The sequence below is a fragment of the Lampris incognitus genome, chromosome 11 (genome assembly GCF_029633865.1).
Source record: "Lampris incognitus isolate fLamInc1 chromosome 11, fLamInc1.hap2, whole genome shotgun sequence".
NCBI classification, from domain to species: Eukaryota; Metazoa; Chordata; class Actinopteri; order Lampriformes; family Lampridae; genus Lampris; species Lampris incognitus.
In genome coordinates, this window is record NC_079221.1 from 20973444 (window position 1) to 21108873 (window position 135430).

A 135430-nucleotide genomic window follows, 5' to 3' on the forward strand; every position below is an offset into this window, starting at 1 on the left:
TAATAAATCAGCGGAACTATGCTTGATCAATAACCCCACCTTCAGTGTTTACAATGTGTGAAAACTTGAGCAATGACCATAACTTGACATATGATCAAATCTATAAGCCCTGGTCATTAATGTTTTTCTCTTGGATGTTATGCATGATATAGCTCTTAGCACACTTCTTGAAGGCAACCTTATATATATGGAATCCTGTTATTTGCAGAGCAAAGCTTAACAGGTTCAAATAACTGTTAACCTGGATTAAGTCTGGGAAAGACAAGCAAATAAGTGAGGGTTTCACCGCAAACAGGAAAGAAGTGCTGATAGGTAAGAGGGCGCTCAGTGTGCCATTAGTAGTGGGGATAGTTGGGTGTACAGAGCAAGTGGCCCTACAAATCCTGCTCCCTCTGAACATAAGCAGTAATTATTGTTTCTCTCTGTGTTTTGCAGCTGTCAACCCAGCATTTTGACATCAGGGACTACATGAGAGGGCAAACAAGTGCACCTGAAACACTGAGAGCACGTAAAAATACAAATAACAGCTGTCAGCAGCATTCAGAAAGATGCTTTGTAGGCTACCGTAGCCTGAAAGGGAAGAGGATGGTGGATGTTTGATTCAGAACAAAGCCCTGGAACTGCATTTGTCTGTACACTGCAATTCAAACAATCTCATTTTGTCTATGACCAACAGTGTAAGATTTCTAGTGTGTCATCTACCTCTTTTTAGGACAGACAGAACTCAACATGCAGGTATCATGTATAAAAAAGAAAATCTCCAATTCCAAAACTGAGCATGAGATGCCAGGCTGCTATGAATAATTCTGTGAAAATAAGTGAAAAAAAATGCTTTTGGACTTTGGTGATAAGCAAACAGACTTACTCTTGCCGTGAAGCTAAATTCAACATGTTCAGTGGCCATTAACATCAACCCAACAATCGAATATTATTGACACTAAATACAAATCAGTACAGTGTATTTGCCATGTCCATCATACATACATGTGATGGCCACACTCGTAGCCACACATTTGGAGTTTATTTTGTTTTAATTTTCGGTTGTTGAGTTACCGGTGCTGGGGGTGCCGCTGGGGGTGCCACTGCTGGAGGACATCTTGTCAGACCTGAGCAAAAGATGCTCCACAGAGCAGAGCTGTTAAATACAGGGTGGCCAATTGGGCTCTACCAACTACCCGCCTTGTCATGGGGGGTGGGGGGTTGTTATTCTTAATGTAAGATATTTTGTTTGTTTCTTCAGAATATGTGAGGTTTTGGTTCTTTTGCTTTGGTTACTATCTAAATGGGTTAACTTGTTGAAGAATTGTCCTGTTTTTGTTACTTGTAGTTTAGTTGGTAGTGTAGTGTTGTTTGTGTATTACCTCTTTTGTTTCAAAATGGTCTGACCAGCCAGTATATATGTTCCCCCTTGTGTTCAGTTTGTTAGGTCAGTTTGGTATGTTCAGTTACTTTCTTTGGTATGATATGAGTTAAATTCTGTTTAGTTGACCTCTTTTATGGGCTCAGAGCTTTTCGTTATCCCGGGGGAATGGTTTTGGGTGAATAAAGACTTTTTGTTTTTTTTAAACAACCTGTGATTCTTCTTGCCTACCAGCTCAGTCCCTTACACTAAACTATCATATTTTTGCATGGAAAAATGCATTTTGCTTGCCGATATGAACATAAAGGTGGTGGCCAGGCAATATGGAAAATTCACAATGATCTCCTTCAATTGATCACTCGTGATGTCCAAGCCTTTTTTTGTCAATGTGGAGGAGATACTACAGGCCTATGGCAGTGTTTCTGATTACAATACTTCCATTTGGGACCTGTAATATTCCCTTCAACATAGTCCTGCCACTGCCTTCCGGTGTATCCTAGGATCTTGACCAAAGACATGTCCTCCATCCTCCATCCCACCACTTAGGTAGGTGGTGTCACATAAGTCTGTGATACCTATGACCTCACTGCAGGTCTCACTGGGGTCCAAAAGACGTTCAGAGCCATTTCTTCAGGTGACATTTAAATCTAAGCACAATGAAAGAGGATCTGGTTTTAGTGTCATTGCAGGTGTTGCCATGGAGGTCAAACAGACAATATCGAGGGGGGGCTGTTTATTTTTGTTGTGCAGATGGTCAGTCTAAAAGCCTTTGGCATCTTATACCGCTCTGTTAAGGGGGGCATTCATAATACGCCGGCTTTCCTGTAAGATAATATGACTAGAAATTTTCAGCTGAGGCTGCTGAGTGGGAGGGATTAAAACAAAGTAAAGTACTCTCACCCGCCCTACACCGCACTGCCCAGAGTGTTGTGTTCAGAAATACAGGACTTGGGCTGGCTGAGTGTTTTTGTTGTTGCTTGAAGGCCTTCGTACTGCTCTACAAAAACTGGTTCACACTTGCAGTTATCACGGTCCTGGCCGTGTCTGCAGCTCTTTCCCTTGTGTTTCCATGTGTTTCCCTTTTCCCCGGTGACTCCTGTTTTCCCCTGTCCGTCTCTACATGTGTAAGTGGTGTGGACATAGCTTCCTTCCCTGGCACTCTCCAGCTCCCTCCTGATTGGTGGCTCTTTCACCTTACCCACCCAGCCTGCACACCTGTCTTCCATCAACTCATCAACTCAAAAGTGTATCTACTTCGGTTGTCCATCCACTCATCACTAAATCGTTGTTTCTACTACAGTGGTAGTCTCGCTCTCGGCCGCTCAGCAACAAGCATATTCAGAGTTATTCCTCATGTTGTTTGCGTTACCTATATTTACCGTGTTTCCTTGTGCTTCCAGGATCACTACTCTCCAGTCACCCTGCCTGTCTGCCTGCCTCGCCTGCTCACTTATCCTCTGCCAGCCACGCTCACTCCCACATCCGTCTGTCCTGTTCAGCTCAGCCATTGCCTCTCTACTTTCTGCCTTGCCTGCCATTCTCATCCCCCTTTATTCCTACAATAAACCCCTTTTACAATAAGCCCCCGTCCTTTGGATGAGATGTTAAACCGAGGTCCTGACTCACTGTGGTCATTAAAGATCCCATGGCACTTATCGCAAAGAGTAGGGGGTTTCCTGGTGTCCTGGCAAAATTCCCAACCTGGTTCTCTCCTGGCCACCTAATCACCCCCCCCCATGTAATTGGCTCAACGAGTCCTCCCTCCCCACCTCAAGCTGATGTGTGGTGAGTGTTCTGGTGCAAAATGGCTGCTGTGCATCACCCAGGTGTTTGAAATGAGTTACTCATTCGAGCGCTTTGGGTGTCTAGAAAAGCACTATCAAAATCTTTTTTTTTTTTTACACAAGTCCATTGTCGGTGTCTGTATTTGGGTATGCCTCTACTGATCATAACAGCAGTCTTCAGTGACCTGAAGACATTCGGAACTGGGAACGTGCTGGGAATCTGTTACCTCCCTATTTGAATTTGCTTGTCAATGCTGATACTTTCAACACTGAAGCCTCTTTTATGTGAGAGAGTTGAAGTAATAAGGAACTGCAAAGATATAGGAACTGAGGGATGACAAGACAATTATCAGCACTAAAAAAAGAGGTGAATTAGTGGTTGAGATGAACACAGTAGAGACGCAGCGCAAAAATACTAAATCAGTAGGATGAGAGTATAATAATGGCCATAAAAGGAGAAGATAGAGGAATAATCATACAAACTATAGAACCTAAGAAGTTGTGCTATTTCTATATTAACTGTCCAATTCAACAAATGTGTCTGATAAGGCAGGTTCCTGGGGCTGATTCTTAAACTGGGCCATGGTTCTCAATGTGGAACATGGGTATACAAATAAAATAATAGCTACAGGATCCAGATGGATCGAATTAAGAACTCAAAGCAGGATGTGACCACTGTGGTTCCCTTACAAAAACACATCTTGGTTAAAGTAAACTGCACTGGGATTACATTTCCTTTTCGGTCTCTTGAGTAAGTGTATGAGTTCCTCTCTAATAAAAAGACACCTTTATGTCTCGGTGTTTGACAGCTGGGCAGCGTTGCAGTGTGGTCTTGTTGCATCATGGGAGTTTTAAGAGACAGACAGGTGCGATTGCTTGAAACGGTTTCGTAAACATATCAGTCATGAGGCCCATTTGTGAATGGAATCGCTGATGTTCTAACAGCATAGCATCAAATGGGACTTTGAAAAAGGTGAGCTCAGTCTATTTCCAAAACATCTGCAACTTTGCTTCATACTGTCAGCTGTCGGCCCATTGCTCAGAATCTATCCCTTTGCCATGCACCTTGGTGAGTTGCAGACAATAGATGGTGGTCACACAGTCCGCGTTGGAGACATTAGGGAAGTGTCAATCCCTTACATCACGTCTCTGAAAATGCAGCGAAATAAAGACAAGGGAGGGAGGTTCGGACCATACACTTGAAGGTCTGAATAAACTTTGCATACACAGCCTTATTTGTAATAGCTCCGACTGAAACGTGAAACCAACTCCGGCTGCTTTCACAGTCAGAAAGGAGTAAAAGCTTCAAATGACATTTCTACCTCATGCCCAGCAATATATGCTGGTGTCTATGGGAATTCGTAAAGTAGACATAACGTAAGCAAACACTATTATAGATGGAGCCTTCTCAGCCTTGACGTGTACCACCTACAGAGATGATGGCCATGACTAAATCAGTTTATTGACTGGAAAATCCAAGGATTAGACACCACAAGGTCTACTGAGTCAACAGAGTTTGAGCACAGTCCATCCATTTATTGCTTTTTATCAACGGCAGCTTGCAGTGACCTGATTCTGCTGGAGGCATTAATCTAAGGGCCCTTCACCCCGGGAAACTTTACAAGGACGGTGGTTCAAAAAGGAGAAGACAAAGATGAGAGAGTTGTCACAAAGAAGGTTGAATCAGTTCATCTGGATACAACATTTATTAACAGATATGTATATCTCAATAAACATTATTTCCAGGTGAACTGATTCAACCTTCTTAGATGTTCTTACCTAGATTATTGAGCACACATCAAGACATGGGGGGTTGTGTTGGTTTCTTTCTGTGTTATTTAGTGTGCCTGCACATTTCCGTTTTGAACACTTCATTTCAAATACAGACCTTTCGCCAAACATCTTGGTCAGTATTCAACATTGTTTATATTCATAGCGATGAGACAAAAGAGCTGTCAAGGACACGTCACCACTACTGCAACTGAATATGTATAAAATGATAGATAGGACATAAAATGGTCCTGTGATGGACTGGCGACATGTCCAGGGTGTCTCCCCACCTGCCGCCCAATGACTGCTGGGATAGGCTCCAGCATCCCTGCGACCCTGAGACCAGGATAAGCAGTTTGGATAATGGATGGATGGATGGATGGATGGTGATGAGACAAAAAAGCCATCAAGGACACGTCACCACTACTGCAACTGAATATGTTTACACAACATAACTGAGACATAAAGTAATGACTTGCAGATTTCAAGAACCTCACTTCAACCTTCAGAATCTCTCACTCGTGAAAGGGGCCTGTTTTACTTCAGTTTACGCAAACATTTCCAAAGCGGCCAAGATACAACTTTGGTTCACTCAAGATTCATATAAAATTTCACGTTTACCTGTCACATGCTGCTAATTCACTAAGAGCTTGGTCAGTCAATTCGAGTGTGTTTGAATCCAGTGTTGAACTATAGTTTAAACAGTGTTTCCGTTTGGGACATTGTAGTGCCGTTGTGGAATGAGAGTGTAAGAAACACTGCTGAGAGTTGAAAGGCTCACCCCAGCAAAAGACACCTTGACAAACATGCTCGGGCAATCGCAGGTGTAAGAATTTGCTTGCAATGCATTCTAATATTCCTTTACAGGCTCTGGATTTAAATGGCGATGCCCGGATGGCTCTCGTGAAGCTAAAGCACCAGCTTTAGGAAAAGGACTAGTTTGATGTGCAAGCAAAAAGGAGAGGCCTACTGTAAGAGGACTTAAGAGAAGATCCCCTGTGTGGTGTTATCCAGGAGAGCAGAAGTCGTAAGAATACCTCGGAAATCACCACGAATTTAATCTCATGGAGCTGTGTCAAAAGTTACGCAAGAATAAAACTGATTTTGCCTCACAGCCACAAGGACCAAAGGAGAAATGGCAATCACCATTCTAGAGGAACACGAGCTATATAGGCGTAAGTTTTCCAACAAAGATCTCACCTGTCTAAAACACGTTTGTCAGATGTCACTTTTGTTCCAGGCCTATTATTAGAAGCAATAACAAATGACACAATACATTGGGTACTATGGATCATTCCCTTCTTAACACCTTCTCTGCAAATCAGAAACCCATGTAAGACTAATTGGAGCAAGCAGCTTGTTACATTTACTTAATTTCCATGTGCTAGTCCAAGAGGACCTTTTCCTGCCCCTGCACAGAATAGGAGGAAACCCCACGTCGGCAGTGATTTTTAATGCAGCATCCAATTCAGCCATTAAATGGCTCGGTGGGGTGTCCCCTTACAGCTGTCCCCCTCCCCCAGCCATTCCCCCCATCCCCTCCAGGCTCAACCACGCCGGTGCATGTCAAAGATCACATGACAATAGGGATTCCTGACCCAGCCAGAGACTGGGAACGAATCAGAGCAAATTCAACCATGTCGCAGGCAGCCAAAGGCAGTGGTATAAAGACCCAATAGTAGGTCTATTCAGCTTGGACACATTCAGACAACACAGCATTCCTAAGAAAGTGTCAAGTTGTTCGGAAGCGACAGAAATTCACAATGATTTGTCTAGTACCCCATATTTGACCCCCATTTTGCAAGTATTTGTTTACCTGTTGCATTTACATAAATGTAAAAAGTAACTTCAGCTGAAGTGCGACCAAAACATACAAATAAGATGAAAGGGGAAAAAATGGACTAATGAAATGCAGATGAATGCCAAGACCACTAGTAATTCACACCTGGGTCAATCTTCAGATAATTCTTAATGTTTGCTTTAACATGCTTGGAGTAGTAGATGGGTGGGCTTTATCACACGGGAAAATGGCAGCAGTGCTGTTTAAAGTCAGTTTGGTCTATGTGGCTGTTTGAATTGTCCCAGTGCAGACAAACTCACCCATTTGGTAATTCAGTGTGGTTTGTATTTGAAGCGGGCCTGGCAGCATCACAAGCTTATGGTTTGTCTTGTAAAGACAAGCAACCGCATGTCATGTCTAGCCTGTAAGCACCCACAGTTAATCAAATATTAATGGAAGCCCTCTCAATTTCATCAACTCCATCATCTGACAGCTGCACAATTCCCAGGCAGAACTTTTACTAAATTGATTATAAGACCTCAGAGAGGTTCAGAAATAAATTATTCAAGAACGGAAGCTCACATCCTATCCAGGGTGTCCATTACCAAAGATGTGCAATATCAACCTCTTGTAATCCCTTCTCCCTCATACTCTGCATCAACCCCAGAGAACTCGTAAAGGTGTGTGTGATCTGAAATAACGCTGCCTGTTGTCTATACAAGACAGCGTGCGAAGGGAAGAAAAACACATGGAAAGTCTCCTTCATTGCTGAGATATACCCCCTGGACTCACGAGTCGGATGAGGAGCAAGACACAAGGCAAACAACGAAGGAATGAATGTCTCTCGAGTGTTGCAGACTTTGGACCTGAGAAAACTTGTAAACAGAACCCAAGCCACTTTGAACCCATTTGTACTGTCGAATCACAGCATAATAACGTTGTCGTCATCGCAGCCTTATTAACAAGCCCCCAAATCGCTTTGTCAAGGCTGCACACATCATTACTGTGCAGGGAGTTTAGAAAAGTCACAGAAACAAGCAGCAGAATACCATCCACGAAGAAAAAAGGACCCAAATCACAAGCACCGTGGTCATTTTTAACAACAGATCTTTGCGTAACTTGCCTATCATGTGCACTGTTTAAAATGTGCAAATGTATGATTAACAATTAAGCACTTTTGCGCAACCTGGAGATAACGAAGTGTTGCTGCACGGAGGCTCGTCTAAGTGCAAAACGCGTACTTAGATAAGATACATATATGGCACTCAATGGGTAACTTTGTCGCTTGGAAACTATATGGTGTTTCCACTGTGCAAGCTACACAATTAGCCCAAACTATCCCAAAAGCCTCTAAAAAGACGCTGCGTTTCTATTCCGGAGATTATCGCGCCAAGGGTCGCCAAGGGTCGCCTATATACTGACAATATGCATAGAGTTACAGACCGCCACAAACAAACAGAAAGCTCTGACATGACGGGAAGGCAGCTTATGCCAGCCAAGTGAATGCACCCCATACTTTGCAGGAAAACTTCTTACCTGGCCATTGCGATGCTGCGGGGCTTACAAGAACGAGAAGGCAGCAAAGAAGACGCCCCAACCGCGGGGAACACCTGCGAAACGGTGATAAGGCACATCCAACATTCACAACCTGATGCATGTATCAACACCGGCAAGATCCTTACAGAATGCAAAACAACAACTACAACAACAAAGCTACCTCATCTTCATCTCTTCTTTGGCAGAGATCGAGTTGAAAGGCTACATGGAATTACAATGGGAAGAGCTCCTTCCTCGGTCCTCGTGCGGCGCTGCTCCGCGCTGAGAGAACAGCTGATGGGACGGCGGGACACTGCTGCGAGACCGAGAGAAGTTGCTAACACACACACACACGCACGCACACGCGCACACGCGCACGCACGCACACGCACACACAGCGAGAGAACATGGGGTTGACAAGAGGGGGTTTCCTCCAGGTCCTAAAGACGCCCAGTCAGCCCATCGCGTGCACATCCAGCAGAGAGGCTTTTATCAAAGTTTTGCACCGACAAGTCACGTGATTTAGGCCGCTGTACCACTGCATTTTAAATGGTGTGAAATATAACACAACATTTGCTCATATCCTCTCTGCCAAGCTTGACGGATCCCCCCACACACACACATACCTTCTTCTTCTTGTATATATGGTAACTGACATTATTATCACCATTATTCCATCCTGTATCCAAACTGCCTATCCTGCTGTCAGGGGCGCGGGGATGCTGGAGCCTATCCCAGCAGTCATTGGGCGGCAGGTAGGGAGACACCCTGGACAGGCCGCCAGGCCATCACAGGCCTTATTATTATTATTATTATTATTATTATTATTGTCGTTGTTGTTGTTGTGTATATATATAGGAATTGATATTATTATTATATATGATTATTAGTATTATTACTACTACTACTACTACTACTGCTACTACTACTATTATCATCATCATCACAATTATTATTATTGTTATTATTATTATTGCTCTTTATTGCCTCTTATGTCACCTGTATAAGTCAATCCCTGTGTATATATCTGAAGATTGTTGTGTTGTAGTGTTGTTATTCTATGTTAAGTACACTGAGAGAGCCATGAAACCAGAGTCAAATTCCATGTAGTGCAAACCTACGTGGCCAATAAACTTGATTCTGATTATCTATACGTTGTTATTATTAGCTCCGCTTACTCTTATTTTGCTATTCATTTATGTTTTAATTTACTAGTTTACCTTTTATCCCCTTTATCGATTAATTCGTTGGTTTTCCTCGGATAATGGGATCGGTTGTATGAATAAGGAGTGGTGGGGGGTGGTACTGGAGGTGTGGGGCAGAATAAAAGTAATGCAATCATTGCCATGTTTCTCAAATTTGTCTGATAAAATGTATTTTAAAAAAAAGGCTTTTGCTCATATTACCCTCCTCTTGTGCAGGCTGGGTATGCTCATAAGCACGGCATGGCATCCGGGTAATGCAGGCACACCAAGACTGATCTGTGACTCAGTTCAATAGAAATGTGCAGGAGGTGCTCACACTGAAAGGATAGCTGATTTTGTTGCCAACAGAGAGCTTGTTTGAATGACTTTCATTCACACAGACAATGCATCCATATCATATCATCGCAGGGTCCATGATGCTGGTTTTTCTTTACGTCATCATCAAATTGTCCCGGAAAAAGGTCACTTGATAATGATGTAGATGTCAGTCCTGGAGATTTACATGCAAACAAACATCCTTTTTTTTTGGACACTTTCTGTCACTGGCATATTTAAAATAACACCTTTCCCCCATGAATATTCAACTCATTAACACTTTTTGTTGTTGCTAATTTCGGTGGTTACTGTTCTGTAAGACTTGATCATTGAAAATGATACAGTGCAAAGCATTTTACATCTGTAGCATGGCCGCCAAATGCAGAGGAAATGATGAATTTGAGGGGGAAACAATATTGTTGTTGGCAGCAACAGATAGCAGGGCTATAACCAACAGATGCTACTACATCAATTCAATCATGTCTTTTTGACAGTGGGATGGTGTTCACATACTATTCAACACTGGTGACTTTTTTTTCATTTCAAATGGACCTTATAATGCACCACTGCAATACCACGAATTAGCATTAGTGTCAGTCAGTCAAAAATGCTGATTTTCAGGATTGTGACTTTAATTTGAAATAAAGGGAAAGTCCCGTGGGTAGACTCTGGCAGCGCCACATCATTCTTGTGTTTTGACCTCTAAAGGCTAAACTTGGATTATACCCTTTTGTTGACTTAACAGAGTAGCTGTGAATCGATGAAAACATAAAGAATGGACTGTGTAAACTGCAGGTTTTCACCGGAAAATCTCCAGTCATTCGCACACAATCTGCATTGTAAGTTGCTCTTCCTGCTGTTGTGGGCTTACATGAATGAACTTGACAAGGTATTGACCACATGTTGTCTCAGTGAAGGCGTATTTGCTTGGGTCTATCATGCTAGGGGTGAGAGAGAGGTTAGACCTCCCCGGGTAAGATCACACTACACAGGGATAATGGGCCCTCAATTATGTGACACTCTTTCTGGATTGCCTGTGCCTTCGGTGTGGTATAATTGCTCATAACCTTAAAAGAAATAATGTGAAAATATGTGTATGAGACTACACCGTCACCAAGCATCAAAGGCGGTGCATTGGATTCAAACCTAGAACATTGCAAGAAAATGGTTTGCATTTTCCTCTACTGAGCCACCAGGATAACACATTTCTTCATCTCTTCATGCAACCCTTTGAGACTTTGCATTGAAGGCTCACTCACTGGATAAGAATATAGCACTGAATGCCTTGATGTTCACAATAGCCAACATAACAGAAGATTTATTATCACACAACATGTAATTGGAGATTTGAGGAGCCATAATATTTTGGCTCTCCTGAACCATTACATGACTGGCAAACATCAGCAGGGGTTGATGAGTGATGGAGACCATAGCAAATTTAACGACTTAGATTTCTGCATTCAAAAATATGGGATGAATGAATTAATGATTAAATGAATGGTTGACTGAATGAATGATTGATTTTATTTCGAACATATTAAAATAGCAAAATAAAATATATAGGCAGGAATCCAAAAAATGGAAATAACAGCGAACATATTTTGCAAATGCTCTGTAACAACACAAGTAATAATTAGCCCATATTCGAAAAGAGTGTAGAATAAAGTAAAGAAATGTTCTAGTCCTACCCCTTTTTTATACATTATCAATCAAATCAAACCAAAAGAAAACTTTCAAAACAAAAGTGAAAAAAGTAAAGAAAGACCAATGCATAGAAATCAAAATAAACAAAACAGCACAAGTCAAACAAGGCACCTTACACGTCATGTATCATATCATGTTATTCCAGTCCACCTCTTTGTTCATCCATCCTACTATATCTGTTCAATATGTTATTTTTAAAGAGTTGTTTAAACTTACTTATGATTTACACATCTTCATCTTTTCCACAGTTGTTCCATAGATTGACTCCTTTGATGGTTATACAGTGAAGTTTTACATTTGTCCTCACTAATTGTTTCTTAATATACATGTTCCTCTGAGATCGTGTTTACTTTCCATCATTTGGAACCACTTTTGGACACTGGACACTGTTCGATAACAGCTGATTTTTTACATGATTTGAATTGTTTTGAAGTCAACCAAATCCTTAAATTTTAGTGTTTTCAGTTTGATAAAGAGTGGGTTTGTAGGCTCTCTGTCAGTGGTTTTGTTTACAAATCTTATGGCTCTTTTTAGAAGGATGAAGATTGGATCTGTGTTTGTTTTGCATGTGTTCCCCACACTTCCACACAGTAGGTGATGTATAGAAGTATGAAGGAGGAGTATAAGGTGTATAGTGCTGGTTGATGCAGGAGATCTTTGACTTTATATAGTATTGCAATTGACTTCGATATTGTAGTGAATTCAGGGGGCAGCTCAGGAACCGCCACAGCCTGGATACGAACCTGGGTCTCCCGCACCACGGGTGACTACGTTAACCAGGCGACTAAAGGGTCCAAACCCGTTAGCGAGTCTATTTATCCGTGCAGGTTACACTAACCCCCTCCTTCGGGAAGTGCGTCCCCACGCTACAGCATATCAGCTCCCTCACGCCTCTGGGCGCACGCACTTCCGATGGCCTCACGGTCTCACCATCCCACTTCTGGTACCAATGTAGCGAATTCGGGGGGCAGCCTGGGAACCGCCGCAGCCAGGACGTGAACCTGGGTCTCCCGCACCATGGGCGACTACGTTAACCAGTCGACGTGCACGGATACATAGATTCGCTACCAGGACACCTTACAGGCTGGAGGTCAGAGTGGGGCCTGGTAGTAACAGCTCATTCAAGTTATGGCCCTTGTATGGGAAGGAGCAGTTGATTACGATTCTGTTTTTCCCATTGCGACTCACCATGTGGTGGGGGATAAACCAGGACTCAGTTGACCTACTCAGCTCCTCCTATGTTATCTTCTTTACATATCCAGTATGTTCCAGTTTCAAGACCTCTGCCCCATAGGCTGTTGCTTGTGCAGAGTCTTTAATCAGGTGTCTTTCAGTGTTCTGCAGACTTGTCATTACAGCGTCCTCAGGGGTATAGAGACAGGGCATGTTCTTCATGCGTAGCAGGGGGGTGGCAGAACAATGTATTCCGTCAATGTCCACCCTCACTGTTCTGGTTTCCAGCAGGTGCACTGCTTCTTGGTCTTGCCTTGATTGAGTCACCATCTTTTCACTCCTGTAGGGCAACACGTCCAGTTGCCATAGCTTCTCCACATGATGAAGGAGCTCATCAGAGGGTGACTGTGTGGCTATATGCAGACACTGCTGTGGCTGGAGATGCTGGCAGACAACTCTGGTAGGGCCCTGGATGGTCCAGCCCAGCCTGGTCTTCACAGCAGCTGGTCCTCCAGGGGGTCTCAGCTGAACTGGCTCTACTGGGGGTAATTAGATGAGGGTAGTCCAACCCAATGAGGACCATGGGACAGATGCGATCCAGCGTTTGCAGGGGGAGGCCCTTTATGTGCTTATATATTTGTGCTGGAGCATCTTGATGGGTTGTGAGTGCTCTGCCAGTCCCAGCTGATTGGCAGTGAAGGCTCGCTGGATCTTGAAAGTCCTTTGGGGATGAGTGGCAGGAGAAATGGAAAAAGAGACAGACATACCATGCAGAACTCTGAGATCCTGGTGCACGGTTCTCAAGGCAAGGTGCTCTGGCTCCCCTTGAAGTTTTAGCTCCTTCACAGCAACCTGAAGGAGTATAGTCTGCTCTGATCCGTCGTCTAGTATGGCATACGACTCCATGGCCTGATCTCCATTATGTAGCATAACCTTGGTCACCTTCAAGAGCACCTGACTGCAGCTGGACTTCCTATCTAGGTATAGCACTCCATTGGCGGTACCCAGTAGGCAGGAGGCATTCTCTAGGGCTTGCTTAGTGTTGAGGTCATGGAGAGCCTCCAGATGTCCGCTGTCACATCTCTTACACAGGGCCTTCAGTCTGCACTGCGTGGCCTGGTGAGAGCGGCCACAACGCCAGCACTGTCTGTTACTCTTGACCCATGCACTCCACTGCTCAGTGGTAAGCTAGCTGAAATTAGTGCACTGGTTCAGGTACTGCTGTTCATTGGTGCAGTATGGGCACAACAGGACGACCTTACCTTGTGGACTGGCTTTAGTGAATGAGGACTCTGGGATGGCAGGACTACTTGAAGTCTGTTCAGCCCCATGGAGGACTGTGATTGGCCTACCAGACTTTGAGTCCTTCCATCTTTCCCTCTTTGCCTCTGTGCTCTCTTTGCTGCCTCCGTGCCGAGCCTCATAACCATATTCTTAAATCTTCAGCTCGAACTCCAGCCAGTCGGCAAAGTCTAGCAGAGTAGGCATACGGATGTGGAGGGGGTGTAAATATCTCATAAACTCAGATCGCATGTCTTGTGGAAGCTTGGACATCAGCCCAGATGGTCAAACGTGCCCATCAAGGCTCTCACTCTGAGGGCAAATCTTATAAAGGCAGCTGTGTCATGGCTACGGATGTCGAGCACCTCCATTAGGTCTGCAATGCATCTTAAAGCCAGCTGGTGGGGTTGCCCATAATGCTTTGTTAAAGAGGCTATAGTGTCTGTATAGGGCTGGGGTGGAGTTTGTATAGGAGTCTGCAATGAGCAGTGTGTCTTCAAATTTCAGGTGGTCTACCAGGATCTAATATTTAAACCTCTCCGTCGCATCCCTAGGGAGAAGGTTCTCCAGGGAGATGTTTAGCCCGGGAAACTCACACAGATCCCCCCTGCTGAAGTCTGGGATGGTGGGTTGAGGGCCCCGATATACACTCTCTGTCTGTTGGCTGGAGTGGAAGTCCTCATGTCTCTGGTGGAGAAGGTGATCTATATGTGCAGACTGGTGGCTCCATCAGATGCTGTGACCTCTCCACAAGACCTGATACAACCGACTCGGCATAAGGATCACAGTATTCAGGTGTCAGATGGCTGAACAGCTGCTCTGGAGGCATCCCCATCCTCTTGAGGCATGCAATCAGCTCCGCCACTAGATCTGTGGGCAGTGTGATAGTGGAGGGCTGAGGTTTCATGTCCTCCTCTGCCACTGGAGGGGAAGGAGGTGGCCAGTCCCCATCTTCCATTTCTTCTTTGACGGCCACATGCACAGGCACTAATTGATGGTGACCAATGGCCTGTGGTGCTGTGTATGGCAGGCTGAGAGCAGCAGCATATGCGGAAGGCTGTACGAGTGGGCTGTGCACCATAGAGTGGGTGGGGAAGTGATCAATTTGGCCCTCTGCTTGCATCAAGCTGCCTTTGCATCTTTATTATGCTGAGGTGAAGCCTCTGATTGTCTTCCCTGGTCTGTTGCAGTGCTTCCAGTATTACAGGTGAAGCCTCTGATGCTGATCAGATATACAGGGGGTCTTAGGTGCTTTGGCGCTGGGATCCCAAGTACACTGACTCCCTGGGATACTTTGGGCAGGCACCAGTCACTGGACTCCACTGATCGAAGATCAGGGTGGTGAGAGGTGGTATCTGCATCTGTTGGGGGCACTGGTCTGAGAGCGCCGCAGCAGGGGGAGGTCTCTTGATGGCAGGCAGGGAGACATCATAGTCAGCAACCCAGGCCAGTGGATGTATCTGATGCCCGGGGCGGCTATCAGCCAGTGACTTCACTTCCATCATATGGAAATATCGCCACTCTCCATATCAGTCATTATATCCGGCTCGAAAGACAAAATATAATGGAGGACTGCTAGCTCAGACTGTATTTGTAACTGGTTGGGAGTGTGTGACCACTGTGGTGCATCGGCAAGAATCCAAGGATGTTATCTTCAAAGATGTTTATTGATAACAACTGGTGTGTGTGTGTTGATTTGCTGAACGCACACACACTTTAGAATGGGAAGAGCTCCATAACCGGCTTGAAAGAATATTTATAAAGTCCTTCTCGAATTCTCTTAACTCCTCACGGCAACTTGATACCCCATTATATCGCGCCTTCATGAGTTCCCTTCGTCATCTGATCTAATAACAAGGTCGCTGATTGGCTGATCCCCACCATCCTATCAAGTGACTAAGCTACTATCCTGCGCAATGAACAACTCCTTCATCACAGCCTTATTAAATCAGTGAAGCCATCAGTATTAGAATGCAGTTAGTTTTTTGTTTTTTTTTCCCCCAGGTAGAATTCAAATTTGGACTTCGAGTTAATGATATGTCAGTTTCATGGTCTTTCACCTCAGTCATGATTAATAGGAGAAAAAAATAGTTGCATCACTACTGATTGAAAAAAGAGATCAATAACTGTGATTTTAAAAGTGTTATATAAACAAAATTGTACTTACATCGGCCATGAGATGGCCTGCATTATTTCATGCTGTACTTACACCAAATGACCAGCAGGGGATAATGTTGTTGTTCTTTTTAAAAGCTACTTGTAGTAAACTAATCTCGTTCTTCACTTGAGAACAACCCTCTACCACTGAGATGTCCTACATTTCGATCAAACACCAGGTACTTAGTTTTAAGTCTTATAAAGTGAACATGTGGACTGCGGGAATAATTTTTTTCCACCATTGCATCACCCAATCACTAAAATAAAAGAGATATGGCTAGAGCGTAGAAACGTGACATTTCAGTCATTATGGAAGCATCCACGTTTGTGTCAAAAGGAGGAGCAAAGCATTAACACTGCCCCCTTAACCTGTGTCAGTGGAGTAGGTCTGGGGTATAGTTTAGGTATGACATCATTTACTTGAGTCTTGGCTTTCTGGCTTCATAAACACTGTTTACAGTGCGGTGCCATTTATAAACTGTGTAAATTCTTACACAGACACACTCTGTCTTTGCACGTGGGCAATGTTGACACTTCCCTCATGACCTCTTGACTATATGCCATCTGTAGAGATCACTTGATGCACATTATACTCTGCCCTTGAAGCTTCTGTCTGGGAGCGAACAGGGGTGACTTAAGGAGAGTTTGACAAAAAGCACCAAGTTTGGTGGTCTGGCATTGTGCAGCCACACTAGGCTGTCTCTCTGCAGGGTCACTGTCCGGACATGTCTACATCTCAGCGAATGTCTATTCCCCTCGCATTCCACTGTCAAGAAAAAGAAAGACAAAATTGTCTGTTACTTGCTACTATATTGTGTGACGTTGCAGTGGGAAAGGGTGGGGTTGTTAATCCCCCCCAAAAGTATATATATAATGCTAATGCTGACATAACAGAGCTGTTAAATATATATATATATATATATATATATATATATATATATATATATATATATATATATATAACTAATAATGCTGACATCACAGATTAGTTGGCTTGTTTGACTTTTGTGTTTACTGGCCAAGTATTGAGAAAACCGAAAACACGTGGAAATGTGTTAAACTATCTAGGAATATAGGCAAATGATTACCATCTGTCCAAAATGCCCAAATTATACATTCATGCCAAAGGGCACCCCTCCACCATTATCACCCACCCACAATCACATACGCACATGCAAGTGAACGCGCGCGCATACGCACGCACATACACGACCCCAATTTAATCCACTTCTATTTGGCTCCACAGCTCCCCAAGTGGTCATAATGTAAAGATTCACAATATCAACAAGTGGAGGCATCCAGTGTCAACATCCAGTGCCACTTTTTTCTGACGAGCATACCACTAGCTACAAGCATAAACGTTACCTCTTTCTGATTTTTGGTTATTTCAAATGAAAAGAAGAATGAATATCAATGCATTACTTCCACTTGCAAGAAACTGCACTGTGTTGGAGTGTAAAATGACACATGCAGTATAAGCAGAGGGGAGGCCATAAATCTGCAAATGTATCAGAGCCAGCATAAAATAACTGTAAAATAAACTTCAGATATCTACTGTAGCTGCCAGTTTATCCGTGCCTGGTGAGATGTGACGTGATGTGTGACATTTATGCAGTAGATGCTGTCATACCTTAAAATATCCCTCTGACCCATGGATTACTTGATAAGGCATTTGACCGGGAAGACATCTCTAATAAATTCTTTCCTGAATCTGTGACACAGATTTCACTGATTGTCATGCCACACTGAAGACAGGGCTTGCAGACTGTGTGCGACAGATGAAGACAGTGAGATTCCAAAATCACCATCAATACAAGAAAAAAACTACATGGCCAACATTATATTAATTTTCATTTAAAAGAATGTGTTGTAGAAACATAATGCTTCCCCAGAATATGTTACAATTTTATTTAGATTGTTCATTTATAATGCAGTAAAATCTTTATTTGTGGCCTTGTTTTCTTAGCTGTTTGCATAACTGACCTAACACATTCAAAATTATAAAGCTTCCGTTTGGTCTCGTAGCCTTTACATGATATTTGAAACATATGAACCAGTTTGCAAGCTAATCATTATAGTCTTTCCAGTCAGTGTATATGCTGAAAGCTTTTACACTTGTTGTTGACTTGTTAGTACAAACAGGTTTTGGACTAAGAAACTGTGCTTTCATACTGCCGAGACTGAAATGAACCCCTTCAAAATAAGGGCATCTTTACAAAATGTCAACTCCATGATGTATTTTACTTCAAGGGAAGATGATTAATGGAAAATATGTGAATGCGCTGTCAGGATATTATGTGCACTTGAAAAAGTGACAAATACTGACAAAATTATTTAAAGCCCAACGCTGAAATAAACTGACTGTGTTTAAATCTAGTTTCTCCCATGTCATGCATGCCAGAAGACACACCGAGGGGAAAATGCATATAGGGTTACGTGCCAAGGTTTTCTGACTCTTTCTGATGGGTTTTTGATTTGCACATCAGTGTAAGGTAATATCATGTGTATACATGGTGAAATGCACATGTGGTTCACATTTACTCATCATCCACAGACTGGGCGTGTATCCCAATCAAAACTTACTTTGCTTTTTTTCTGACCGTCAATGTTAACCGGTGACACTACATTATTTCTTTGATGCAGCCTGGGGTTGGGGGTCCTTCTGCCTATTCTAGTACTGTTTATATTCAGGACTGCTTATATTCAAGAGCTTCAAAACGTTTTCTTGTCTTATGATTTATTAGGTGTGACACCCCTGACTAAATTGTGACTGACTTGTCTGGCTTTCAAAAAAAAAAAGTTTGTTAGTTGAGTTTTTTTTAACAGTGATATAAAAGAATTAAAATAAAAAAGCTTCTTCAGAAATGGGGCTTGTTTTGAGATTTGATACTGCTCTGTGAAAAATCGACACCATGATGCCGAAACGATTAAATGCAAATATAACAAAAGATCAGGTTATGCTGATGATATCCCTCCTCATTTTAACTTTTCACTTTTGAAGAAACTGAAAATGAGGGAAAAAAAATAGATATAAATTCAGAACAATGTCAAGGTCTTCAGTGTTGTATTTCTTAGGGTTACATTAAAGCAAACAGTAAAAGGAACAGGTACTAGATGCCGTCCATGAAAGCTGAAGGTAGAAATTATAGATGAAAAACCCTCACCGTGCTGTAGGCTTTACTACCAGTGTCATATCTGGGCTTGATAAGAACCATGTCCTTGAAAAAAACAGGTTTAGGGTACAGTTTACACCAGGATAATAATAATAATACATTCTATTCATGGTCGCCTTTCAGAGCACTCAAGGACACCTTACAGAACACAGTAAAAACAAGCAGCACTGTATCACACAGCATAAAATCAAAACAAAGCAGGGTAGACAATAAAAAGTTAATACAACAGATAAGTACAAAATCAAAATCAGGATAACATACTATTTTTAGGTGAGCATTGAAATGTGTTGTCATCTCTGTAATATGGGCAGCACAGCGGCCCAGTGGTTAGCACTGTTACCTCACAGCAAGAAGGTCCTGGGTTCGAACGCCAGGCCATCCCAGGTCCTTTCTGTGTGGAGTTTGCATGCTTTACCCGTGTCTGCGTGGGTTTCTTCTGGGTGCTCCGGTTTCCTCCCACCATCAAAAAGACATGCCTGTTAGGGTTAATACTCCTGTCTGTGCCCCTGAGCAAGGCAGTGGAAAGAAGAACTGGAGTTGGTCCCTGGGTGCTGCAGGTGCCCACTGCTCCTATACAATAGGATGGGTTGAATGCAGATGACAAATTCATTGTCAATACAATGTCAGATAAAACGGCTTTCTTCTTCTTTCTTTTCTAATCTGCTCTGACTAAAAGAGGCACCAGAAAATATAGAAGACCATGGGGAAGTGTTTGAAAGTCATCGAAGTAAACATTTTCAGTGTACACAATTTATCTTATTTAATCTGTGTTTACATGCTGTAAAATCCAATCCTCCCATACTTTATACAACTACAACATCAAGACTTGTTTCAAAATATCATTTGACCTTGGTGGTTCAGCATAGAGTCATATGTGCTCTGAATCCCTCTTAGCAGTTCGGGGTATGTGAAAGTTTCATAAAGAGGCCTGATAATCCCCCCTTCAAGTTTTTACCCAGTGGCTCGCACAAAGCATTTCATAACCCACCAGCCAGGTCCAGAGATCTGATCAGATTACTTCCAACAGCTGAAATCAGAGAGGAGGGAGTGCGAGGCTGCAAGACATGAGCCACTAAACAGCTGAAGTGGCCACGCTCAAGCCGAGTCTCACGATCACACAACAGTCTCACCCACCGAAAAACCCGGACCCACGTGCACCCAGTCCTCTCATACAACATGAGACCACCAAATACTACCAAGACCACCAAGTCACATTTGTCCACAGGTTCTTACAAAGAAGTTTTGGAATGAGCATTGGTATTACAAGTAGGCCTACTTGGAGCCTGATTATGGCACATTTGTGAAGTTTGAGCGCTCATTTTAGTTTCTGCAAAAAAATATACCCCAGAATTGGAGCTGCAATAGTTATTAACTTGAAAATTAAGTATATAATTAGCACAGCAGTTTCACAAATATTTTCTTCAATAAATTACTTTAAGAATCTGCCACAACGCATTTGTTACAAATACCCAAATCAACAAACTACTATCAATATAATCATACCTGGCCATCATGGCCACTGAGGGTATACAAAATATGTATTATTTTGCAGATCCCTCACAGTGCTGTGTATTCTTTTTTTTCTTTTCTTTTTTTTTAGCATGGGATTGTCCAAGTGAGAATCAAACATATAACTCAAGTATTAGTGCCATGCCCTTCCCATTTAACTACATTGTACCGGACTTGGATTAGTTTAGTGTCATTACTTAGAATGCCTTCATAATAACTGGTATCAGAACCGAAATAATGACAATGATGTTTATATGAAGCATTCAGGATATTTGTGTTAAATGCAGCCAAAGAATTTCAGTATTCTTCGGGCGGTCCTATTGCATCAGCATGTCTCAGTTTTGCCTCATCATCTCAGCACTTCATGATAAGGGACATGGCTCAACAGTTTTACAAAGGTGAAATGTAAAAAAAAAAGGTAAAATCTTTAAGTGATCACCATTATAGGAGTAACTAATAAGAAAAGACTATAATAAAATATGTCCAGTGTGGATATTTTACTACCTGAATGACTGAAATGACTCTACATAGACATTATAAGATAAGCATTATTTTCATGATTAGACCCTTTCTTATATCACTTACATTGGTGTGTCACCGCCCATGGCTTCAATTTATATTATACTTGTTTCGGCAATTATAATAAAAGAATATTACTTAAAATTATAGCGTAGGTAAAGCTGAGCCGATAAGTTGTGAGGACCAAAATGATAACAACGAGAAAGAAGATGTTGCTTTTCGAGCAATACACAAAATCTGTAGAAAAATGGCCTATCGACGATGAACTGTTGATCAAGGAGGCTGAAGTTTGGATGTTTCAGCCATAGTCATTGTTACTCCCATCAATTAAAGGTAACCCTATTAATCTGAGTAATGTCGGAAATTTAAGCAATAAAATCAGTTTATGATTCATATCGCACTTTCACATGTTGTGCCAACAGTCATAAACATTCCCCATATAAATTTGGTGCAGTAATGCTCCAATCTATGCAAAGACTCATACAAACTGAGCTGATTCAAGCTCACTCTTCCTTTGCTTTGGTGGTTCTCACTTGTTGGAAGCATCCCTTTTCCAAAGATGTTCCTTTGGATCTATGCTTAGCCATTGATCATCGATTACACACGATCTAATGGCTTGTTCCCACTCATTCAGATGATTGCGTCGCTTGAATCACGTGATGCAAAGGGGGGTTGTCAAGGATGAGCTTTAAAGGTTTTTAGAGACCAGAGGTCTGCCCTTCTCCTTAACTTTTTATTGCAAGGTCTCAAGTAAACTAAGCAGTCTGCCCTGGACTGGTCATCTAAAGCTATCTTTAGCCCATGCTAGCAAGTGAATGGAAGCGCCCGACTTATCTTCACTGCTGTCATCGAGGCTGCTAGTATTTTTAGGGGACAGCAGCAGCTGCAAAAGCATTTAACGGTCTTCCACGAACAATGACACTTGGGGTGTCTAAGGACTGAACACCACAGAGATTGGGGAATCACTCCGAAGTTTCTAAACGTGAGGCCGTGGTGAACACTGCGGTGACATTTTCTAGACCAGTTAGCAGAGACGGCACTATAAGGATGAGCTGGCCATGCACTTGGGACCTGTGAGAGAAGCATTTGTTTGACGTCTGAATCGACTGTCGACATTACTCAGACTTTTGGAGACGAGTGCCATTGCTTCCTTAGCCGGAAGAGAGATTGCGGAATGTATGTTGACGATCGTTCCTGGGAATTGAAGCGAGGTAGGTCATGTAAGGGGTACGCCACCCAGCTTCACAAGGGTCAAAGGTCATTCCAATTAAACCAGACGAGTAAACACAGGGGTTAATCTCCTCTCTTTAAACCTCTGGGGAGAATATTGAAGCTGCAATCAGCATAGAGCCCAGAAAGGATATAGCTAAATGATTTGCAGTGACATTTTTAAATTGCTAAAAACAAAATGAGTTTTTTTTTTTTTAAAAAGGCCAGGAAAGACTGTTATTGCAGTTGATGTCTGCCTTAAGAAATATACATTTATTTTCAAATTCTTCTTATTGCACCACAGTTGAGACGGTGGAACTTATCAATAAGCAGGTGAGAATTTCTAGTACATTTATAATGTACAAGAGACAAAACAAGATTGAACATAAAATGTTGAAACATTGCCTTACACATTGATATAAATAACTTTTTCTAATTTTCCAATGTGTTTCCTAATTTAATGTAAAAAGAGTATTTATGTGCAGTTCATGTGCAGTAGGTCTAAGATGAAAAGAAATTATGTTGTGGCCATTCTTTGTTTTATGTGACATCTCAAGAATGAAAAAAATGTTAAACATGCGGTTGAATGCCAAAAACTTGATCCCAGTTCTCCATGTTATGCGCGTGGACGTATTGAACCAACACATGCTAGTGGGAGAGTGTTTAGAACAATAACAAGCCATGCATATACTAGACCACCTTGATATAAAAAGATGGCCTAAAAATAAATCTGAAAAATAAATAAATAAATAATAAATGGTAAATGGACTGCATTTATATAGTGCTTTTCAAGTCTACCTACCACTCAAAGTGCTCTACAATGTATGCCTCACATTCACACACACATTCATACACTGATGGTGGAGGCTGCCATGCAAGACGCCAACCCGCTCATCAGGAGCAGTTAGGGGTTCAGTGTCTTGCTCAAGGACAATTCGACATGCTCTCTGGCAGAGCCGGGATCGAACCAGCGACCTTCCTATTACTAGATGACCCACTCTACCTCGTGAGTCATGCTGTTCTGAAAAAGAACCTGAGTCAGGATTAGTTCTTTCTTGAGACATTATCCATGTAGACAAAATACACACTGCATGAGCAGTCCCAAAATACACAAACTTTGACAGACTCCAACAGTCTGATATAAATGCCCACCAAGGCAAACTGAAGCTGCTGTACCCTAATCAGAGAAGCCAACCCTAAAATGAGATGCGCCAAAATCAAGAGAACACCGTTAATTGAGAGAAAAACGTCACCCTCCATGGAAGACAAACATGCATTGCCTTTGCAGGGAGATGGCTACCATACAGCTGTCTATCAGGGAATATGACAGAGAAAACGAATTTTAACAGTGACATTTTGAAGACAGAATTCTCTAATGCTTCCAACAAAGGGTGTGATGGAGGCTTAGCATATTTTGACTGCATGGTCTCTTGGGTGGGCATACTGTGAGTTGGGTCTGTGTTTGTGTGAGCACGCGGGTTTCAGGGCGTTCTTTGTGATACCTGACACACGCTCCATTGCAGGTCTTTATTTAGGGTGTACTATATTAAGCACTTTCCCATTGAAATACAGCACCAGCTGTGCCCGGCTATGTGTTGTGGCTGCTGCTGCAATAGGACCAGGCTGCTCAGGCCCCAAAGCTAGCCTGTGCTTCTCTCATGCAGACAGATCTAATTCAGTTTGCACCAATGATCATGCCATCCGTTCACACTCAAAACACATGGATCGGATGCGGCCAATGGGTGAGATGTTTAAACGATGCATGGGTTTTTACCCACTTAAACATAATATTATCCTTAACTATATGATATGGATGTTATTGTCACTAATAAAACTCTCACCATTGACAGATGGAAAATATATCATGTTTAATACATACGCTGCTTCATATTAATGTTATTTTTCCATTATTTTCTTTTTTTAGAACTTTGCGTGGTGCAGAAATCAAACAGTCCTGCTCCAGCATTCACCAGCAAGTGATTGAACTCCCCTAGCTCAATCAAACTGAAGTGAGGCTGCCAAAGAAATAAACATGGATGTGTTTGGTGGTGCGCCCCGTTTCCTGGCCTACCCGCGGCCAGTGGTGGTACAAAGTGGCACTGACGGAGTCCTAAAGTGTCAGATTAGCGGTGATCCAAGGCCTGCAGTTATCTGGGAGAGAAATAATGAGAAGATTGACCCACAGGGACGATATAGAGTCTTCGAGGATGGAAACGTTTACAACCTCATCATTTCAGCTGTAACCGCAGAAGATAGTGGTCAGTACATATGTAAAGCAAAGAACAGTATTGGGGAAACCTACGCAGCGGCCACACTGAAGGTGGAAGGGGAGGCGCAGGAGATGGAGCTACGTGAGGAAAATAAGCCCCGATTCCTCATCAAACCCCTCTCCACTCGTGTCGGTCGTGGGGAAGATGCTGTCTTTTCATGTAAACTGTGGGGAAACCCTCGGCCAGAGGTTGTCTGGGAAAAAGATGGTAGGAAACTCAATGAAATTTTTGAGAGCACACATTTTAGTGTGGGCTACCAGGATGGCGGATGGTTCCAGCTTAAGATCTTCAAGACTCGCGCACCAGATGGTGGGGTATACACATGCAAAGCCAGGAATGAGTTTGGGGAGGGGTTGGCAGGAGCTGTGTTGCTAGTTGATGCAGGCCCAGGACATGAGGACGACGGAAACCGTAATGGTTACACAAATGGCCACTGGAAAGCTCATCCGGGCAAACAGAGGAGTGGCAGGCAGGTGTCAAATCGGCTCAAAGAAGACACCATGACCAAGTCTACCAAAGTGAAAATGTTTGCAGTGACAGAGGGCAAGCATGCGAAATTCCGCTGCTTTGTGACTGGGAAACCCAAACCCGAAATAATCTGGAGGAAAGATGGCAGGCTGATACTTTCTGGGAGGCGTTATTTGTTGTATGAGGACAGGGAGGGATACTTCACTCTAAAAGTACTGTACTGTAAGCAGAAAGACAATGGGGTTTATGTTTGTGCTGCGTCCAATACTGCAGGACAAACCCTCAGTGCTGTACACTTGTCTGTAAAGGGTAAGTCAATATGATCTCCTCTGACACTAGCGTTTTGAGCTTCTTTCTTTATACAACAAGATTTTTTTTCTGCACGATAAACAATTTTTGTTTTCCACACAGTTACTTTGCCATTGACAATTCAATGTCTAAAACACAAACCAACAAATTATTACTATCAACTTGCTAATATTTGTTAGCAGACTGAATGTTTCCCATTCATCAATAACTTCTACAATCACAGGAAAAAAATCCACCCCCTTCATCATATAATAATGGATTTTTCACCTTACAAATGCTAAAAGAGATCTCAAAGCGTTGGCCTAGAAAAAGCCTTTCATACATTAATTTTAATTAGCGGTATTGTCAAAAGAGTACATTAAAACGGCAATTTGTTGCAAGCGTATTCAGTAACCACATTATTTGGCAACTCAATTCAATGACCGGTCCACTGGAGTATTAATGATATGTGTTAATTGTTTGAAATTTGACTCTAGAGAATATCCAACTATCTGACTGGGCTAAGTTCATTAACATGAAGAAGATTCCAATTGCAGGACCGATGTCTGCAATGTCATTTAGCTTGTGAAAGGTCTGGGGTCGTCCATGTGATTGAAATCTGTGGGGATGGGGTCAGATTTCCCACACGGCACAGGGAAGTGAAAAGATATGGTACCGATATCAAGTATTGTATCAGTAAGAGAAAGAAGAAAAACAACAACATATCATTACAAAACAATATCAATTACCTGCAGCTGGAAGTAGAGTGTAGCCACAGTTTCAAAGGTGATATGAATTATCAATTTTGAGTTTTCAATCGCATTTTTGTTCAATCAGTTCATTAGTAAGATAAGGAAACAGGGAGCTGAACACTCAAGCTACTAAATACAGTCCACACTCTTTTGTTTACAACTGTCTGGTACAGTCTGACGGTGTCAATTACAAACAGTTTATTTCCTATCTGACACTTCAATGTGTTAATGATCTTTTCATTCCTCAACTAAATGAACTGCTCGCCTCTCATTTGCATATCTTGTTTGCTTCACTGCTATTTGCCACCAAATTGATTTCAATTTGCAGATTATAGTGCAGCTCCGGGCCAATGTTGTAGATGCAGAATGTTTGTTAACTACGTTCAACATTTAGCGACTGCTGTGGAGAAATGTGCCACTATTCGATATGGCTAGTCATGTAAAAGATATGATTTAACCGCTATTTCGTGTTGCTGTTCTAAAATAATATTTCTTCTGTATTCTAGAATCACATCCTCAAAAGTTGACTTAGCTTATGTTAACTTAGTTTATGAGAGAGAGAGAGAGAGACGGAGACAGAGTTAACATGGTAGTAGGGAGCACATATACCAGAGGAAAGTAAAGTTACAGTACATTTAAAGTAAATATATTCTTATATACTGAGGTGGTAATTAACATTACACTAAATCCTGTTCTAGAGAAGTTTGCTGGAAGAATGCAAAAGAATGCTGAATCAGTACTTGGCTTGACCACGTAAACAAATATTATGACAACGTAAAAAAAAATCCTTACCTTATTTTATTATTATTTTATGTTTTATTCTTATTTTATTTCTTTAACTTTAACTAAATACATTATTTTCCTCTAAAACTAGCTTTGCAAAATTGACTTCAAAAGGTGTCCTGGAGTTGTACTCCTCCTGCCCTAAAATTAATCATGGTTTAATCATACTGGTGTTTTTCCCCTCCCTTAATACCAGAGCCGCCTGTGCGGTTCAAGCAGCCTCTCATTGATCTAGAGGTATGGGAACGGGACTTGGCTGTTCTTGAGTGTGAGGTTCCAGAAGACTCAGTTCCCATCACGTGGTATCTGGAGGACCGACGACTGCAGCCAGGGGCCAAATATGGGATGGAAGAGTGGGGAACCAAACGGCGACTAACTATCCGTGACATTGACGTCGATGACGATGGGATTTACCTATGTGAGATGCCTGATGGAGGGAGAAGCATTGCAGAGGTAGCTGTGAGAGGTAAGCCACAGTCACAAAAAAAACATTTTCTTTGCTAAATTGAGGAATCTATCCTAGTGACATTTGTGAAGACATACTATTTACATCATAATGGAGCACATAGGCTATAAGCAGTCTCATAAGGTAAAGGGACCACAGTGCATCTGTCTTTCTTTATTGTTTGCATGTTGTCTATGTGTTGAAATGTACGAAGCTCTCTAAAATCTGTTCTGAAAAACACATTTCTTCAGCCTGCCTGTGTGGCAAGAGTCTTGAATGTTTACAAAAGTTTGTGATGCAAAGGAACATTGAAAGACATTAAACGGAAGATTAACAGCTTCTACTGATTCTACTGATTAGATATTGTGTGGATATCTACTCCCTTGGTTGCCACTGGTATCTGAGGTGATGAGCAGTTGCAAGTTAGTGGGCCCATCCAAAATACTGCCTTCTAGATAATGAGCGTGATTCTCCCACGTGCTATGTCCTCCTGGCAAAACTCCTCACTGTCGGGTGAAAAGCAGCGGCTGGCGACTCCATGTGTATCGGAGGAGGCATGTGGTAGTCTGCAGTCCTCCCCAGATCGGCAGAGGGAGTGGAGCAGTGACCGGGATGGCCCGGAAGAGTGGGGTGATTGGCTGGATACAACTGGGGATAAAAAGGGGGACAATTAAAAAAAAGAAAAAAGAACTAGTCCTTTTCCATGATTTTCTTCATCCATTTCACAGTACTATTTTGCTACAAATGTTGCTTTTTCCAATATGTTTGAGTGGCTGTTGGTCATTCTTTTACCTATTCAACCATTATTGTGCAGCTGTCCAACTGAATAACTGCAGAGGTCTCTCCCTGTTCCCCTCATCATTCACTGAGAAATATTATTTCGTGGACTGTCAAGAATGTGCTTTAGAATTCACTTGGTGGCCTTTGTCCTTTCCAACATGTCTTCTTGCAGGAACAATTGTGCGTAAGCTACCAAGAAAAGTTGACGTCTTAGAAGGAGAAAATGCTGCTTTTTGTGTGGAAGTGGAAGAAGAGGAAATGGACATACACTGGTATAAAGATGGCATAGAACTGCGCGAAACCCACCAAACAATTCTAAAATCTTTTGGCCGGACTCACATCCTGGTTTTTGTCAACACAATGCCCCAAGACTCTGGACTTGTGACCTTCTTCGTAGGCAGATCCAAGACTTCCTCTCAGTTAAGGGTGAAAGGTAGAGTCCGCATCTTGTTTTTAAGACATCTTGTTTTAAAGGCAATGTTTGACTATGACATTTAGTCATTTGTTTGGTTACTTTTGAAAATGAACCATCAATATTTTTTTTCCTAAAAGAAACAATGAACACAAACAGCTAGAAGCATGATCATTTTCCCTTTTTGCTTCAGCGGCCAGACATTGTCCTCCCAGTTGTCCAGTGGGTGTGCAGATCAACACTGAGCGTGCCAATGCTGCTCTACTTTCCTGGGTTCCTGCTCAGGACACACGAAAAAATCCACCCTCTGGATATGTGTTGGAGAGACAGGAGGTGGGCACTGGCTCACAGGAGTGGCTACAGTGCCTGACCACTGATTCTGCCACCTCTGTGGAGATCCTTGGGGACAGTGTACCATGTGAGGCTGATTACCGCTTTCGCATTTGCAGTGTGAACAAATATGGCAAGAGCAACAATGTTGAATTCCCAAAAGCAGTTCATTTAGGTAAGTCAAGTGTCATCATCCCAACTGATTCCTAATGATGCCACAAAGCAATGTTATTGTCCTCTTGATACTTGTTTTCCAGTATTTTGCATTTTATTCCTTGAAATTCATTCAATCATTCAATTGTTTAAGAAGGATGAAGAGCGCTGTATAGCAACAAAACTGCTTTGAAATCTCTTTCAGTCCCAGTGGCCAGAATACAGACCCCCTTACAGGATGCCTTGGTGCCAGAGGGGCAAGACGCCATCTTCTCTATTGAACTTTCTGCTTCAGTTATTGGGACATGGTTCTTAAATGGTACTCAGCTCCAGGAGGACGAGCATTACTCCATGCGACGGACAAGAACGCACCAGTCTCTTCGCATTCGAGGGGTGCAAGACACCGACAATGGAGCTGAGATTACATTCATTGCCTATGGCATTCGGGATTCTGCAGCATTATACATTCAAGGTAGGTATTGGCCAGTTTCTGTAATTCCAAAATTAGTTAAGGCAACTCATGTCCTTCTGTTACTTTGATAAGTATACTGTGAGATGCATAATTGGGTTTTTTTTTCTGTTTTTCTTCATGGGAGCCCTAGGTATCAAACTGCTACAAATCGGCAAATTGTCTTACATACAGTAAAAAGTGCACTGTAAAAAAGTTGCATGGCGCATGTGTGATTGTACAATTTAACACTAATTCAAACCTATTGTTATCACTCCATATGACATAACGTAATCAGTGGAGTTAAAAAAAAATCCTCATTTTTCTCCAAAATTTACAGCTCCTCTTGTGAAGTTTTCTTCACTGTCAGAAATGGATCGTAATAAATTTGTAGAAGTTGGGAACCCCATCGTGCTCTACTGTGAGCTATCAGATCCTGCAGCTCCAGTGAACTGGTACAAGAACGGGGTGGAATTACAAACCAGTGAGGGCCTTCATATCCAATCAGAGGGCACCATGAGAAGAATCGTCATCCAATCAGCAGAGTTCTCACACTCGGGAGTGTATTGCTGTGATGCCATTGATGATGTCATCAGATTCAATGTGGAAGTAGAGGGTGAGTGGCAGGTGCTTCTTGAACAAGTGTAGTAATTTTCTGTAATGGTAACTAACACACCTTCTTTTTACCTTTTTATTGCTATGGTGATTTTTATCACACAAATGTGTATTTAATCTTGCCTTTAAAAGTGTGACATATCAAAACAAACTATAAATGACTCATAAAACAACACAATATCCAAACCTTCATAGCTCCACCTGTGAGGTTCTCAGCAATCCCAGACACTGAGAGGAACAAGACCATCCATGTAGGGTGTCCCATTATTCTACAGTGTGAGCTTTCAGATCCCTCTGCACAGGTGCACTGGTACAAGGATGGATCGAAGCTCCTTCCTCAAATTGGATTAGATATTGTAACAGACGACTTGACAAGGACATTGATTGTCCAGCCTGCAGAACTTTTCCACTCTGGGTTATACAGTTGCAAGACAAAAGGTGACGCCATCACATTCAATGTGGACGTCAAAGGTGACTTGAAATTTTACCTTGAGCAATATGAAAAATTAACAAGCTTCTCAGCAATGCTACTAATGGTGATGATACTCTTGTATGTTGTCCTCCGCTCTTCCTCTTCCTGCTAATTAACAATGCAGAGTTATTGCCACCTTTTGTTCATTAGAGAATAGAGCATGATAGTTTATGTCAATGGAATGGCTCTTGAATTGAATACATTTATTTCATGATTAATCTTAAAGATTGGTTTGTAAGATTGAGTAAAAGTTGATCTAAGACAAACATGTAAACATATCCATAGCCCCACCTGTGAAGTTCTCATCAATTCCAGAGGAAATGAGGATCAAGTCCATCGAAGCAGGTTGCCCTGTTGTGCTACAGTGTGTGGTCTCGGACCCCGAGGCCAAGGTTTGCTGGTATAAGGGTGGAAAGGAGCTCTTTTCGAACTCTGAAGTAGAAATCCATTCTGAAGAAAACACAAGAACCTTAGTTATCCAGTCTGCAGAGCTGTCCCATTCTGGTGTGTACAGTTGCACCACAGAGGATGATACCATGGAGTTTCAAGTGGAGATCAAAGGTGATTTTACACTTTTCAACTTGTGCATTAATAATGTAATCCACCCTCCCTGTCGCCTCTTTCCTAAAGCCACTAATAAACCCTGCTTTCTCTGTTTATTAAGAGAATGCCTTGTGAGCAAAGATGAAAAAAATAGCACGTTAAATTATAACTATCAGTGATGGAATTATTTCTGATTGCTGTGGCCATCTTTGAAGGTACTTGAAAGTCTCCAAAGCCATTTTCATCTTACAGAGCAATTCTAGCTATGAGGACAGTTTTTGCAAGGTGTCCATTTCTACAGCCTTGATTTAGTCTGTCCTGAATTCCTGTTGCTACTGTAGTGACACCAGTGAATTTCTCAGCTATCTTTGACGTTAAGAAAACCACGTCACTTGAAGCGGGCAGCCCCCTTGAACTGGAATGTGAGGTTACAGACCCTTCTGCTCAGGTCTGTTGGTACAAAGAAGGGGTAAAGCTCTTCCCTCAGAATGGATTGGATATTTGTTCTGAAGGCAGCTTGAGGAGACTCATTGTCCTGTCAGCTGAGTGCTCGCACTCAGGGCTGTACAGCTGTGAGGCCTCTGATGACACTACCCAGTTCAATGTGGATATAAAAGGTGATTTTTTTTTAAATTAAATTTTACACCAAGTAATCCATAGAGCTTTCTGTAAACTAGAAACAACTAACGTTTTCAGAATGCATATCTATCTATCTGTGTTAAGAAGGTTTTTTTTTGTGTGTGTGTGAAGATGCATGTGTCTCTCAAACCCTGGAATACTTAATTTGCAATGTGTAACATTGATGTATGAGTTTACCTTATTGAAGCTGGTCTGAGAAATTACAGAATAGTCCATTCAGGGACGCTGTAGCTACAGCTCCTCTCTTAATCAAAGTGTAGTTTTCCATTGTAGAGTCCAAGATTTTAATATGAATACTCGTCTTTAGCTCCACCATTGCGATTGTCAGCCTCACCAAAGGTGGAGAACAGCCAGTTGCTTGAACCAAACTGCCCCGTTGAACTGGCCTGTGAAATCTCAGAGCCTGCTGTCCAGGTGTCTTGGCAGAAGGAGGAGGATCTTGACTCCAAAAGTGAGCGGGACATGGAGATGGGAGGCCTCAAGAAGACCCTTGTTATTCAACCAACTCACCCCTCCAGCACTGGGGCATACTATTGTGCAACAGCAGATGATGTTGCCCAGTTAATTGTTCAAAATCAAGGTGATTTTTTTGTTGTTGTTGTCTCATGTGTTTCTTTTTTCAGTGGTCACTAACTCTCTTTTCATAGCTTGTGGAATGGCCTCTTACCTGTTTTATTGTATGGAGCTAATATTGTGACATAATTTATTTGAAGTATTCACAATAACTTTCGCTAAAATCCCCCCCCATGATCACCCGTAGCTCCACCTGTGTCATATTCTCTTGGTCCTGATGTTGAGAAGACCAAGTCCATACAGGCATGCAGCCCGATTGTTCGGCAGTTTGAAATTTCAGATCCGGTTGCCAAAGCCTGTTGGTACAAAGATGGAACCCAGATCTACCCACAAAGGGAACCTGAGAGCGAATCAGAGAGCAGCAGACGGACTTTGCTCCACCAATCAGATGGCCTACCCTGTGATGGGAGGTTTGGCTGTGAAAAAACTGCCGATATACAGTTTAATGTGGACGTGAAAGGTGGTGTTCCACACACACCATTTGTGCTACATTATGAATAAGTCAAAAGCTTTTAACTCCGCACCTGAAGCTATCACCCAGCTCATTTTCTTTTCCCTCTGGCTTTGTCCAAACAGCAGAACAATGCCACTCTGGTGATCAGAGTGGGGAGATAGATGATGTGTCTGCCCAGTGCACTGTGGATGTCAAAGGTGATACAATAGTTTTTCAACAATAGAATCATCCATTTTAACCATGCACATACATGCCACTAACTTTAGTGGTGTATTTCATTGATAGTTCAGTCCCCTGAGGCAACAACAAATCATCTATTTTTTGATTTTTCAAAATGCTTTTAGTCATCTTGTCATCCCTGATCTCGTCATTTTGGCTTTTAATCAAACATCTGGGTGTTTAATAAGCAGTTGCTATTTATACTAACATATATGTTGTGTATGTATCTCATTCTTCATCTTAACAGCCATCTTTGTATGCTTGTAACAAGCAGCTTTGAACTCTTCAAGCCCATCTTAAGTCTTGTTCATCACCAGATCCTCATTCACTTTGCTGTCCTGAATTTCTCCCCGTTGCAATGACAATGAACTCTTATCAAAAAGGATAAAATTAATGAACTTTACAGACATTTTACAAAGAAATTAATAAGGGGTTAGAGCACATATCTATATTATTATAGTACTGGGGGTCTACTATCATGGTAAAATAGGAATGATTGTTCTCAATGTCAGACCAAGCCTGGTCGCCCTTCTTAAGTATTTGTCTTTGCAATGGATTATCCCATAACTCCTTCATGCTAACACACAATGATGTGCAGTGCTATTTTGAGAAGAACTATTGAGGCAAACAACCATTGAAAACCTTTCTTTGTGTACATCACAATGCCTATAGCTACATCTCCAAGGCGCTCACCTGATCAAGAGATTAAGCAGAGTGAATCCATTGAAGAGGCTCACCCAATTAAAGATGACTGCATGTCCTCGGAACCAAATTATGAGATCTCCAGCAGCAATGGGTCTCAGATGTGTAAAGAACATTCCAGGCAAATGCCAACTCTTCAATCTACATATCAATGCAGCACTGAACAGACTACAGCTGTACATTCAGAAGAGCACTCCAAATTTCAACAAATGGCTGCTGTCCTCTCTGCTGAGGGCTATGACTCTACACAACCAACAACAGTCCAGTCTGGCGAGTACCATCATTCTACACATCATCCTACAGAGGCACAAATGGAAGAACTTGATGACAATGTACGATGTGCAATAGTCCCATCTAAAGAGATGGACAACTCCCTACAGTCAGCAAGTGTTCAATCAGGGGGGTTATGTACATCTACGCAAACTGCAACTGTGCAATCAGAGGAACTCAGTAGCTCCCTACAAACTGCCACTCTTCAATCAGAGGAGCTCTGTACCTCCATACAGATAGCAACTATCCAATCAGACAAGCTCTGTAACTCCTTACAGACTGTAACCATCCAATCAGAGGAGCCCTGTAACCCCTTGCAGACAGTAACTGTCCAATCAGATGAGTTATGTAACTCCCTACAGACAGCAACTGTCCAATCAGATGAGTTATGTAACTCCCTACAGACAGCAACTGTCCATTCAGATGAGCTCTGTAACTCCTTACATGCTGCCAGTGTCCAATCAGACGAACTATGTATCTCTCTACAGGCTGCAACAATCCAATCAGAGGGGCTCTGCAGCTCCTTACAGACTACAGCTATCAGATCAGAGGGGCTCTGCAGCTCCTTAGAGACTACAGCTATCAGATCAGAGGGGCTCTGTAGCACCTTACAAGCTGCAACTGTCCAATCAGAGGAGCTCCATAATGCCTTGCAGACTGCAACAGTCCAATCAGAGGACCTCTGTAGCTCCTTACAGGCTATAGCTGTCCAATTAGAGGAGCCATGTTACTCCTTACAGACTGAAACTGTCCAATCAGAGATGCTCTGTAACCCCTTGCAAACTACAGATGTCCAGTCAGGGATGTGCTATAATTCCCCTCAGATAGCAACCCTTCAGTCAAAGGAGTTTTATAACACAATGCATGCAGCAACTGTCCAATCAGGGGAGCTATATAACTTGCTGCAGACTGCTGCTGTTCAATCAGACAACATCTATCCAGCAGGGCAAGTGGAACCGATACAGTCAGAGGTGCTGCATCACTCCTCATGTGCAAAAACGGCCCAAGTGGAAGAGTTTTATCAGGCAACAGAAGACCAATTAGACCGCTCTATTAACTCTGAGCAAATGTCATCTTCCAAGACATCAGGGCCCTCTCAGGCCAGGCAGACGTCTGCTGTCCAATCAGAAGAGGTCTATCTGTCAAGGGCATGTGACAATTACTGGAATGATGATGTCATTGCAAATAAGGTGGATGTTGAAGGTGATTTAAATGGTTAGCATTATCAAACAAGAAAATGGATGAGAACAATGTAAATTGTGTAAATGCAAGAGATTGTTAATTGCAATCCTTGACATTTTGACAATTTGCACATTTACTTGCTTGATTTAGTCCGAACTAAAAAGAAAATATGTGAATTATTTCTCTCATGTAGATAATGGAGAATTTTGAGCTTGTGTTTTAAAAGACAGCGAAAATGAAGTGAAAAGTTAATATGGTAGCACTACCATCTAACTTGAATGCATAGCTATCTGAAATCTAACACAAAAAAGAATCCTTCTGTTCAAACACTAATATCACATGTATGCATATCAGGATAGATTTGTTTTAAGGACACTTAGCCCCAATTAATTCAACCGTTGAAATTTAATGGCATGACCAATCCCAGTAGAGAGATTTTGCTCTTCTGCTTATTGAAGGGATAATTGATGTTGCCACTTAATAACAGTGATGTAATTCTCTCTCGATATCACCTCAAACATTCCCAGCTCCGCCTGTGAGAATTACAACACCCTGTGAGGCTGAGAGGAACAAGTCTGTTGAAGTTGGCGATCCCATAGTGCTGCGTTGTGAAATATCAGATCCTAAAGCTCAAGTTACTTGGTACAAGGATGGAGTAGAGCTACTTGAAGCAATTGGGCAAGACATGGAGTCAGAAGGTGCCATAAGAGCACTGACTTTCCAGTCTGCAATGCAGTCGCATGCAGGTGTTTACAGCTGCAAGACGACCGATGAGGAAATCCAGTTTCATGTGGATGTTAAAGGTGATAAAAAGTTATATAAATATACATTTTACATTCATGAAGATAATAATAATGCGGTAGAGAGTTCGTGTTCTGTCAGTGCCACAGGGGGTGTCAAATACTTAAGGCTTTGCTCCCTCATCATAAACTAAAATGAATGGACAAGACCAGGAACCTCTGCATCAATAATAATAACAAAAACGCCGTGATTCCAAAAATCTCTAGAAATGTTAAAATTGAAAACTAATATGGTGGCAGCATTTTCTGAAACCTACACAAGGATTCAGTATGAGATTAAACTTTGGCCTTTCTTCAATCTAATATTCTGTCATCTTCATTAGCTCAGTTTAAGTGCTTTTATAACATTTTTGGAGAATGTAAAGTAATATTGTGTTGTTATTAAGTACCAAGAGACAGCTCCCGTATTTCTAAACATATCAAAACTTAATTTACACAGTATATATGCTTTGCTTCAGTTGGGATAGAAACAGTACAATGGACGTTTTATTAACCAATTATATTCTTCATATTCACATTCCTGTAGCTCGACCTCTGAAGTTTTCACCTCTGTCTGAGGATGAAAAGAAAAAGACGGTCATGGCGGGCTGCCCTGTTGTCCTACAGTGTGAGCTCTCAGACCCCACTGGCCAAGTCCATTGGTACAAGGACGCCATAAAGCTCATACCTCAAGATGGAGTAGACATCCAATCAGACGGGAGTTTGAGGAGTGTAATTGTGCGATCAGCAGAGGATTCCCACTCTGGGATATACCGTTGTGAGACAAAGGATGATGACATCCAATTCACTTTGGAAGTAAAAGGTGAACTTCAGATATTCTGCAGTATCTAATCTGTCTTGCACTGGCAACTAACCGACGGCTGGTGGGTTTATTCATGCTTGGTTCAACATCTAACAGAAGATGGTTCACTTTTCTCCTTCCCTCAATTCATGCTCCAACCTTTGTCAAGGGTTAGAGATGGAAGGTTTGCCTTGATGTAATAGTTTGGTTAAGCGCTTAAACTAAAAGTGCTTAAAACAGATATCACGGGCGTCCGGGTAGCATGGCGGGCTATTCCGTTGTCTACCAACATGGAAATCTCCGGTTTGAATCCCTGTGTTAGCTCCGATTTGGTCGGGCGTCTCTACAGACATAATTGGCCGTGTCTGTGGGTGGGAAGCTGGATGTGGGTATGTGTCCTGGTTGCTGCACTGGTGCCTCCTCTGGTCGGTCGGGGCGCCTGTTTGGGGTGAACGGGGGGGGGGGGGATAGCGTGATCCTCCCACCCACTATGTCCCCCTGATGAAACTCCTCACTGCCAGGTGAAAAGAAGTGGCTGGCGACTCCACATGTATCGGAGGAGGCATGTGGTAGTCTGCAGCCCTCCCCAGATCGGAAGAGGGGGTGGAGCAGCGACCAGGATGGCTCGGAAGAGTGGGGTAATTGGCCAAGTAGAATTGGGGAAAAAAAGGGGGGGGCAGACATCAAAAGCAAGAATATTGAAACAGTCATTATTTTTGCCTCAATAATATAGCTTACAGAGAAAGAAAACGGTACACTGATACTGCTATACCTCTAAAAGAGACCACATATTATTCCTATTATTCATTCTAAATTTGGTATATTGAGCAAAATGACATCTAAACTCAAAAGTGATATTCATCATTAAAACAGATGGGACATCTAGCTGCTCATCACAATGTATGGAAATATGCAAATTTATTAGGTAGACTTCCATTTGATACTCCTCGAATCTTTTTAAGGACACTAATTATTGTGCATTGAACACAGCTCTTTTAACTGCAGTGACTGCCTTTCTTCATAACCTGCTCGTATCTCGCTTTTTAGTTCAGAAGCCCTTACTGCTCTTTTGTTGTTCTGTTTCACTCCTGTCTTTGTCAGCCATTTTATGTGTCACACTGTTTTGTCAATTCAGCTTTGCTCTGAGGGACTGTTGCAATTTCTTCGATGCATTGCGTAGATTTTAGTTCCTTATTTCTTGTCTTGAAATTCTTTGGCACTGACCTTGAGGTTGAATAGATTTTAGCTGATTAAGCTCATTTGCATAATTATAATATGACAAAAACATTCTTTCTGCAATCACTGAAACCCATAGCCCTACCTGTGAAGTTCTCAGAGCTTCCAGAGACAGAAAGGAACAAGTCCGTTCAAGAAGGCTCCCCAATTGTTCTTCGTTGCGAACTCTGTCATGATCCTTCTGCTCATGTCTGCTGGTACAAGAATGGGACAAAACTGCTATCACAAAGAGATGTAGAAATACAGTCCGATGGCCTAACAAGAACCCTCTTCATCCATTCAGCTGATAAAACATGTGGTGGCACCTATGAATGTTCAACAGCTGATGAAACCATCACTTTTACAGTGGACATCAAAGGTGATTTATTTTTACCCTGTACTATCTTGCTACTATACATGCAATAAGCTTAGCATCTATAAGCTTAGCATCAATGCTGCAGCCAAAGTAAACCACATGACTCGCCACTAACCCTTGCAATACAATTTTGTATGTTCAGGGTAAAGTGGTATACCTGACTGGACATAGTAAGCAATTTTGACTGTTTGACTTCTTGTTCAATTCTTCATTCTTCCATTCCCCTTCACCCTAATACTCTCCAGGCCAATTGTTGAAGATCATGCCAATCCCAGTGTCAGAAAGCTATAAGTCCATTGCAGTTGGTTCTCCCATTATACTCCAATGTGAACTGTCAGATCCCATTGCCCAGGTGTCCTGGTTTAAAGATGAGGTGGAGCTTTTTTCAAAAACTGGTCTTGATATGAAAAGAGACGGCAACTTGAGGAAGCTAATAATTCATTCCGCTAAGCTCTCCGACTCTGGCCTCTACAGCTGTTGTCTTGCCGGTGATGTTGTCACATTCCAGGTGGAGATCCAAGGTGATATTTTTGTATGGGAGTGTGTGTGTGTGTGTGTGTGTGTGTGTGTGTGTGTGTGTGTGTGTGTGTGTGTGTGTGTGTGTACATGTACATCATTTTAAACAATCTTCAATGTGTGACACAGAAGTCATGTTTAAACCATTTCTCATTGGCCTAAGAATACTTCTTAAACTTCCAAATTTTCTCTGTATAATACTTTACAATAGGTAGACTTCAAACCCTCTGGCTTTTATTCAAGACACATTATGTTTTTGTAACGATAAGTCCAAGTATCTAAAACCTGGAGCTTCCAATTTGTTTTTAAAATAGCCAAAGCAAAATAACCTGTAAGAGCTGCACATGTGCACAATATTGGCTGCACGCTGAATGATGCTTTGACATCTTCTTAACAGTGTTCTTCAAATCTCTTACAACTCCCCTTCCCCCTAGCTGATCCCATGAGGTTTTCAGCACTGCCTGAAGTCGCAAGAAACAAACTTGTTGAAGCAGGCTGTCCAGTTGTGCTTGAATGTGAGGTTTCAGACTCCACTGTCCAAGTGGGTTGGTCCAAAGATGGGGTTGAACTCCTCCCACAGATTGATCTTACCATCGAATCAAAAGGAAATTTGAGGGCAGTGGTTATCCCATCAGCAGAAGCCAGACACTCTGGGTTATACAGCTGTGAAGCTACAGATGACCGTATAGAATTCAAGGTGGATGTTGCAGGTGATCTAAGTATTTTGAGTATGGTCAAAATCACTAACTTGTTTTTAGTGAGTGCTTGGTAATTTGAACAGAGAAATAACAATTTCCAAAGCTTGTTTACAGTATACTAGCAGCTATTTACTTGCTTTACTTACTTTCTATAATTCTGGTGGATACAGCAGAACCTAATAGAGAATGTCACTTACTGGTAATTTGTATTTAAAAGTACATTTGGATATGTGCAAAGGAGAATTTTATATATTTAAAGACAGAAATGATGTGAGGGTCCTATATTGTTAGTGCATTCATTAGAACAGTCATCTCAAACTATAGAGAGAGATTTCATAAAGGCTGTATTCAGGGCCTGAGATTTCAATCAGGAGAGAAAATTAATTAACTAAAGATACTTATTTATTATAACAGATGATTTAGCAGAAATGAATACATGTCAAGAAAATTCTTGGCACTTAGACTCAACAGGGAATTTTTTTAATTGAGGGGCATCAGCTCTGAGCAGCAGCATACCCCCCACCCCATAGAGTCCAGACACTGGTGGTAGTGGCTGATAACTTCTGCTGGAATGATAGATAGATAGATATTCTAGTTCTTCTTGCTATTCCTTGGTCAGGGGAACAGACAGGATTATTCACCCTAACATGCATGTCTTTGATGGTGGGGGGAAACCCACGCAGACATGGAGAGAACATGTAAACTCCACACAGAAAGGACCTGAGATGGCCTGGGGTTCGAACCCAGGACATTCTTGCTGTGAGGCAACAGTGCTAACCACTGGCCACCGTGCTGCCCTGTAAGGCTGATGAAGCTGATGAAGAGATGAAACTTATGATCTGCGAGGACTAGGCGGCGATGGGGAGGTGGAGGGGCACGTATAACAGCACGACAAATGCCTTAGAGGTGGAGAGAGAAACATATTTAAAAGAAACACAGCAAGATGGTAGGCTAACCATGCAGGTGTGTCACAGTGCTGTGGATAGATGAGAACAGGTGATGTGATCAGCTGATAACTTAATTAACATTCCCAGAGAATGACTGCAAGGGAAAATGAGTGAGCATGCTTGTGAGATGAGAATGGCAGGATATAATAAGAAATATAACTACAGGCATATGCATGCAAAAGATAGGCTTCCTGACTGAACTTTCACTAAAGCTCCATTTTGTTTTATAGAAGAGATGAAACCCATTTAAAACAGTATGTTGTTTAAATATGTTTTTTTTATATGCTTCACTGAGGTATTTGAAATGAATCTTCAGAAACAGTGCAACTCTATAGCAGAGATCAAAATAGCTTCTACATACAGTATTTCAGTTATGGCGGGGGAATGATGACAAAAAAACGACTTTGACAGCTACCATGGCAAAATTGAGACAGATTTCAGACCACTGGTGCTGTCCTCCAGTTAACTGCATATAGTATGTTGGTGTTTAGCTCTTAAGAGGAAAAACTACTCATAAAAGGGAATTCAATGCAATGAGAGCACTATGCTAAATTTAGCACAACTAATTCTGCACTGCGCAGCCTTTTGCTTGTCAATCCATAATTCACCTAAACCAGTAACAGTGTAGCGGCATGTCAATGTTAGCATTTCAAATTTGAATACCATATGTTACTTTTAAATAAATCAAACTATCTATAGTCCCAGTTTGGTTCTCAGCTGTTCCAGAGGTTGAGAGGGGCAAGTCCATTGAAGCAGGCGACCCCAATATACAACAGTGTGAGATCTCAGACTCTACAAGCCAGACCTTCTGGTATAAGGATGGAATAAAGCTCCTGCCTGAATCTGGAATAAAAATCGAATCAAAGGGCAGTGAGAGGACACGGGTTCTCCAGTCTACAACATCTTCATGCTCTGGGGTGTACAGTTGTAAAACTGACGATGGTTCAGAAAACAACGCTTTCTATGTGGAGGTGAAAGGTGACATGCAAAGTTTTTCCATAGATGGAAACTTTGAGGTGATACTAATATTATTTTTCTCATCAGAGTTTTGATCCTTAAGACATTTTCATTTTACCTTGCTGTTAGGAGCTGCCGATCCATTCCTCTAATATGGACAAGGGAGACATTTTTGCCCATGAAACTACCATATTCATCCTAATTGCTCTTTTCCCCCCTAAATGTCTTGTTTTCATCAAACCCTTGGATGCTGTTTATTTGAATGTTTAACAATTGGGAAGGCCATCGAAGGCATGATGACCATTCACTTTTTTCCACAGATCTAATTACACTACATCTGTGCACAGCTTTTATTAACCATTTCACTTTGCCTCAACAGCGAATAATGCTCAAAAACTAGAGCCAAGCCACCTAGACAAACACCAGACTTTGACAACAGCATGTCTAACGTGTAGACCTACAGGAAATGCTTGTCAGCTTAATATGGATTTTTTTTTTCCTCGAATCACTTGTTTATTTTTCGTACTGTTTTCCACAGCGCCGCCGGTAACGTTTGTCCACATCCCAGAGGAGGACCTTTTCAAAACTGTTGTCGAAAAAGACCAGCTTATTCTATCGTGCGACGTGTCAAGGGCTGATGCCGCTGTCCAATGGTACAATGATGGAGTTGAAATACATCCAAGACACAACATTACAATGCAAGAAGATGGCACGGCAAGAATTCTAACAATCCATTCAGCTCAACTGTCAGACACAGGGACATACACATGTCGCACTGGAGACTGCACTTTAATGTTCAAGGTTAACATACGAGGTAGCCAATGAAATGCCTGGAAGGAACTTTCTTACATGTTTATGGTCATTCATGAGCTAACAGTCAACAATTCAACTCATCAACCAAACAATTTTGCCACAATTCATTTAACTTACCTTACTTTTCATTTGAAATTCAAGCAGTTTTGTTGATAATGTTTCAATGTCATGACCTCTTTCTCCAAAGAACCTCCGGTGACGATAGCCTACCCCAAAGAGGATGTCCATCTTGACCGCCATGTCCCTGAGGAAATCATTCTCAGCTGTGAGCTTTCTCGTCCAAATGGTATTGTCATCTGGTACAAGGATGGTCAAAAGCTGCAGGAGAGTGAAAACATAAAGCTTAAAATTGAAGGTCCTTATCGAAGGCTGAAGATTCTTTGTAGTGGTGTTGAAGATTCTGGAGAATATGTCTGTGATACAGCTGATGACTCAATATTCTTTCATCTTACTATTACAGGTAAATTTCTATGGACATTGTGGTACTGTGTAATCCAATAGGTACAGCGTGATACTAACATCATCAAAGTGAGGGGTTCACAACTCTGTGTCGCCACCCAATCTTAGAATATGTACTATCATAGTTCTGTGATGCGGCTTATATCAGTGTCAAGCAAATTATATTTATTTAATGTAGTTATTTTGGTATTTGAATATTTGAACAAGTTCTTGCTACGCCTTTTTTTGTTGTTGTGAAAAACATACACTAGTGACAACGGACCATGACTTGGAGTAATACTGTATGTACACTACCGTTCAAAAGTTTGGGATCACCCAAACAATTTCGTGTTTTCCATGAAAAGTCACACTTATTCACCACCATATGTTGTGAAATGAATAGAAAATAGAGTCAAGACATTGACAAGGTTAGAAATAATGATTTGTATTTGAAATAAGATTTTTTTTACATCAAACTTTGCTTTCGTCAAAGAATCCTCCATTTGCAGCAATTACAGCATTGCAGACCTTTGGCATTCTAGCTGTTAATTTGTTGAGGTAATCTGGAGAAATTGCACCCCACGCTTCCAGAAGCAGCTCCCACAAGTTGGATTGGTTGGATGGGCACTTCTTTGAGCAGATTGAGTTTCTGGAGCATCACATTTGTGGGGTCAATTAAACGCTCAAAATGGCCAGAAAAAGAGAACTTTCATCTGAAACTCGACAGTCTATTCTTGTTCTTAGAAATGAAGGCTATTCCATGCGAGAAATTGCTAAGAAATTGAAGATTTCCTACACCGGTGTGTACTACTCCCTTCAGAGGACAGCACAAACAGGCTCTAACAGGTACTATTTAATGAAGATGCCAGTTGGGGACCTGTGAGGCGTCTGTTTCTCAAACTAGAGACTCTAATGTACTTATCTTCTTGCTCAGTTGTGCAACGCGGCCTCCCACTTCTTTTTCTACTCTGGTTAGAGCCTGTTTGTGCTGTCCTCTGAAGGGAGTAGTACACACCGGTGTAGGAAATCTTCAATTTCTTAGCAATTTCTCGCATGGAATAGCCTTCATTTCTAAGAACAAGAATAGACTGTCGAGTTTCAGATGAAAGTTCTCTTTTTCTGGCCATTTTGAGCGTTTAATTGACCCCACAAATGTGATGCTCCAGAAACTCAATCTGCTCAAAGAAGTGCCCATCCAACCAATCCAACTTGTGGGAGCTGCTTCTGGAAGCGTGGGGTGCAATTTCTCCAGATTACCTCAACAAATTAACAGCTAGAATGCCAAAGGTCTGCAATGCTGTAATTGCTGCAAATGGAGGATTCTTTGACGAAAGCAAAGTTTGATGTAAAAAAAATCTTATTTCAAATACAAATCATTATTTCTAACCTTGTCAATGTCTTGACTCTATTTTCTATTCATTTCACAACATATGGTGGTGAATAAGTGTGACTTTTCATGGAAAACACAAAATTGTTTGGGTGATCCCAAACTTTTGAACGGTAGTGTACCTCGGAGACAGCAGTGCAAAGTCTTCAGAAAAATTAGTAAATTACCAATAACAAGGTTGCATTATGATGCCTTTTTTTTTCAGAACCTCCAGTGCGGATTGTATCTCCGAGCCAGTCTCAAATGGAGCTGTGCCAGCAGACATCTGAGAGGATGGTACTCAGCTGTGAAATCTCACGACCCAACGCTGCTGTTCGCTGGTACCGAGACGGGTTGGAAGTGGAGGAAAATGAAAATCTCATCCTAGAGGTGGACGGTGTTTATAGGAGGCTTATTATACCCGAGACGACTGTCAAAGATTCAGCCGAATATGTGTGCGACACTGCTGATGACTCCATGACGTTCTTTGTAAACATAGCAGGTACAGACTTTGATTCAAATAAAATAACTATGTTTCAACGAAAGGAGTCCCTCTGACTCTGCTGTTATGAATGATTGTCTTTGGTATAATTAATCTCTACATCAAATACTTTTTAATGCTAATTTCCTCTATTCACAGAGCCTCCTGTTCGTTTTGTGCGTTCAAGGAAGATGGCAAGCATGGTAGAAAAAACTGTTGGGGAGACTTTGGTGCTGGACTGTGAGGTGTCCAGATCAAATGCTGAAGTCACCTGGAAGAGGAATGGGGAAGAACTTGAAGACTCAAGAAACATTACAATCCTTGAGGATGGAGTTCTGCGCCAATTAACGATTCATTTGCTGACAACAGAAGATGCTGGACAGTATGTCTGTGATGCTAAGGATGACGTGATGGATTTTAAAGTCAAGATCAAAGGTAAATGACTGTACACAATAGGTTTCATTCCAAAGTAATATCCAACATTTAACAACTGTAACATTTACCCTGACAAAACGGTTGTGCATCATAACCACTCCATAAATGTATGATTCCCCACTGAATTCTACTGAAGTTGCTGCTTTGAAGTCTTCGCTTGCAAAACTGTTGCATCTTACGTGGTGCTACCATTTTTTTTTTTTTTTGCATATTCCACTGAAGATTCGTAGATGATTTTGTTTCTAAACAGAAATTTGGGATAGAAAATATATCGAGGATGTCCTGCTCTGAAGATGAGTCCTCTTTACAACTTGCTTTTCTTGCTCGTTTTCAGAATTGCCTGTGAAAATTCTAGGAAAAACTGAGGCAAACACAGAAAAGCAGTTCTTGGTGTCAGACGACATCGTTTTAGTTTGTGAACTCTCAAGAGCCACTGCCTCGGTCAGCTGGTACAAAGATAACCAGCTAATTACTGACTGTGAAAGGTACTGCAGTGAGAAACAAGGAGCTTTCCACTCACTGGTTGTCCTAAATGCTGGGCTAGAAGACTCTGGAAAATACACCTGTGATGCTGTGGATGATAAGATGGTGTTCTATATCACAGTCAAAGGTAACATATCACTATTGACAGGTTAATCTTAATGAAAGGTTTTGGAAAAAGACTCAGAGCACCTTTCCCAATCTTAATCAAAACAATTTGTTCTTAAATATGAGCCTTGGATATTGAATGCAATCAATTAGCATGTTAATGACTTGAAAAAAGGCCATATAAGGATATCACTGATTTTGAGTGCCATTAGTGAAAACAAACAAAAAAAGATATGCAAGAATCTCAACAATTGATCAGGTGCTACCTTTATATTAAGATATTGTAGTGAATTCGGGGGGCAGCCTGGGAACCGTCGCAGCCAGGACGCGAACTCCGGTCTCCCGCGCCACAGGCGACTACGTTAACCAATCGATTAAAGGATCTGACCCATTAGCCAAGTGCTAGCGAGTCTAGTTATCCGTGCACGATACACTACCCCCTCCTTCGGGAAGCGCGTCGTCACACTTCAGCATACCAGCTCCCTCATGCCTCTGGGCGCATGCGCTTCCAATGGCCTTATGATCTCGGGCAGTCGGGAACCACCACAGCCGGGACGCGAACCCATGTCTCCCACACCACGGGCGACTGGTAATGTCGTCACTGGTAATGTCACATATGACAGGTCTGCATTGTTCTTATGCAGGTTTCACTCATACCAATAAACAAATCCAAAATAGAGAAAATTAGAAAACACCAGTTTGATTTCTTAAATAGTTCTTCAGGCCTTTATGCACCGGTGGCGTTTTTTAAAAAAAAATTTTTTTAACTGAGATTAATTTTGCACCTCAATATATTTTTTCGATCTGTTGTTTTTGTTATGAGTACTTTCACACAGAACGTGAATATTAAGCGATGGTCACACATCTGCGAATGCAGGTGCTGCCCAGATGAAATTTTGTTGTGCCGAATGTGGACAATGCAGGATGTGACGCACTTGGAAATAAATTTTCTGGTTTGTAGTCCATTTGAGCGGTTGTTGGGTTTTGTGACAGGAAAATGTACACTGAATTCCAGAGATAGATAATTAAATGTTTTCACTTAATAGTCTCACTTGTACATGTTAGTCTAGTTTTATGGACAAATACGGAGGAAGAACATTGGTGTACAAGTTATATTTGTACACTGTGAATTAAGAATTGATGTTATTGATTGATGTTAGTTTTCACGGGCAATGTCATACAATACCCGCTGGTTAGCTAGCCTAGCATTTAGTGTCAGTGAGTTGGCTGGTTAGCTAGCTACTTGTCATGGATTGCTATGGCGGGACAGGAGTGAAGGATAGAGGAGAGATAGAGAGGAGGAAGGAGCAGCGGGTGGTTGGAGGACATGGCCAGGGAGCTCAGGAGAGCTTCACGTGAGGCGAGGAATCGCCTGAGGGAGTCTGCAGTGAGGATGGCTGCCGACAAGGGCAAGACTCCCTCGCCGGCATTTTGCGTCGTTTCTTCTTCTACTTGTGGGACACAGGTTGAGGCTCAGGACGAAAACAAACATGGCGGTGCCCATCACTCAGAAGCCATCACAGCAGTGAAAACCTCCACTCCGATAGGGCAGACAATTTGACATTTTAGCCTTGGGAGATGGGTGGTCGATGGAGACTAAAACATTACAACTGGCTTTGTGCCTCGCAGACGATACTCTGTCCTGTCTGCTGCTGCTTAGCTCCGAGAGTTATGGGTCTTTAGTGGGGGCCCTGCAGAGGCGGTTTGGACAGTGTTTACAACCTGAGCTTCTGCATAATGAACTGAGTAATCGATGCTGAAAATCTGGGGAGCCACTGCGGGTGTTCGCCAACGACATAGAGAGCCTGACGTGGCAGGCATATGCACATATGCCCCCGGAGGTACGAAGTGAGTTGGAGCAGGACCAGTTCATCAGAGCCCTCTTCCCCACTGACTTAGGTGTCCAGCTTTAGCTGCAGCATCCACAGACTTTGCAGGCGGCCTCGGAGATGGCTGTGGAGAGGGAGAGTGTGTGTGGGGTGTGGCTGCTGCGAACTGTCACAAGGGAAGCCCACCTGCTGTGAGGGCTGCTGTAGAGTGCTCCTCGGAGGGAGAGAGGCCAGCATGGGTGGCTGAAGTGACTGAACTGATTAGGGCTGTATCGCTACAGACAGAACACAGGCCGCTCCAGGGGTCTACTGGAGGTGTGGTCAGCCACGGCATTTGGTCAGGGAGTGCCCCAAGTTACAAAGGGCTCAGGGAAACAGCTAGGGGTCCACATTGAGGGGGATATGCGGACCCTGGCCCCAACCCCAACTTCAATCCTATTTTCTCAAGCCGCACCATCGACAGGAGGGGCCCAACAGCACAGCCTGGGGAGCCAGGCTCCACTCTACCCAGAAGCAGATGGTAACACAGGTCTGGAGGCTGTCATTGCGGTGAGGCGTATCTCTGTTGGGGACTCTTGTTATGTCCCCGTCACAGTGGAGGGGGTGTCCTGCTCTGCTCTAGTGGACACAGGGTCAACCGTGACCTTGGTGAGGCCAGATGTGGTGCTGGGCTGGGCTCAGTTTGAGCCCACCACTGTGCAACTCCACATGATCACGGGTGAGCTAGCACCTCTGAAAGGCAAAGGCATGTTGACTATGACTGTAGGGAGGTAGGTCAGTGCGTCACCTGGTGTGGATAATTGCGGTGCAGGACTTGTGTATCCTGGGTTTGGATTTTTTTTTAGGGCTACAGGCTGCCAGCCGACCTAGGAGGCACAGTGAGCTTCAAAGGGGAGCCTGCTGTCACTATGGCCTCCGGTGACATCCCTACCAAGCCGTGAATAAATGCATCCATCTATCCATCCTCTTGTCAGATTTTTCACACCAACCACTTGTGCAGTGGAGACTGTTTTCAGCAACCCCCCTCCTTGTCTCATTCTCCTGTAACATCCACCCAGCACGAGCCCCTCTCCATCACCCCCAGCATGAGCCATTCAGCTCCAGCCCAGCCCCTGAGGCCCCAGACGGGGGAGGAGAGGGTGCTGTCTGCAGTAAGGGAGGTATGGAGGAAGAACTGTGGCAGCCTAGACTCCCAGCAGCAGGAGCAGTTGGGCAGCTCCTACTGGAGTTCCAAGGTAGTTTTGCCATGACTGAGGAGGAGATGGGGTGGACTCACCTTGTACAGCACGAGATCGATACTAGGGACGCACGGTAGTGCTGCAACTAACTACTATTTTGACAGCCGACCAGCCATCGATTACTGAAACGATTAATCGACAAGTCAGATAATGAATCGCACAAAACAATAGCTCATGTCACTGACCATCATGTTTAGTATTGACTCGGTGAAGGCTATCGCTTGCTGCCGTGTACACGTCTCCTTCTTTTGCATAAAGCCATCCATGGTATCTTCACTCTTCTTCGGAGTCGGACTGCATACATTTGATTAAAAAAGACATTTGTCATGGAAAAAGGGTAACATCACTCTTTTAAACTCTTAGAATCCTGCACGCAGGTATAGACGGAGTTGTATTGGCTTTATGTTAATGTTAAAAGCCGAGACAACTCCGTCTATACACAGCTACCTAGCTGACAAGCTAACTATCTTACCGAGGCGCATCCGCATCGTCCAGATGTCCGATGTGCCTCTTCTTCGCATGTTCGTGCATTACTGAGGTGCTACCATGATAAGCATGGTCCACCTTACAAATCTTGTAGGTAATCCTTTTCTTTGCCAAGTTGAGGGTGAAATGCTCCCAGACTCCCAGACGCCATTTTGCTGTTCTGTTTACCTGTCCTGTCGCTTCCGCTCCCAGTCGCTTTTGCGCGTGTGCAACTCTCAGCGAGTTGGGAAGAAAGTGCGACGCCTCCATGGATGTATGGATGCCTCACTCCTTAGCTACTTCCATAACCAGCTCAGGTGAAGCGATGTTTAGTTCAGTTCCACAGCGTGAAATACATGCGCGATGACGTAACCGACGAATTGTCGACAATTAAATTCGTTGGCAACTCATTTAGTCATCGATTTTTGTCGACTACGTCGATTAATTGTTGCACCCGTAACGCACGGCCTATCAAGAGTCGCCTCCCTATGCCTCGGCAGCAGGCTTGTGATGAAGTTGTGTTGACCATGCTACAGGCAAACATCATCGAGCCTTCCAACAGCTCCTGGGCAGCAGCAGTCATGAGAAGAAAGGCGTCTGGCAGCTCTGCTCAGACTACAGGCTGGTGGATGACTTTTATTTATTTATTTTTTATTATTTTGAGATACTTTATTAATCCCCATGGGGACATTCTGCTCTGCGTTTAACCCATCCTAGCTGTGTAGCTAGGAGCAGTGGGCAGCTGCGATGCAGCGTCTGGGGACCTGGGACGGATTAAACCAATCTGGGGCCCGGGGCACAATAATTCACGAGGCCCCCCTATAACAACACCAGAGAGTCTGAATGCAATTTCACCAAGCAGTTTTGATTAGTCATGTGACTTACAGTAATCACCGGAAACAACGCAACGCACGTGATATTATTAAAGGACCTACAAAACGTTACATTATTATTATTGTTATTGTTGTTGTCACCATAAATCAATAATTTGCCACAAACTATAACAAAAAATGTTTTTACTGATTTAAAAATTATTGTAGGCTATTGCTTCCATTCATCCAGATTACATTAGATTTCTACGTCCTACGCATAGCAACGGTCTGTTATACCAAGCAGCGGTGTCTATCAAGAAATAACACACCGCTGAATGTCGTAATTGACCAATCAGAATCGAGTATTCAACAAAGCCGTGTAACAAACTACAGTATAGGCTACTGACATAAACATTAAATATGGCTGCGCCCATATTGAGTAGGAATTAATTAGCTTAGCATAACCAGTAAGGTTACAAGATTATAAAAAGCATTTTACACACCTCACATGTGCCAACAATTTATACAAGCACCGAAAAGAATCGGAATACACGCGTTGGTATCAATATTGGAAAACTGGTGAATAATAAAGTAAATAAAAAAGTTATCAGCAAGCCAATCATGATGTGACAGTGATTTTTCGTGATACAACAGCAACGAATAGTGCCCGTAACTGCGGCAAACATGAGCGCACAAGATAACACGATATAGGACCGATAGACAACCCAATTATCGTCTCACGGCGAAGGTGGTTACCTAGCCTGCCTGAGCCGGCCTTTAAGTTACATCTCCAAACGCCAAATCAGCAGACACAGCATTAAGTAAGAAACCCCCGTGGTCTTGCCAGGCTTTAAGCATTATCTCCTCGTCTCAGGCAGTCTTCCTCCTTGACTTTCTCCTGGAAAAGTCCTCGACGACATCGTTAAAATCCATGGATCTCAATAGGTCTGATTCGATAGCCATAACTGACAATGCTTTCAGCCTCTTTTGGCCCACTTTTGATCTTAGTTCGTTTTTTATACATGCTAATCGCGAAAAGGAACGTTCACCTTCACAATTCGTGACGGGTAAAGTCAGGAACAGTTTCAGTGCAATAAAAACGTTTGGGAAGGCCGAGTTGAGCCCATGTTTGATCAACATCTGCAGCAGTTGTGTGGGAGATTGTTGACCAGGCTCATCTTTCACAAAAAAAAAAACGAACTGTAAAAGTTCGTCGGCCAAATCTTTTCCCAAGTCATTTGGATAAGCAGCAGCCAATTCCATGGCTCGCTTGCGAGCGTCACTCAAATCAGCAGGGTTCTTTTCGAACAACACCCCAAAAAGATTGTTCACCTGCATATAGGCCTGCAGTCAGTGATCCAGACAAGTCAGTAATCGATCAGTGATAACATTAAAAGTTTTGACTGAACTTCTGGCTTCCTTCCAGTGATGCTGCAGGTTCGCTCGAGTCATCAGAAAACACCCTCGGCTTCCTTTTGCGATGCAGTTCATGCTGGTACTGTTTAGAAACACCGTTGACGCTTGTGGCAGATCTTTCAAAGTCTTCAAGTCTATTGAATCTATTGGCCCATGATGCAATTTATTTTAATTTTTTAATGATTTTTGTTTTTGTTTGTATGTGTAGCCTATAACATTTAATTGTACATTGGTGCTAATGAATCCATATTTGAAATAATACAGGAATATTTTTGGCATACAATTGGAAAAAAATATTTTGCCACCATGATTGAGAATTCTAGTGAAATCATGTCTTATATAAACCCTGGTAATCGACATTACCTCTTGTAATGATTATTTATAGAAGGGGTAATCATTGGGCGGATTTCAGAGGACGTAATTTCGCCAATCTTGGGGGCCCCATCGGCCCGTGCATTAATCCGTCCATGCTGGGGACCACCTCCGGTTCGTCTTCACGTTGCCTCAGTCAGGGGCACAGATCTGAGTATTAACCCTAACATGTATGTCTTTTTGATGGTGGGGAAAACCAGAACACCTGGAGAAAACCCAGCGCAGACATGGGGAGAACATGCAAACTCCACACAGAGGATGACCTGGGATGACCCCCAAGGTCGGACAACCCCGAGGTTCGAACCCAGGACCTTCTTGCTGTGAGGTGACAGCGCTAACCACTTGGCCACTGTGTCACCCAAATGTGGTATGTGGTACCACAATGTGGTTACCAAGAAAGATTCATACCCCCTGCCTCGCATCAGTGAGTCCCTGGACCTCGTCTCAGGGTCCTGCTGGTTCTCTTCTTTGGACCTCCGCAGTGGGTATTACCAGGTACCTCTGCCTCCAGAGACAAGACCCATGACAGCCTTCCATACCAGGCAGGGGTTGTTCAAGGTCCTCAACTTTGGACTTTGTAATGCCCCGGCCACTTTTGCGAATTTGATGGACAAGCTGCTGGCTGGTATTCCCCAACAGCAGTGCCTGGTTTACCTTGACGACATACTGGTGCATGGCAGCTCCTTCGAGGCTGCCCTGCCCTGGGATCCCTGTGGCTGGTGCTGGAAAGGATCAGAACAGCTGGCCTAAAGCTGCACCCAAAGAAGTTCCACTTCATGGGGCATCCGGGTAGCACGGTGGTCTATTCCATTACCTAACAACCCGGGGATCGCCAGTTCAAATCCCCGTGTTACCTCCGGCTTGATCAGGTGTCCCTACAGACACAATTGGCCGTGTCTGTGGGTGGGAAGCCAGATGTGGGTATGTGTCCTGGTTGGGGCACTTGCTCAGGGGGGAGGGGGAACTAGGGGGAATAGCGTGATCCTTCCACTTGCTGCACCCCCCTTGCAAAACTCCTCACTGTCAGGTGAAAAGAAGCGGCTGGCGGCTCCACATGTATCGGAGGAAGCATGTGGTAGTCTGCAGCCCTCCCCGGATCAACAGAGGGTATGGAGCAGCACCCTGGACAGCTTGGAAGAGTGGGTAATTGGCCAGATACAATTGGGGCGAAAAAGGGGTAAAAAAATCCTCCCAAAAAAGAGTGCCACTTTATGTAGAGAGGTAACCTTTTTGGGGCACAAGGTGGGGGGGGGCATCAGCACCATAGAGGAGAAGGTGTAGGCTGTTGCAGACTGGCCCACCTCCACCAATCAGAAACAGCTGAAGAGTTTCTTAGGCCTGGCCTTGTACAACAGGAAGTTTGGATAGGGTTTCTCATGCGCTGCTGCACCCCTGTTTCGGCTGCTACAGAAAGATAGAGACTGTGTGGATTGAGCAATGTCAGGGGGCATTCAGCAGCCTTCAATGTGCCCTGATTGAGGTGCTGGTACTCGCTCCAGCCAACCCCACCTTGCCCTTCATCCTGGACACAGACACTAGTGGCATGGGTGTGGGAGGTGTGCTTTCTCAGGTAAGGCCTGAGGGGGAGCAAGTGGTGGCGTACTTCAGCCAGGTGTTCAACAAGACTCAACACTACTACATCACCTGCAAAAAGCTCTCGGCAGTGGTGCTGTCAGTCAGGCACTTAAAGAGCTACCTGTGTGGCCTGCCTTTTACTGTGAGGACTGACCACTCTGCTCTTCAGCAGCTCATGACCTTCAAGGAGCCAGAGGGGCAGGTTGCCAGGTGGTTAGAGGCGCTCCAGGCTTTCAGTGATCAATGTCGTTCACAGGGTTGGGGCACGTCACACCAGTGGAGATGCCCTCTCATGCCGCCTGTGTACCACGGATGGGTTCTGCTACTGTGAGCACAGAGAGGTCCATGAGAGAGAGCTGCGCAAAGAGGAGGAGGAGGGTTGTGCTGCAGTGTGCCATGTGGAGGAGTTCATCTGCCAGGAGCTGCAGACAGTGGACATTACAGAGTGGAGACAGCAGCAGGAGCAGGACACTGACCTTCAGCCTGTACATCAGTGGGTGGGGGTAAAGCATTGGACTCTGTGGGAAGATGTAGTAGTGTTCTCCCCAGCAACCAAGGGGCTGTGGTCTAAGTTTGGGGCTCTGCGACTGTGTCAGGGTGTACTGCAGTGGGCTTGGAGGGAGCCAGCAATGGGAAGGAAAGGTGGCAGGTGGTGGTTCTCAAGAGCCTGCGGGAGGCGGTGCTTAAGGCCATGCATGGAGCTGCAGGGTCTGGGCATTTTGGAGTTACTAAGACACTCCGTCACCTCCGCCAGGGTTTCTGCTGGGGTCAGTGCAGGAGGGATGTGGAGGATTTTTGTCACCACTGTGACCCTGTACAACACGTAAGAGTCCCCCTGGTCTTTTCCACACCCAACTCCAACAGTTTCCAATGGGGGCCCCAATGGAAACAGTAGTGGTGGATGTAGTGGGTCCGCTACCTCGCTCAGTCAGGGTAACCGCTATTTTCTTTCCGCCATAGACTGTTTTACAAAATGGCCAGAGGCATACACCCTCCCAGACCAGGAGGCAGAGACAATCATAGATGCCCTGGTGGAGGGCATGTTCAGCTGTTTTTGGAGTGCCGGAGACCATACACATTGACCAGGGGAGGAATTTTGAGTCCCAAGTGTTTGCCTCCATGTGCAAACGTCTGGCCATACACAAGACCCGCACCACCCCCTTGTGGCCCCAGAGTGACAGCTTGGTGGAAAGATTCCACCGCCCCTTGGGCCAGCAGCTGGCCATCTTCACTTCACAGCCCTAGCAGGACTGGGGTGACCATCTACCCTTGGTGCTCACGGCGTGTCGCTCTGCTGTTCAGGAGACCACATCCTGCATGCCCCTCTCATGCTAAAGAGAGGGGAATGAGCAGAGTTGGCTTTTGGTTGGCCACCAGATCCCCCAGACCCTTCCCCAGGTCCTGAGTATGCCAGGGGGCTTAAGGACCGCCTCAAGTCAGTCCACATTTTTGCCTGGGAGCAGCAGCAGCAAGCCGGTGTGAGGCAAAAACAGAGCTATGATGTGAGGACACAAGGGAGAGACTTTCTGGTTGGAGAGCTGGTCTGGGTCTACAACCTTCCATGGAAAAAAAGCCTGGTGCCCTAAGCTCAACAGCCAGTGGGCAGGCCCTTGCAGAGTACTGGAGAGGTTGGTGGAGGTTGTTTACAGGGTGCAGCTGCCATCCAAGGGGAGGAAAATGGCACTTCATAGAGAAAGACTGGTCCCTTACAGAGGGGCTCTTCCCCACATGCATCAGGGATGCCGGTACCCCCACCTCCCCCAAGCTTTCCCCCTCAAGGCCTGCTCAATCCCCTGCCATCTTCCCTGGGGCAACGCAGGGGGCTTCAAAGACTGTGTCCCAAGCCTTCTCATCTTTCCCCCCGGCAACCCTGTCCTGGTCTCCGGACTCACAGGACAGCAACCTTCCGCCAGTGACTGAGTCACCCACCTCCTCTTTCTCTGTCCCTCCTCCGGTGACTGAGTCCTTGGTCCTTGTTATCTTGTCTCCAGTCCCCCAGGCAGTGCATCCACAAAGGCAGAGGAGGCCTCCAAGTTGCTTCAGAGACTTTGTTTGACCCCTCTGGGGATGAGAAATAGTAGTGAGACCCTAGGTTCCTGGAGAGTGCAAGAATATGCCCTGGTCTCACCGGAAGTGACTGTAGTTTACCTGGCTCTTCCTTGCTCAGAAAAAAAACAAAACATTGAATTAAAAAAAAGAAAAACGTGGTTTCTACACATGCACCAAAAGTTTGACGGTGTACAGTGGTACAGTCACATAACAAGTGGACAGGCGGTTTGGATTTAGGTTCATCTCAAAGAGTTTTTTTTTCTCAGTCTCATAGTGAAGTGAGCCTATCATCTTTCATGCAATGTTTCTTTTTTTCACATTGTTTTGTTTTGTTTTGTTTTGTTTTAAACAACAGGCAAATTCTGCCGCAAATTTGTGTTTTGGTTGCAAATTCGTATCGCTGCCGGTATGAATAGTTTTGATGCGAAATATTCGCAGGCGAGTAGTTTGTATTTTCATGTCGTTTATTCATCATGCCCCCGGAGTGTAAAGGCCTTTATGCACTCTTAGAAAACATTTGTGTATAGATAGTTATTGCACTAGACCCCTTATGTCGTGGTGTATCTTGTGTATACAGAGCCTGCTGTACAGATCATTGGAAATTCTGGCAACCCAGAGCATCATATCCTAATCTCCGGAGATGACCTCATCTTGGAATGTGAGGTGTCTCGGCCAAATGCCGCTGTTCAGTGGTTGTGGAATGACAAGTTACTGAAATCAGACACCCGCGTCAAAATTGACAGCCATGGTATCATGAGGAAGCTTGTCATCTCTGAACTCCAACCCTCAGACTCAGGAGAGTATATTTGTGATGCCATTGATGACAAAATGACAACAGTTGTTGAAGTCCAAGGTATGGTCCAAATGGTTTCTAAACATGGTACTTGGTCAACTGCCATTGTTGCTTTCATGTTTTTGATTCAAAAAATATGAGTTTTAATGTGTGGGCCAGGGGTCTCTAAGATAGACTTGTTTTTAAACCTCTCTTCTCTCAGAGCCACCTGTCAAGTTTGTGAATAAACAAGCAAATAATACCATCTCTGCTTTTGAGAATGAGAGCGTTACATTTTGTGCCATGGTAAGCCAAGAGAAAGCTAACATCCGGTGGCTGAAAGATGGCCAATTATTGAATGAAGACAATATTCACATCTCCAGTGAGGGCATAACCCACAAACTCACCATAAATCCCCTATGGCTGTCAGATACTGGAGAATATGTCTGTGATGCAAACACAGATGAGATGCGTTTTACTTTGTTTGTCAAAGGTAATAAACCAGCATAAAACATTTCAGCATTATAGGTACATCGTCACTCGTTGATATATTTTGTTATAATTACTGAATAACTGCTAGAGTATATACCTCTTTGAGATAGTCTTTTACTATTCTACTGACAGAAATGAAAGTGAAATTTCTCACACCTCTGGAGAATGTTGTGGCACTGAAGGGCAGCGACCTAACGTTACGATGTGAGGTCAACAAGCCAAAAGGAGATGTCCAGTGGCTCAAAGATGGCCAGGATATATCCCCAAGCCGTCGACACACCATAAGGGCACAAGGTCAAGAGCGAAGCTTTACCATCCGCCAACTACAGGATGAGGATGCTGGGGAATACTCCTGTGAAACCACAGATGATAAAACCTCAGCCACCATCAGAGTAGAAAGTAAGCGCCTTTCAAGTTTTCTGGAATAATGAGCAGGATCAGGCACCTGATCATGTCACAAGCATCTGTCACTACTGTGAACCTTGTCAAGGGAGATAAGTGCTATAGAGAAGAATCTTTGGATTTTGCCAAGTAAAATTTTTGCGTGACATGAATCCAACTCATTTAGACTTTTTTTTTCTTTCCACAGCCCCCCGTATTGTTGAGTTTATTGCGGAGCTTCATAATATCACAGTTCGTGAAGGAGAGGATGCAACGTTCAAGTGTGTGCTTTCACCTGTAGACACTCAGCTGGTGTGGTGCCTGAATGGCAAGCGAGTGGTTAACAATGAGCGGTTTGCCATTTCAAGCAATGGCTTATGCCACACGCTCTGTATCCACAACTGCCAGATTTCAGATAGTGCCAGGGTGACAGCAGATGCAGAGGGGTTACTTTCTAAAGCAAACCTCCAAGTTCAAGGTGAGTTTTGGTGTCATGCTTTACCACTATGGCACCTGTTATGGCATCTTATGTTCACCTTATTTTCACCTGTTGTGCCAGGTTTAAAAACTAGCAGTACCGGGGGTCCCATGGGTTGGAGTTGAGAACCACTGCTCTATGATGTATTTTTTATGATCGATAACGGCTCTCATTTCCTAAATATGTTGTCGTACACACTCCAAAAGACCCATTGGCACAAAGTGGCCATTTGGAGACTTCAAATGTGAATTTTGTCAATCTGCATATTCATATCCATAGTGAAAACAATCTAAAATGCTCATTGTTTGGTTCTATATAATGAAATCTGAAGAGGCAACTGGTAAGACTTATGGCAAAGTTCCACTGTGTCATAGGCTCAAGAAACAAAGCCAAATTAAGTTATTTTCATTTAAATAATGATTTCAGTTTTAGTTGAAGATATAATTGATCTTAGGCTGTCTTTTTAGATTCTGCAACGCTAGTCAATGATACTTGTATATGTAGGTTAAATATTACACTTTATCAACAAACTACACAGGGTTTACTTTCTGGAAAGACCATATATATATATATACACACCTGCCACCCAATGACTGCTGGAATAGGCTCCAGCATCCCCGCGACCCTGAGAGCAGGGTAAGCGGTTGAGATAATGGATATATATATATATATATATATACGTCAGTTTCATGCTATAAGCAATCATCAGCTGACAGCTGATGATGGCCATTTTAGTTTGGGCATATAATTTTTGGCTTTGGGCTTAGAACTCACAGGGCATCTTATTTTCCAGCACCATATTTTCATAACGTCTATGGCATTGCAAATTATTTGCTGCTCATTTCAAATATCGTAAGTTATTCAGTGTCAAAGTAAGGTTATAGCAGCTTTACGTACAGTTTACACAGACAACTGGAATCACAATAAACATGTGCTTTTACTTATGAGTAAACAGTAAATTGTGTAAATGTGTGTGTACACTTAGTGCCACATCAGCGTATATGTGATAAATAATGACCCCTTCAGACATGTTTAAATTGTTGAAGAGGCGCCTTTGACGGCTAGCGCTTAACGGCTTCTCCTGTTAGAATTCCTCTTGTAACTGACAGAGACAAGTGGCTTGTGGGTGGTGGTAGTGGTGGGTGAGTGGGGGTAGACCACTGCAGGAAGCAGGGCCAAGAGGTTACAGTGTGAATGTGCTCTATTTGAACTTGCAGTTTAACATTACTACAATTTGCAATTTTACAATTTCACTTACCAGACGCTTTTATCCTAAGCGACGTACATCTGAGAAGTAGTTGGCTTGTATAGCATTAGGAGTCTAAGCCACAGACTCTTACTGGAGACCCATCCCAACCGGTATTTGAACCCCTGATCTCTGCCGGGAAAGCCAGTGTTCTCACCTACAGAGCTATCCAGCTGCGTTACTGATTTACATTACTGATTTCATTTGATTTGAAATAAACTGGCATTTTGTCTGTCTGTCTTCCTCTTATAGCGGAGAAAATAGATATTGCTATACACCAACAAAGACTGTGTAATTCGAAGGCCAACTGTTATGTGTTGAGATTAGAACAATACAGGATCACTGTGTTAAGTTTGTCATTGGAAGTTGGCTTAGTATTGACTGCACATTTTCAACTGAGTAGCTTATGTTACATAATATTTACATAATTTCCTGATTGGATGCTCGCCATTGACATTATAAAATAGATGCGTTTGCACTGGTTCAACAGAGCTAAATTTAGCTTGTCTGAATCATGTTTTTAACTCACAGACAACCCAGAAAGCGCAACCTGACACATCAGAAACACTTAAAAACTTTTATCAACAGATTCATTAGTTTGAGCATGTTAAAGGTGTTGGAACACATCTTACTTGCAACTTTGTTGATGGAGTTTCTGTGAAATCCTACTATGAATGGAACCACATGGACAAATACCAAGTGACAGAATTTGAAGGACAAAATAATGGTGGGAGTGCAAAAAAAAAAAGAAAAAAAAAGTATATATAGTTTGACAGAATTTTCACCAACGAGGATTATAATGTTAACTAAAAAAGCACACAAATGTCATACAACAGCATATATTTTTAGATGCACTCTCAAACATATTTGTGAATGCATCTATGTGATCCTATGCAGAAGGTACAGCTAAACATGAGTCTGTTGTGTGTGAACACCCATACTACAGCTGTAGTAGGTACTTTATCGAACCTATTTTAAGTATGCTAGATCAAAATGCTTGTAGTATGCAAAAATTCTAGTATACTAAAAATGCCAGGATGTGTGCTATTTTCTCCGATAAATCTAAAGTGAATCAACTGGATTCTATTCTGGAAGAAAATTGCAACTTTGCATGGTTATCATGAAGATATAGGGTGAAGATATTGGGTTGCTCAAGTTGTAACTACTTGCCACCACATCCTCAGGGTGACTGAGGATAGTATATAGTATAATGCTGTATGCTAAATGTTTTGATAGGATAGTATATACTATACAGCATATATCAATGAAGGTTGAATCAGTTCATCTAGATACAACCTTTGTATTCAGATGAACTGATTCAACCTTCTTTGATTTTCTTACCTGGATTATTGAGCATGTATGAAGACATAAACAGGATATAGTATTCTTATAGTACCATAAAAACTATTAGTATGTTATACTTACTGTAGCAGATTGAGTATTAGGATACAGCCTAAATGTGTATATGTATTCACTGTGTGTGAGGCTCTGTATAAAGGTTGAAAACAATTCTCCTGTTGAACAGTAAATTATCTATCAATCTGTCTATCTAAATGTCAGTATGAGTGAGTGATTGAATGAGTGAGTGGGTGACTGAATGAGTGAGGGAGTGAGGGAGGGAGTGAGTGAGGGAGTGAGTGAGTTAAAACCCCAAATTCACAAAATGCTTTGCATCTAAAATCTGTAAAAGTAACCTATACAATGATAGTAGTCAGTGTTGTCCTTTGATTCTTTGTGTTCATATTCAGAACAACAGGTGCTGTTTACTAAAAACATGGTGCCCATTGTGGCCGAGGAGTTTGGTGAGGCAACTCTAGAGGTGGAAGTGAATCTGGATTCCGGGGAGGTTCAATGGATGAGGCAAGGGGTGTTGATCCACCCTGGAGCCAAATACACCCTGAAACATAAAGGCCAGAAACGCAGTCTCACCATCCACAAACTCACAATGTCCGACCGGGGCACCTACAGCTGCGAGACCCTCCATGACCGCATGCAAGCTCAGCTCACTGTGGAGCGTGAGTGCACACGTGTTCTCACTATGCACTGTTGTTGTTTGTTTACCGCCGTTGCCGATGACCCCCGCTTCTTGCGCACTCTTGTGTCGTTGTTGCTTTTGAAGGCAAACTCAATTAAACTGAGTAGGAGTAATTTGAGTGACCGCATTCTGGGGTGGCACTTGTTCTACTGGAACATGATGGGCACCGACAGGTGATCGCCTATAACCACCAAAGCCGACTTTAAGGAGGCGGATTCTGTGTTGCACAGGATCACTGGAAGTCTGATAATTTCATTAAGCATGTCAAAGGCGAATCGGATTGCTGCATGCTTGTTGAGTAATAGTTTAGTGCAACATTTACCTGGCTGTCAAGATGCCACTGTGTAAGGGCTGCTATTACATTACTATACGGGCAGCATTTCTTTAGCTGCCCCTTTCCTCCCTCAACAGTAGCCAGCTCTACACTATAAGAGTGTATTAGTACATTATAAGGGTGGTCTTCTGATTAAGACCTACTTGTGCCTGTTTTTCTTTTTGTTGCATGCCTCTCAGGTATCTTAGTTTGCCGAACTGCAGGCCCGTGGGTGAATTAGGGGCTGTCCTTTCAACACTAGTGTTGGTGGGAAGGGGAAAGTCTGGACTTCGGGCCACTGTTGGCACCTCTTGTGAATTTGGATCTCCTCTCATTGCATCTAAATTTACTCACTGGCCTTCAAAACTAAGGTTGTTGTCATCAGGTCTCTAAAATAAACAGTTCTTTTTTCCACAGGGAATGTGCATCTGTGTTGGAATAAGTGAAAAATGTTGGCAGTTTCATGGCAGGCTTTTGTGCAAAGCCCCTGTATTCAAATGACATGAATATCTCCTCACTCCACACACCGACTGTTGAATGATATGGGTGCACGCCATATCAGCTCAGTGTTAGAGAAATTACTATTACATTTGGGTTAGTTTTTTTAACATGCACGTTCAGGTATCATTGTGCTGGCAGTGAAATATCCTCACGGCACATGCTTGGCTTCAAAACCCCAAAATCCTGTTATGTTTGATAATTTTGCCAGCATCAACTCAAATGGTTTTTTGCATATTTTTCTCAGAGCGGAAAATCACAATCAAGAAGGGACTGACAGACATGAGAACCACAGAGAGGGAAACGGCATCGCTCGAAGTGGAATTGTCCCACTCCAATGTCAGAGGCGCCTGGATGAAAAACGGAATCAAACTAAAATCGACAAATCACTGGCGCATGAGTGCCAAAGGACGCATCCATAGCCTCACCATTTCTAACCTGTCGGTGGAGGATACTGGCACATTTACATTCTGTGTTGAGAATCAGAAGACATCTGCAAGGCTTATTGTGAAGGGTAGGAACTTGTGTAAAAGATTTCAGATGTTGCCTTAGTATCAAACTGAGGGACCATTATTGACCTTGCTACATTAATAATGTCGAATGTGATTATACAGCCCAGGACTTAGGTACTATATTGTCTTGGAGAAAATGTGAAGTCTGGTAAGATACTGTATGCTCGAGATAAAAGTAGAGTTTCTGTCCCAAATTTTGCTCTCAACAAAAAAACTTTTAAGCCCTCTAAAACTGTTTTAAAGGGTTGTGAAATATTCTTTGTAGTCTGTTTATTTAGACCGAACTTTATGGAATTTTTCATACAAATTTTAAAGTTTGTAGGGTGTCTGGGTAGCGTGGCGGCCATTGCCTACCAACACGGGGCTCGCTGGATTGCGTTCCCGTGTTACCTTTGGCTTGGTCGGGCGTCCCTACAGACACAATTGGCCGTGTCTGTGGGTGGGAAGCCAGATGTGGGTATGTGTCCTGGTCACCGCATTAGTGCCTCCTCTGGTCAGTTGGGGTGCCTGTTCGGGGGAGGGGGAACTGGGGGAATAGCGTGATCCTCCCATGCGCTATGTCCCCCTGGCGAAACTCCTCACTGTCGGGTGAAAAGAAGCGGCTGGTGACTCCACATGTGTCGGAAGAGACATGTGGTAGTCTGCAGCCCTCCTTGGATCGGCAGAGGGGGTGGAGCAGCGACCGGGACAGCATGGAAAAGTGGTAATTGGCCAGATACAATTGGGGAGAAAAAAATGCAAAAAAAAAAATTAAGTTTGTGTATGGCCATTTGCTTGCACAAGTGCTAAGAAGCAATATAGGCATCAAGCAAACTATTGCTTTCCAAAATATTTCACTGTTTGGTCTTTTTTATATTTTTCCTGCATTTCAACAAACCACATTATGTTCTTGCACATCCATAGCCCCACCTTACATGTTCAAATGTTTGGGCAGCCCTGCAATTGAAGTTAGTATACCATAACACTGCATCAATGCCATTGTTTTACCATACTACTTTTACATTGGCCCCAAACTAGTAGCTAAAGGTGCTTTCAAAGGTTAAATCCAATGCCAAACAACAGAGACATGACAGTGGAAGAGAGTGACTGCTCAACTACTGCAAATCTAATCCGTGCTCACATTACAAATACAAGACGGCCTAATGTGACCCCACAAAAAGTCGGTGCTTTGTTCAGCGCTCTCTGTCAGACACTAGTTCAACCTCACGTTGTAAAATAATCTGATCCGTGCCCAGTCATTTAGGAGGCCTCATCCCTTTTAGCCAGGGGATGAAACGCTATGGATGACAATTGGATGAAAATGTCATCACAAGAAATGGGTGCCCCCGTACCTTAAATATAGGCTACTGTCTGAGTGGCTCAGATGAGTGTTTTGTGAATTTAATTTTTGCTATTATTTGGTTAACTTGAGCTGAAAAACATTTGTATAGGATTACCAACCTTTCCATTTATATTCAATTTCCAGCGCCTCACATGAAGCAGAAAATATTCCATTTTTCTTTTCAACCTTTCTGTGAATCAAAATCTCATTTTGTTCTGAAAGTACTGCTATAAGAAGGGAATATTGGATAAAAAAAAAATTGGGTGTCCGGGTAGCATAGCGATCTACTCCATTACCTACCAACATGGGGCTCGTTGGTTTGAATCCCCGTATTACCTACAGCTTAGTCAGGCGTCTGTACAGACACAATTGGCCATGTCTGCGGGTGGGAAGCTGAATGTGGGTATGTGTCCTGGTCGCTGCACTAGCGCCTCCTCTGGTCGGTCGGGGCGACTGTTCGGGGTAGAGGGGGAACTGGGAGAAATAGCGTGATCCTCCCACGTGCTGCGTCCCCCTAGTGAAACTCCTCACTGTCAGGTGAAAAGAAGCGACTGGCGACGCCACATGTATCGGAGGAGGCATGTCTGCAGCCCTCCCTGTATTGGCAGAGGAGGTGGAGTAGTGGCAAGGGAGGCTCGGGAGAGTGGGGTAATTGGCTGGGTACAATTGGGGAGAAAAAGGGAGAAAAATCCCCAACCCCCCCCCCCCCCTCAAAAAAAAAAACAAAAAAAACAACAAAGCAATGAATCCCTCGGTTGGGAGTTATATGCATTTCATGTTGATAATGACATAACTTCATATCATAAATCATGTTATCTATGATATTTTTTTTCCTCTTGCCAGAGCCACCTGTGACAATTCTTAAAAAGCTGGAGGACAAGAAATTTCCAGAAGGAACCATTATATCTATCGAATGTGAGCTGTCAAGGCACAATCTGGATGTGAAATGGAAAAAGGCAAGTATTAACATACGGACAATTTAATCTGTGGGATCAAATTCAGGATTTATCGTTGTTCTGATCTCGTATAAGAAAATGCACGCACCATATAACTGAAAACAAATTCCACTGACTAAAACTATTAGTATGAAATCCCCTTTCCACTTCACACATTTACAGCTCCTTTAAATAGAACTGCCAAAACCTCCAAAACCTTTATCCCCACAAACACAAAGACTGCTTTAGAAAGGACTCCAATGATCTGGACTGCTCATAGCGTCTGAGAATGAGCCATTGATTCAATTTAGTCAAAACAAGACATGCAGTTGAAAGATAGATTTCAGCAATTTTTTTTCTGTCATCGCAATTCTTTTAACGGTCTGCATAACAAATTTTATACTGGAACAATAACAACAATAATTCCCTTTTGGTTACAATCAATTCACTTTTTCTTTTTTTTTAGGATAATTAGAGTAAGAATTAGTTGAAGCTGACTTGAAAATGTGTGGTCCTTTTCATCATCAGAACGGATTTGAGGTGAAGCCGTGCAAAGACCTACGCATTTATGCCATGGGAAGGAAACGCTTTCTCCAAATAACGAAATGTCATGTCAGCGATTCAGGCCTGTACACCTGTGATGCCGGAGTCGTCGCCACATCCTGCACCGTGGAGATCTATGGTAGGCTTACTCTTTGCAGTTCATGCGTTAAATTGCTAACTATTTTGAAATTACTCACACTGGAAAACTCCAAAGTTCATCTAAACTTGGACATTTAATCAATAATGCTGTTTTGTTTTGCCCTGCTTAATCTGTGCTAGATTTATGGTTCCTAGTTGTTTTAAATCAGTCTCATTAAGCAGAGTATGTTACAGGGGTCTGAGGTCCATCTTTTTAATTATCATATTCATTATCTGTTATTTGGTTAAAAAAAGTGCTAAAACTGAATGCACTAAAAAACTGACCACTAACATGCACTAACTATTTCTATGGACATGTGTAATTGTATATTGTTATCTGGGTCCTTTTCCAGTGCTAGAGGGATGTAGCTTTACCATGGGCTGCTAGCCCTGTGTATTTATAGCACAAGACTGCCATCTGTCAGTGCCCTATGAAAATATTTTACCCTAGAGTTATGCCACTATAGCCTGTGATGAAATGTCTCCAAATACTCCCTTTATATAGGTTTAGGCTCAGGTTTCTTTTATTGTCATCTAGCCTAGCCAGAGGAATGCACATCAAATTGTTTTTCAGTACAAAACTGCTCTAATATTTATGACATATAACACTCTGTGGTGCAACAGTAAATACCTGCACAGATGCACAATTGAAAATGTGACAGTTTGGGGGTGTCCGGGTGGTGTGGCGATCTATTCCATTGCCTACCAACACGGGGATCGCCGGTTCGAATCCCTGTGTTACCTCTGGCTTGGTCGGGTGTCCCTACAGATACAATTGACCGTTTCTGTGGGTGGGAAGCCGGATGTGGGTATGTATCCTGGTCGCTGCACTAGCGCCTTCTCTAATCGGTTGGGGTGCCTGTTTGGGGGGGGATAGTGTGATCCACCCAAGCACTACATCCCCCTGGTGAAACTCCTTACTGTCAGGTGAAAAGAAGCAGCTGGCGACTCCACATGTATCCGAGGAGGCATGTGGTAGTCTGCAGTCCTCCCCGGATTGGCAGAGGGGGTGGAGCAGCGACCGGGATGGCTTGGAAGAGTGGGGTAATTGGCCAAATCCAATTGGGGAGAAAAAAAAAGAAAGTGTGACAGTCTCATGAGCATGCACATATAAAGTTAAAAGCTCGATTCCATTTGTGGAATAGAGGAGAAGTACTAACATGAAGCAGAAAGGCCATGTGGCACAGCCTGTGGCACAGCCTGTGGCAAAGTCCTACTACTGTCTGCCTGGAAAAAAAGCATGCTTTGGCAGAAGTTTTGTCCCCTCTGCCAAAGCAGCTTTGAATAAAGTACTCCAGTGATAGTCCTTGGCCATGCAATGTTCCCACTGTCCCGTTGAATGTTATGCACGTTTGTATGTAATATGTGTTACTACCTGTGTAACTGTGGTAACTATTTGGAGGGATATACGACGTCCATATAAATATGTATGAAGCTGAAAATGTGTACATGAATTAACTTGTATTTTACGTTGGAGGTGAACTTGTATTTTGATCCACAGGCTGTGGCAAAAAAAATGTCGGTCCTCATCTAGGACCATAAAGAATCATCTACTTTGTCCCAGTCACATGTCAATATGTGCACAGAGTTTGTAATGTGGCCTTTTGTTTTGTCCTTACCAGAGGAGAGAGGACTCTTATTTGGGAGAAAAAACAAAAACTTGATGTGCTTTTTGTGACCCATTATCTTTTCATTTTAAATGTTGAACGTCTCTTATGCCAACACTCTGGGCAGAGCGTGAGCTGCTGATGGTTCAGGGTCTGGAGGACCTGGACATTCATGAGGATCAGAATGCTGTGTTTGTCTGTGAGATCTCAGTGGATGACGTACCAGGGGAATGGTACAAAAATGGAGAGAGGATACAACCCACCAGCACCATCAAAATCCGACAGGAAGGTCAGCCAAAGAGTCCCTCAAATGTTGCAAATGTGCTTTTACTTACTACATGTAAAAATACTGCACACTATAAAAGGAGTGTTCTGGTACAACATAATTACATGTAGTTACAGGTCATCAGCAAATCAAACATTGTGGTCAGGACTTGGAAAAACATTTCCTTTTCAGGCAATGTGTGATCGGTCAATGATACTGCCTCTCTAGGGCTCTGTATATTAGTTCACAATTCACTTTACATACATATCAGTGTAATTTATAGCACATGGGCTTCTCTTGCTAGTCAGACAAATACACATATAGGGGTTATTTGTGGAGTACCTTGTTCAGATACTCTTCAGGTCTATTTGGATGACATTCTGGACATTCTGCTTAAAATGAATAGAGTTGGAGGTCGCTTATGTCCCATCATTTTATAATATAGATGTAAATTTAGTACAATACTTACCAAAAAGAGACAATTAAATTCAGATCCTGTGAGACTGTCCTCAGATACAATCTGTTGTCAGTTGTTTTGTACATACTTGCACAGAAATGGAAGTAAAATGTACGGGTAGAAATCTCAACTGATATCTGGAATTATTTTTTTTTCAGTTATTTATTATCAACTGTTATCATTTATAATTCAGAGACCAAACACTTTCTTCTCATGTGCAATGCACGAAAAGAGGACTCTGGAGAGATCAAGTTTGTTGCCAGACACATCGAATCTATAGCCAACCTGGAAGTTAAAGGTATCATATATTTTTAATCCATTTTGATGTAATCTATTAAGTCATTTCTCACTCACGTTTCTGTTTTATTTCATAAACACTTCACCATCAGCTTAATTAATTTGTCCCAAACTGTGCAGTGGATTTTGCGGCATGACAATACAAAGTACAGACAACCAAAAGATACGTTAAAGTTAAAAACTCTAAAATACTAAATGCATTAAATGTATCATACTATGTTCTTTATAGATTTATTTTGCATTTAGGATGACATTTTTTGCTTTTAAAAAAAGAGCATTTTGCATGTTGGAGGAAAAAAAAGCAAAATAGAATTGTGATTTAGGCACAACTGCTTTCTGTCACCTGGCAGTTTAGAAGAATGCAATATAAATTGGAGTCTGTCCTTGTCAGAGCTTCCCGTCAACATTGTGAAACCCCTGGAGGACAAGACTGCCCTGGAGAAAAGCCGTGTGATCCTAGACTGCACGTTGTCCAACCCTAGGTCCAGCATCCGCTGGTACAAGGGCAGCAACGTCATCCTGCCATCAGAGCACTTTGAAATCTGCAGTGAAGGCTGCTACCGCAAGCTGATCATCCAGCAGGTGACTCTTGATGATGAGGGTGTGTACAGTGTGCAGGTCGGAGACTACACCTGCTCGGCAAACCTGACAGTAGAGGGTAAGACATTGTCTGAAAAATATGGATTTTACGGTGCCGGGTACAGAGCCCAGGAGTCGCCTGAGCAAGAAATAAAAAAAAACTGTGATAATTCAGATGCACATTTTATGAATTATGTCCATGATTCAAAATATGCTCTCCAAATATAAACTCATGCCCACATCATTTTTAATTTGTGATATTTTTGTTTTACTTCAGTACCTGTCCCTGATGTGCACTTGTTATTCCAGATCACATAGCAACGGTTTACCTGTTACTCAGGCAAGAGTCATTTACATTGACTTACTCATTATTCGAGAGAGAGTTCATGTCATTCAGGTGCATGTGCTGCGATTAATCCAACTGCTTCTTGAGACTGACTAAGTCCCTTAGATGAGTGATGAGACATTTCTCCCACCAAAGTTTGTGTCCAGATGAACTGATTCAACTTTATGGGGTTGCTTCTTCTTCTAGTTTTACAAAATTGTGGACATGCTTTCAAAGAGCCCAGTGTGCACATAAAGTAGCAGTCGTGTGCACAATATAACAACAGTGCAGAGCCCTATAAGAGTCACACAAAATCATATGAAAATGATATCTTGTGAGCACAAAATAGTAAAATCATGTGCACAATATGCTCAAAACATGGTAATTGCACGAATAGTATTTTGTATCCCGGATTTATTAAAATTTGCTCTCAACATGGGTAAAGAAAAGTCATTGGACCAACTGCAGGCTCTGAATAATTGTGTTATTTACAACACTCTTTTTTCCCTCCGAGGTTATCAAACAGCCGTTTTCACAAACAAAGCCTGAAAGATCGAATATGAATTCTGGAAATCCATCCTCAGGAAACAAAAGATGACTTTGCGTCACAGGCTCTGAAGAGATAATAAAGCCTAAAGATGAGCTCAACCTTTGTATTCAGTTATTTCACCCTTATCAAACTAAAGACTGAAATATCTTAAGAGCAAACAAAATATAATGTCTGGTGTGAAGTTGAGCTTCTTTTTCAACTGAGTCTAACTTAAATGGAAGTAGTTAAAGATCTGACATAGCAGTTATCTATGACAGTGTGCTAAAGAGGCACACAACAAGATGAAAGCCAGTAATGACTTAAGTTTATACTCAAAAGATATGCCATAGTAAATTACAAAATAAAGAGTATGTTGCTTAAAAAGAAATGTATGCACCATAACACAATAGCAAAACATCCGTTTGAGGCTCCTTCATACAGTGAGTAGAGATACTCAGAAGTTATCTCATAGCTCTATCTGCTGGCATAACCGTGTTAATACACTCACAACTATGATATAATAATAGTCAACTCAAGTAAAGTTTATTTGTATAGCCAAAAATCACAAGGTAGTCTCGAAGGGCTTGACAATCAGTACAATATACGACAGTATACGACATATGACACTCTATATCCTTGGACCCTAGACCCGAATGAGGAAAAAAAAAAAAAAAACAACCTTATCAGGAAAAAAAATATGGAAGAGCAACAGAGGAGGGCTCCCTCTTCCTGGATGAACAGACATGCAATAGGTGTCAAATGCACAAAATACTCAAAAATAACAAAATTATAATGTAACATCATAGATTACACAGAGCGTAATAGATTACACAGAGGGATTCATCATAGATTACACAGAGCAAGGTAATGTAGAATACATAGTTACAGCAGCTCCACAACAGCTTCAGTGCTCCTTGTATCATGGCTACTGGGTCCGTACCACTCAGTTTTCCCTGTCTCCCAGTGTTCCTGCTTAGCGTTGGCATGGCACTCCTTCCTGTACCCCCCCCCACCCCCCACATCCACACCTGTCTTCCATCAAGCTCATCAACCCCTGCAGCATATCTATCCTGGCTCTTCACCCACTCATTCCCAGATCATTGCCTCAGCTACAGTTAGTAGTGAAACACTTCAGGCCGCTCTAATTATTAGAGATTATTCCTTTTGCTTTGATTACCTGTTTTTCTCATGTTATCCTGTGCTAATCGCAGTCTCCTCCCCTGTGCCCAGGATCATCTCTCACCTGCTTATTTGCCTGCCTTCGCCAGCCATCTCCTCTCTTATTTTCCACCATTCCCTGCTTCCTTTTGTTAATAAATCCATCTCATTCATTTACCTTCAAGTCTGTGTCTGCACTTGGGTCCACTCTGCAAATCACAACAGAATGATCTGGCCACTGTGGAACCAGCAGGTTCAGATGACCTCCACCAAGCGACAGAAGAGCTCCACAAAGCCCTGGCCTCACAGGGAACCCTCATGAGGTGGACATGTTAAGGAGCCTTTCCGCCAGCTGATTCCAGATTGAGAGCCAGCTCCCCTTGGCCCTCTCTCAACCACCCCAGGCTACCTCCGGCATCCCCTACCCCCTCGCCCCCAACCATCCACTTCCCCGAATTACCTGCCCAGAGAGCCACACATTCCAGCACCAGAACGTTATGACAGATCTGGAGATGTAAAGGTCCTTTTCAACCCAGTGCTCCCTTGTTTTTGAGCAAAAGCTGCAAACATACGCCACAAATAGGTCCAAGATCAGTTTTATGATGGGGTTGCTTATGGAGAAAGCTAGATCTTGAGGTTCAGCAGTCTTAGAAAGTACATCTTCTGTAAACTGTTCATATGCTGACTTTGTTTCAGAAATGAGGACGGTTTTTGACCAAGTCTGGGGCAGAGATGCAAGCAAACATTTCTTGTTACTTCATCAGGCCCCCCCATAGTTTAGCAGAGTCCGGTTGGAATGATTAATCACTCCAGGGATTTTTCCTTAATGGACCTAGCAACTCACCAGGGATGAGTCTGCCAGCCTAGACAAGTTCATTTCCCTGTCAATTAAATTAGACAATGGTGTGCGGGAACGCTGCCATTAGCAAGCCAGCCATCAGCCATCTTCATTCTCTCCTCGCTCCATCACTCCAGTTCATGTGAGAGTGAGCCCTGATCTCGCTCCAGCTCCCCATGTAGCACTCAGCTCCCCCACTCCAGTCTCCCCAGAAGAGGAGCCTATTCAGTTGGGTCATACCTGTCTATCCTGCTGAATGTCTCTGGAGAATAAAAGCTAGAGTCTGCATCTACTGTGGCCAGGCCAGCCATTTTCTAGCTTCCTGCCCCCTTCAGCCAAAAGAGGGGGCTCATGAGTAACAGCCAAGGTCCTAGTGAGTCATTCCACCCTGTCCTCTCTTCCCTGGTCACAGTTGGAAGTAGAGGCTACACTTTTTTCTAATTGCTGATCTCTCCCGTTGCTTGCTTTAGTAGACTCTGGGGCTGATGAAAACTTTGACTCTAACTTAGTACACCAAGCCCAGATTGTGGTCGAACAGCTTCCTGTTCCCCTGGATACCAATGCCTTAAATGGGAGACTGCTTGCCCGTGTAACCCATTGCACCAAGCCGGTGCACCTCCTGCTCTTGGTAACCATTGAAACCATTCAATTTCATGTAATCCCCTCCTCTTGTGCCCCTATAGTTCTTGGCCAGCTCTGGTTGAGGAAACACAATCCCCATATTGACTGGTCTGCTAGCAAAGTGGTGAGTTGGAGTCCTTTCTGTCATTCCTCCTGGCTGGGGTCTGCCCTTGCCCCAGCCAAAGCTGTGATCTCCTCGCTAACACCTGACCTCCCTGATCTGTCATCCATCCTTTTCGTGTACCATTACCTTGGAGAAGTGTTCAGTAAACAGCGTGCCTTGTCTCTGCCACCTCATTGCCCTTATGACTGCGCCATCAACCTCTTTCTGAGGACTCCTCTGCTTTCCAGTCGTCTATACAACCTGTCCCATCCGGAAAGAGAAACCATGGAGGAGTACTTTCGTGACTCCTTAGCTGCTGGCATCATCAGACCATCTTCTTTTCCTGTTGGTGCTGTTTTTTTCTTTGTCTCAAAGAAAGACAAGAACCTGCATCCATGCATTGATTATAGTGGGCTTAATAACACAACTATCAAAACAAGTATCCCTTACCTCTGATCAGTTCAGCCTTCAAGCCCCTTCAAGGGGTTACCCTCTTTATTAAACTGGACCTCAGAAATGCTTACCATCTGGTCAGGAGTAGAGGAGATGAATGGAAGAGAGGAGATGAATGGAAGATGGCTTTCAACACCCTCGTTGGCCACGTTGAATACCGGGTAATGTCCTTTGGACTCACCAACACCCTCCACCATCTTCCAGGTCCTAGTAAACGATGTTCTCCGACCTTCTGAATCACTCCATGTTTGTTTATCTCGACGACATCCTCATTTTTTCCCATAACTTGGAGGAGCACACCCAGCATGTCAAGCAGGTGCTGCAAAGACTTTTAGACAATATAGGCAGAGAAATGTGAATTTCATGTCACCTCAGTAGCCTTCCAGGGCTACATTCTTGAGTGTGGGCAAGTTAAGACAGACCCAGAAAATATCTTGGCAGTGGCAGAGTGGCCAAACCTTCATCCCTCCAACAGTTCCAACTGTTCTTTAGGTTTTCTAACTTTTACAGGAGATTCATCCGAGACTACAGTCCCGTTGCCACTCCTCTCACAAAGCTTAACTCCTCTGGATTCCCCTTTTCCTGGACCCCTGAAGCAGACGCAGCCTTCTTGGAGCTCAAGAGTTGCTTCACATCAGCAGCAGTCCTCATCCAGCCGGACCCCTCCAGGCAGTTCATTGTAGAGGTGGATGCCTCAGACACTGGGGTCGGTGCCATTCTCTCCCAGCGAGCGATGTCAGATCAAAAGCTCCACCCTTGTGCATTTTTTTTCCACTGGCTGTTCCCCACTGAGCGCAATTATGATGTGGGAAATGGTGAGCTGCTCACAGTGAAACTTGCATTGGAGGAATGGAGATACTGGCTGGAGAGGGCTGAACATCCTTTTGTCGTCTGGACCGACCATAAAAACCTGTCCTACACCCAAGCCGCCAAATGCCTAAACTCCTGTCACGCCCGCTGTTCTTTGGACAATTCAAATTCATCCTCACCTACTGCCCAGTCTCCAGAAACCTCAAACTTGATGCTCTCTCCAGCCAATATGTCCCCGATGAGGCTCCTACCAACCCTGACACCATCCTTCCCTCATCATGTGTGGTGGCCACGATTACTTGGGAGATAGAGTCCCTTGTAAAACAGGATTAGCAAACCCAACCAGACCCAGGCACCAGCCCCCCTCATTGTCTTTTTGTAGTCGAGTTGGTCCATTCCCAGGTCCTCTAGTGGGGGCACACATCTCGGTTTGCCTGTCAGCTGGGGATCAACCGTACCCTATCCCTCCTTAAGCGGCACTTTTGGTGGCCTACAATGACTACAGACACTCGTGCCTTTGTGTCCACTTGCACCATGTGCGCCCGGGGAAAAGCCACCCACCTGCTGGCCTGCTCCGTCTTCTACCCATTCCAGGTCGGCCATGGTCTAATAATGCCGTAGACTTTATTCCTGGACTGCCACCTTCCCAAGGGAACTCTGCAATACTTACCATCTGCTGCTGCTGCAATACTTACCATGTGCACTTCACATCTCTGCCCAAACTTCCTACTGCTTCGGAGACTGTGGACCTCCTTGAACGCCATGTGTTCCACCTTTATGGCACCCCTTCAGACATCATTTCTGACAGAGGCCCCCAATTAATCTCCCAGATCTGGAAGGCCTTCTGTCAGGCCCTCGGAACCTCAGTGAGCCTGACCTCCAGGTATCACCCCCAGACCAACGGGCAGAGGGAACGGGCCAATAAAGTCCTTGAGGCAGAGCTCCATTGTGTTACCACCCAGAATCCCTCCTCCTGGAGCACCCACCTACCCTGGATTGAGTACGCACACAATTCTTTATCTCACACTGCCACAGGGATGTCACTGTTTGAAGGCTCCTTGGGTTACTTACCACCTCTGTTCCCAGCCCAGGAAGAGGAAATCCCGGTCCCCTCGGTCCTCCAAACCTTAGGTTTGGAGGGATGCCCGCTCCGCTCAGTGAACCGCAACCGGCGCTTTGCCGATCATCACTGGATCCTGGCTACCAGCCAGGCCAGACGGTCTGGCTTTGTTCTAAAGACATCCCTAACTTCCTTCGGGAGAACCCTGACAAGCCTGGCAGGTCTCCTGGTGGCACCCGTTTGAGGGGGGGGGTGGTCACAGCTACTGGGTTCGTGCCACCCAGTTTTCCCTATGTCTCCCTGTATTTCTGCTTGGCGTGAGCATGGCCCTCCTTGCCTGCCCCCCCACCCCCACCTGTCTTCCATCAAGTTCATCAACCCCTGCAGTATATCTACCCCGGCTCTTCACTAACTCATCGCTCATTGCCAGCTCATTGTGTCAGCTACAGTTGGTAGTGAAAGGCTTCAGGCCTCTGTAATATTTAGGGATTTTTCCTCATGCTTTGATTACCCTTTTTTTTTTCTCATGTAATCCTGTGCTAGACGCTGTCTCCTTTTCTATGCCCAGGATCATCTCTCCCCTGCTTATCTGCCTGCCTGCCTGCCTGCCTTCGCCAGCCATCTCCCCTCTTATTTTGCCACCATTCCCCGCTTCCTTTTGTCAATAAATCTATCTCATTCAATTATCTTCAACTCCTTGTGCTTGAGTCCACAAGTATCTGAATTCTACTGGAGGGATGGAATACCATTCTTCCAGAAGATATTCCCTCATTTGGTGTTTTGATGATAGTATTGGAGAGCACTGTAGGTCCAAAATCTCCTATAGGTGTTCAACTGGGTTGTGATCTGGTGACTGCGAAGGCCATAGCATATGATTTACATCATTTTCATACTCAGCAAACTATTCAGTGACCCCTCGTGGCCTGTTGATGGGGGCATTGTCATCCATGAAGAGACCACTCCCATCGGGATGGCAATGTTTCATCGTAGGATAAAGATGATCATTCAGAATAACGTTGTATTGATTTGCAGTGACCCTTCCCTCTAAGGGGAAAAGTGGACTCAAACCATGCCAGAACCCCCCCCCACACACACACACACACACACATGCACACACACAGCATAACAGGGCCCCCAGACCCCTTCACTGTAGGGGTCAAGCATATAGTTTTTCATTCGAAACATTACACAAAACCATTGTCACATATAGTCTAACACACATCTGAACAGTGCACATTGTCACTATTGGCCACATAGTCATAGTTTTGTTTTGTTTGTTTTTTTTCCCCCAAATCCAGCCCAGTCTCTGTTGATGGTAAAAGAGCTAGAGGATGTGGAGGTGTTAACCTCTGAGGAGGCCTGCTTTGAGTGTGAGGTGTCGGCGCCTGTCCTCAAAGCACCGGTATGGAGTCTGAATGGGGAGCCCTTACAGCCGAGCCCAAAGGTGCGCCTGGAGAAGATGGGCGTGGTCCACAGACTAACTCTCAGACAGACCTCCATAGCCATGAACGGTTCGGTTGAGTTCTCATTAGGAAAAGCAAAGAGCAGTGCCCAGCTTCGTGTCCTGAGTAAGTGAAACCATTATGTCATCTTAATCTGCATAATTTTCTTCCTCTTTATTATTCGTATTATTATGAACTGGTTGGTCCTTTGAAGAGGTATTTGCTCAAAGTTGTGTGTTTGTCTTCATTGTGAATGTCATTCTCAAATTTTTCCAATCGGTATCTATTCAATTAATTCATTAAAGGCTGTTGACATGTTGTGACCTGGCACAATGATGAGTAAATAGTCAACATTCTTTATGTAAGGGATGATCCACCAAAAGGTGGCTTGCCCTCTCATTGTGTGTTAAAGTCCTTGTCGTGGAATATCCCTCACATAATGCACATATGAGCGACACAATGATAGTGTACTTGACTTACTGTTCATTTACTTATAAAAGTGTCATAATCATTTAATGATCAGATCGGATGAGTTGTTGATATCGTAATAAGGGAAACTGGATTGTTGCACCAGCAGCATGTGGACAAGTACAGAAGTGGGAAGTAATGAAGGGGCTAATGCAATTAAAAAGTTATTACATGTATTCAGCTTTCAACCTTATTACATTACACTACATACATCTGATCTGTTACATAGCCTGGGAACCAGACGAATCTGCTAGCTCATGTTTTACATTTGCTCTGTCATATTAGCATTTGCAAATCCATCTGGTTTTCAGGCTATCTGTTACAGCAATAATATGAAACAATATAATCTTCATAAATTGAGGTGAAAGATAAAATAAGAGAAATTAGAGATAAAAATGACAAAAAGCAAAGAGTAAAAGGAAAAACGGCACATTTAAAGTTTACAGGTCAACCCCCCCACTAGCCTAACTTTCCTTATTATATGTAACGATGTGCAAACATGCTGGTAACTCTACAAGCTTAAGAGTGTACCTATGCATATGTGAATACAAATATGTTTATTATGAATACGCCATTGTGGCGGCACAGTAGCCCGGTGGTTAGCACAAGACCTCACAGCAAGAAGGTCCTGTGTTTGAACTCCAGGCCGTCCCAGGTCCTTTCTGTGTGAAGTTTGCATGTTCTCCCCGTGTCTGCGTGGGTTTCCTCCAGGTGCTCCGGTTTCCTCCCACCATCAAAAAGACATGCATGTTAGGGTTAATACTCCTGTCTGTGCCCCTGACCAAGACAATGGAAAGAAGAACTGGAGTTGGTCCCTGGGCGCTGCAGCTGCCCACTGCTCCTATACAATAGGATGGGTTAAATGCAGAAAACAAATGTCATTGTAACCTGTACAATGACAAAATAAAATGGTAAACATTAAACCCCCTCAATTAGAGGGCTTGTGACAGCATAATCATTGAAAAATAAACTATGAACTTTCAAACCGTACATGACTGTAATAAATGGTTTATAGTACCTTAACATACACTTTAAAACAAAGAGTGTTTATTATGTAATTTCAGGATATATGTAAGTCATATAAATTGCCACAGAATGACATAAAATTGGGCAGATTTGCTCAAGTGAGGGAATCTATGAGTTAAAGAAAAATAAAGAAAAATAATTCTGGATTTTCAATTTCTTAATTCCCTTGGAAAACACCACTGTCAGGGGCATGTTGACCAGATAAGACCTCAGGATCCTCTCTGCCGCCCCAAATATTAAAAAGTGACCACCAGATGGCGATAAAACCATAGTCTTAGTTTTACTGTAAGGCGAAGAATAGTCACGAGCATATATATATATATATATACATACATACATACATACACTCACCGGCCACTTTATTAGGCACACCTGTCCAACTGCTCGTTAACGCAAATTTCTAATCAGCCAATCACATGGCAGCAACTCAATGCATTTAGGCATGTAGACATGGTCAAGACGAGCTGCTGCAGTTCAAACCGAGCATCAGAATGGGGAAGAAAGGTGAATTAAGTGACTTTGAACGTGGCATGGTTGTTGGTGCCAGATGGGCTGGTCTGAGTATTTCAGAAACTGCTGATCTACTGGGATTTTCACGCACAACCATCTCTAGGGTTTACAGAGAATGGCCCGAAAAAGAGAAAATATCCAGAGCGGCAGTTCTGTGGGCGAAAATGCCTTGTTGATGCCAGAGGTCAGAGGAGAATGGCCAGACTGGTTCGAGCTGATAGAAAGGCAACAGTAACTCAAATAACCACTCATTACAACCGAGGTATGCAGAAGAGCATCTCTGAACGCACAACACGTCGAACCTTGAGGCAGATGGGCTACAGCAGCAGAAGACCACACCGGGTGCCACTCCTGTCAGCTAAGAACAGGAAACTGAGGCTACAATTCGCACAGGCTCACCAAAATTGGACAATAGAAGATTGGAAAAACGTTGCCTGGTCTGATGAGTCTCGATTTCTGCTGCGACAGTCGGATGGTAGGGTCAGAATTTGGCGTCAACAACATGAAAGCATGGATCCATCCTGCCTTGTATCAACGGTTCAGGCTGGTGGTGGTGGTGTAATGGTGTGGGGGATATTTTCTTGGCACACTTTGGGCCCCTTAGTGCCAATTGAGCATCGTGTCAACGCCACAGCCTACCTGAGTATTGTTGCTGACCATGTCCATCCCTTTATGACCACAGTGTTCCCATCTTCTGATGGCTACTTCCAGCAGGATAACGCGCCATGTCATAAAGCTCGAATCATCTCAGACTGGTTTCTTGAACATGACAATGAGTTCACTGTACTCAAATGGCCTCCACAGTCACCAGATCTCAATCCAATAGAGCACCTTTGGGATGTGGTAGACCGGGAGATTCGCATCATGGATGTGCAGCCGACAAATCTGCAGCAACTGCGTGATGCTATCATGTCAATATGGACCAAACTCTCTGAGGAATGTTTCCAGTACCTTGTTGAATCTATGCCACGAAGGATTAAGGCAGTTCTGAAGGCAAAAGGGGGTCCAACCCGGTACTAGCAAGGTGTACCTAATAAAGTGGCCAGTGAGTGTATATATATATATATATATATATATATATATATATATATATATATATATATATATATATATAATACGGAGAGAGAGAATTTTGAGGTAATGGACATAAGTTGGCTTGGATCAAATTTGCAGAACTTAAACAAATAAGCTGCACTACATCTAATATCTGACTACTAGCTACACCACAGAAGCCCAAATTTGCCATACAGAGACTAACATTAGAATCTGAACAGCCAGGTGTGTTGTGAGACCTGGTATTTCACATGCATGACATGATAAGACGTGACTATGCTGGCTTCTGAGAGTGCTACATTCTGTAAATTACATTAGGTGTTTATGCACTCGCTCAGTTTATGGGCATGTAGGTCAAGCAATATAGGACACCTATCCCAAGATCATTCAAGAACTATTTCCAGCCATGGGATAGTAGGCTATTTATAGTTTTATTATCTTGCCAATAAATGAAAGGGTATTAGGTTCATTCATCTGACTCAGATGGTAGACTCTCTGGCTTACAAATGGAGGCCAATAAACAGCCGGCCAACCAGACCACAGTCGTACTTTAGAATGAAATATTAAAAGAAATAGATCAGGCAAAACTAGTTTCAGTAATATGGCACGTTATGAAGAACATGCAGTGAATATTTGATGGTCATTATTTGGTGATTTGCTGTCTTTTGGTTTTGCGGCGCAGGACAGCACCAGAAATATACCAAACCCCAAAATGAAATCTTTGCACTGGAGCCAATTTGAATTGCTCATAAACCTTCACATCATGGTTATCATTGGTTTGAAAGGGAATTCTGTTTAGAGTATCTGTTATGTTGTCATCCTGCAAAAAAAAAAAAAGCAATGAATTTTGAATTCTGGCAAGATGAATGCAACCTTGTGAAATGGTGTCCATCTGTTGAGATGGCTTACTTAAAGAAACGTATGGGAGATGCCACCTCCAACTACTGCAACGCCTTTGTTAAAATCTACATTTCATTTTTTTCAATTTATTATAATATATGTTTAACATAAGGACCAGCACAGTAAAAATATTCCAACTTTATCATGGAGTGTTATTCATAACATTGCATTTTCCTTCTTCATCTTGGGAACTTGAACTTTCCAAAGATGTATAAACATCCAGTAACAATCTCAGGACAACTCCCCTTTAGCTAATTTGCAACTAGGTTTCACTGAATAACAAGACAAAAATAACAAATGAAGTATGGTGTGATGTTTGTGTAACAGACACAGAAAACATCAATCGAGTCATACCTAAGTTTACCTTTTGACAGAATAAGGCCAAGCATGTTGATGGATGCTCGCTAGTTCTCGGTGGAAGTCTAATTTTTTCTCTGCTCAAATTTCACAGGTGGTCCATGAGTGACATGAGTAACAGTGTCATCCTCCCAAAACTGTCATCACCTCATTAAGATGGATTGATTGTTTATTGAACTGATTTTTTTCCCATGCTATAACATTAGCGTTGCTAAGCCAATGCATGTTTCGATTCAGTCAGTTCAGAAAGTGGATCGCCATAAGAAACAGTTTTATATAGGAAAAAAAGAGCTCGCATCCACTCTATAAATTCATTGAGAATAGAAGCTGCTGTTTATTAAATTGCTTTCACGTTGCACATGTTTGTGCATTAAAAGCGTACATAGAGCCCAGTCCTGGTTGTTTAGTTAAATCTAATGGTGCCTATGAATGTCACATTAGGATGTTGCAGAGTTTGAACTTCAGTAGCTGTGTTCTGACTAACAAATATTCACATTTCCAACTCTTTGGCACGCTCATGCCGTTTCTTTGTGACATCCGATGAACGACTCCCACCAGGACCAGTCAAAGTCCAGCCACAACAAGTAATATGAAAAGAGAGCGAGAGCAGCGAGACGTAATGCAGACAAGTGTTAAACGAGTACTACAGACTGAAGGCCAACTGTTGGTGTACTGGGAAACGATCTAATTAAACCTGATCTTTAAAGTCACATATCAAAAGTCACGTGTGAGTGACAAGTGTAACTGTAGTCACGGATCTGATCTTCTGGCCACCGAAATAGTGTGAGATCTTTCCCTATTAAGATATCCGTGACATGAAGAATCATTTGTCCCTCGGTTTTAAATATCAGATTCTCTATTTCTTTCCCTGTAAAAAATGATCGTAACTGTCTGCCAATACAGAACTCGTGCTTCTACGCCCGTGCCGGAGACCCCAGCCAAATTCTTTTGCCTGATTTGCAGCACAGTCCAAAAGTAGAAAGCTCATGTACTTTTTGTTTTTGTTTTGTTTTTTTGGTCAGCACTTATTGAGCGTTAGTTAAACTGTGAGTTCAATTACAATAAAGGCCGAGTGCAGAAACCAAACTAGAACTTACTCAGTAATACTACCTAACACATGCAATTCAGTCTATTTCTGCCATATGTATGTATAAAGCATGGTTTTGCGTGGCTACTGTGGAGGTACTGTAATTCATATCTGTTATAGTAAGAGGATACCAGCTTGAGGTGTTACTAAATTGAAGATGCCATCCTAACCTACAGTGTTAACAGTATCTGTGTATGTTTTTGTTCCCCCTGCCGTCTGTGTGTCTCAAGTTTAGATTTAGCTCCATGTCTCAGCAGGGCTCCACATAATTTGCCAAAGATTGAACCTGCTATGTGATGAATTGTAATTAATTTTTTTTTCAGTTTCTTCAAGTCTGTTTTCCTCCTTTTGTCCATTGCGTAAGCATTTTTCTTTTTTATGTCTGGATGAAAATCAGTTTATAGTTGTGTGATTAAAGTTCTGGCTTGCAACTAAAGAGCTGATTATGTAAATACACTGGGCCAAAAACCTGATAATAATAAAAGCAGTAGGTGGAATATTGCTAGATGACCTGAGCGGAGCATCACGGCATCGTAGGTACACTGAAGTGCATTGTTGAGGATCGGGATGATTATTTGAACTTAACGGGGAATGAATGGTTTTCTTATAAAATCTGTTCCATTATTCCATTTTTTTCCCATTTTTGCTTGTTTCCCACCCCGCCATGTTTCCTTGATTCACAGTATTATGTGAAACAGATACGGTAATGGAATATGACTTCTTTCAATAAAACATGCTTTATTGATGGAAGGTACAAATACGTTTCTAGTTGCCTTTTTTCTCCAATCTTAACATTTCTCAGCAGCAATTTAAAAACTCAAAACACTTCTTTAAGCCAGGTTCCTTACTTGAATGTCAACATCTATACTCTTGTTGCATACAGTAAAAAAAAGTTAAATCGTTATTTTAAAAAGGTTATATTTTCTTTCATGTACTGTCAGTGATTTTTTTTTTTTTTTAAATGTCATACCAATTGAAATGCTCACACTTGACACAGTCACACTGAAATTCCCACGCGCAAAAGACACATACAGACGTCCACCCTCACACAATGGGCCTGGGACAAGAGTGATCAGGGCTACAGGACATTTGTGAGACAAAGCTCCATCAAACTGATTGCACAGATGTAGTGACTGGTACGCTTGATAGCTCAAGTTCAATGTCAGGAGGCAACTAAACGTGGTTTGAAACCATATGCCACACATAATTTATGTAAAACAAAATATTTCCAGGTTACAATTCACTAACAACCCCCCCCATGCATTATTATTTGCATGATTAATGGACAGCCTGTGTTCGTACTTTGCCAACATCAGTTAAACTAAAACATTACACCTTTTAGACAAAGGTAAAATTGCATTATTAAAAACAAATCAAAAACCATTGTCTAAATTCCTGATATATGTACAAAAATAATCTCACCATTTTCCATAATGGCACTTGGTAAATCTTCTCATCAGAAATGAGCTGAAAAGCATCCAAGTTGCAGTCTGCCGAAAGCCGGAAGTTCAGCTCCAGGCTTTCTTATCATGTCTCATGTATTGCTCCTCCAAAACGTGTTGTTTTGGTAAGTAATAACTGGGTAAATGTCAAGATCGTAATACTTCAAATTTAGCACAACAATAGCTTAAATAGTCTTAATACATAAGTTGTTTAATAATTACAGTACTGTTAGAGGACTGGGTAATTATGGAAAACACTATCAATCATCTTTAATGGAGTTAATAAGGACATCAACTATGACGAATTACTGTAGTTTACCTTTTCCATTTATTTCAAACACTAAACTGCTCATTTTATTTCAGTTTGATTTTACCTTAGTTTTTGCAGCATGTTCAGGCCACTGATTGCTGATATACACTAAATGCATATAGTGTTTGAGGCACATCAGAATGTGCCTATTGTAGTGAAATGTCTTACTGAGACGGTTTAACAAAAACCAAAAACATGCTCTGTAATGCTAATCCAACTACCTCTGATCAGATGATTGTCATTTAGTACATGGACGAATACTTGGGTGTTTTAGACAAAACATAATTACTAGCAGGGTTCATTCCACCTCAAGGCGTAATCTTCCAAAAAAAATAGTATTTAATTATTTGACACACTCTACTTAGGGACTTGTTCCAATGCTAGTCCATGACGCTACATAGTACTGTTGGGAAAAATGATTCATGTGGCTCATTTCTCCTGGATTGTGTCGCCACCATCTTTAAAAGTCCTTAACCGCAAGATACCAACACTTGCACACTAGCTGCGCTAGCAAAGATGTCTAATTCAGCAAGTCATTTAATCTTGTATTCAGTCCTAAAACCCTATTTCCTAAAAAACCAGGGGGGAAAAATTGCCAGTGGGGCGAGATACTTGTCGTTGTCTTAAATCATGTGGCAGTATCTTCATAAAGGCACATCATACTAGTGGCATTATCTTAATAAAGGCACATCATACTAGTTTTCTCAGAAAAAAACAATAAAACAATGCACCCTCACTGAGACTTTTTTCACTTGCTTTAAGAGAAATGGTTTCAAGACTGGATATCGGGTTCAAACGACTGGGCGAGACTGATGTTTTTTGCAGTGTGGTCCTCGTAGAGGAAAGCAGCGTGGAGCCTGTGCCCACCAGGCTCCGTGGCCCCATGATGACAGTCGCTGGTGATTGTTTCCTTTTAGTTGTCCTCTCTCTGTTAGCTTGCAGTCCTCTGCTGCTTGAGAATATCATAGATGTCATCCACTTTGCTTAGTCTTTCAAAGAAGGGGATAAGATCAAGAAGCTCGGTGTCTGACATGTCGTCAAACCAGGAGGCCACAGGAACCTGGACGTTTGGAAGGGGGGAAAAGTGGTATCACAGATGTTTCTCAAGTTAGTGTAGCGCCTCATTATTAGCTTGTAAACACGCTTACAAAACTAAAAATAAAAAGTTAACATTCATCATCATCTCAGATAACATAACTAGTCTTACATAATGTCATACATAATGCCTGATATCGAAGAAAAAGTCCACAGATGACAAAATGATACTGAAAATACTTTTATGGCCCCAATCGTTTAGACATTCCAACAACTTGAGGTAGAATTAATTCTAAATTCCAAATTAATGGAGCTTTTGGAAATTAACTTGACTTGCATGGATCCAAATATGCTACAGTCACCTCGATGTTCAAGTAATGCAGAAAAATAAAGAAAAATGGCATACTGCATTGTCCGGGTGGAAGATGTAGGAAGCTGGGGAGTTGTCGATGATAATGACCTTGTTGAGGTCTCGGCCCAACCGGCTCAGGTCTTTGACATAATTCCCTCTATGGAAGACACAGGACTCCCGGAAGAGACGACTTCGGAAGGCCCCCCATTTGTCCAGCAGGTCCGACACAGGATCTGCATACTGGCATCAGGAGAAAACAAACATATGCCGAGTTGTCTTTAAATAGGACTGAGTTTGTGTTTCTGCATATGATGGTGTTGTGTGTGTGTGTGTGTGTGTGTTTAGGGCTATAATTAGATGTGGGTGTGTTGTATGACTATACTGAGTTAGTGCATAAGTTCACAGGGTGAGTTTATAGTTTATATAGGTTTACATGTTATAAATCATGAAACATCAAGATGAGATATAACGATTTGAGTGAGTAAGAAATAAACAATTGCATAAAAATTAATATTTTACATCATAATAGATTAACTTTTGATAATACAAAATTAATCATAAAATGTAATCATACAATCAAAAGCAAAAAACATCACCTACCAGCCATGAATAAATCGCTGGTAGGTAGGCAAACATTCATTTATATAATTATGGACATAAATACATATACATATATAATATATAAATATATAATAATACATAAATATATATAAATATAAATATATAATACATATATACATACATAAACACAGTTGAATAACAGTCAGGGTTAAGAGGAATTTAGGTTTTATGGTATTGGCGAAAGTTCAAGTTAATGTTGTGTCTGCACGGGTGTGTAGGTTCAGTTTTAAATCAGGGATGGAAAAAAAAGAGCTTATGGGTTACTGTCCAACTAAGCATCACATTTTGAACCAACAGGTGTTTTGTTTTTTCTTTTTGTGTTTTATCATAGCGTACGAATGCCAGCGAAATACTTGTTAACAACTGTTTGCACCTATCCGCCAGCAGCACGCAGTCGAGTGCTGAGCAGCAGTTAACGTGGCATTCAGGACAAACATCTCACCTTGGATAAACTCGCGGTGAACAAAACACACTCGAACAACTCGCCCATTCGTTTCAGGAACTCGTCCACATGGGGTCTCTTCAACACGTACACCTGGGGTAGAGACACATCCAAGACACACAGCATGAAATCCCGTTAGGTTAAAAACAGCTTGTGCACAGCCTGATTCACCTATCAACAGGGATGTGATAAAGAACAAAAAACAGGGAAAACAACAGGAAAACAGCCATCTTCCATTAGAAATATATTGTTATTGTGGTTTCCCAAAAATTTAAATGCAAAAGCATCACTAGCAGATTAATTCATACACACTGATTGTTAATTTTTACATCTCCACAAAAGTAAATTAGCCACATGACAAACATTTAATAAAAAGTCACTTCATATTAATTGTTTGGTGTGTGCATGGACTCCCTCTGTTTTTACTACCATTTAAGTAATCTCCAAATAATTTAAGGAAACAAAGTTTTTAGCTGAGGTATATTTGTTTAACATAATAGTAATAAAAACAATATCCATACAAGTGTGCTGTGTCTGCTCCCACTAAGATGCTGGTGGCCTTGTTTCTGAACCAAGTCATCCTGAATAGGCTTTCCCCCTTTTAACAAGCCTATCCTGGATTACTTGAAGCAGACCCAAGCCCTGGGGACAACAAAGCTCTTCTGTCTTCTAGGAGGCTTCTAGGAGGCTCATTTAAACCCTCCAAACAGTAGTCTGCCATTCACCACTGCCACCATGCTGGGAATAATATCTTCTACAGACTGAGATTGATGGCTGGCGATTTCTGAGAAGCCAGCCAAGGTTTCCTCATTTCGTCAGGCCACTGAAATAGCTGCCTGCTGCTCGGAGCCGTCAACAGAGCAGGCCACTGCACTGTCAGGTTAACTAGCACAGTGTTTTCTATTAGTCTAATCATTTCAATTCTCTTTCATGAAATGTATTATTGAGCTTACAACATCGTACCACTGCACACTGACATTGCATATTTAGTTAAAAGTGCACAGCATTTCCAATGTGCAGGCATTGTAAAAGAAGGCCCTAGAACTTTGCACCTTCAGCCATGCAAGATTCTCAAGCTGCTCTTCTGAGTTGCAACACAAAGCGCAGCAAGGTGGGGAACAAGTGTGTGACTTTGATGGAGGCTGCTTTGTGCCTTGTGATGTCGGGACCGAATCAAAAGAGCAACAAAAATGTAAAGCTGGTAAAGCATACCTGGTGAACTGTTCCATCAATTTCCACTGGAATGATAAAATCTGCGTTGTTGACTGGCTGTTGCGGACAAGAGAATATGCATTGATTAAAAGAGAAATGTATCTTTAATTTACTTCAAATATAAAAATCTAAGCTTTATCACAGTACTGTAGCATATCAAACATGAAGCTATGTAATGCAGAAGTAAAGACGCAAACTCAGCGTCTGGTAAATAAAACCACACTACGTAAATAATCTGGCTCTTGTGTCTTTCATCATTGAAAGACCTGACAAGACTCATAAAATATCAGATTTATTTAGAGGGTCCTCACACCTAGAGTACGTCTCTCAAATGTTAGGCTCATCATGAGAACATTCTATATAAGGCACTACATACACCATGACCTAAGTAGGCACTCTGTGAGATCGACCAGATTCGAATGATCATGCATCATGTTTTAGAAGCAAAAGATTACATAAGGATGCTGAAGTTAGCTAAAATTTAACATGTCACCTGCTTTGGGTGTGTGTATTTGTTTTTTGGTTTATTGCCTTTGGTGACATGCATTTTATATGCATTCAATGGCACCTATTTTCAAGTACACCCAGCTGCAGCCTGGGCGAGGCTACACATGGGGCAGGCCTGTTAGGGTCAGGATTAGGGTTTGGGAGTGGGTGTAGCTCCGCCTTGTAGATGTCACCTCGCCATGTTCTCTTCGCTGCAGCCAGCAACTTCTCCCTATTTTTGCTGCGCATGCTTTCTGAACTCATGGCGTTTGGTTATACTTGACAGTCAAAATGTTTGAGCCATGAATAACTGCACAGCAAATCTGTATTTGAACCAAAGCACATGCCACCAGCCTGGATCTATGGCAAGAGAATAAAAATTCTGAGCAAGGGTTTTAATAAATACATATTTGAATTGACATCTGCAAACCTATGCAAACAACTTTCAATCCCTTGAAAAGGCAACAGACACACCTGCCATTTAACAGAATATGTGCAGTGAAAATAATAATGGCATGTTTCCATTTGAAAAGTAATTTAGGGTGTTATCATCTTCAGACGTCACATGCTACTGTTGTGTTGGCATTGATCATATATAAGTAAATAGAGTAAACATGAACATTATGTGATTCACGGTTCATGAGTCATTACATGCACCATTCATATTAAAAATAGGAATTTATGCTAGTTTACAATACCTCTGCGAATTAATTGCTATTGATGTTTTATGACTTGGTTTTGTTTTTGTTTTTTTGAGACATTTTTAAAACTACATCACAATAATACACCCCAGCCTGGTATGACCTTAGCTAAGTCTACATAATAGTGGGTCTAACCAAGAAAATAAGGAGAGGTTGTGGTTGTTGGGGTTGGGTACAAAAATATTTACTGCATGTGTTATTTTCTATGAATTATGAATAAAAATATGAAAAAATATGTCTCTGAATGCATAAATCTTTTTGTTCTGAGTTTTTGACTGCACTGAGTGTAAAAAAAAATTGTAAAAAAACTCCCAAGTTTCAAGTTGTTTTATTTGTCAAATGCACAACAATACTGCGTGGTGGGCATTGCTGCAATGAAATGCTTAGGCATCAGTTCAACTTCAAAAAACCTAAGAATACACACATTAAGTTAAAACAACAAAAAAAAAAGGAAAATTAAAGTATTTACATCACATCCTGAGAAATTAAACTAAGCTGAAATAGCAAAAAACAGACTAAAAGTAAGCTAAAATTCACAGTGCATACAGCCAGAAGAATAAATTTGAATTTAAACTAAAATAAAGTCAAATATTACTTCTAAAATTAACAGTCGACACGGAAATGTAAGAGTATATACAGAGGTATGTTGTAATAAATATGGAAAATGTATCTACATAGTGCAGGGGTGGTATGGCTGAAAATGAACAGTGCAGAATAAAGTGATGTGTGTGCATTTTACGGGTGTGTGTGTGTGTGTGTGTGTGTGCGTGCGTGCGTGCGTGTGTGTGTGTTCTAATATCCAGAGTCTATGTGTTCAGGAGTCTTACGGCTTGTGTCTCTGTACAACCTAGCAAGTATATGAAATCAATAAAGAGAGACTGTTCTTACGTGTAATTGCAGTCAGTATCTTGTTAAGTTAGTGAATGCTCTCGCAAAATTACTCATTAAACTCTTTATGAAGCATTCAAACCAATTCTGTATGCTTTGATTGCAAATGCCAGAGGGCGATAAGATGTCCATCGTTTCTCAATTTGCAAAAAGGCACCAAGGTACTGTCAACTCAGAGATTATGCTTTCGGGCCTATTTTTCACAAGTGTGTCAAACTAATAACGGAATTTTATTAGGTGTCTTGTGCCAAACATGGAACTTACAAAATCTGACCCTGTTTACACTTAACTGGTGTCATATCCAGTGACATCCTTTAGGACAGTCTGTGACCCAAGAAGACTAAACAGCATATGGCATTACATAATTTCATCATGTGACATGGGCGCCTCAAGTTGAACTAACTAGCTTTGATGACTTCGTGTTTACTGAAATACTACCATAAAAGGTATTAAACTCATTAAAAGATGACCGATAATTTATAAAATCAATGTGAAGCCTTAAAGTAATTGTTCACATTTCTATTAATATTATCTTAAATATTTGCATTTTTTTCTTTTGCGCCTGATCAATGCAAAATTGTTAATTTTATTCAAATTGAATTGACAACGAAGAAAGAGTTGTTAATTCATTATTCTACTTATTAATTTGTGGCGGTTGAAAATTTAATTAATTAATTGATTAACTGATTAATTAATTAGAAAAACACTCAAAATGTGTCATGTTACTGAGACCTCATTTCTAGTTTGTGTCTGAATGTTGTCAGTGTTTATCTTTCAAAAATACTCTTATTCTATCCTTCGCGCCAGCAAACCTGATCAGCAGACTCATCATCTCAAATCTCAATGGATTTTTAAGATAAAGTAGTTTCTTTCTCAAATCGGTTGGGCCTAGTGTGCGACAAAACGTTAACTTTTGGATGGCAATAGGGGGGTTCTGCTTTAATCACGACACATCACAACGGGTGAACTTTTTATCATTTATTTCTAAATAAATGATTTGCCATGGATGTTAAAGAGGGGGAGAGGAATATCCAATGAAGTTTTGCGGTTTTTTTTTTTTTTTGCAAAACCAAATTTGAGTACCACATAATGGCCCAAATGCTTAATGAATTTTCAACATAAAGAGGATTTAGTCAAACTGTAATAATTGGAAATACAAACACAAACTATATGTTCACAACTTGCGTAATTTCCAAGAATGTCTTTTGTGCATTTGTCGCCATCTTACAATGCTGTGATTGCAACTATCCCCAAATCCTCTGTGAATAGTACTCACGGCCATTGTAACTCTAGTTAATGTTCACACCCACATTTGCAAATAAAACTGATAGTTGATTTCGGTCATTATGCCACTGTATTGTTTATAAGGGTGAGGATACCTGTAGTCAGTTGAGACTGAGGAGGTCACTTAGATGAGTGATAAAACATATCTGTCAATAAATGTGTCCAGATGAACTGATTCAACTGTCTTTGATTTCAAGAATGTCCTTTTAATTTGTAAACATGAATTGAATTTTTGTTTTGTTATATCTTAATCAAGCCAAACGTTATGAAACAGGCTTGTAATGTCTCATACAGAATTTACTTGAATCACCGGATTATTTTGCTCCTTTTCCTACCACTGAGTGTTTCTTTTAACAAAGTTTTATACATATACACTACCGTTCAAAAGTTTGGGATCACCCAAACAATTTTGTGTTTTCCATGAAAAGTCACACTTATTCACCACCATATGTTGTGAAATGAATAGAAAATAGAGTCAAGACATTGACAAGGTTAGAAATAATGATTTGTATTTGAAATAAGATTTTTTTTACATCAAACTTTGCTTTCGTCAAAGAATCCTCCATTTGCAGCAATTACAGCATTGCAGACCTTTGGCATTCTAGCTGTTAATTTGTTGAGGTAATCTGGAGAAATTGCACCCCACGCTTCCAGAAGCAGCTCCCACAAGTTGGATTGGTTGGATGGGCACTTCTTTGAGCAGATTGAGTTTCTGGAGCATCACATTTGTGGGGTCAATTAAACGCTCAAAATGGCCAGAAAAAGAGAACTTTCATCTGAAACTCGACAGTCTATTCTTGTTCTTAGAAATGAAGGCTATTCCATGCGAGAAATTGCTAAGAAATTGAAGATTTCCTACACCGGTGTGTACTACTCCCTTCAGAGGACAGCACAAACAGGCTCTAACAGGTACTATTTAATGAAGATGCCAGTTGGGGACCTGTGAGGCGTCTGTTTCTCAAACTAGAGACTCTAATGTACTTATCTTCTTGCTCAGTTGTGCAACGCGGCCTCCCACTTCTTTTTCTACTCTGGTTAGAGCCTGTTTGTGCTGTCCTCTGAAGGGAGTAGTACACACCGGTGTAGGAAATCTTCAATTTCTTAGCAATTTCTCGCATGGAGTAGCCTTCATTTCTAAGAACAAGAATAGACTGTCGAGTTTCAGATGAAAGTTCTCTTTTTCTGGCCATTTTGAGCGTTTAATTGACCCCACAAATGTGATGCTCCAGAAACTCAATCTGCTCAAAGAAGTGCCCATCCAACCAATCCAACTTGTGGGAGCTGCTTCTGGAAGCGTGGGGTGCAATTTCTCCAGATTACCTCAACAAATTAACAGCTAGAATGCCAAAGGTCTGCAATGCTGTAATTGCTGCAAATGGAGGATTCTTTGATGAAAGCAAAGTTTGATGTAAAAAAAATCTTATTTCAAATACAAATCATTATTTCTAACCTTGTCAATGTCTTGACTCTATTTTCTATTCATTTCACAACATATGGTGGTGAATAAGTGTGACTTTTCATGGAAAACACAAAATTGTTTGGGTGATCCCAAACTTTTGAACGGTAGTGTATATATATATATATATATATATATATATATATATACGTATAAAGCTTTTAATCCAGTGAGTCACGTAAATTCTTTATGAGACAGTACAAGCCTGTTTCATGCCATAAGCAATCATCAGCTGTCAATACAGCTGCTCGAGGAAAGAACATACCATTTACTGCCTCGTCATGCACATCACATGCACAATGTCCAATGGGGAAGGGAGAGGTGCGACGTTCAAAAATTCAAAAACACATGATCGCTAACGGAGGTGCAACATTCAAAAATTCAAAAACATGTGATCGCTAACGGAGGTGCGACATTCAAAAATTCAAAAACATGTGATCGCTAACAGTCCAATGGGGGGAAGGGGGGCTGGTATTTGTCTATTGTCATGATTTTTTTATAATTAAAAAATAGGTGCTTGTATCTATCTATGTCTGTAACTGCTGGCCAATTCATCCCTGTTATTCAGTGTGGACATTTCTGGTTTGCAAATGATAAAATATTTTTCCGTTAGACATAGATTGCACATTTTACTACTGGTTGAATTTGCTTTGTTCTTTGAGAGGATGTTGCACGTCTCCCTTCCCCATTGGACGTCGAGCATGTGATGTGCATGACGAGGCAGTAAATGGTATGTCCTTTCCTGAATAGCTTTATTGACAGCTAATGATTGCTTATGACATGAAACAGGCTTGTAATGTCTCAATAAGAATTTACTTGGCTCACAGGATTATTTTGCTCCTTATATAAATACACACACACACACACACACACACACACATTGATGGCTAGTGGCGATATTGAGTGGATGGGCTAAGCTACAACAGCATCACATCTGTGATACCAAGTTACAGCAATGACACTATATACCTTGTCATAGCACGTGGTCTACAACAACACCATAGAGAAGTACCCACAGGAATGGCCTGATGCCAAAAAACTCTGTATCTATAGCTCTCTCTCTTTCGCTCTAACTCACACATGCACACATGCACGCATGCACATACGCATGCACACACACACACACACACACACACACACACAGTTCCCTTATTTTGTAGGATAAATGTTTCAAATCCACAATTCCTTGTTGAGTCCAGGCCGCGCCTCCTCCAAAAAGCAACCGTGGGGCACAGAAAGAGTATTCTTAGCTACACTTGCCAATGGCCAGTCCTTTCGTTGAAACCAAGTAACAATAAACTTATGATTTCCCCTTTCACTCCCTGTGCATCCGCTGTCATTTGTCAAAAGTCAGCGGCCTGAGGACTGAATGAATAGAGCCAAAATGATCGGCAAATCAGGGGGGGCATCACGACGCCTGTCACTCATTCACTACCAAGATGAAGGGAAGCTGATGCTGTTGTGTTTGGGCTGTAAAAAATAAGCCCAGTTAGATACAGCTTGTGTTTTTCTTGTGACTAATTGGTGCTGTTGCTGCTCTAGGTTCCACCTACATTTAAAACAATCTGTTCTAAGCTTTTTAACAATAATTTTATCATCTTCATTGTAAAAGATAGGGATGGCTTAGCTCTGTTAGCCCATTTATACCAGCCACCCCGTGTGTGTGTGTGTGTGTGTGTGTGTGTGTGTGTGTGTGTGTGTGTGTGTGTGTGAAATTTAACAATGAGTATTAAGAAAACTGACATTAATAATCTCTTCTGAACACTCACTTTGTCATGTAATTCCCATGTCTACAAACCCATCTTTTCAGGCAAGCATTTTTAAAGCACCCCAACCCTGCCTTCTGTTTCGTTTCATTTCTAGCTTGGTCTGTTACTCCCTCTGCCATGTTTTAGATTCACTCAGTTTTATTTTATGTATTTATTCATATCGTGTGTATTGAGTGTAAAGCACTTTTTAACTGTATGTTTTTAAAAGTGTTATATAAATAGAATTTTGCTTGCTTGCTTACTTTATGGGTAGGGGTTACAAGCAGCACACACACACACACACACACACACACACACACACACACACACACACAGACACACACACACACACACAGACACACACACACACACACACACACACCCACGAAGCATGGCTCATACTTGATTAACTGTGCAATGTAAGTGAAGATGTTTGAATACTGGTGTCATGAGTAGCAGTACGAAATCAATCCAGTATGGGGTGAGAAAGTAGGCCACACTGCCAAGCTTACCTTGAATGAACTATGCACTAGTGTTTCATCCAGATCAATCACCACGCAAATCTTCCCTGCATCCTTTGACTTAATCTGTGGGAGCAGTGGCTTTGCCGGAACCTGAAGAAAATCACAATCACAAATTACAGAGTTAAGAAATTACAGGATGCTCAGTGAGGGCATGTCTAAAATGTGACATAGAATGTCCACATGATTGGTTTCAGCCTTTAGAAATTACCATCTCAATTTGTAGTACCACAACACACATTGTTTGTGTATTTCTTTTGCTTGAGAGATTGCTACAGTTGGGTTGCAGTGGATTGTGTTCATGAGCAGACATAAGAAACCTCTGACCCCACAGCTGCCACTCTGTTGATGGAGCATGTAAACATCACCACAACATGTCAAGTGCCTGACTGTGGGCCATCTCTTCCCTCAACAACTGTTCAGGGCTCAGTGTTTGTGAAACTGACTCCATCATTGAAAGGAGTTGGCTTGACCCAACAAGGCCTTTAACATTGGGCAGTTCCTGTATTCATGTCTCCCTGTAGAGTAAATTACCATGTCTTGAAGGGCATTAGTGTATGTATTTTGGTGTGACACAAATACCCACCAATCTGTCAGGCCATATCCTCCTCTGGTATTAGTGTTTGCCACACATTTGATTCAGTGCTAACATGCAGCCATGGCTGGTAATAAATTCTAAGTGGAGAAAAAACTAGACCAACATTTATCATGATATGTGTCCTGACACCTGGATAAATGAAAAACATACATTTATATAGGCCCTTTTCACATCCACCCCAGTGCTTAACAGCTAAGGTGCCAAGATCTTATAATACCTGCTCTTCGGGTGGAATGCAGTACTCGCATTCACACGTGTCAGTGGATTCATCTTCTCTCTCCTCGTCCTCCCAGTCCTTGTCATATTCACTGGCTTCATTTTCCTCAACGTTCTTGACATATGCATTCTTCCCCCCTTGTTTAACATCTTCTGAAACTACACTATGAATAATATCAAGAGGAGGCCTTGTTTCTCTGGATATTTCCTCTGACCAAGAGTCTGACATTTGCTTACGGACTGTTATTTCCTCAGTAGAGAGATTGGCTAGAGTATCACTCAGATCAATAACATCCGTTATCCCACTTCTAGCATCCTCCGTTAGCAGAGAAAATGCATCCTCTTTCTCCCCTTCCCCAGTGCAACCTATGGTATTCCCACTGCATTCAAATGCACTCCCATAAGCTTTTCCGCAGAGTGTCATATCATATATGCTTCCTTCCACCCCAAATCCATTCACCCCCTGATTGATGGATGATTGGATGCTTCTTATTTGATATGCATAGTATTCTTCAACACCTCGGTGGCACATTTCTTCCTCTTCTGTGAGTGACCAATATGGCTCCTTCTCTGAACACGCAATAAATACTTGGTCTTTATTCTCATATAACGTATAACGAGGCTCGTCACTTGGGTCCTCTTTGACTTCTAAGTCCTTATGTTTATCTCCAGTGATGGTTTCCTGGTACTGATCAATAGGAGACGTATTGTCAATAGCAGACGTGTAATTCTGAGTGCCACAAACATAATCCTCATATGCGTCACCTTCAACAGAGATGTCCTCTGCACAAGGTGCATACATATTGTCCTTGTTAATACAGATCTCACAGGCGTCACCTTCAACACATTTTTCTTCACAGATGTGGGCCTCAGACATCGTGGCTAATCTAACAAAGCTTTCATCATTTTCCTCTTCATTATTAACAGCACAAGCCTCTTCATATAATGCAGACACTTTGACAACTGCAGATTCATTTTCTTCAGCAAAGTCCAGTTCAACTTCTGCTGCTGTCCATTCTTCAGGTTGTTCCTCTGAGCCATAAAATGAGATCTCATCAGAAGCATCACAGACCTCAGGTGCCACCGTCTCATAAACCTCATCACAATCAGAGTCTTCACAAGAATCATAAGAAGTATCAGCTATACTTAAAGAGGTTTCCTCTTCAGTTTGCTCATGCCTGTATGCATTTTTCGCATGGAGTTTCTTTGTCTCCAATTCTTTGACGTTAAGGTGGTCATGAATATCTCCACCCTCAAAACAGGAAACATATGACCGTCTTGGTACAAAAGTATGTCCATAATAGTCACCTCTATCAAAGAAGTCAAAGTAGTCCTCAATAACTATATCACTGATGGCAGCTTTGTTTTGATCATTAACACTTGCGTTGCTTTCCATCACTTCCTCATCATCTTCGAAAGAGTCCCACTGAGTACGGTCATCACTGGAATCCTCCGGAGCACACTTGTCGGATTCCCCAGAAGAATCAGTGCAAGGCTCAGAGGGAACGCTGCCATCAGGGCAGGTTTCGAAGGATTTGCTTTCAGTCGAAGAGTATTCTGAGCAGCCATCCTCAGTGCAAAGCTCAGAACAGTGGTCCAACAATATGTTCATCTCATCAACAAGCTCATCATGCTCAGCAAAGGTCTTATCAGGATCACACTGCTCAAAAGTCTCATATTGTTGATTTCCTTCATACTCTTCACTTGTTTCAGCAGTTTCATAGAGATTGTCATCAGCCACCTTGCAGCGCTCAGTGGATGTATCATATTCAGGGGTGTGCTGAAAGCTTTCTTCAGCAAGCTGGATTTCCTCACAGTGTCTGCTGCTAACATATGTGACACATTTTCTTCCATCATGATCAACTTGAAGTGTGTTGAAATGCAAAGGATTTTCCTCTTCAAATACTAAATTGCAAGACAGTTCCTCGTTGATGTCCAAATACTCTGAAATTTCCGTTTGCTGAGTCTTTAATTCAAGTGCATAGTTTTCGCTTACATCTTCCGTGCATTCATTTTGACTTTTATTTTCATAATGCTCACAAAGTCCAGTACCAAAATTAAATGAATCCAGTGATGCTGATTTTTCAGGCATTAAATCAGACAGTTCATATTGTTCCAAAGCATCACATTCTCTTAATTCAAGCTCATAATCATAGCACCCAACCTGCTGATCAGAAGGCTTGCACTGTTGTATTAAATCGAGCTGTTCAATACAAACAGGAATGAATTCAGACATTTCATATTGCCCAAAAGCTTCATAGTTCACTGTTGATTTGTCTGGCTCATACTCAAGGGAATCAGACTCTGGATCAGAAGGCTTACATTGTTGGGATACCTGGAGGTGTTGTGTGCACTGTTCACAGCATCGGCTAAATTCAGAAGCCAAGCCATGCTTAGCACGGTGCTCAGAGGACGTGCAAGGTTTAAAACACTCACGGTGTTGAGCGCATTTGTCAAATGGTTTACTTAACCCTAGAGTCTCGCACTGATCATTGTTCTGATCGAGTTCAAAAGATTCCTCACTTGTTGAATATTGCCCAAAGCTCTCAGAAAGCCCATTGCAAAATGCACAGGAATTAATGTCATCTGCAAAATCTTCATTAACGTTGCATTGGTCAGCACAAAGTATGGAAGGGTCCATCTCTCTACTGACAAATTTCTGCTCAGCATATTCCACAAGTTTGCAACTTCCCTTTGAAGGCTTGGTTAAACCTTTGGCTTCTGATGGTTCAGGGACGTGGCAGTTTTCAGCAGGCATGACTAATGTGGATGTCTTCCCTTCTCCAGAAACTTGAATTTGCGCAGAAGTTTCAAGGTACATGGGGAGGAGTATTTCTCCAGCAGAACTTTTATCATTCAGAGTTGAAGAACTGCTCCATGCATTGTGTCAGGGACTTGTTCTCTCTAGAGATCCTAAATGGTCCACGTCCAAGTGGCTTGCTAGTGTCTGTGAGGTCTGCTGAGAGTGGATTTTCACACGGCTGGTGGGGGGAGTCACTGAGACCATGACCCGCCTTAGAGAGAAGCAACAGCAGCAGCACACACACGCTGACATGACAGGGGGTCACAACCAACACTGAGACTAACACTTGACTCGCCCCCTTCTGCAGAAGACCAAGCAATTTATTTTGGGGCCTCAGAAAGCCGTGACAAATAACTCCTGGAATATCAAATCTCTATAAAAAGCTTAAGTAAGTAAGGCATAAATTTGAAACTGACACTTGAGAACATCTTGAGCATTTGATCCTCAGTTCATGATTGCAAATGGCCATGTATTTTCCAAGCTTGTGCTCAATAAAAGTATGGGTATTGTTAATTGACCACATACTTAATGTGAAGGATCAGTATTTTGTCACCTCTTGTTGAACAAGCTCTGATGTCTAAACTTATCTTAACATAGCACATGACTCATGCATATTAATTAGTGCGTTATCCAATGGTTTTCCAATTTGATCTCTCTCTCTCTCTCTCTCTCTCTCTCTCTCTCTCTCTATCTATCTATCTATCTATCTATCTATCTATCTATCTATCTATCTATCTATCTATCTATTTATCTAGGGAAGGCCATAATGAGTGCTTTTTTAATAACTTCCTGCTACACACTTATGCTGTTACAAATACAATTTATCCTATACCAGCTCAATCCAACCAAAGTCTTTTACTCCTAGTCATTTGCTGTAAATCTGGGTGAAAATCAGCAGTGTTTCTCTCCTATTTATTCATCACAGACTTTCCTAAACCAAAAAGCAGAGGGTCCAAGGCCCGCTTCTATAACGTCTGGACTACCGCCATCTGTCTTATGAGACATGGTTGTCTTGATGGATGTTTGGACATAGAGTACTCTTCATCTGTGCAATGCAATCGTTTCCTGACTCAGAGATGCATCCGCAACATGAAAGGACTTGTGCAAAGAAAAACATGTGTTGCTGATCATGTGGCTATCAATCACTGCAGACCATGGGCTGCTAAAAGACCACGGAGAGGGAGAGCGAGGGATAGTCACTATTGCAGTAAAGGGCAAAAGTGAAAGAGAGATGCTGGACAAAAAGAACTGCTTACTTTTGACAGGGTCCCATTTTCCTCGATCAATAAGGGGGCGTTGTTATTTACTGGAGGTGGCTCAGTTTCCTTGTGACACAGACAGCAGAAGAGACTGCTGAAAATACCTCGGCTGCGAGGCTTCTTTAATGGAGTGCATACTGCATTGGCACCTACAACAGTGTGAGAGAGAAATACAGACAGACAGGTGGAGAGCGGAAAAGTAAGACACATGAGGAGGGGTATGTCAATACCTGTATGACAGAATTATGTTGTCCTCATATTGCCTGACTGTAGCTATTTTTGGTTCATGACAAAGAGTTAAAAAGTGTTGCATAACAAGGTATAGGTGCAAATTTTAGTCACAGAAATAGAAATGCCAAGAGTGAGGAGTTGAAAACATTGTGAGGTTTGCGGGTCACTTTCATATGCCATACTTGTGGAGCGCCATGTTTAACACCAGATGAAATATCAAAGAAAGCTGAGTCAGTTAATCTGGACACAACATTTATTGAGAGAAACATTTCATCACTTATCTAAGTGACCTCTTCAATCTAAAATGACTACAGGTTTCCCCACCCTTATAAATAATACAGTGGCATAACGACTGAAACCAATGATTGGTTTCATATGCAAATAGGCGTGAGCATTAACTAGAGTTTCAATGTCTACTATTCACAGAGGATTTGGGAATGTTTGCAATCACAGCATTGTACGATGGTGACAGATACATTACCACCGAAACCAATGACCAGTTTCATGTGCAAATATGGGTGTGGCCATTAAGTAGAGTTTGGATGGCCCTGAGTGGTGAAACATATCTGTCAATAAACGTTGTACCCAGATGAACTGATTCAACCTTGATTTTCTTAATTGGATTATTGAGCATGCATCAAATCTATCTGCATATGATACCGATCGTTGGTTTCGGTCGTTATGCCACTGTATTGTTTATAGGGGTGGGGACACCTGCAATCAGCTTAGACTGAAGAGGTCACTTAGTTGAGCGATGAAATGTATCTGTCAATAAAAGTTGTGTCCTGATGAACTGATTCAACTTCCTTTGATGGTCTTACCTGGATTATTGAGCATGCATGCAAAAGACAGCAGATGAAATACTTTGTTCAAAATAACTATTAAGATATGAATTAAATGACAAGTGTTCATTTTGTTACATTTTTGCTTCCTGTTAACCTCATATGCAACTGGACCTCACAAATAATTTTCCATCTCACAAAGCAATTTCATATGTTGGCATCCCTAACAGAATAGTGGTTAGTATCGTTTTTGTTCTTAAAGATTATATTTAGTTAGATTGGCAAGGGGAATGACATTGTAGTAAAACTAGACAAAACAACCTGAAATAATGTAATAAGATGACGATAAACCTTTTTCACAGTTGGGGGGTTCACACACAAATAGTCACTCCCACTCTCTTTCTTGCGGTACACTTGGAAAAACATTATTTTACAACTGGATCAAAACAATGTTGCACACTTTTCCCTGTTTTCTCATAAACCTGTAAAGGAATGAAGGTTATAAAAAAAAGTCCAGGTAAATGGAAATGGGACACTGAAAAGCATGTCAGGTAAATATCCTCACTGGGTAGTAGGGCATAACATTCACTTTTCACAAAATTTCATTTGTGCGCACGCACGCACACACACGCACACACGCAAATTAATGTTGTTGCAGTTCAACTTACACAACCTTCACCAGAGCCCATGAACAACTAATGTATAACAAGGTCAGAGGATATATTCCTACTAGATAATCACAATACTGTATTGCAATTAATAGATATCCAATCGTACTGAGTGGGTGGCACCATAACAACTCTTCTTTTATCTAGGGTTTACTGAGGTCAAAGGTCTATGACATGGGATCTAAAACTATAGCACAAGCTCTCTTAGTGGTACTCAGAGACACTACAAGTAACACTGGCAAAGGAGAGACAACAATGTTGAGCAATTCCACACAGTTAAGGGTCTAAAAAATGTGTGATACTAAAGCTGTTTGCGCAAAACACTTTAAAAAAAATCACCGTTTAGACAGTTTGGATCATTGTATTCAAGGACCAGATCCAAAACATTTCTCCCTTTTTTTCCCCCTCAAAATCTCACCTCGTTGTTGAGTGATTCTTAACAATACCAGCAAAGCGCTGAGTAGATGGTGAGCCATGCCTGGCTTCTGTATAGTGCTTGGTCATAGCATAGTCTATGTTAATTGTTCTTACGGCAGTTTTGTGTGCTGAAATGCACAGCTTTAGAGTATATTTTTTGGTTCACATATGCCAGTCCATGTGGGCATGTCAACATATAAAGGACATGGGTAGAGTCACAATTTATCTGTTGACAAATTGGAATTGTTTTATGTTTGAATGACTTTATATCTTCTGTGTTGTTTCATGTGCACCCTCCACATATTAGCAGCCACAGGGTCATCCAGGGTCACCTTTCTATGCACCAAAATACATGTTACAGTGGGAACTCTTCTAATTGAAAAAAGCAGTCAATGTATATCTTGTAGGAAGGCTAAAACTAGCGAAATATACAAATGTTTTTTTTGTGACAAGTGAATATTCCACCATATTTTATGTACTGTAACGTTCATGGATAAGTAGACACATTGGTCCCTGACTAACGGGTCGGACCCTTTAGTCGACTGGTTAATGTTGCCGCTTGTGGAGTGGGCGATACGGGTTCGCATCCCGACTGTGGCAGTTCCCGGACTGCCCCCTGAATTCGCTACAGCATGGATTTCTCTTACCAGGGAGGGTTTGAGCTTCAGACTAAACAGAATACATGAGTTGACCCTCTCAGTTGCCCAGTCTCTTTAAAAGCAACTAAAAAAGAGGGGGTTTGCTGCAAAGTTTCCAACTATTTCCAGTTAAACTTCCAACTAAGTTTCAAACTATCTTAAGGACAAAGTGTTTCACTGGAAAACGTGATTTGGCCACATTTGAAGGAACTGACACAGCTTTTGAACTTGCAAATTGCATTATGGATCGTCATGCAAATGCTTAGTCATCTGATGAGTTAGAAATCAACCTATTCTATAACTCCTATAAGGATTTCCTTATCTGATGTGAGGGTCTAAGGACAGGATGTTGTGTTGCTGTAAAGACCGTTGAGGCAAATTTGTAATTTGTGATATTGGGCTATACAAATAAAATTGACTTGACTTGACTATTCTCGAGGAAAGAATCGTTTTTTCTTATAAAAGAACCTCAAAGAAGGTTGAATCACTTCATCTGGATACAACATTTATTGACAGATATGTTTCATCACTCAACTAAGTGACATCTTCAGTCTAAAGTGACTGCAGGTATCCCCACCCTTATAAACATCCATCCATCCATCCTTTATCTGAACTGCTTATCCTGCTGTCAGGGTCGCGCGGATGCTGGAGCCTATTCCAGCAGTCATTGGGCGGCAGCTAGGGACACACCCTGGACAGGCCGCCAGGCCATCACAGGGCCACCACACACACACACATACACATTCATACCTGGGGACGATTTATTATGGCCAATTCACCTGACTTACATGTCTTTGGACTGTGGGAGGAAACCGGAGCCCCTGGAGGAAACCCACGCAGACACGGGGAGAACATGCTAACTCCACACAGAGGACAACCCGGGACAACCCACCAAGGTTGGACTACCCCGGACCCAGGACCTTCTTGCTGTGAGGCGACCGCACTAACCACTGCGCCACCGTGCCGCCCCCTTATAAACAACACAGTACAATAGACCCTTTTACAGTTGGCAAACAGTGATCACGTGATTTAGTATGCACACATTTTTGCAGCAAAAAATTGATTTTATTATTTGCGACCATACAATTGTATGCTATAACCTCTTATTTATGCTACAATATAACTTCTATTTGTTATGATAGCCACTTGTGTATTTATCTAGACTCATTTTTTTTGCTTGTAGCCACAATCTTCACCTCTTTGCATTGAATGGTCTTTTCCCCAATGGAATGCGGTAAAAACTAATACCTTTAGTTTTGCTAGACCTGTTCTGGCAACCCACAACACAACAAGATGACATTTTAAAAATGTAAATATCAATCGATCAAAAAACCACTTGCACTCTGCATTGAATGGAGATGGAGAAGTTGCCTTTTTTGCTGCCAAAATGTCCGCGCATACGACATTTTTCATATACAAATATGGGTTTGACCATTAACTAGAGTCTCGATGGCCATGTGTACTATACACAGAGGATTTGGGAATAGTTACAAGATGGTGACAGATGTACTCTCCCCTCAGTCCAGGGATGGTCGTTCCCTCTTAACATATAGATGGCCCCTAACCCTCTGTGAATAGTACACATGGCCTTTGAAACTCTAATTAATGGTCACACCCATATTTGCATATGAAACTGGTCGTTGGTTTCGGTCATTATGTAACTGTATTGTACTGTATTGTTTATAAGGGTGGAGATACCTGCAGTCAGTTTAGACTGAAGATGTCACTTAGGTGAGGGATGAAACATATCTGTCAATAAACGTTGTATCCAGATTAACTGATTCAACCTTCTTAGCTATTGTTACCTGGATTATTGAGCATGCATCAAGACACTTATTGAAAGATTCAAGAGATTCAAGATTCTTTGTTACATCTCGTTAAGAGAGCATTTTAAAAAAGACAGGGATGAGCTTTAAACCCTTCAAATTGTGCCACTCTACTACATGACAACAGTGTTGTATATTATATAGACAGCTCAATAACAGCTGGGACAAAGTTCAGAATTGTAACTCTATAATAAACATGCATTCTTTTATCAGAAACGTCCAGCTAGCATTTTAGGAATACAGCCCTTGCCATCCAGGGACACACTGTTCTTTGGTAAACACATGCGAGAGAAGGCACCATGTCAGCTGGTGGCCGAGTGATGAGAGCCGGTCTTTAGAAGAAACAAATCTGACAAATTAGTTGACGTAAGACGACTGCTCAGAGCTGTCAGCATGAGACATTAGTACGCTACTCAGACAACACTGAATCTGTCCCCCCAGCATGGGACATATCATGGACCCATCAACTTCCCTTTGTGGCGTACGTGTGCCATCATTGCCAACCTGTGCCAACCTGGTTGGAAAGACCATAGTTGGGGTGGGGATCAAGGACTACACAAGACGTTTGTACCACTGGAAAGTGTGGTTGCCTGATAGATAATGTAACTAGGCAATAGTAATAATTTGGGGGAAAAAAATGAAAATAATTTAAATTCATCTGTAACATGAAGAGAGAGAGAGCCTGTGTCAGAGATGTATGGATAAAAAAGACAGAAACAGGCTCCGTGGATGACGCTAGCAATTTTATAATTGTCAACTGTCCTAGCTAGAGATATTTCACTGAAAATGAACTAAAATGCAATGAAACAACACACTACATTCCTTGAGTATTACTTGTTTTGGTTTCATTGCTAAACATTTGCTAGCAACATGTCTTGATGATGCTGACAGCAGTAACCCATAATGAATGATAAAGGTTTTTAAGTAATTTATTCAGCAAGTCTGTTTCCAAACACAGTGGCTAGGTGTTACCCATAATGTTGAATTAAGTCAAGTCAAGTAGGTTTTATTTGTCCCCAGAGGGGCAATTGTTGTGTAGCAGCGGTAACATTTTAAACACACAAACACTCCACAGAACACATAAGGCAAATGAATACAAATAAATACAACTTATAGTGAGGAGACGAAAGCCAACAAAAAGCAATGCAACAGTAAACAGCGTTTACATTACAGTGTTTTACCAAGGTCGAGCTGGTATTACCTTACTATTGGAGTTTAGCAGTGAAATGGCTGAGGGAATGAAGGAGTGTGTGTATCTATTGGTTTTGACTACTGGGCATTTGAAGCAGGAACCAGAAGGCAAGATCTGAAACTCTAGGTACAGGGGTGGGTGCTGTCAGACAGGATGGATTCCGCTTTCCTTACCATCTGCTTGTTATATAAATCAGACAGACTTTTCTGTTTCTCTTTCTGTTAAATCACATTGTCTTTACTTTCAATTATCTTTCAGCTACTAACATAACATACATAGTTGGCTGTTTGAAATGCTCAACCCAAATCATTATATATATGCGTTTTTTTCTGGAAACCATCCATGGGGTTGTTGATAAAAGTGCTCAACAAATGAGGAGCGGAATATTAAGATAGATGTAGTCCTGCATATATATATACATTTTGTGTGTGTATATATGTGTGTGTAATGAATTGGCTTTTTCCAATACATATTTTCGGAGACTGTTTTCTACATTTCTTCACCTTAATTGTTGTATGTCACTGAGCAATTTACTGCAAAGCTTTCATCTAAAGCACATCAAAACATAAATAAATAAATTATATATATATATATATATATATATATATATATATATATATATATATATATAATTTTTTTTTTACTAACCTTTTATAAACAGACTTCACCGTCATCCCTAAACAGCTATGAACTACTTTAGATCATAATTTTCAACTCTCGATTGGCCTGCTTAATGTTTTTTTCAAAACATACGAAAGTGGACTAAGCCACTGGAGAATAGTCAAACAGTCGGGGCATGCTTGTTGGGGCATACTTGTCTTGCTCCTAAGCTGAAACGTTTATGTGCAAACATGTGTGAGGGAACTGGGCAGGTGAAACTACAAGTGTTAAAAAACATCATGCTGCTCGGTGCATAAGCTCTTCTGATATTACACTTCAGAGAGCTTAAAATAGCCTGCAAGAACAACTGCTGACAGCGGTTAATGATGGGACTCCATGTATATATAGCCCCGTGTACACACCAGGCCATAAACGGAGTCGCAAACAAAACCTTTTTGTGTCACCTACAACCCACAGAGGAAACGGCTAAGCTGTGTGTTGATCTGGTGCACGTGCATGTGCCTAAGTGCCCAGGCTCAAAATGAATTCAATTAAAAGTGAAGACAATGGAACAGAAGTGGTGCTGGGTCTTTGTGGTAGTCACAAACAGATGCTCTTTGGTTACTTAAGGTGAACGTTTAAATTTAAAATGTATTTATTTTACATGGCAACACATTGCTGATTTTAAATGTATATATTGCCATGTAAAATAAAGACATTAATTTTGCACAAACCATATGGTGTGCCTTGGATCCTTTTTGAAGGAAACCTGCATTTTACATTTTCGATTGAGACCATATTCCACCCATGCAATGAGCCCTTCACAAGATGGAATATGAACTAAACTAAAACTGAGAAGCTGTGTGCTCAGCAAGATGATATCATCCTTCACACTCGGGGGTGATCATATCTACATCACAAACATTAACATAAACAGGATCCCAGGGCGGCGCAGACAGTTAGGGATTCTAGGATGGCTCCTTACACTATGTGGGAGAGTCCAAGATAAGAGGAATCAACAAGTCCACACCAAATTACCAATGCGATTCTGGTTTAATTAATGTTTTCAACAAATTATGAGAATGTGGCAGTACACACAATGTCTCTCTAGGACAATGTGAGGTTAAGTTTCCATCTGAAACAGTGATAAAATATAAAATTTATAGGATCATTTCTTCTTCTTTTTGTCTATTTGACAATCAACATGCAACTTTTGCAAAGTAATACACTAACCAAGTGTGATAGAATTAGCTGAGTGTGTGCTTTATATCTGAGGACCCCTACTGTGCAAGAATTAAGAATCATTAAAGGTATGGTTTTAAGTTAACAACAAATTATTAACTAAGCTGTTATTCTTCATGGACAACTGTCAAAAATGCAAACAATTTTGGGGCTGTTCAAATGATTCCCAAACATTTATGATTATGATCTGCAGGATGCAAAGCTCCAAAACCGGGCTCAGGTAAAGCTCCACAAGTGTCACAGAGAAACTGCGACTTTGAATGCAACAAGTGCATTTACCAAACAACACGTTACAGTCTCAGCCCTTATGCCCTTCTTACAAAGCAACCGTTACAGTCTCAGCCCTTATGCCTTTCTTACAAAGCAACCTGAATACCTTTGTAAAGCACTTAAAGTGAACTCAAATTTCATTTCCATTGTGCCAAGTTACTGATTATTATTATTATTATTATTATTATTTTGTTCTTTGTTTGCTCTATCTGCAAACCACTCTTTTTCAACTGGCACTAGCGTGGTGAGCTAAATCCTAATTGAACTTGACTTACCCCTAAATGTTCCTAAACTCAGGCTGACACATAATTACACAGCGTAATTAATGGTGGTGCAGACTTCTTTACATTGCTTGCATTTCTTCAGAGGAGCTTTGACACTGATAATGAGGTTAGAGCATTTTTAAGGGGCAGTGACAACCCCCTTCTACATCAGCATGTTCAGGCTGCTTAGTTAAAAGCAGGCTAAAATCTGGGTGCCTCTATTCCTATCCAGACACAGAAAGAATGGGGCCTCCCGTGACCGACTTTCCATCACTTCGACACTTGATACACTGGCACAATTTGACAACTTGCTTCACACCACTGAAGTGGCATAGCAGTTCAGGGCAGCAAGGCTGAGGGGGAGGCAGTTCTGTGTTGATGCTTTTTTTTCTCTTTTTTTTTTGACCTCAATAAGAATAAGACGACTTTTTAAATTTTCAATCTGACTATACGTATCGTTATTTACTGTTAATAAGTCCCATGACACAAGTCTTACGTAGCCTATTTTTGAATTGGAACAGGTGAGAGCAAGTATGAGAAATCTGACCTAGTAGCTGGTGCACATTGTGCATTAAAATAAACTAACAATGCATGGAGTAAAACTTATAATAAAGACTGTGTGCAATATTTACAGCGGTATCTTGATCGCAATTAAGCATTCTGCAGATTATACATTTTTTTGTGCTAAGTATGCCATCAAGCGTACGATTCAAACTTGAGGAATCATAAGGATGTAAATAATAATACAAGTTCAGTTACTTCACAACTTTTCAAGAAATTCTGACACCCAACTTCATGAAATCTAAAGTTGCAAAATACTGTCTATTTGATTGCAGAAGTTCAGTGTGAAATAAACAAAGGGCTGAACAGAGTTCCCCCTCCGCTTTCTCTCTCTGGCCCCTCTCTTCTGGAATGCAGCCATGTCCTGGGCTCATGACCTTTGGCCAAAAGGAAGTGATTCAAGAGCAGGGAAATTATTACTTGGCCAGTACTGCCACCCTCTGACCATACAGTGTTACAGTACTTCACATTGATATGCAGCATCTGAGATGAGTTCAGAGCTAACTAATTGGCTTTCTTTATCCAGATCCCCTCTGAGGGTAGCAGTTTTCTCCCGACATCCACCATTAATTCTCCTACTGCAGTGCAGCAAGGGTAAAAACAAACAAAAAAAAAGAAATGAAAAATATTCAGCAACATCTAATAGTATTGTCAATCTTTGATTTTATGCGGCTTTGTATAGTTTCGCAGGTATGTATAATTTGATTTTAAACTATGATATGATTTGAAATGGGTAGCTAATTGGCTGATCGTATGGCTCCGTTATTCAGTATATGACCAAAATTGTTTCACTGAGGACATTTGTCCTCATTTCCTTACACATTGGTCACAATGGCGTATTCTTTCTCTTTGTACCAGCACCCCCACCATCATTTACATATGAAAACCACATCTTTTGAATTAAATATAAGAGGTAGGCTTTCCTCAGACAACCACTGACTCTATGCACATGAATGAAAGGTTTAATCTTAGCTTTCCATCAATACCTACCCTAGAGTCAATCAGGACACATGTTGTTACCATATTTCCTCGCCTATCCTTTCCTCTAGTCTCTTCATGTCCACTCCTTCTTCCTTCAGCCCCTCTGGTCTCTCATAGTCTTTTCATGTCCACTCCTTCTGCCTTCATCCCCTCTGGTCTCTCACTTGCCTCTCCTCCAATCTGAACCCTCTCGTCTCCTTCTTCACCTCTATCGTCTATGGTCAGACTCTTCCTCTGCTCTTTCCTCCTCCTCATCAGTGAAACCTCTAATATGACTGTCCTGTACTGCGTGTGACTGCTTTGTCAATATTTAGGCACCAATTAATAAAATCACATTTCAAAAGAGATAAGATATAGGTTGCTCAGCCATCAACTGTAGCTCAATCAATAAAATCCTTGCACAACATTTAACCGCAAGTCTACTACTACTACTACTACTTTTGGCTGCTCCCGTTAGGGGTCACCACAGCAGATCATCTGTTTCCATTTCTTCCTGTCCTCTGCATCTTCCTCTGTCACACCAGCCACCTGCATGTCTTCTCTCACCACATCCATAAACCTCCTCTTCAGCCTTCCTCTTCTCCTCTTCCCTGGCAACTCCATATTCAGCATCCTTCTCCCAATATACCCAGCATCTCTCCTCCACACATGTCCAAGCCATCTCAATCTTACCTCTCTCGCTTTGTCTCCAAACCATCCAACCTGAACTGTCCCTCTAATATAATTGTTCCTAATCCTGTTCTTCTTCGTCACTCCCAATGAAAATCTTAAAAAAAAAATTGTTTTGTTTTTTAATTTGACCACAAGTCAAGCTAAATTTATAAAAGCAAATGGCACAGCAGTCTCAACTACCTACCTGTCCCCACCCACAATGTAGCACTAGGCAACACCTGCACAAACCATTTTTTTCCCCCAACATCCATTACCAGGAGCCCAACTACTTTCAGCAAAGCTCTTCTTTACATGATACATTTCAAGCATTCATAATTGGACATAAACTGATACAACCAAAGTCTTCCACTGTTGTCCACCTAGCAGCCAGAGCAGTGCTAATGTTGTTTGAGTGCCTTGCTCAAAGACACCTTGATCTACTACCACTTTCGGCTGCTCCCGTTAGGGGTCACCACAGTGGATCATCCGTTTCCATTTCTTCCCGTCTTCTGCGTCTTCCTCTGTCACACCAGCCACCTGCATGTCTTCCCTCACCACATCCATAAACCTCCTCTTTGGCCTTCCTCTTCTCCTCTTCCCTGGCAGCTCCATATTCAGCATCCTTCTCCCAATATACTCAGCCTCTCTCCTCCACACATGTCCAAGCCATCTCAATCTTGCCTCTCTTGCTTTGTCTCCAAACTGTCCAACCTGAGCGGTCCCTCTAATATAATCGTTCCTAATCCTGTCCTTCTTCGTTACTCCCAGTGAAAATCTTAGCATCTTCAACTCTGCCACCTCCAGCTCCGCCTCCTGTCTTTTCGTCAGTGCCACTGTCTCCAAACCATATAACATAGCTGGTCTCACAACCATCTTGTAAACTTTCCCTTTAACTCTTGCTGATACCCTTCTGTCGCAAATCACTCCTGACACACTTCTCCACCCACTCCAACCTGCCTGCACTCTCTTTTTCACCTCTCTACTGCACTCCCCGTTACTTTGGACAGCTGACCCCAAGTATTTAAACTCAAATGCCTTTGTCACCTCCACTCCTTGCATCCTGGCCATTCCACTGTCCTCTCTCTCATTCACGCATAGGTATTCTGTCTTGCTCCTACTGACTTTCATTCCTCTTCTCTCCAGCGCATACCTCCACCTCTCCAGGCTCTCCTCAACCTGCACCCTACTCTCACTACAGATCACAATGTCATCCGCGAACATCATCGTCCATGGAGACTCCTGCCTGATCTTGTCCGTCAACCTGTCCATCACCATTGCAAACAAGAAAGGGCTCAGAGCCGATCCTTGATGTAATCCCACCTCCATCTTGAACCCATCTGTCATTCCAACCGCACACCTCACCACTGTCACACTGCCCTCATACGTATCCTGCACCACTCCTACATACTTCTCTGCAACTCCTGACTTCCTCATACAATACCACACCTCCTCTCTCGGCACTCTGTCATAAGCTTTCTCTAAATCTACAAAGACACAATGCAACTCTTTCTGGCCTTCTCTATACTTCTCAATCAACATTCTCAAAGCAAACATCGCATCTGTGGTGCTCTTTCGTGGCATGAACCCATACTGCTGCTCGCTGATCATCACCTCTCCTCTTAACCTAGCTTCTATTACTCTTTCCCAAATCTTCATGCTGTGGCTGATTAACTTTATACCTCTGTAGTTGTTACAGTTCTGCACATCGCCCTTGTTCTTGAAAATCGGTACCAGTATGCTTCTTCTCCACTCCTCAGGCATCCTCTCACTTTCCAGGATTGTGTTAAACAATCTAGTTAAAAACTCTACTGCCATCTCTCCTAAACATCTCCATGCCTCCACAGGTATGTCATCAGGACCAACTGCCTTTCCACTCTTCATCCTCTTCATAGCTGCCCTCACTTCCTCCTTGCTAATCCGCTGAACTTCCTGATTCACTATCCCTACATCATCCAACCTTCTCTCTCTCTCATTTTCTTCATTCATCAGCCCCTCAAAGTACTCCTTCCACCTTCTTAGCACACTCTCCTCGCTTGTCAGCACATTTCCATCTCTATCCTTGATCGCCCTAACTTGCTGCACATCCTTTGCAGCTTGGTCCCTCTGTCTAGCCAATCGGTACAAGTCCTTTTCTCCTTCCTTAGTGTCTAATCTGTCATACAACTCACCATACGCCTTTTCCTTTGCCTTTGCCACCTCTCTCTTTGCTTTACGCTGCATCTCCTTGTACTCCTGTCTACTTTCTTCATCTCTCTTACTATCCCACTTCTTCTTTGCCAACCTTTTCCTCTGTATAATTTGCTGTACTTCCTCATTCCACCACCAAGTCTCCTTGTCTTCCTTCCTCTGTCCTGATGACACACCAAGTACCTTCCTAGCTGTCTCCCTCACTATTTCTGCAGTGGTTGTCCAGCCATCTGGCAACTTTTCACTACCACCCAGTGCCTGTCTTAACTCCTGCCTGAACTCCACACAACAGTCTTCTTTCTTCAAATTCCACCATTTGATCTTCGGCTGTGTCTTAACTCGCTTCCTCTTCTTGGTCTCCAAAGTCATCCTACAGACCACCATCCGATGCTGCCTAGCTACGTTCTCCCCTGTCACCATCTTGCAGTCTCCAATCCCTTTTAGATGGCGCCTTCTACATAAGATATAGTCCACCTGTGTGCACTTTCCTCCACTCTTGTATGTCACCCTGTGTTCCTCCCTCTTCTTGAAATATGTATTCACCACAGCCATTTCCATCCTTTTCGCAAAATCGACCACCATCTGTCCTTCCACATTTCTCTTCTTGACTCCATACCTTCCCATCACCTCCTCATCACCTCTGTTCCCTTCACCAACATGTCCATTGAAGTCCGCTCCAATCACCACTCTCTCCTCCTTGGGTACCCTCTCCACCATGTCGTCCAACTCACTCCAGAATTCTTCTTTTTCATCCATCTCACACCCAACTGCTCAAAGGCACCTTGATAATGGTTGCATAATGGTTGCCAAGTCGAGGAAAGGCAGAGCACATGGAGAGAATACAGGGATTTTTTTTTTGTTCATTATTTATCCTTATTAACATTGAGCAACAGCACTTGATCTCCACATGAACCCCACCAAACTGACAATGGGCAAGTCTTGCTATATACGCCAATGATGTATAGGGAAATCCAGTCAGCAACTGTCCACATGAAACCTACGTCCCAACCGAGAGTGGAGGCAAGAGTGTAGTTCAGCTAAAAGTCTGTTGGAAGTGCTCAACCAAAAAATACTGACCTTAGAAGAAGTCAGCGCATCCAAAAATAAAATATTAGGGCATAACATTCAGTTTTAACTAAATCTAATTTATGCACACACACACACACACACACACACACACACACACACACACACACACACACACACACACACACACACAAACAATAATGCTGTTGCATTTCGGTTTACACAATCTTCACCACGGACGATGAACAACTAAGGTCAGAGGATATATTCCTACTAGATAATCACAATATTGTATTGCAATCAATAGAAAACCAATCATATTGAGTGGAGGGCACCATAACAACTCTTTTTATCTGGGGCTTACTGAGGTCAAAGGTCTACGACATGGGTTCTGAAACTATAGCACAAGCACTCTTGGTACTCAGAGACACTACTAGTAACACTGGCAAAGGAGAGAAGGCAATGTTAAGCAACCCCACGCAGTTAAGGGTCTACAAAATTTGTGATACTAAAGCTGTTTGCAAAAAACACTTAAAAAAATCATAATTTAGACAGTTTGGATCATTGTATTTAGGGACCAGATCCAAAACATTTCTTTGTGCCAGTTTTCTTTTTTCTTTCTTTCCAAAATCTCACCCCGTTGTTGTTGAGTGATTCTTACAATCCCAGCAAAGCGCTGAGTAGATGGTGAGCCATGTCTGGCTTCTGTATAGTGCTTGGTCATAGCATAGTCTATGTTAATTTTTCTTACAGCAGTTTTGTGTGCTGAAATGCACAGCTTTAGAGTATTTTTTTGGCTCACATATGCCACTCCATGTGGGCATGTCAACATATAAAGGACATGGGTAGTAGAGTCACAATTTATTTGTTGACAAATTCGAATTGTTTTATGTTTGAATGACATTATATCTTCTGTGTTGTTTCATGTGCATCCTCCACATAATTAGCAGCCACAATTTTATACAGAGTCACCTTTCTATGCACCAAAATACATTTTACGGTGGGAACTCTTCTAATTGAAAAAAAAAAGCAGTTAAGCTGTATCTGTAGGCTAAAACTGAAGGATGTAAAAATGTTTTAGTAGGGGGTTTTTTTCCGGAGGGGGGTGACAAGTGTACAGTGTTACCTGAAAGTTTGTGAACCCTTTAGAATTGTATATATTTCTGCATAAATATGACCTAAAACATCATCAGATTTTCACACAAGTCCTAAAGTAGAGAAAGAGAACCCAATTAAACAAATGAGACAAACATATTATACTAGGTCATTTATTTATTGAGGAAAATGATCCAATATTACATATCTGTGAATGGCAAAAGTATGTGAACTTTTGCTTTCAGTATCTCGTGTGACCCCCCCCCCCCTTGTGCAGCAATAATTGCAAACGTTTCAGGTAACTGTTGATCAGTCCTGCACATCAGCTTGGAGGCATTTTAGCCCATTCCTCCGTACAGGACAGCTTCAACTCTGGGGTGTTGGTGGGTTTCCTCACATGAACTGCTCGCTGCAGGTCCTTCCACAACATTTCGATTGGATTAAGGTCAGGACTTTGACTTGGCCATCCCAAAACATTAAACTTTATTCTTCTTTAGCCATTCTTTGGTAGAACGACTTGTGTGCTTAGGGTCGTTGTCTTGCTGCATGACCCATGTTCTCTTGAGATTCAGTTCACAGAGAGATGTCCTGACATTTTCTTAAAGAATTCGCTGGTATAATTCAGAATTCATTGTTCCATGCTGGCCCAGATGCAGCAAAACAGGCCCAAACCATGATACCACCACCACCATGTTTCACAGATGGGATACGGTTCTTATGCTGAAATGCAGTGTTTTCCTTTCTCCAGATGTAACGCTTCTCATTTAAACCAAAATTTCTATTTTGGTCTCATCCGTCCACAAATCCCCCCCCCCCCCCATAGCCTTCTGGCTTGTCCACTTGATCTTTAGCAAACTGCAGACGGGCAGCAATGTTCTTTTTGGAGAGCAGTGGCTTTCTCCTTGCAACCCTGCCATGCACACCATTGTTGTTCAGTTTGCTCCTGATGGTGGACTCATGAACATTAACATTAGCCAATGTGAGAGGACTTTAGTTGCTTAGAAGTTACCCTGGGTTCCTTTGTGATCTGGCTGACTATTATACACCTTGCTTTTGGAGTGATCTCTGATGGTCGACCACTCCTGGGGAGGGTAACAATGGCCTTGAATTTCCTCCATTTGTACACAATTTGTCTGACTGTGGATTAGCGGCGTCCAAACTCTGTAGAGGTGGTTTTGTAACCTTTTCCAGCCTGATGAGCATCAACGATGCTTTTTCTGAGGTCCTCAGAAATCTCCTTTGTTCTTGCCTTGATACACTTCCACAAACATGTGTTGTGAAGATCAAACTTTGATAGAGCCCTGTTCTTTAAATAAAACAGGTTGTTGCCACTCACAGATGTGTAACATTGGATCATTTTCCTCAATAAATAAATGACCAAGTATAAATTTTTTTGTCTCATTTCGGCCCTGTGTGACAGTCTGGCGGCCTGTCCAGGGTGTCTCCCCATCTGCCGCCCAATGAATGGGCTCCAGCATCCCCGCGACCCCGAGAGCAGGATAAGCGGTTTGGAAAATAGATGGATCGATGTTTAATTGGGTTCTCTTTATCTATTGTCTTTTCACCCCGTTTATTGTTAAGCGACTTTGAGTGTTAGAAAAGCGCTATGTAAGTTTAATTTATTATTATTATTATTACTTTTAGGACTTGTGTGAAAATCTGATGTCTTAGGTCTATTTATGCAGAAATATATAAAATTCTAAAGGGTTCACAAACTTTCAAGCACCACTGTATATTCTGCCACATTTATTTTTTGGACGTCTTGCCTTCCGCTTATATGTTCCAACGCCGCTTAAGCCAGATAATTAAGACTCCCAACGAGCAGCGATATCATGAAGTTCCTCAAGCAGTTCTACAGAAAATGACCGTGGATCATGGGGGAAAAGGTGCGTGTCCCATTCGCCTTTTTCAAGACGGAGCTCCACATTTAACTTATGGTTTGTTTAGCGAGATATCCAGTTATTGAAATATCCCAGACTGAAAACATTCAATTAACCTATAAATACTAATGCTATGTTATAGGCCACTGTACTTCAAAAAAAGCGCTATGCCACACCGCAGTGCCAGCCACACAAGCACAAGTGTTTGTATTTGCAGCTCGGACGGGTGAAATTAGTTAACGCGACCCCTTTTGTAGTTGATCTATCTACGTATACCGGTTTGATGACCGCATACTAGAGACTCTACATTCTAATCATGAAACGTCACAATAGAAAGAGAAACCGTACTTCAAAGTCCACACCAACTGTCAAAGTGCTTACGTGCAGTTTGGACCCGCCCCCCGTCCCCCTTGTTTTGTAGCATTAACACGTAATAAACGACATATTAGTTCAATGCTGCGATTATTCATTAATTGTAAAAGTTGCGCAACTTATCACGTAGGTCCGCAGATGAAATGCATCTATTTTTGAAACTTGTAAAGTTTTTAGGCGGCACCCCATGACTCAAGGCCTACCGCCCGATCAAATGTACTTAAAAAAAAAAGACGAGAGAGTCCGTCGAAAAAAAGTTTGTAGAAATTCAAATGTTTCATATACACCAGCTTCAACTGAAAGAGGAGGGGGGGGCAGTATGCAAATCTCAATGAACACAGCCACATTAGAGCCCCGTAACGCCGCCGTCGTGCTCGGCGACATAGTCATGCGCAGCAGAATGGCCCCGAAACTTTTTCCCAAACTCACCTTCCTCACGACAAGTCGCGTTTTCCTCCTCATCCCTCGTTACCTGCGCGATTACCGACGACGAATGGTCCATTAGCTCCGCCACTCGCGTAGACACGACGGTCCAAACTTATATATATATATATATATATATATATATATATATATATATATATATATATATATATATATATATATATATATATATAGTTCCAAGGAGTTACGGCACACAAAAAAATATTTATATTTTTGCCACTCCCTGTCTACACAGACGCATATTGCGCGTTAAAAAAAAAGAAACGCGCCGAGCAATTCCGGAGATTACACGACGCCACATGTCGGACTAAATGTAATAACGCGGAATGAATTAAACGCGATTGATTGTTTCTGTTTCTGATTGGGCTTACACTTCTACAACTTCATCAATTTCACCTTACAAACATGGAACTTGACGGTGTCAAGGCGGCCCCATTCTTAAAGCCACAATGCAGGATGTGAACTTTCTTTCGCGCCGAGTGCGCGTGTGTACTGTATGAATGTATGTTATAGCGTGACCCGCACGTGAGTTCCTTATACATTTCTCCTGTTCAACTTTTTTTTTCAAGTTGCAGTTCGACGCATCATATACGTTGAACCAATGTGTCGAATATATAGATAATTAATAGATTGACAATATCAGAGGAAATCAAAAAGCAAACAACAGCGAGGAAAACTGATTCTGACTCAGTTGTTAATCAAAACGCATTCAGATCAACTGCGTTTTTAAAGTTGCTCTTAAAGTTGAAGAACGACGTGGGCAGCCTTGAAACCGACCGTCCAAGAGACGAAGTTAGGGACAGTCTTCAAAGTGCCCTAAAGAAAATTAATGTAAAGTCCAACTCCCCCAAACATTCAAAACAAACAAAAAAAACAACAACAACCGTCAATAGCTCCCTCATACGCACTCTGGAAATGGCTAAACTTTTATTTTTGTTACAGATCTGCATAGATCAGAACTATCGATGTGACATAAAGGACGATTGTCAGTTTCAGCTTAATCGATTAAATTGGTTTGATTTAAAACGTATTGCATGAAAAAATGTAAATCTTACTTTCAGGGCTTTATTAGGATGGATGTATAGGTACAGTCCATAGATTGGTGGGATGGTTGTCATGTGTAGTTGTGAGAAAGATAAGTTTTACTAAGCCAGATGTACATCGAGACGATGGCTATAGCCGCTAATTTCAACCTTTGTTATCATTTATCCTGATTAGGGCTTAGCACACCGTCTTACACCTGGACACATATTGCATAGGATGCTAAAAACCTCTAAGAGAATCTATTCTCTCACGTGTCTCCCGAAGAGTGGGCCTAACATTGTCATCGTATCCATCTAAATTCTTATGCAGAGTCTCAAACTTTTTGGGGCCAGGGATCCCTTACAGAGGAGACATTTTTCCAAGGACTCCTTCATAATCGTAACACCGATTAAGCACATGATTACTACTATGTGTACTGTTAGATGCCATTGGAACTTTAATTCGAAAACTTTTCAACCAGTTTCGTAGTGGCAGACACTCGTTTCAATTTGAATCATGTTAATACCACTTAGGTCCACTGGGTGGGAGTAATGGACACAATATGCTTGTTTTATTGGCGCAAATGGTCCCCATCTGTAGATACGCACTTTTTAATGATACAACCCTGAGAGCAGGATAAGCGGTTTGGATAATGGATGAATGGATAATGATACAACAACACGATTTTATAATTTATAGCAAATTATTTCGAGGACCCCGTGGCTATGGGTCGCGGACCCCCACTTTGAGAACCACTGTTTTAGGGCACCTCAGGAATCATTTAATGTTTCAACAAGTACGGAATATACTTGAGGCATTTGGATAATACTTACTTAAATATATATCTATATATCTATATATCTCCAGCCATCCATTATCTTAACCGTTTATCCTGCTCTCAGGGTTGCGGGGATATACGTATATATAAGGGGGGGGGGAGTCAATCCAGGGACACATGAATACTTTTTACATCTTTTGCAGCAGGAGTCATATACACCACTTTCTATTGGTTGCTCATAATTTCAAGGATTGATTTCAAGTACAAGTATCATTCAAATGCCTCAAATAAAAATGTAACATTTACTGCAATTTTTTATAGAAGTGTGTCATAATGTTAAGCCCACTAAACTATATTATACAAGCAACAACAATGTACAGCAACCTCAAGCTACATGAGTGTTTGAGTTTCATCAATACTGCACACTCAATAAAGGCACAAATGTTTAGCAAACATTTATTTTTATTAAGAGCACATTCTTGAGTTATGTACACCTGTGAACACAGTAACGGTCTATCGCTAGTTGCATAACAATGAGAGCTGAGACAGGCAAACACAGAAGAACATCAGCTTGAGGCCCTAAGCAATGGTGGACTTGAAGGGGTGTATCAAAGGATGTCCACACGTGCAAAGGATTGGTCTGTGCCGAGATTGTTCTCCACAAAGACTTCATATTTGCCTGCATCGGAGAGCTTTGCATTTTTGATGGTCAAAATTGTGTTAGTGTCTCCAACGTCATAGAACACCCTGGAAGACAATGGCATTAACATCACATCAGTATATTTTATAAATGCACCCCTAAAGATCACTTAATAGCGTAAAACAATAAATGTACTGAACTGTGTCCAGATGGAAATGGTGCAGAGGCATATCAAAAGCTTACATAGCACCAAACGGCATGCTGATATATGGCACAAAGACTTGATATACAATGCAAATACACAGTGGAAGACAAATTGTCATTAGACTACACACATAATTTTACACATACTTCTATAGGTCAGAGTAAACAGTGTTCTGTTTTCTAAAAAAAATGTCATCCTCTGTCCTTTGGGTTGCAGTATATATCATCGCCCCCCTTATATGAGTTAACATATGAATGTAATGCAATAATGAGTGTTGCTTGCCCCCAAATCAGACATGCAAAATGTTCAGTGTGAGACATGAGTTCAGCTGCTTTCTGTCTATAGCTGAAACAGGTCTACCTGTCATCCTCTTCTATGTCCTCCCCATCTTTGAGCCAGCCAACATCTGGAGGAGGCTCTCCACTAATATCAGCTTTGAGTACAACCGTTGCTCCTCTCTTGGCCTTGATGTTGTCTGGGCCTTTCGAAATCTTAGCAGGAACTGAGAGAAATGGGGAAAATTATCTATATCAATAATATGATTACTGTAAAATTGATGATAAAATTATGAATGTCATACTTTGTCTCTCAAGATGCCAATAGGATTTGTATTATGTACACAAGGCCTTAAATCAGTTGTTATTCAAGTCCTGCAGGTGGAACTTTGTACACTGTCCATTACATGATGGAAGCAGATTAGGTACCTCATTTCATCCTCCAGCATGAGTAACTAAACTGACATCTGCTAAAATGTTTTATTGTGACCGCCTGCCCATTTTCTTCAGCCTATTTTTTGCCATGCTGTTTGACTCTCTTTATCAGGAAGCTGATAGACGAAGGTAGTTAGGTTGTCAGTACCAGTGAAATGCACCTCATGGAAACTGCCAGAAGAATTAAAGTCTTACTCTCCAAGTATGCACTCTCTGTCTCTTTCCCATCTTCCCAACATAATTTTTTTTTTTACTCTGAGCACTTTCTGTACTTGCTGTTTCACACATTTCAGCTACCCCCCACATCATAACAGGCAGCAACATATGTCCAATATGCTGTCTTATCCAAGTGGCTTTGCCAGGAAAATAAATTACCTGATGAAATTCTAGATCCACCAGCAGGCAATTAACAAAAACATTGATCAGCGGACAACATCAAGCATCTATACACACCCTCCACTAGAATACAAGCAGATCCAGAAGTCTGTCCAAAAGGGTTCTTGATGGTAACGGTGTATTTCCCCAGATCAGCCAGTACCCCATCTCGGACCACCAGTGCCACAAAATCTGGGTCTTCAAAAACATAGCAGTACTTAGGACCATCCTTCAGCTCTTTTCCATCTTTGGACCAGACGATGAATGGATCAGGAAAAGCGCTAACCCGACACTCCAGTTTGGCAGCACTTCCCTCAAGGAGAACCACATCTTTGAGCTCCTGCAGGATCTTTGGAGGGCCCTTCTCCCGCAGCTCTTTACGTGACCTACGTGGCATACACAACCATGGACACAATACAGGGTAAAGAATAATTCAACCATGATTAGTGGACATTCAGTGAGTTTTCACCATGCAATTGATCTGTTTTTCTACAACATGTACGTAGAAAAAGAACATTTTATTTGAAAGTCATACATGTCAGCAGATAGCAAACATTTTCAGATGTACCTGTGGCCTCGATATGAGGCCTGGATGCGAATAGCAGCCTCCTGGACCTGAGGGTCATTGATGTTCAGAGTGCACCCTGGAGGGGGTGCAGCCTTACCTTTAGACATCTGTGGTGGCCAATGCAAGCGATCACCTAAGCAACCAGGAAGAAGATTTTCTACATCAGTTCATACACAAATGCATTCCTTTACCTATTCCACTATTTTTTCTAATCTTTATGCTGAATATCTTACCCCAGAGATACTTTTTCTGGATATCCACTCCACCTCAGATTGAATCCAGAGTCAGTAGGCTTGGTTGGTTTTAAGTTTATATCTAAAGGTCCAGTGGGGCCTTATGGCTCTCAAAGACCAAGGAAGAAGAGGCATCGCCCCGTCATTCCTTCTCCTTATTTGGCGACTCATATTAGGAAATACTTGATGTGGCAAGGCTGATTGAAGATGTCTACCAAATGCCACTGACAGAGCTGGTTGCCAATCCTTATATAGCCTTCACATGAAATACTCATGAGAATTTATTGGGATAGTTAATAGGGAAGTAAGAGGTTGTGTGAATGCCAGCAAGAAGAGGTTGAAATGTGAGTAGTCCCTCATGAAAAGCCACACACAGGTGCCTTTCTGAAAAATATGTGGCAAGAGAGTGGTCACAACCCAAGCTGATCATGGTTTATGTACCACTGAGTCATACACCATTTAGGGTCCACCATTCAAGTGGAAACATCCACTCATGTCCTTGCTCTTTCTATGAACTTCAGCCACATCAGAAAACAACAATGTAATAGTAATGTAACCAAGCATAAGCAAATTTTAAACATAAAGATATGTTTAAAATACCTGGGGCCTGTTTTAGAAAGTGGGTTTAGCGAAAACTCATTCACTCAGAGTTGAAGGAAACTTGGTTTTCGTTTTCACAAAGCCAACTCTGAGTACAGTGTGCGAACTATACCATGGGGCTGACTGTGACTCTTGTGGCAAAGAAACATTTATAGCTGCAAACATGTAGGCCTACTTACTTTATGTCAGCACATCTGATATATAGGGAATGTGAAGGCATGTCACCCGTGTTGTGTGCTGCGACAGGGGCGCCATCTTGTTAGGAATGCGCTCTGTTAGGCATATAAAAAATGTAAACAAGAGCCTTAAAAAAGCAATCTATGAGCGATCTGTTCATTGAAAACACCCAAAATAATTTTATTTTGACACATGTAATGTAGCCTGGCTTTATTGTCTTGTAGTTCCATATAAATGTAGTTCCATTAACAAATTGCCCCTAGCGGGATAAATAAAATTGTTTATATTGTATTGTCTGGACAAGGTGAACCACGAATTCAACAGCAACATCATATAACACAATCAGTTAATGACCACATCAAACCTCCACATGGGTATCAAAACCAAACATCACAGTATGCTACGATACAGCCAACTAAAGCAGGGCACAGTATACTCTGCATACTTTCTCGGCACAAACAAGTCACGGATAGGTCAAATAGCAAAACAGCCTATAAACACACAAATGTATGAGCATTAAACCAAAATCAGAACATGCCAGCCTGCCTACAAGGCATCGAGTCCCCATCAACAACAGTTGAAGTTACCCATCACATATAGATGAGCACAGTAATTTCTTGGTACAATTAAGACATCAAATGCAAGGGCCACGTATCAACAAACCAGCCTATAACAACACACACACGCATGAGCATTGTAAATACCAACAGAAATAGGCCAGGCTGCCTACAAGGGATCCAGTCCTAATCAACATACAATACAATGCTAACAGTGAATAATACAGTTTATTGAGACTAGCCCTTACCCTAAAACAGAAGCGACCACAGAGGCCTGGGATCAGCTGCCTTTACTGTTCTTCCAGAAGCTCATGATGTGGACTGGTGATGACCTGATTTAATCCAAGATGTGATAAAGGGTTTTGGGTCAAATCTCTCCAAAGGGGTCCATTAAGATCCACAAAAAGGAGCGATGAGAGGCTGTTTTCACGCAACCTATTGTGGGGTCTTGCAATCGGTATTATTAACTGCAGAAACCCCCCCCCCCACACACACACTCAGATGAGGTGGGAAGGTATGTCCTGCTTGCTGTACAAAGCTTTTCCAGTGTTTTGGCTGATGCTTTATCTTGTAACTTCCAGTCGCAGAACTCCTCAACCGCCTTTCTGGCTGGTTCACCAAGTGTTTTAGCAAGTGCCCGTACCTCGTTTTCTCCATACAGGATCAATGCATTGTGGTCCTGTGGCCAAAAGTGCTTATCCAGAGGTTTGTTCCCTTTTTATATAGTTGTTGTTTTTTTTTTTTTTGTAGGTTTTTTTCCCCATGTCTATTTATATTCTCTCTTTAAATGCCACGGGGTTAAGAAACGATGTAAAACGTAAGGCCTTGTTTTTATTTGCCAAACAGCTAAAAACTGATTTTGTATATTGTAATTTTTGGAGGTCACAATTGGGAAATGACATTTGGCTGTCCCATGGAATAGAGCCTTCTGCAGGGGTATCTTGTTTAAAAAATAATTTTGGAGGAGACATTTTGCATTTCGACTGTGACACTTAGGGTCACTTTGTCTGTTTGGTTGTCAAGGTTAATAACATAATTTTTGATTGTTGTCAATATCTATCGTTTCAATTCTAAAGCAGACAATGATCACCTACTTGATTCTTTGGAAGGTAGACTGGCTTATTGGTTAATTAAATTTCCTGATGCTTACTTACTGATAGGGGGTGACTTCAACGTCGTTATGGATGAGGTTAGTGATAGATGGCCTCCAGGTCGTCTCTCAAAACTCCAGTTCTACCCTAAAGCTATTTATGAGCAGGTTTGACTTCACTGATTTAAGGAGGGATAAAATTCCGAAAAGTAGGATATACACCTGGAGCAATTAAGACTGCTCCAGATGGTCACGTATAGTCTTCTGGCTTGTCTCTAAAACTTTAAATAAAGGCAGTATTACAGTCAATATTTTAACAACACAATTAACAGATCACAGAGCTGTAACCATTAGTATTAATTTTTTCTCTGGTGAATATGGGTTAAACATTTTCTCCTACTGGAAAATGAACAGTTCCCTATTAAATCACATCAGTGTAAAACAAGAGCTGGAAAATCTTATTATTTTCTACTGGAACAAAGCTCAAAGAGAAGGATTTTTTTTTTTGGAACTAATTGGGAGCTCCTTAAATTTGAAATTGTAAATACTTGAGGAATTATGGCAGCCTGCTAGCTAAATCCAGGCAAATCTCAGAAGACGAGGTTATTTCAGAAATCACATCCCTAATGCCCCACCAGAAAAAATTATCTGAAGAGGAGAGATTAAAATTAGCTGCGTTACAAAGCAAATTAGATGACATGTATAAAATGAAAGCAGAGGGAGCTTTTGTAAGATCTAGGCAGAAATGGCTGGATCAAGGTGAGTGGATGTCTGCATATTTCTTTAATTTAGAAAAATCACAAGCCAAGTATAATTCTGTCCTGAAGTTGAATATTGCAGGAATGGTTTCTGATAATAAGAAGAATATCTCAAAGTTTTGTTGAGAATATTATTTTTCTTTATACAAATCTAAGTACAATGGGGATGTTATGTCAACATTTTCTAAATATCTGGATGGTGTAAATTCAATTAGCCAGGAGGATAAGTTAATTTGTGATTCTCCAATTACTACTGAAGAAGTTATAGATGCCATAAATCATCTAAAAAATAACAAGTCACCAGTGAATGATGAAATCAGCTCTGAATTTTATAAGCCTGAGTTGCTAGCACTATTTCTTTTGAATGTATTTTTAGAGAGCACTGCAAAATCTACACTTCCTACAAGCATGACACAGGGTGTAATTTGTCTAATACCTAAACCGAAAAAAGATTTTCTTATAATTGGCAAATGGAGGCCCATTAATTTACTCAATAATGGTTATAAACTGTTTGCTATTGTGTTTGCCATGAGATTTAAGCATTCTGGACTCAATTATAGATTAAAATCAATCTGGATTTATGAGTAACAGACACATTTCCAATAAAATAAGACTGGTTTTTGATCTTATTGATTATTCTGAACTGATTACGGACGACAGTGTTATACTTTTTCTTGACTTTACAAAGCCTTTGACACAGTTGAGCGCCCCTTCAGTTTTTATTGTCTTGAAAAATTTGGATTTGGAATATACTTTTGCAATGCAATGAAAACCCCCTATGCAAATGGGAACAGCTCTGTGAACTTAAGTGATGGTACTACTCAAAGATTCTGTCTAGAAAGAGGCATACCGCTGTCTGATCTCTGCTTACCTCTTCCTTATTGCTGCACAAGCCTTTTGTCACATCACTATATAAAATCAAGTAACTTAGAAGGTGTCTATTGCAAGTAGAAATATTTTATTAAGCCAACTGGCAGATGATACAGCTTTGTTCTTGAAAAATGCTCGGCAGGTAAAGCCTGCAATCAAAGTTATTGATGTATTTTCAAAAGTTTCAGGTCTCTGTCTGAATTTAAACAAATGTGTGTTATTTGCTTTAAAAAGATGTGACGTAACCTCTATTGATAAAATACATGTCAATGAAAAGCTTAATCATTTGGGTATTCATGTAACCAAGGATCAACAAGACAGATGCACTCTTAATTGTAATAACCTCAAAGAATGAAATAGTGAGACCAAGGTAATGGGTAAACTAGGAATATGTTTACTTTGGTAACCGGCAAACACATACAGGGCATGATCTTACTCTTCGTGGGCCTAGAGTGTTCTGACTTCCTCACTAAGTAACCCTGTGCTCCACCTAGTGGTTGAACTAGAATATAACAGTTCCTCCCACTTGAGATAAAACATAAGAATTGTAAGCAAAACTCCAACAGTTTCTCTAAGCTAAAACAATAAAAGAAGAAGAAGAAAAAAACATCTCACATGGCCTATACCTTCTCTATCTCCTTCTAGTTGATTTGAACTAAACAGTCACCATTTACCATGCAATTCACCAACAATGATGCCACCTTAAATCAGGTATTATCTCCACATGTAGTTAACAGGTAAGTATCTCCACATATATATTAGGTAAATATCACCAGGTACGCATCATTTATTGTCTGTTCTACAGTGCAAAGTCTTCCAGGTGGCTTGGCAGCTTTGTGAGTCTTTTTGTACATCGGACACTTTGAGTGGCATCACTGCCCCCTTTCACTTGTGCAGTATCTGGTGGCTGCTTCTGGGCACTGACCTGAGTTTCTGACTCAGAGCTTGGATTTTCTTCAGTGGGTTGTGATTGCCCAGAGAGATCCACCGGTTGTGGTGATGCCACAATGGCAGTACCAGGAGCGTGGGTGCTGGGCTCCTTGAATACATCCAGCCCTTCTGCTGTCTCTTCACGCCTGGACGGGATCTGGTCCACATGTCGGCGGAACACTCTACCATCTCCCAGCATGACCTTATATGAGACAGGACCTGTTTCTGACAAAATGAATCCTGGGACCCACCTCGGCCCATGGCTGAAATTACTTGTTATGACAGCGTCTCCTGCCCCGAACCCCCTGTCCTTCGTATTTTTGTCGTGCTGGTCTTTCTGTTTTCTTTGTCTGGTTTCTATTTTCCTGTTTAGGTCTGGGTGTAATGAGTCCAGAGTGGAGCGCAGCTTCCTCCCCAACAGCATCTCAGCTGGGAGAGACCTGTGGTGGACTGAGGCGTTATCCTGTAGCTGAACAAGACCCGTGACACCTGAGCTGACAAGCTGCCCTCAGCGCTTTTTGTTATCATCTCTTTAAATGTTCGAACAGCCTGCTCGGCCAGTCCATTTGACGACGGGTGGTAGGAAGCAGCCGTCACGTGCACGATTCCGTTTTTTCTCATTAATTCTTTAGTTCCAGTACTAACAAAATATGTGGCATTGTCACTCACCACCATTTCAGGGATGCCCTGGTTGCCAAAGCTCTGGCGCATGCAGTCTATGGTAGTGGTGGATGTGGCGCTGTTCATAGGATACACATCCATCCATTTGGAGTGTGCATCGATGATTATGAGGAACATTTTCCCCATAAATGGTCCTGCATAATATGCAGTCTCCTCCATGGCTTGTCAGGCCACTCCCAAGGGTGGAGAGGAGCGGCTGCTGGTGCCTTTCTGTGTGCCAGACATGTGCTGCATGTTTTGACTAGGTTTTCTATGTCGGCATCTAGCTTTGGCCACCATATATAACTCCGTGCCAGAGCTTTAATCCGGGAGACCCCAGGATGGCTTTGATGAAGCTGCTCTAAGACCATCTGTCTGGCTGGCTGTGGAATAATCACTCATGCTCCCCACAACACGCACCCATCTTGAACGCTGAGTTCAGCCCCTCTCACCTTGTATAGTGCAAAGTCTTTACTTGTCAGTGCCTTTACCTGTTCGGCTGTCACTGGTGTGTCCATTTCCTCAAACATCAGCACTCTGTCCTCCGGTGCTGTGGTGATGGGCATGTGCTGGAGGGGCAGTCGACTTAAAGCGTCTGCGTTGCCATGGTCTTTCCCCGCCTTGTAGACAATAGCATATTCATATCCCCTCAAGGTCACTGCCCACCTCTGTACTCGTGGTGACACCATGTGTGGAACAGCCTTTACTTCACTGAACAGGGAGAGCAGTGGTTTATGGTCTGTGCAAATGGTGAACTTACAACCATAGATGTATTTGTTGAACTTCTGCACCCCAAACATTACTCCTAAACCCTTTTTGTCCAATTGGGAGTAATTCCTTTCTGCCCGTGTCAGAGTTCTGGACATAAACCCTATGAGTCTCTCCGTTCCATCTCTCATTTTGTGAGACAGCACCGCCCCGACCCCATAGAGTGATGCATCACATCAGAGGATGAGCTCTTTCTCTCTGTCGTAGTGCACTAGCAACCTGGATGACTGCATGAATTTCTTTGACCGTTCAAATGCTTCCTCCTGGTCTTTTCCCCACTCCCGGCATGTGTCTTTTCTCATGAGTGAGTGGAGTGGTGGTAACGCTGTTGACAAGTTGGGCAGAAACCTGTTGTAGTAGTTCAGCAGTCCCAGGTATGCCCTCAACTCTGTCACATTAGTTGGTGCCGGTGCTTCCTGGATTGCTTCTTCTTTATTGGGTGGAGTCATGTTGCATCCACTCTGTGACCCAGGAATTCCGCCTCTGTTCCCATGAGGGAAGATTTGGTCCTCTTTAGACGCAGGCCTGCAGCATCCAGTCTGTGCAGCACTTCTGCCAACGTCTCCAGGTGTTGTTGGTCATTGCAGCCTGTCAGGAGGATATCGTCTAAATACACTGCCACATTTGAAACCCCCTGAAGCACTGATTCAATAGTTCATTGGAAGATAGCTGGGCTGGATGACACTGAAAGGTAAGCGTGTGTATGTAAACAGCCCCTTGTGTGTTTATGGTCACCAGCTTCTTTGCTTCCTCATCTAATGGAATTTGTAAGTATGCATGGCTCATGTCTAGCTTTGTGAATTTCTTTTCTCCTGCCAGATTTGCAAAGAGATCCTCCGTCTTTGGGATTGGGTATTGCTCTAGCTTGGATACTCTATTCACCGTCAGTTTATAATTGCCACATATTCGGAATGAGTTGTCGGGTTTCTGTACTGGCACTATGGGCGCTGCGAATTCTGCATATTTGACTGGCTCAATGATTTTCTCTTTTAACAGCCGGTCTAACTCTGCTTCAACTCTCAGTTTCATGGCATATGGTACAGGTCTTGGTTTGAAAAACCTTGGTGTCACCTCTTTGTCTACATGGATCTTAGCTGGGGGGGCCCTTAAATGTACTGAGTTCCTCCTTGAACACATCCTCGTGTCTTGCCAGCACCTCCTATAATGTCAACTGGTTTCCTTCCCCGACCTGATTTACTGCCACCCTCCAGTCTTATGTTCAGGTATTTTATCCAGCCCCTGCCTAACAGGTTTGGTCCTGTGCCTGAGACTACAACGACTGGCAGCTGTTGTGTCACACCACTGTGTTGTACAGCGACTCTGGCAACCCCTAACACCTCCACTCTGGCTCCTGTGTAAGTTTGGAGCTTCAGGGAACATTTCTCTAATTCTGGAACTTTTGCATTGTTGTCCCATATCTTTGAGTATTCCGACCTTGTCATTAAAGTTACACTGCACCCCGTGTCAACCTCAAAATGTACCTTTGATTTATTCAGCTGCAGCTGTAGTGTGATGGGGGGCACTTTTTGTATTTTCTTCGAATCACTGAACATTGTGAACGCTTCGTCCTCTTCTTCTGCTTCCCCTGTGTCAGCTTGTCCGCTGATGTGATGTACTCCATGACTCATCCTTACTCCCTTTTTGATCCCCCCCTTCCCTTTGAACTTGGGTTTCTCTGGGAGTGAGGTCGCCCGACACGCCCTCCTTACGTGCCCTTGTTTTCCGCAGCTATGACACTTTTCATTTGCAAAGCGACACTCACTTGCCATGTGGTTTCCCCTGCGTCTGTAACACTGCCGCCGTTGTTCGTCCCTGGATCTACGCGTGTTTACTTTGTGCACACTCATCTGGGCTGACCCTTGCTTCCCGCTTCCATCAGCACTGGTGTCTACACATTTCCCTTGCAACTCGCTGACATCCATCTTTGCAGTCTCAATGGCTCGAGCAAGGGTCAACGCTTTCTCAGGTAAACTCAGTCTCGGATAATAATCTACGCTGGATGCGGTCATCATTCACTCCACAGACCTGCCTATCCCTTAGCATTTGCGTCAGATTGTCCCCGTAATTGCAATCCTGAGCTAACTTGCGCAACACCACAACATAATCCATAAATGACTCACCCTCGTGCCTGTTCCTTGAATTCAATTTAAACCGCTGCTCGATCTCTGGTGGCCTGGGGTTGAAATGCGCTTTCAGTAAATCCACAATGTCCTGGGACGATTTTTCCCCTGGCAACACCGGACTGAGGAGATTTCTCGTCAGACTGTAAGGTTGGGCACTCATGGAACTGAGCAAAATTGACTTTTTGATGGCTCCATCGGTAATCTTATTAGCAGTGGGAAAAAAAGAAAAAGAAAAAAAAAGTCCCAAGATTTCCACATATTCCTCCCATGACTGCGACTCACTCTCACAAGCAGCGACCGTCCACACCGTCGCCATGTCCCGTCTCGGGTAACAGTAGCCACGCGCTATAGCTAGTCAACTTCACTCGGTGCTAAAACGTCCAGGAACGCCGAATATCCTTGTTTTTCCAGGATTCCGTTTACCTTGTCACAAGATGTAATAACCTCAAAGAATGAAATAGTGAGACCAAGGTAATGGGTAAACTAGGAATAGGTTTACTTTGGTAACCTATATACACTGCTCAAAAAAATAAAGGGAACACATAAGCAATGCAATGTAGCTCCAAGTCAATCACACTTTTGAGATATCAACCTGTCCAGTTAGGAAGCAACACTGATTTGTGAATCAATTTCACCTGTTGGTAAATTGCCGATGAGAGCAGGTTCACACTGAACACATGTGACAGACGTGAGAGAGTCTGGAGACGCTGTGGAGAACGTTCTGCTGCCTGCAACATCCTCCAGCATGACCGGTTTGGTGGTGGGTCAGTGATGGTCTGGGGAGGCATATCCTTGGAGGGCCGCACAGACCTCTACGTGCTAGCCAGAGGTACCATGACTGCCATTAGGTACCGGGATGAGATCCTCAGACCCATTGTCAGACCATATGCTGGTGGAGTGGGCCCTGGGTTCCTGCTCATGCATGACAATGCTCGTCCTCATGTGGCCAGAGTGTGTCAGCAGTTCCTGTATGTCGAGGGCATTGATGCTATGGACTGGCCTGGACGTTCCCCAGACCTGAATCCAATCGAGCACCTCTGGACATCATGTCTCGTACCATCCGCCAACGCGATGTCGCACCACAGACTGTCCAGGAGTTGACCGATGCCCTGATCCAGGTCTGGGAGGAGATCCCTCAGGAGACCATCCGTCGTCTCATCAGGAGCATGCCCAGACGTTGTAGGGAGTGCAAACAGGCACGTGGAGGCCACACACACTACTGAGCGTCATTTTGAATCGTCTTGAAGAATTTCCACAGAAGTTGGATCAGCCTATGTTCTCATTTTCCACTTTGATGTTGAGTATGATTCTGAATCCAGACCTTAATTGGCTAATGATTTTGATTTCCATTGATCATTCTTGGGTTATTTTGCTCTAAACACATTCCTCTGTCTAATAAATAAAGATTTTCAGCTGAAATATTTCATTCATCGAGGTCTATATTGTGTTTTTAGGTGTTCCCTTTATTTTTTTGAGCAGTGAAGTATGAGACCAAAAAACTTAAGAAGACGCTTAAGAGATATTACGCCCCAGTCGCGCCAGTAAGCCACTCGAGTTCTTTCAGAGAAAACTTGGTGCATACCGTCAGCAGGAACATTGCTTTGTAAAAGCTGCATCAGTTAACAACAAAGCTTACTGATGTAAGTTGTGCTGTGGAGATGGATGGACCCTCTTCCTCATTGCAATTTCCAGCATTGCTCTGCCAGAGAAAAAAAAAATGCAAGTTTTATTATGGCGCACCACTATCATAAACCGTTAGGTTTTATTTTTATAGTATAAACCTCAGTAGGTGTATCTGTATCTTCCCTCTCTGCGGCAGCTGACAAGGTGTCGTCAACACCCTCCTGTAATGAAAATTAAGAATTTTATGTGTTATACTCTAACCCATTATGAAAATCTGTGTAGTATTAAGAGTACTTACAACTGTATGGAAGTCTGTAATGGCAGAAGGTTCCACCAGACAGATTACAACATCAATAACTGGTAGAAGATGAAGATTAGACAGTTTAATTATAACTTTACCCAGAAAAGTGCCCCGCCTAATTTGAATTTGGGTTTTACAACAGTGTGCAGGCCACATCACAAGTTTTCAAATCTGTAACTCTGACTCATCTTAAAATAGTTTATGATGTCTGAAGGACAACTAAGAATTTGAAAACATAACAGCAGTCAATTACAAAGAATTGTATTGCTACAGAAAAACAAAATCAGTGTCAAGTTGTATCTAAGATGGATGTGCGTCGCTGAGCTAACACTGGCGAAAGGATGAATGTACATATATCATTCATTTGAATAACTAACCTCTTATGTAGGCCCTTGTGTCCTGGGGGGTGGTTGGGTCAGATGAACTTCCTCCAGAGATGCCTTCAGCAATAGGTCGCCCCCAGGGGGCCATCTCTTTAGCCTCTGTGAGTGGTGGTGGTGGTGGACCACCACCTGCTTTTTGTGGAGGTCAAATTTGATCATATCCTGTAAGCACAAATTTAGAGTCTTGTATGTATAAAGGTATTTGGAATCAGAATCAGAATACTTTATTTGTCCCCGAGGGGAAATTGAGTTCTATTATAGACACTCGCGCTCTAATAACTAAAAACTAACAAGATACAAGATAAGAAAATAGAAACAGAAACAAACAGAAATAAAAGATAGATAAGAAATAGAAATAAGAACAAAATATATCAACAAGCATGTTGCACATAACACCCTGTCTATACTGCACTACCGCAGCACAAACAAAACTCGACAGGGCCAATCCAATGACCATTAACTCAGTGTGTCTGACAGTCTGAGCCTGAGGGAGGAGTTGTAAAGTTTGATGGCCACAGGCAGGAATGACCTCCTGTGGCGCTCTGTGGTGCTTTTCAGCAGAATGAGTCTAGTACTAAAAGTACTCCGTGCCCAACCAGCATGTCATGGAGTGGGTGGGAGACATTGTCCATGATGGCACATAATTTCAACAGCATCCTCCTCAGAAACCGTCGCCAGATAATCCAGTTCCACAACATCACTGGCCTTGTGGATCAGTTTATTGAGCCTGTTCGCATCCGCTACCCTCAACCTGCAGCCCCAACACACAACAGCAAACAGGAGAGCACTGGCCACCACAGACTCATACCACATCCCAAGCATTGTCTGGCAGATGTTGAAGGACCTCAGCCTCCTCAAAAAGTAGAGACCCAGAGCTGTCTCTACTTTTTGAGGAGGCTGAGGTCCTTCAACATTTAGGTGTTGCTTTCAAATAAACAATATTAAATATTGGCAGTTTTGGGAAGGCAGAAAATGTTACTTTTTTTTTTTTTGCTTAGAAAATTTCACTAACTACTTGAAGATATCATACGTTGAATGTAGCCTCTGAATGCTGTTAAATTAGGTAGGGTAGGCTAAACAACATCACAATTGTGTGTAATGAAATTATACTTTACCAGTTTGAACAATATTTTTATATTTCATCTTCTGTTGCTGCCAAGTACATTATATGCCTTTTTAAGTTGCACCTGCATAAATATTAAATGTGTGAGCACACACACTCACACACACACAAACACATATATAGTGAATAAGTTGAACGCTTGAGATAAAACTTTTTTTTTCAATGAACACTCACGCACTGACTGAGTCAGCAATTTTCTGCCATGCCAGCTCGCGTTCTTTTGCTGCTGCTCCTGTATTGCTTTTTTCTTAAATATATACTTGTGTTCTGCGTACACATTCATTAATATTTCTAATTCCAGTGGGGTGAAGTAGGATGACTTTTGTTTCTTGCCGGTTGGTCATGGTGAATCGTAGTATCAGAGCTCCATTGATGATGGCTTTTTAATAGTCGTCGTGCGTGATTAACTCAGAGTGAACGTACTCAGAGTTGTTTGATCGACATCAGATCAGTTGTTCTGAAACCGAAAACTCTGTCGGCAGCTCAGTTAGTCAACACAGAGTTAAGGTTTAAACTCAGAGTTTGTCAAACCTGCTTTCTGAAACAGGCCTTGGATTAGTATGTGACACAGTTGGAGGTTAATTTGCCAGGAGAAAGTCTTGCTCTCATGATTGTAATAGCCACTTTTTACAATCAACTTTCATCCAAGAAAAAAAATCTACAAGCCTTTCTGTATATTTACTTTATATTTCCTTTATTAATTATAGCCTTGACAGTAGTCATGCCATTTCCATGCCAGATTCAGTAATTTCACAGATCAAAAAAGCTGAAGCTGCGCCAAATACAATCACTCAATAAATAAACAAATGCAAACACACAAAAAAGCATTCTAATTAACATGATATTCAAAATAAAGAGTTGATAATAGTCATTAATTTTATAAACTATTTTCTTTTTGAGTCTAATCCCCATCACGAGGCACTGCATTTTTTCCACAAAATACTGTGTAAGATTTTAAAACAAAATGCGGAGCCCCTGTCATCCTTTTTTTTTTTCATTTTAAAACCCTGTTGTACGCTGACAAAAGTTGCAATGTTATTACATATGTTTAAATTACTAATGTAAATCATTACCATTACATTTAACATTATGATGCAACATGGTACTCTCATGCTTAACTTGCTTGTTCTCATTTATGATAAAATATCTCCACTTGTTTTGATTTTCCCCTATTTTCTGCCATTGGGATATGTAATCGAGAGTTCTTGAGTCAAGAAAACAAACACCGGCAATCAAAAATGGCAATGATGCAGCATTTGGCCGTAGGAAAAAAAAGTTATAGCATTATCAAAATTCTCTGTCTGTCAATTAAAAGAATTAAAACAGCTCTTATTTTATTTTACACATACATTGCGGGATGTCACACAAGCAGCCACATAAATGTCATACCTTGACAGAAATACACAGCCTTTAGACCAAACAGCTAAATAAAACTATTGTATTTTAAACCCGATTGCAATTGATACATTCAGCAGTAAAAAGTTTAAAAATCTGAAACCTGTGCCAAGGTTTTACATTCTAATCTCAAAACTGGAGTTTGTCCCGCTTGAAAAAGTTTTGTGAAAGCAGCAATACAGCTTATCAATGTGAAATAATTTCATGTAAAACCTACTCAATTCTGGATAATTCAAAAGGAAAAGGCAGCAATTTGCTGCATGAAAGCTGATGCAATATATGGTTTCCATAACCAGTAACAGAAACTATTTTTCTAATAGCTAACCCACTTTCCAATTCATGTCATTTAGTCAGGTATGATTTTTAAATTGTGTTCCAGAATTGGCCATTTTAATAAAAATGTGGAGATAACCAGGACCAAAAAGAAAAAACTTTTACCAAACATTACCTGTAACAACAGAGAATTAAAACTGATTTTTCCTTCTTTTTTTTGCTCATTTGGTTTCCGAAATGTGTCCTTTCCAAATTTCTTGCTGGAGTAAAATATGTACTTATGCTAACTAAATATAACTCACTGCACTTCTGAGGTGCCTTAACATCACCCAGGTTTCATATATCTTGGAAAACCACATTGATCTCATTTTATACTTACATCACACACCAATATCTGTCAAGTCATAGCATCCATATGTGAATTGTTTATGTGATAGATGGATTTGGCATGATTTTCATTTCTGTTATCCACTGCAAGAGAGTGCTTGTCAACACAGAAGCAGTCACATACTCTGTATCTATTGCTGCTTTCAACAAATTCACTTTCAATGGAAGAATTCTCAAGATAATCTGATAATGGACTATCTAAAGAACAAAATAAAACAAACAAACAAAAAAAACAACAACACTTAAGTCTTTAAAATGATAGAACCATTACTCTCCCTGTAAAAGATTTGAGTAAAATAAACTGCATTTCTCATAGATTTCCTGTTGATCAGAATAGACCCTTGTACAGAATTACAGCATTTGCCTTACGCACTGTGACGATATAAAAACTTGAACAGCATCATTTACATTGCCCCATGAGCAATCATTCACTTGTCACCAGTCATAGCCATGCAACAATCTTGGTTAAATGTGAAAAAATTTCAATTAAGTGCAAAGTCTTTATTGTATTTTTATAAACAAGATTGACATAAATACTAATCAAGGCTCTCAAGCAGTACAATACATTTCTGTTTACATTGAAAAGTACTCCCCATTTCTGGATTGATCAAGATGGGATTCACTCTCACAAAGTGGACTTTACTGTTTGAATCACCATTCTTGAATGGTTGTTTGGCTGGTTGAGTTCTGGGACTTTGGTAAATGAGCCTCACATAGTGGAAGTGTTACTATGGCAACACATCATTTGTATGAGCATTCTGCCGACAGTCGGGGTGAGCATTCAGTGGGTTTTGAATCTCAAATAAGGCAGAGACATCCGCGGCTCTGATGCATATTCCTCATTTAAAACAACGCTCTTGCCAACAGCAAATCTGTGGCAGCCATTATAGGACTATTGATAAGGGGTTACCGTAACAACAACAGGAAGGGTCCTCTGTACTCAGTCTAGAGGCAACAACTTTAACCGTTAAAAGAAAAACAAGTGGTTTATCTAGATAAAAGGGAATTTTAAGAAAAGAGGATGATGCAAAAATCTCAGCTGACAATGTGAGCTCAAATATGTAAAAAGGGAAAAGATACAAACCTTGAGGTACTATCTTTGAGCTGACATTCTGTCCAGAATTAAATAAC

The 135430-nt window shown here is 42.0% G+C and overlaps 3 protein-coding genes across 3 annotated transcripts; 1 reads left to right on the forward strand and 2 right to left on the reverse strand.

Annotated features, from left to right (window-relative positions):
* Nucleotides 1-24507: 24507 nt before the first annotated feature.
* On the forward strand, nucleotides 24508-75782 carry obsl1b (obscurin like cytoskeletal adaptor 1b). The gene is made up of 21 exons (XM_056288868.1): nucleotides 24508-25522; nucleotides 27233-27502; nucleotides 28434-28694; nucleotides 28867-29178; nucleotides 29362-29628; nucleotides 29945-30220; nucleotides 42102-42377; nucleotides 42564-42836; nucleotides 44407-44682; nucleotides 44821-45096; nucleotides 45431-45706; nucleotides 56018-56293; nucleotides 57294-57563; nucleotides 60558-60824; nucleotides 61903-62169; nucleotides 64332-64444; nucleotides 64952-65105; nucleotides 66839-67000; nucleotides 67627-67731; nucleotides 68122-68388; nucleotides 75505-75782. The coding sequence occupies exons 1-21, from the start codon at nucleotides 24508-24510 to the stop codon at nucleotides 75780-75782; spliced, it is 5937 nt and encodes a 1978-aa protein (XP_056144843.1).
* A 5985-nt stretch (nucleotides 75783-81767) lies between these two features.
* On the reverse strand, nucleotides 81768-115839 carry ctdsp1 (CTD (carboxy-terminal domain, RNA polymerase II, polypeptide A) small phosphatase 1). Its single transcript, XM_056289276.1, has 7 exons — nucleotides 115735-115839; nucleotides 98421-98572; nucleotides 93539-93640; nucleotides 86464-86520; nucleotides 85252-85344; nucleotides 84243-84428; nucleotides 81768-83861 (listed from the first exon to the last, which is right to left on the reverse strand). Exons 1-7 carry the CDS (start codon nucleotides 115805-115807, stop codon nucleotides 83733-83735), a joined length of 792 nt encoding a protein of 263 aa, XP_056145251.1. The 5' UTR covers nucleotides 115808-115839; the 3' UTR covers nucleotides 81768-83732.
* A 2208-nt stretch (nucleotides 115840-118047) lies between these two features.
* Nucleotides 118048-120168, reverse strand: LOC130121281 (SPEG neighbor protein-like). The gene is made up of 4 exons (XM_056290156.1): nucleotides 120049-120168; nucleotides 119559-119866; nucleotides 118756-118897; nucleotides 118048-118297 (listed from the first exon to the last, which is right to left on the reverse strand). The coding sequence occupies exons 1-4, from the start codon at nucleotides 120153-120155 to the stop codon at nucleotides 118159-118161; spliced, it is 696 nt and encodes a 231-aa protein (XP_056146131.1). The 5' UTR covers nucleotides 120156-120168; the 3' UTR covers nucleotides 118048-118158.
* Between the last annotated feature and the right edge of the window lie 15262 nt (nucleotides 120169-135430).

What these genes read in the sequence shown, in the direction of transcription:
- obsl1b (XM_056288868.1), top strand. Translation starts at nt 24,508, where the DNA reads ATGGATGTGTTTGGTGGTGCGCCCCGTTTCCTGGCCTACCCGCGGCCA. An exon ending in ATTCAATGTGGAAGTAGAGG is followed by an intron (nt 30,221 to 42,101) that starts GTGAGTGGCAGG and finishes TGTTTTCCACAG; the next exon opens with CGCCGCCGGTAACGTTTGTC. An exon ending in AGCAAACCTCCAAGTTCAAG is followed by an intron (nt 57,564 to 60,557) that starts GTGAGTTTTGGT and finishes GTTCATATTCAG; the next exon opens with AACAACAGGTGCTGTTTACT.
- ctdsp1 (XM_056289276.1), bottom strand. Translation starts at nt 115,807, where the DNA reads ATGGACCATTCGTCGTCGGTAATCGCGCAGGTAACGAGGGATGAGGAG. An exon ending in AAAATGGGACCCTGTCAAAA is followed by an intron (nt 93,641 to 98,420) that starts GTAAGCAGTTCT and finishes GATTTTCTTCAG; the next exon opens with GTTCCGGCAAAGCCACTGCT. An exon ending in TAGTGCATAGTTCATTCAAG is followed by an intron (nt 86,521 to 93,538) that starts GTAAGCTTGGCA and finishes TGTCCGCAACAG; the next exon opens with CCAGTCAACAACGCAGATTT.
- LOC130121281 (XM_056290156.1), bottom strand. Translation starts at nt 120,155, where the DNA reads ATGTCTAAAGGTAAGGCTGCACCCCCTCCAGGGTGCACTCTGAACATC. An exon ending in GCCTCATATCGAGGCCACAG is followed by an intron (nt 119,867 to 120,048) that starts GTACATCTGAAA and finishes TATGCCACGTAG; the next exon opens with GTCACGTAAAGAGCTGCGGG. An exon ending in TGCTTGTATTCTAGTGGAGG is followed by an intron (nt 118,898 to 119,558) that starts GTGTGTATAGAT and finishes CATTTCTCTCAG; the next exon opens with TTCCTGCTAAGATTTCGAAA.